The sequence below is a fragment of the Trichomycterus rosablanca genome, chromosome 27 (genome assembly GCF_030014385.1).
Source record: "Trichomycterus rosablanca isolate fTriRos1 chromosome 27, fTriRos1.hap1, whole genome shotgun sequence".
NCBI lineage: Eukaryota > Metazoa > Chordata > Actinopteri > Siluriformes > Trichomycteridae > Trichomycterus > Trichomycterus rosablanca.
Window position 1 is genome coordinate 4346092 of NC_086014.1, and position 144179 is coordinate 4490270.

The window sequence follows — 144179 nt, forward strand, 5'->3', positions numbered from 1 at the left end:
GGCTTTCTGAGTCCCTTAATGTATTCATATTTTTAGAGGTTAATTAAGCTTTTTTCCCTGACAGAACACTAAACATATCTAAAAATAAAGCTTAACAAACAGAAGGGGTTTTTCACAGTAAAACAACAGCAATACAAATTATTGTTTTATTGCTACAATCTGCATGACAGGAGAAAGTGCTTTTTTGTTGTTGACTTTCTTAACAAGAACACAATATCACAAACCACATCATGCCTCCCACGCAAACCTGCAGATACCATGTTTTTTATCCTGCTCCCTTAAAGGTCATCAAAACTGATAAGACACTCAGGTATTCAGAGTTGTAAACAATATAATAATATAAATCTTAATCATTTAGGCCTTGCTAATGACAAATAAGAATTGATGTCATGGCACCTGCAAACTAGGAATGTTGTTTTAAGTTATTTTAGGAAAACATACAACAATTGTTGTTACCTTTATTTAATCTTTAAATATGCATTGTGCATAGCACATTGTAAACTATAAAGCATGTGCAAAGTTTTGGTGCAGTGTTTTTTTTTAACCATGCCAACATCTCAAAGTATGCAAACTTGTGTAGGCGGTGTGTTTGTGTATATTTGTGTGTGTGCGCGTGTGCATGTCTTCATAAGTGTGTGGGCAGCTTTCCAACGAGATATAATGTGATGAACCATGATATGATGACATGTAACATTTTTTTACACCATAGATCATAACATTGCAAATGAACAAGTTACACGCAGTGCATGCTTGAACAACAATGCAATTTTACACCACAACAATGCAAAAACACACACAAATGCTTAGTCAGCCATTAAATAAGCCAAATTCCAACTTGTATTCCAATATTTTGAACAAACAGCATCAACTAATTATAAGAAGCAGCTACAATGATCCCCCCAATAGGCGGACAAGCTAAACTGTCTGTCTGTCTATACTACTTTAGCTAGCTTTTAGCTACCCACGCAAAGTTATTAGGGGCTCAATGAAGCTTTAAAGTTATGTTGTGAGCATGTCTAGGAGGAAATTAAGACCACAGGAAATGTGATATTGATGTTTTCGCAGGCATATGTGAACTTTTGCGTTTTTACGCCCACATGCATCAAACAAAAACATTCTCCGCGTAAAGGCTGTGAATTCCCTGTCGCTGCCTCTGATAAGAAAGCGCCAGCTCTGCACCTTTCAGTCTGGTTTAAATAGTATAGAAAGTGCTGATACACCCTACTTTACACCTTGCATTGTGTTTTTTTTTTTATTATTTCTGATAGTTTTTTTTATTCTGCTAATGAAAATTTATCAGTTCTTCCACAGCTGCTATAAAAAATTAGCTGATCTACAGAATGTAGTTTCCATTTTACTACAATAATAATATATTATGATAATATATAATGATATATTATGATTTGTCTCTCTCTATCCATATATATATATATATATATATATATATATATATATATACTATATATGTATATATATATATATATATATATATATACATACACACATATATATATTACTCATTTTAACAATTTCTACAAATACACAGTTACTTACTGAATGATGTAATTATGTAATCCTGTCCATCATGCAGTAAGTAACTGTGTAAACCTCAGCAGTGTAGACACTGTCAAAGGGTTTATTAGAAATTAAGATGTCTTTATTAAAATGGATGTATTTTAATTATTTTACTATCGATTCAATGTATTACAATATATGGATTTTATTTACTGAACTCTTTCTTTGAGTGAGTCTGCATATGCAGGTGAAAAGCTGCATTCCATATTTTTATTATTTAAACATTTTTTACAATTAACTTTCAATTTACTACAAATTAAAGGAGTTAACATCAAGAAACTGATAGAAAAACTGCATTTTGTATCATTAATGCATCTGATTATTGCCACCATTCTGATAAGTTAGAAAACTCAATTTATAAAATGAATGCTTCCTTTTTAAACTGCTTGATGCATGCATGCTTGATACGTTATAGCTAATGCCCTAATATGTTTCCATTCCAAGTGAGGTTTATTATGAAAAGACTGTAATTATTGATCAAAGGAACAATGTGAGGTTATTTTGTGATTAATTAAAGGTATATGAGAAGCTAATTGCACATTATATGCACAGACCTTTCTAAAGTCGATGACTAACTATTGGTTAAAATTGATAATACAGCATAATACAGCTTTCAGTGCTGGCCTTAATCGTCACTCCTTTGAGTTCATGTAGGCAGTAGATTTCCTTTCTGAACATAGAATGTAACATAGACATGCTGACAACTTCAGAACAAGGCAAGAACATTCAACTTTATTAACATAATTTTATATACAAGCAATTCAGGGTGCTTTAGTCAAAATAATTCTAATTCCATAAGAAATGCTTTGTCCGAAAGTTTATTTTAACTAAGATGAATGTAGTAGCTAAATGCAGCCAGAGTTGTATTTAGGTCCTAAACCATTGATTGATTAATTTATGAATAATGTAACTTCAAAATCTATGGTAGCTAGTGTAAGGATCTGTGTACTAACTGGAGAGATGTTTTCAAAATTTTTGACCTGCTTAATATATAGGCAGCAGCATTTTGAATGAGCTGCAGTAAGTAGACAATAAATAAAATGTAAATAAAAACAGAGAACGTGATTTGTAAACTGAATAAATAGTGCAAAGAACTGAGATTAAAGTTTTAGTTTATAAACTTATACATTTTTAAAAAATATTAATGAATTCCTAATTTGTTGCCTCAACACATTCCAAAAAAGTTAGAATTGTGTAAATTAAAAACCAGAATTGTGAAAAGAAATCTAAAATAAATGCTGCATTCCTGATTGGGTATAAACAAGCATTCATGAAAGACAAGTTGTTTACAAGCAATGATTTACTGATTTACCAGGTTGTGAAAAAAATGTGTAAGCAAATAGTCCAACAGTTTAAGGATGTCACACACAGTTGCATGGAAATGTAGGAATTCACCGTCCATAACATTATTAAAAGATTCATAGAATCCTGAAATAATCTCTGTATGAAAAGGGCAAGACCAAATACACTGCATTAAAAAAAACAATATACTATTTTAATAAAAAGTAACAACATGGGCTTGGAAATACTTTAGAAAACCATTGTCAGTTAACACAGTTCATTGCTGCAACTACAAGTGCAAGTTAAGACTTTGCTTTGCAAAGCAGAAGCCATATATCAACAAGACATGGGACTGTTAATTTTGAAAGAAATGAGAAAAAAATCCACTTTTACAACCACAACAATTGATGTTGTCACTTCCCAAATGATCGCAAAATATTGGTATATTGGTATATTGGTAAGGAAGCGTGATGTAACACAGTGGTAAACATGCTCCTGTTCCATCTGTAAACATGCAGAATGTGTATTTATAAACAAAGAACAGTCAAGTTAATTAGTTGAAACAATTTTTTTTTTATCTGTTTACTGTTGTTTTATTAAACATGGGTGGGTCCGTAGCATACCTGGAAATACACAGCAATATGCAATCACTCTTCAGTCTCGGGACTGGTCGAGGCACCGCCATGAGCGGTGGGGGAAACAGCAGAGCAGTTAGTAAAGAAGTAAGCAATCGGCGACGACACGTGTTATAGGGGGCATGTGAAAGGCTGTGGCTAGGGGGTTGGAATCTATTTAATTAGGAGAAAATGTTATTTTTCTGATGTTAATACAGACTTATGAAAAGAATGCAGACTATAACTATTATCCTTACTGTTACTGTTATTAATGGCTCTTTTTACATGGTTAAAGCACATAAATCACATAACCTTTTACCTAACTGTGTCAGGGCCACTACAGAATAGGTTTTGTTTATCTGTTTATTAACTAAGCATATTTCCTACAAAACATTCATTGTTTGAAAGCCATCTGTTATTTTTTAAACCCCCTTTCCACAATTAATCTGCGCTCGCACCACCTCTTATCATATGTAAGTATATTATTTATTTTACATTATTGATTTTAGTGTTTGTTCTCTTCTTTAGCAACGAGTTTGACTGAAACGCCTAGGGTTGCCAACCGTCCCGTAAAATACGGAATCGTTCCGTATTTGGAAACTAAACATCACGTTCCGTATTGAACTGATACAGGACGCGCTTTGTTCCGTATTTTTATCGATGGGAGAGAAACGCTGCAGATTAGACTGAGACAGGCCGATGTGTATGAAACAGAGGGAAACTGCTGCTACCGTGGGAATTAGAAAGCGTTTGGTTATTAATTTAAGGAGTATTTAAGTTGTGTGCGCAGGCATATCAGCATAACAACCTGTTTATTACTCTGCTGTATGAGTAGCACAGTAGGCAGAGCGCATCGCGCATATTTTTCCGCCCTAGGTTCGAATCCGGCTTAGGGCGAAACTAAAGTAACACTAGCAGGGCCGGTGCTATAGGGGCACTGGATTTTCTCACTGCCCCCCTAAGCAACGCAGTCCAGAACCGGGGCTGTCAGTGTGAAGTTGGATTATGTAAAAATGTTGTTTGCACTATTGAGAAAAAATGCTACATGATGTTCTTTATGCATGTTGTTTTGCCTAAAATATGGTTCTGATTTATTATTATAAAGTATGAAAATAATATACGTTAAACAGCCTAAATAAAACATTTTGATAATGTTCCTGTGACTGTGTAAGACCCCTTATATATTTTATAGGTGCAACCCTAACCGCCTACCCCCCTCGGGTAAACACCCGCCATACCACCATCCCACCCTATGCCCTCCGCCAACCTGCCAGCCCAGGGTGTTCCTTATTTCCAGTTCTGAAAGTTGGCAACCCTAGAAACACTTGAACTTGATGGTTAGCAGTTGCGTCCACGTGGTGGCTGTCAATGTACAGGGAACTACAATACCCATGAACCCTTTCTCCTTGGTTGTATGCAGACTCTGCTGACGTCACCGCTGGACCTGCCTGTCACGCGCTGCTAGTAAAAGTTGGGATAGAGAGAGACAGAGAGCGAGAGACAGAAGCACAGTGAGAGAGAGAGAGACAGAGACAGACAGAGAGAGAGAGAGAGAGAGAGAGAGAGAGAGCTGTGTGTTGATAAACAGCGGCGAGTGCTGAAGGATATTAAAAACAATTGCACATTGCGCTCGTTGGAAAGTTATAGCAGGAATAGCTGAACTCGACATGCACAGAGCCGAGTGAGTTCATTACAGACGGGATAGAGAGAGAGAGAGAGAGAGAGAGAGAGAGAGCTTAGCGAAACACCCTAAAACCCAGACTTTTTTAGGACCAGGACAAAAGTTGAGTCGAGTTTGTAACAGTAAATGTTGTGACAGTGAACGGGAACTGGAGTGGATAGACGGGACAGAGGCCGAGCTGAGCTGTCAAACCCGATGAGTAGTGCAGACTGCAGCGGGAATGAGGAGCTGGACTTCAGGCTGATCTTCGGTGAGGACGGACACCAGCAGCCGCTACCGCCACCAGGCCCCCCAGGTCAGTTTTCCCCTTTTCTACCCTACTTTCTCACTCACTATGCCCTTCAAGTGTACTTTTCACTGGGTCTTATCCACAAACATGCTCGCTGGAGGTTTGAGTGCAGTGTTTGTGTTTGTGTTGGTTTGTTTATAAACGCAGTAAATAAAGCCGGTTGTTCGCTGACATGCTAACCTTACATGAGACTAATCCCTCGCCTACTAATGTCCTGTACTTCTAATGAAGATTTAAAATCATATGTTTTAATATGTAAACACTATTTATTAAACTACTTTTCCACTTGGGTACGAGTCGTGCTACTTGTTTGGAAGAAATAAGTTGTATTGCAAAATATTTAGCGTATTTTAATACATTTTAAAGTGGAAGAGTTCGGTTTGTTTTGTTTTTCAAAATTAGAAAGGCAATGTTATGTAACAGCAGAACTTTGTATATACATCATTTAATTCACTTAAGAATATTCACTTATAATTATACATGAGAGGTGAGTTTTCCTTCAGCATGATGCACATTGACATTACTGGTCCAGTTATCCAGCAAAGTTTTATTTTACTATGTTCCATTTAGGCAAAACTTATGGCTACAACATGACCAGGTTGTAACACACTAAATGCTTTGCTAATAAAGTATGTAGTATTTTAAAATGGTTTAAATCTGTGTCAACATTACATTTCCATACACCATTTAATGTGCTTGTTTGCTATTTTGGACCTAGACAAGTGACCTATTTAGAAGTTCACTACACCTCCTGATACCTGATTTTAACAGCATGTTATTTTACCAGCAAGGTCTCATAAAGTTGACTACTGACATGCTAAATAGGGCAGTTTTAGCTCATTAATTAAGGCACTAGACTGACTGTTGATCAGACGGTCAAGGGTTCAGGTCACAACACTGCCAAGGTGTCATTAATGAGCCCTTAAATAGTTGAACAGTGCTTTAGATAAAAACAATTGCTTAATGAATAAATATAAATAGTATGTTACGAAAGTGTGTTTCAGTTACACCAAGCTTATGGATGCATACAGGTAATATGCTCTTCTATACATTTAAGTGTGTTAGTATGCAATTATGAATATTGCCAAATGACATAAAATAATAGGTCATAGTATCATTACAATGCATGCAGCATTTTAACAATACATAGATTTGCAAAAAAAAACACCTTTTTTGTGGGCTACCATTTTTAATGTATGCAAAAACCCCGGTAATATCCTTTACCATTCTACTGCTGTTTTATTAGTATTTAATCATTTATTGATGTACGGCAAAGCACATTAATTTTATTGCTCGAGTTTAGTATAATTGTATTATAAAAGTTACATGGTGGGTAACATTAGATTGATAATCTGGTCATTGATAGTTTTTGCACGTCACCATACGGTAGTTCTCAGTTCTCAGTATAATTGTTTGCAGAGTTGTATTACTACAAAGATGCTGGTTATTGAACACAATTATCCACATTTGTTCATGTAAGAGTTGTAAATTAATCAGACATCATCACTGTCAGTAAAAAACACATTTTAAACACTACCATACTCATTGCATATTCCACATTGATAAGATGGCTGGCACATATTTCAACAAAATCATGCTGAATGTCATTTTGCAGTTTACTCAGTGACATTTGTAATGTTAGAGGTCAACACTGGCATTTATTTACACAATAATAGTCATTTATAAGAATAGTAATTTATGCATTTATTAATTTCAACAATAAATAAATAAATTAATTAAGTCAGTAAAATTGTAAAGTGAAAATAATCACACAGTTTTACCATCATTCATGCAAAATGTTTCATTTAGATATAAATACTATGTCATTTAGTGTTTTTGTAATTACAGAACTGTACATGATGTTCCAGTTTTTTTTCCAGAGCTGTTAAGTGAGTCAGGTCAGGTCTCTGTGCAGGTCACTGGAGTTTCTTTAGACCAAGCTTTTCTTCGTGTCTTTAAAGAGCTTGCTTTGTGTACAGTGGTAGAGTCATGCTGGAACAGCAAAGAGCCTTCCCTGAACTACTATATAATTTCTTTTATATAAAATTACACCTGTTGGCAACTGTTGTGGCTGAAACACATGAATTCAGTAATTAAAAAGGCTGTCCCAATACTCTTGTCCATGTTGTGTAAATCAGATTTGTTCTGTGTGCTAAAAAGTTCAGTCTTTAAGGAAGTTCAGTAGGGCGTTTTCCTCCTGTGATGTTTTAAATGTATGTCTTGAAGAGCTTTATCAATCAGTGAAGCAGGCAGTAAAATAAACAGAGATTTAAATGTATGAATAAATAAGAGTGTAGTACACCTTGCTCATAGGTTTGTATTAAGGGCATTATTGCTGATTCCGAACAGAGACAATGAAACTTGTCTGAGTTTGGATTTCTGCATCTGAATGTGTTGTGGTTGTATGTGTGTGGTGGAACTGTCCTGCTCAGACTGTAAAAACTGAAAACTGAATTTTAACTAGATCTATGTATGGTGTTTCTTCTGAAAAACGATACCCAAATCAACATCTGTCCGTCCTCTGGAGTGTGTCGAGAAGGAAGCAGATTTGTACAAAGTCAGCCCGCTATGGTTTGCTGTGTGGGTGGACAAGTCTGAGTATGTTTTGTATTTTTATTGTACAAGCAGACACTGACTGCAAAAGCCCCTTTGTGGAAGGAAAACAGCATTTAAAAAGCAACCAACATGCTGTTTTATACTGCAACATGATACAGTATCATGCTCTGCCCTGTACACGTGCTGTAGTCGTCCTCTGTTGTAAACATATTTCCAGCAGTTCAGAACGTTTGAAGGCAGGCAGATAATTAAACTAGAAAGCTGAACTGCTGTTTTCCATCCTCCTCCACAGTAGTCACATTACTAGTTTTTTACTAGCCTTTTGGCTGTCTAGACGCCTGACGGGCCGATAGCTTTTTAACCCTGGATCTCAGTGGTAGTGGGCTAGTGTATTTTACCACAGTGCCAGCCGAGCACCTTGCATTCAGCTTCATGCATCTGTACAATACTTCTAATGTTCTTTAACATTTTAGAAGAGCACACTTAGACCCTCCAGGACAGGGAATCTCTAGATCTCATACCTTTATTCAGGATGCATTAATTTAAACACCTGTCTCTTTGCTAAGAAACCTAAACTTTTATGATTGCGAATAATTAATGGGTTTTAAAAAACATGAACATGCAACTGCATGTGTTTTTAGCAGAATGTGTTGGTCTACTTTTATGCCTTGGAAAAACTTTTCTTGCCAATGGATTTAAAATAAGGTTGGCACTGATGCTTTTAGTGGAGAAAATAACTGTTTTAATGGGTCCACTCTGAGATTTTAAGAGAGAAAATGGCCTTTTGTTTTTTTTTGTTAGTAAAACTGTGAAAAATGTGTTCGAATTTAAGTCATGGAAACTTTTCTTTCTAAATATTTTTCCTGAATTAACCAAAGAAATAACAAAGAAAGAATAAGGCATTGAAATAGGAAATTCAGAGCCGTTTTAGTTAAAAAGGTTTGGACTGAATGATGGAAACTAAAGCATCACTGAGCAGTTTTCTTCATCTCACACATTAAAGCTAGAATTGATTTTATTTTATATTGTTTTTCATTCATTCATTTTATTTAGTTCTGCTTGTCATGTATGGAGAAAGAAGAGCTGTTTTTTTTTTAATTTTCATTTTAAGGACAGTATAACCACAGTAAAGGGGAAGATGTGAGCATCATGATATAGGGCAGCTTTTCTGCAGACTATGCTGGACCATAGCAGAAAACATTTATGGATTAATGTATCAGGACATTGTTTAAGGAATATAATCCCATTAGCCAATATACTAACTCTGAACTTTTAGGAAGACAGCAAGAGTGAATGTGCTTGCATGACCTAGTTGAACTCCTGATTTAAACCGGATTTTGAAATTGTGATGCCATTAGAGGGACCCTTATCAATTAGTTTTACAGTAGACGTAATTGTAAATGTAATTGCCAACTATGGCTTTTCAACAAGCTACTAATATTATTTATGTACTGTAAATACATACTTTTTATAATTATGAGAACAAAGTCAAAGGACATTTTGTGTAAATGAAGTGGATTTTCACCGTAATAAATACTAAAACAAGTGGCTGAATACTTCGTTCCCCTTATTGTATGTATTTGCTCTGTAAGATACGAGGGTTGATATTAAAATGCTTAGTCATGAAACAAGGGTGTTCAGACTCGTATCAGGGACTGGCGAGACGCTGTGTCAGTCTTTTAGCAATTAAAGGTGAGCAGCTGCTCCATTCTGTGCCAATGAAAAGTCACAGATTTGCAGCGGAAATGTCTGTCTTCCTGATATAACTATTGATGTCTGTGTTACCACCGCTTTAACCTGGGCAGGGTGGCATTGCGTGAAAGGCAGGAGACTCCCCGGACAGGCTGCAAGTCCATCACGGAGCAGACACACACACACGTTCACACTCTTACACTTAAGGCAATTTTCACTCCAACTCCAATTGGCCTGACTGCATGACAATGCTTTCCACTGCACCACTCTGCCGCCCAAATAAATACATATTTTACATTTAAAAGCTACAGTCCTGCATCTTTTTGGAATACAGAACCATGGCTTTGAGTGTTCACATCCTCTTTTATGTGTGGAGATGGTGTTAGTTAGGGCGCTGTGGACTTTCAGATATGATGTGTCTGTGTTTGTGTGTGTGTACGTATATTTGGCTGTGTGCCCAGGCTTGCCATGTGGTCCTCAGATGGTAGTGGAATTTAGAGGTGGGACAGACGGAGCACTGTTTCTCCCTCACTAATACAGGAACAGGAAGGGCACTCTTTTGCTCTATTTATTCTTTTATATTCATTTATATTCTTTAACCTTATTTATTCTTTTATATCAATTTGTCTTTTGTCTCGTGATTACTTTGGTTTAACAGTTCAGTATCTTATCACTTAGCCGCTAACTACTTTTCCTTAGATTTACTACTCTTCCGTTACCCCTACTATGGGTTTAGCAAGTCAGACAACTTCAGGTAGCTAAGCTTTGTGCTTAGCCGAGTGTGATGCATGCATAATGTCGATCAATGATTAGCATAACGATTGCCATTGGCCTCTTGACATTATGGGGATTCTCTTTTTCTCACGCAAGTTATCAAAGCTCATAAGTCACTCATTAGCCCAGCTCAAAATGTGGGCACTCAGTCATAGTTTAACAACGGGCAAGATGGAGAGAGACACTTGCAGAAGCGCTCTGAGGAGTAAGCAGGGGAGACGCTGAGCGTTTAGCCTGATTGGCGAGCTCACGTCTGGCCTGCCGTCTCAGTCGTGGGAAAGACTGAAATTTAATAGCTCTCGGGGCCGGTTATTTTCAGCTGTGGCGAGAGCGACAGAGGGCATACACTTGATTCCTTCTTCTTTTCTGGAGCAGGACTTCCCTGCGTCTGCCGCTGCCAAGCACAGAGCTGAGCGACAATGCTGTGTGCCACGTCCCCAGGTGAGTTTAAACAGACAAGCCTGTGTGTGTGTGTGTGTGTGTGTGTGCACGGTGGTTTGTATGTCATTTCACGGTTACTCAAAGGGGGGCAGGTCATCTCAGCGAAGCTGCTTTATTTAGATCTTCCTCTAGTAAAACTTTACTGGGCAGATTTAGGGCATCCAGTAGACAATGACCACTTGGTGTAGTTTGCTTCTCATCTGTTCACATCTCAGTCTCATCGTTAAGGCAGCGAGAAATGAGGATAACAATCTGCTCAAGGCTTAAAAATACATGCTAATACATGCTGACTCACTAAGGACCCCAGTTTACCTTGGTCAACATTTAACCAAGCTGTGTGAACCAACACCTTGTGATAGTGTAGCGAGTGTGTACAGGCTGCTCCGTACAAGAGATTCAGTGAAGCCTGTAGTTGGTTTTCCCATACAAACATTAATGCTAAAACAAATGGACATGGCTTTTAAATGTACATATATGTGGCTATACATTTGTATTTGTTTGTCTTATATGCTGTTAGAATATTGCACATAGTCATCGTTGTTTTGTCCATGTGTTTTGTCACTTTTGTTACTAGATGTTAAGTAAAGCAGCTAAAGTTTAAAGTAGTAATATTGTGTATTTCTGTATGATTCAGTTCACTTTCTACAATCAGCAGCATCAAGAAACAAGCTGTTAGGGTAGTCAGAAATCTGCCTGTTGGCCAATTGAGTTATGTTGCTAGGCAATATTGAAATGTTGATGTAAAACAGTTGGGCAAGCACTCAAAAAAAATCTGGCACTTACGAAAATAAACTTAATAAACCAATTTTATACCAAGTTCAATTAGATCGTAGTCAACACAAACACTATTACTATGGTCTTCTCTTTTGTTCTGCTGTGTACTGTGCTTGTGTTCCTTTACCTTACCGACTCCTGGGACAGTGTAGGTTAGGGAAGAGCTTTTGTGCTGGTGGCTTAAACATGTCAAGTGTGAGCGGGAGTAGTTTGTTACCCAGGGGTGAGGCACGAGCAGCTATGTGTGGCATTTGTCTAGTTTAAAATTAGTGTAACTGAAGCTGTTCTGCATCAGCTTGCCTTCAGCCATACTGCACAAGTAACGGCATTGAACTCTCGCATTTAATACTCAGAGAGTTCTACAACGTGTGGTCTAGGCAAAGAAAATTACTTTTGCTTAGTCATATGGTTCCAGTTTATGTCAACATCTGTGTTAATTGTGTTAGCTATAGAACAGGAGGTTCTAAACACACATACATTAATTTAAATGAAATACAGATGTAGCAAAATATTGTATAGATAGATAGATAGATAGATAGATAGATAGATAGATAGATAGATAGATAGATAGATAGATAGATAGATAGATAGATACTTTATTAATCCCGAAGGAAATTAAGGACAAGCACTTTAACTGTCAGTCCTTTTGAATCACCTTTGCAATTATGATGAAATCATTCCTATCTTCTGTTTTTGGTAATAAAATGGTAGAAAGGGTGTTTATTTCATTGTTTAGCTCAGTGTCATATTTTTAAAACCTGAACCTTATTTACACAACAGATCACCTTTAAATAACAAATTCTGTTTTAATTTGGAGTCCAGTGTTAATGAAATCTTTTCTACAACCACACTTCATTTTTGTCAAATAAACATGTGCCATTTTTCTTCATATTTAATGCTCAATCCCTGTTAATTTGCTGTATTTGACATGTTGGACAAAATAAAACATACATTTTTCTAATATGTTAAATTCAGCAAATATTTTTAGCAATAAAATGTGCAGAAGTTTGTTGGCTGTAGAAGATGATATTTTTACAGTTAAACAAACGTATACAGTAAATAGTTTTAAAGCTCAAAAGTTAGAGATTCTTAAAAATTATGTGAACGGTCCTGAGTGTGAACAGTCCTGTTTTCAGCATTATAAATGCCTTGTGTTGTTTACATATAGTATGACATAGAACTATTAGCAATGGTCATTTTAAAAGTTTTGGTATTTCTTTTAATTGCTGTGTAGTGTACTGCTTGTTAAGACCTATTGGCCTTTTCACATTGCTAGAACGACTTTTGTTTAAGTGATGCTTGATTCAGCAGAATTGGCAGTAGTCACGTCTTTGCATGTCTAGTCTAATTAAACCTAATTGTCAAATTAATTTGATTAATTGGTTCATTAAATAAACAAGTGGGCAATTTTTTTTATTTTCACAGGGCCACAGTGTTCGCCCTGACATTCATTCTACTTTGAGTATTTAAAATAATTAAGTGTGACAGATATGCAAAAGTAAAGTAAATCCGCACTGAATGTTTGGTTTTCTCTCTAAACTAAGTCAGCGCGGATTAAGTGTTGCCCACCCAGTTAATGCTGATGGGAATTTCTTATTGTGAATCTAAAGGTGACCAGTAAAGTGTTTGCATGCCCCTGGCTTTTTACCCTAAAGTTTAAAAAACAAAATCCCCCACCAAAATTCCCCACCTGCTCAGCTAACTGATTCATTGATTAGCTCACTAGGCAGTGAATCATACAGAATTAGTTAAAACTCATCTGCAGCTTTATGACAGTTTAATTACCGGCTGTGTGAGTTACACGTTTATGCATAAACGGCAACATAGATGGTATAAGGTTGTATGTACTGCCTAATATAATCCTGGCAACCCGTGCATCCTAAATATTTGGTAACAAATCACGTGATGAAGCCAAATATTTGTTCATACGTTCATGCTTTCTGTTGGGTCAATTCTTCATTTGGTTTCCTTTCTCACTATTCCCACGGCAACCTTACAAAATTTGCCTTTGTGAAAAGTTGTGTAATTGAGTGTGTGACACGCCGATGGTAGAGGGATGTTAGAGAGTGTTTGCATGAGTGTGTGTGGATGACCTTATTTGACTTAGTCATGCTGAAGTGCATATTTTAAGAGTACATATACTTATGAAAGGGACTTTCCCTTTATTTATGTTATAGATATGCAGATTGCTATTAGGCAGACGTAACACCATTTTTCTTTCAAAATTGTCGTTCATGGTTTGTGAAATATTATAATGACTATAAGGACATTAATGTTGGGGGAGAAAAGTGCTTCAACCAGTCAAATAAAGCCACCCTAGGCCAGTGATCAGAAAGTGTCCACTTAACGCACGTTGCCCGTAAAAAATAAATAAAAATAAACATCTCTAGTCTCTAACTACAACTACAACCAGTGCTAACAGTGTTACTAATAAAGTGACCTGTAAATGTTTATTTAGCTTGTGTTTGAACAACATTGCTGCACCTGATACACTCATACAGAACACACCCTCATGTCATAATCATGGTGTCAGTGCAGTGCTGAGAGGTCCACAGAATGGTGCACCACCCAAACATCATTGCTTACTTGGGGTCCTACGGAGGTCTCTTTTGATTGATAAGTGGGGTGCAGTGGGACAATAAACAGAGGGATCTTTTTTCATTTTATTTTTGAGTTTGTGTTCATACAGAGTAAATAAAGCTTTGACAAAAATGTCAGTGCTATTTAGGTGGAGTGAAGACTGTTGTAACATCATATAATTATGGACCGAGTATAAATAGAAATATTAATGTATAGATATAAAAATACTTATCGTTGGGTTCAAACTTTCTCATTCCACTAGCTTTTAATTTCTGCTTTATGTTTACTTATATACTCTAAGAGCACCAGCTGCAGTGTAAATCAGAAGCTCATTCTAAAATGAAAAGTAAACAAAAAAGGACAGTCAACATGCAATAAATTGTTTGGCTGGCATTTACAAAATGCATTAAGGGCCTTACTTGTTTGACAGATGTTATGCAGGGTTTGATGTAACCTGACAATAAACTGGTCAACATGAATGTATGGTTCTTAAACAATGGAAAATAGATAGTTGTTGACATTTTGCCCTACTCCTCTTTTTGTCACACTTAACGAATCAGATTCTCATACAAATTGTAATGTAAGAGATTAGGAAACACTAAAGACATTTTTTAATTAGTTTATTAAAATATATACATATATAAACAGTAATTACTTTTTTAACTGGTTGTGCCATCTTTTGAAGCAACAGTGGACCACTTTTTTTTGCATAATTGCTTTAATTATCCCACACTGAGGGGCTTTTTGGCGAGTGGTGTTCTCGCAGCTTTCGGGTCGTCCCTCAACTTTTTTTGAGTGACTGCTAGGTGCTGCACAGCTTCACCATTTGTGATTGTAAAGCATAATAGTTTATATTACATAAATGCATAAGACATTTATATTTAAAGCTTCAAATGCGGCTGTACACGAGAATTTGTGCATGAGCACTGCGAGTGGGTAAGCGTGTTTCAAATCTGCTTTTCTTTGTACAGACCATAGCACCCCTCTCAATTGAATCAAGCACCAAATGTTGGAAATACATTTAAAAGACATTTTAACTCCACAGCACTAATCAAACAACAGCTTCTTTATAAGTTTACTGGATAAAGTAATGAATAGATTCCTGGGAGCACTCACAGTACAGTATACTTGTATTTATTATTTGTAAAGCAAACCTGAAGTGTAGTTTTTAGAGTGGCCGACAGGTTTGGCCTGGCAGGACACAAGGCTCTGACCTGCTCTGCCCACCGAGCTTTGTTGATCCTGTAATGTTATCACAGTGTGGGACGCCTTAATCAGCGAGCTTTATTTAGAAAGCAAACATACGTTCCTGTCGGCTTCAGCTGTCGCCGGGCAGCGCAGTGGACGTCCACTGCTTGTTAGTGATGTAACCAAGCACAGCCTTGAAGCATGGGGAAACCAACTGCATTTTAGATCTTGAAATTGTGTTAAAAGTGGAGCTAAAGGCATTTTAGAAACTAAGACATTTCTAGCACCGAGGTTTGTTTTTAGGCTGTTGATATTAGTATAATAATGTGCTTTATATTGGACACCAGTTTGAGGAGTATTTACTTATTATTATAGCATAATTAAAATAATGAAATAATAAATTACTGTCATAATTTTGTAATGTATAAAGAATGTAGCGTATATAAAGTAGCGTGACATTTGTAAAAACATTGGACACCTCTGTCTGTAGCTAAGTCCCCAGTTTAATTCTGTATAACATCTGGTGAGCAAGAGTATCTCCCCCGCTCCTACCCTGACCGATGAGGGCCTGCAGGTGGGTGCTGTTTGGAGTCCTACGATAGTCTTCTGTGTGTTTAGAGGTAAAGGCACTCCGCTGGAATTAAAGCTTTTTGAGAGCCTTTAGTCAAGCTAGTGCATGATCAGTTCTTTAGTTTTTTGTCAATTTTTAAAATGTTGATTCCATAGCTTGTAAAACAAAGTGCAGAGAAAATCCTCGTGTTAATGAGCCAGTGCTGCTTCACAGCGGGAACCCGGGATTAGGTTACACCTGTCCCCACAGAACAAAACCACTCATACGCGTGCACGGGGGCAGAAGCCAGGATGTTGTGTAAGTACTGTAGTTCAGGAACTGACCTGACTTGAGAGGAAGTTAGGTCTGCACATCAAATCATGAACCCACTTTTTTACTATATTTTTTTAACACACAAACACCAAATGCTTAGTCACTGTTAAGGGTGTAGTTAAAGCTGTAGTATGTCGTAGACAGCCCAATAGCCGAGCAGGTTTTTTTCATTGGTCACTATCTGTAATGGGTTTGGCATGTTCTTCTGTTTCTGTGGGTTTTCTTGACTGTGTGTTTAAGTTGCCCCAGGTTGTGAGTCAGCGATTACATTTGTATGTTTGTAATACCCTAAGATGGATTGACAGCCTGTTTTTCATCCCTTCACACACAGTGTTTTCTGGTAGGCTTCAGTCCTACCATGACCCAGATCAGTATGAAACAGAAACTAAGAATGGATAAATTGACTTTTTTTTGTTAAAAATAAGAAAGAAAGTGGATTGGCGACCACCTTATGATCTAGTGGGGCTCTCGCAGATATTCATCACTAACTGGTTAATGTAAAATGCTCTGTTCTCTAGACATTAGTAACATGATCCTTATAGCTCCTGTGTGAAACCTAAAGAAGTTACCATTGAACGTGACGGATGAGGTAAACCTTTAGCTGAGCAACTTTAACAGCTTGTTGGAGGAACAGAAGGGGCACTGGCTGACGACTGGGTCCTTCTTGCTGTGAGGCAACAGCGCTACCCACTGCACCACTGTGCTGCCCCAACATGCTGCTCCATTACTTGTCACAAAATGTATAATTTGGTGCAAAACAAATCTTAAAAATAAAACAAAAATGCAAAAAGTCATGACTGCATGATGTGGTAAAATATTTTACAAGATATTTTAATGCAACCCAGTTTCAATCACCTTGAGTGGATCTAATAACTGTATGTAGGGCAGAAATGTGTATGTGAATGTTGGTATGTTCATACATACCCTCATTGCGCTTTTTCGTTGTTTGAGTGTATGCCTGTGCTGCCTGCTTTATCTGCTTACAAGCATGCTGGTGACATCACATTCACACACACACTCACACTTACATACACACAGGACAGAAAAACAACCGGAACAGCGTCCCGTGTTAACCCTAACAAGCACAGCAACCAGTGACTGGACTCGACGTCATAATATTGAGCAGCCTAGGTGTAGAGCAAAGAGATGAGCTGTTGTTATTTCCTGTCATTATTAGCTATGGGACAGCAAAGCCGCTTAGGACTCCTTATTTAACCAGATTGACTCAATGTCTGCTGTAAGCCGATACACTTTGACACAAGATCAGTTCAAAAAAGTTTGAAGTTTTGAATGAAGCTTGCTGTTTGGCCTCTGTTTATATTATTATTTTTTGTCTTTTTTACTGAGTTGGGCTCCTGTTTGTTTAGTGTTGCATATGCTTTTTAGTGTTCCTGTAGTCGATGTTTCTTCAGTGTAGACCCTTTTTCTTCTTATTATATAATATTATATTATTATAGTTATGTTCATATAAAGGGGCCCTTGTTTGGCCTTTTTAGTGTTACGTTTCTGGTGTAAAAACTGTGGCAAGTCTGGTATGCAAACCAAATCAGCAATGTGTAGTATAATGTTCAAAATCATTTGACGTCTGTATAAATTTAGTATTAGAATGAACACATATACAGATTTTTCTTTTGCTGAAGTGTGTATAAATTTTTGGCCCCGTCTGTGTATATCAACACAGAAACAGCTGAGAGAAAAAGAACAAAACAGTTTTTGTTTAATATGACCTCTCAAAGTCAAGTGTGGCCTCTGTTTTTGTCACTTTTCACTTTACTTAGCCCCTGCTAGCCAAGTGTAGCTTTTGTTTCCTAAGAGTAGACTCTGCTTTCTTAGTATGTGCCCTTCTTTTTTTAGTGTGGGCCTTTTGTTTAGTTTGGCTTCTGATTACATTTTGGCTCTCTGTATTCTCTACAATGTCCAAATGATCTCTGTATGATGAGTTTGGCTGCTGGATCCATCTCAAGTGTGACCCCTGCTTTTCCAGTGTGATTTCTTTTTTCATTACTGTGGTTCCTGTATTTTTAATTTTAATATAGCCCTTGTGTGTCTGATGCAGCCACTGCCTTTCCAGTGTTAGTTTAGTGCCCCCTATTTTTTAGTTTAGCCCTTGACAAATGTAGCCCCTCTTTTCTCAGTGTGGCCCCTGATTGCTTAAGATGAGCAATCTTCTTTGCTTAATGTGGCCTCAGTTTGTTTACACATTTTTATTTTGTCAGTGTTGCCACCAATTTTCCAGTCTACAGTGGGAGGGGTACATATCCTGGCCTTAGCAGGGTGCTTTCCCACTTGGCTTCAAGATGAAGCTGTAAGCAGATATCAGGTAGCTGTCCCTGACCTTGTTGGGTTTGAGGTGTGGGGTAGAACTTTAAAGACCCCAAACATTTTGTCTAAACTCAAATTCACTGACAGAAATAAAATCAGTGGTCTTCAAATCTTAAATCTAAATCTTAAGGAAGAATGATTACTTTCAAAAAATAAATCCTGGATCTAGTTGAATAGCAGGACAATCACCCAAAACACATATCAAACCTAGCTTTCAAATGACTACAGCCTTTTAACCTTGCAGATTAGGATACAACAGTTTAAAGAGTGGATTGTTTTCTTTGGAGTGGACATTTAAAGTTTCATTGTGCAGTCAGTTAATCTGTCCTCATTTGCTTGTGTTAACAGGCAGGCAGTCAGTGGTGGTACAGTCAATTACTGCTAAATGAAAAAATGAAATGCAAATGTGCACAGAAGAAGAGCAGCATTGTGCACGCTGGGTGAGCCTGGAGCTGGGATGAAAGATATGTTTGTTTTTGGGAACCAGGACGTGGTGCTTGCCATATTCACTGAACTCTTAAGCGAAAGGAAAAGCTGCTGGACCTTGTTCAAGTGGGGCCGAGAAAAAATATCAGAATGAATGAATAAAAAGGATGGAAGGTTTTGCACTTGTTGTGTCAAAAGCTTCGAATTATTTTGTTATGTACTATTGGTTCATGCATTAAACATACAGTACATTAATGTATTCTTCATGTGTCCATCCTGGGTCAAAGTGCAGAGCCAATAATGACATTCAGACTTGGTGTCCGTTCTGTCTACAAAGCTCTGTTGTCACGGATACAGATGTCTTGTGACATCAAGTTCATGTAGCGCTGCTATAAATAAATCCATTACAAGAGAGCATGAGTGAGCGCGAGGCGCTGTTCCATATTTATCCTACTTAAGTATGAGTGCTGGTCTACAATTAAGACTTCTATTTCTCTACATTTCTGTTTCTCTACATGTATATGTCTAAATGTACAAAGAACTGTTACAAATTTCAAGCTGAGAATACATGCAGATATATTTTTAGTTTCAACATAATGACTTTCTATTCACATCTGTGCACATTTGAAAACATTTCTGAATTAATAATCTTGGAATTATGAATTATAAGTATCAGTGGATCTGGTCTCTAATCTAATTGGCACAGATTTCCCTTCCTGACGCAACCCTTGTATTTATACACGGGCTTGTGACCAGCACGGAGCAATATTTTGGCTTATCTTCCACTCCTAATGAAGAGTGAACTTTGATTCACCCTCTTGTCTACCCATTTACTGTACACTTATTGATGACATTTCTTATAGCAAGGGAAATGTGTGTGTGTGTGTTTGTGGTGTGTGTGTGTGTGTATGTGTGTGTGTGTGCATGCACTCTTCAATGTATGTTATTAATAGGGACGGTTTCAATACAGTGGGAGTGGTGACAGACTGAATTGTGTGCGTGTGTCTGAATATATTTCATAACTGTGTGTGTGTGTGTGTGTATTACTGAAGGAAAAGTGGGTGTTATTCCTGGTTTTAGGTGTCCTCACAGCTAAAGGGGAACATATTAAAATAAAAAACTGAATTTTATGTACACTTTTTTATTTTTTATTTGGGATGCTGATTATGGGGGATGCATGTCCCTTATTGTAGGCCTTTTATTTCTCTACATTAATTCATGTGTGCAGCCCACAAGGCCACTGTTACAACTGTCTTGCAAAGGTTTAATTGAAGTGTTATCTGCTCTAGGAAGTAACCTGGCCATGGACGTGCGTATGTGTGTGTGTGTGTGTCATGAGAACAAAGTCTACATTTCTTTATGACTTCTATTGATAATTTAATGTCTGGTCTCAGCCCTGGTAATAATATCCTTTTAATCTAATTGCCCAGTTCTATTTCCCAGTGGGGATTTATTTATCTAGTTAATATGGTGAGATCAGCATTTGTACACTGCAATACATTTCTTGATGACCTGAGCTGAACATTGTGGTCTGTGTGGATTCCCTGGTGGCTGGTTTGTAGACAGCCAAACTCTTCTCCGAGCATGGACGCCATTAAAAGCACTCCAGTAAAGGAGAGAGAGACGAGGGAATACCTGCCTGCATGTTTGCTTTCATCTGTCTTATCAGTCTTCTGGGACTCCAGCCTTGAAAGATAGAGCTAGATGGCATGTTAGCCATGCTCACATCTCAAGGCAAAAGAACTTTCTTTGCTATCTTGACCAGCGGTAAACAAGAAAATTGAAGAGTATTATTTCAAGATTTTTGGTCAGCCATGTCATAATTTTGTAGTATAGCAGAGCCAGCAGATCTGGATCAGCATTTTTAGTAATGCTAATCAATTCATCTTATAACTGTAAAAGGTAAAAGGTTTGTAAACCTTCATGTTCACATAAGAAATACTATAAGCCATTGTTTGCTTTCCTTTTCAGCTATGATTACGTATTTTCAGAAGAAATGTTTGGCATAGTATTTTACTTAAAAACAAGCTACTTTGTGCTAGCAGGATCTGGACACCTGGTAGATAATTTAGCATGTATAAATCTTTTACCTCTCTGTAGCTGTGCATTTATAAGACTGGTCATGAATAAGTGGGTTGTTGATATAAAACAATGATTCACGGGAGGATATGGGTATCAAAGGTAATAAAAAAATAAAAAAATAACTTTTTAAATAGGCTAGGTATAAACAGATACACACGATTTATAGTTAGATAAGTTGTACAAACATTATTTCTAATCAGTCATAAACTGTAACTCACACACACCCTGCTCTTAGTCTATCTTTTAGTTTACACTGGGAATAAAAAGCTGTTTAGCTCATTGTCTAGTACTGATTCTCTTTGGCAAGCTCAGTTATTGGTTTAACTCAGATAAAGTTTTCTTAAGAGCCCGAAAAAAAAAACATTTGTGGTTTTTTAATAATCACTTGTCTTTTCCTCATTAACACCATCGATCTTTTTACCTTCTAAATCACTGTCCTCTCTTTTCAGATCTGGAGCCAGATGACTCAGCATCATTCTACATCCTAAACGTGGGTCAGCCTCCAGTCCTGGCGAACCAGACCTTTACTGTCCAAAGGCATGGAGTCCATCCTCATTCACACCTCTCCACTTCCCCTTCACTTCAGACCCTCCACAAGCCTTATGCCTCCAGTTTTGAGCACCAGGACACAAACTACTCTCCCACTGGAGGTGGAGGTGGGCCGCCCAAAGCTTTCGAATGCCCTAGCATCCAGATCACTTCCATCTCCCCCAGCTGTCAGCAGGAAATGGATGGGAATGAGGCTGAAATGAGGCCTAAGGGTGCGGATGGGGACTACCATGAACGACCGCTGTCTCGGGACCACCTTTATCTGCCGCTCGATCACTCGTACCGTGAAACATCACTTAGCCCAAGCCCCTGCAGCAGCATTTCTTCGCGCAGTTGGTTCTCTGACGCTTCGTCCTGCGAGTCCATTCCGCACGTGTATGACGACGTAGATTCAGAGCTAAACGAAGCGGCTGCACGCTTTACACTCGGTTCACCTCTTGCTTCACCTCAGGGTGCTCCGTTAGAGGAACAATGGTCACAGCAACACCAACACCACCCTGCCTACGGTCCTTCCCTTTCTCACCCACACTCACTCTCTCTCTCGCCACGCCAGTCACCATGCCACTCGCCTCGCACCAGCGTCACAGATGAAAACTGGCTTAGCCCTCGGCCAAATTCTCGTCCCTCCTCACGACCCACATCACCTTGTGGCAAGAGACGCCACTCCAGCGCTGACATCTGTTGCTCAGGCTCACCCCATCACTCCCCAGCACCAACACCGGGCCCTTCGCCCAGAGGGAGCGTCACAGAGGACACCTGGATCGGCAGTCCCTCCATGGGCATGGTGCCACCCTTTCAGTGTTGCCCACCGGACCCAGACATCCCCTCAAAAACCAGGAGGACTTCTCAGGACTGCACGGCTGCAACACAGTCTAGTAAAGGCGACATCGGCCTGGATGAATCTGGAAATGTCTCGCCGCTTTTGGATTCCCCCAGTGAAGATAACGTGCATGGACTGAAAAAGGATGGAGCTGGAGAGCAGTTTCTTTCTGTGCCCTCTCACTTCACTTGGAACAAACCCAAACCAGGACACACACCTATATTCAGGTAAAATATTTGTGTGTGTTATGAGGGATGTGTGTGTTTGTGTGTGTTACTAGAGATGAGCAGAGGCAAGCTCAGTGTTAGGCTGTATGTTGGCCTCCATAACTATAAATCAACCAAAAGCTCTTAGAGGTCTTGACCTCACCACACACATCTAGCACCTTCCTCACACAACACATACACATAAAATTCCAGCTCTTCTTTTGACGCCCGCTGTCAGCTCCTCCCGCCAAACAGACCATGAAAGCTTCACTCAGGCACCATGTTGTTTCTGTTCAACCGAACCATGTCACAGCAGTGCTCATATACAACATGACAATGATACACGATCTTCTTGCCATCTGATACTGCAGCCTCAGCAACCAGACCTGCTTCCACCATGTGTGTGTGTGTGTGTGTGTGTGTGTGAGAGAGAAAGCTCTGGAAGCCATGTTTTAGAGCACACAGCAGATGGTCTGTGTGGAAGTGTTGGCAGGGAGGTGAGGTTCTCTTTGCCATGGTTATGTCTGAATGTACATGACATAGCTAAACTCATCAACAACATAAAAAATTCACAGATTCATCCACTGTTAACACACGTTCAGTCCTGTGGGGTTCGTGTAGTGTGTATGATATGCCAAGAGGGTTAAACACGACTAAAAGGTGACACAGTTTGTAGGACTCATGAACCATCACACAGGTTCGACCCGAGGATTCCCCCGACATCCGAACCAGCTGCAGTTACAGAGACACGTACTCCCTTTCCTGTGCCTTCCCATGTAAAACCTAGCAGAAGAGTACACACATACAGTATATTTCATAGCAAGCTTGCCAGTCAAGTGCATCTTCAGTGTGCCAGGCCAGCTCCATACTTTGGGTTCTAGAGGAAACGTCATTACAGACCCAAATGAAACAGACAGATGAGCAGTAAGAAAACGGGGAATATAATAAGAATTAAGAAGCACATTAATTTTTAACCGAGCTGAGGGGTTGCACTATAATTTTCTGTAAGTCTTTATAGACCTTGCTTTGTGCACAGGGTGCACAGTCATGCGGGAACAGGAAAGGGCCTTGGTTAGAAGCATATTGCACCTATTTGCAATTGTTGTGGCTAAAACACATGAATTCAAAAATGGGGTGTCCCAATACTTCTGTCCCTATAGTGTATGTGCAACTCTTTGTCATTCAAGTGCATAAAATTATTTAAAAAAAAATGTTGGCTTACAGTTTTAGGAAAGACCCCTTTGTGTTCCCTGTGTACAAAGCGAGGTCTATAAGACATGGTATGATTAAGTTTGGTGTGAAGAATCCCATCAAATATGTTTGGACCTAAATTGGAATGTTGATTTGAAGCCAGGCATTTTTTAATCCAATATCAGCTCCTGACTTAAAAATGCTTTGTGGGTTTTATAGGCACCAAGTGATGCACTATTTTATATTAGCGGAAATCAGGTTTTTATTTTAAATGCAGGTTAATTGCACTTCCTTCCAATCAAGTGTTGCTCTTCACAGTGGTGTGTTAACAGGTAACGCCGCTGCTTGGCTTTTAGCAGCAAAAAATAAAACAAATTATTTCAAATTAGCACATTTAACTTGTTCTGTATTGTAACAAACAACAGAATGGTTATTTTACAAATGGACTATATCAACGAGCACCAGAGCTAAAAGGAGGTGATATTCACTCTCTCTCTATTCACCTATATATGAATCAGTACAGCCATCTGAATGTTATAGGGCTTTTTGTACTGTATTTATTCTTTCTGATCACAGTTTAGTGACTCCCTGGATGCATGAATACACATGTTCAAGCTTAAACCACTTAGCATGGGCATGGCCATGTATTTTTTATCAAAGTGAACACACAAAATGGTCTTTCATTTCTGTTTTTATTATTGTTGTTATCATTGGTTTACAGTGGCATGATGATGCAGCATTTAGTGTGAATTCCATCCAGCAAAACCCTTGTTTTTTTATGTGTGTATCTTTTTATACCAATTTTGTTGTCAAGAGTTATAACAGAGCTATTAGCATTTCTGTTCCTCAAGCTGCTAAGGACTGGTTTTAACAGCTCTGTTTAGCATCCATACACTGAACTGCTCTTGTGTCCTGCAGTACAGGGGCCATCATGTCCTCAGAAGGACATCAGCACAAAGCCTTATTGACCAAAATGTCAGAAACATATGCTTTTTTTCCCTTTGCCTTTTCCTCTTTCTTTCCAATCTAAATGTCAGCTTGTGTTTTTCCACCATCCCATTTTCCAGGACTTCATTGTGTATTTTGAGCCAGACCTCATCAAAGACGCATGAAATCACCTTATAAAATGATTTGAGCTATACTCTATATATTTGGAAAATAAGAAAGGCACAGACAGAAAACTTGTTAAACCTAAAAGAAGTAACTGAGGTCAGGCTACTGTTTTAAGTGTGTGTGTGTGTGTGTGCATGTGTATTTGACTGAAAGGACTCATTTAGGTAAGGTTTAGCCAAGAGCAAAACTGTGGTGAACACTTGCTGACCAATGAATCAGCAACGTCAGGGGTGCTGACTTTTATATCCTGCCAAACATACATTGAGGCAAATGTAATAATTTTCCTCTTTTCTTCTCACACACCCTACATGTATTCATGAAGCTAGGTAATATTGAGAGTAAGACTTTGCATTAAATATATAAACCGTATACCCCTTCATTTAACAACAGTTAGGATCAAAATCTGAACAGCCTAGCCATTGGGAGGTGCACTTGTCAGTGTGTTCTTAGTGCCAGTCCCAAGCCAGTTAAAAATGAGCGTTGTGTCAGGAAGGGCATCCAAGTGAATGCCAGGCTCACTGTTGAAATTTCTATTATTTTTTTTTTTTTTTTTAAGTGTCCTTTTCTAACAAAATTGGAAGCATATGATTATAATAGCACATACTATTTTTGAATCCTTAGTTGAAAAAAGTTCATTTTAAGGAGTGCTGTACATGTGCTTTAGTTAGGGTTTTATGATGCAGCTGGTGTCTCAGCTTGTGTGAGTCTGCGTGGAGCTGCTCCAGTATAAATGAGCTGTGTTCACACCAGTTCTAGCCTCTGTGATTCATGGTCTTTTGCTCCACGTTACTCATGCATTACTGTCATTTAGTAGCTAGTTTGTCCGAAGTGCCACATGTCTGGTTTGTGTACATCACTTTAGTACTAATTTGCCCCTGAAACAAGCTTGGGTTTAATGTCTCAGTCATGGGCAAATCCCCTGAGGTCTCATCAGTAAAAAAAAGTTTGAGCAAAACTGGCTAAGCCGAGGCTAATGCAGAAAAAATTTAATTTAATTAAATGTAATTTGTCAAACATAAGTAAAGGAAACTTTTATGTCATGTAGCATTTCTGTGAGCTGCGTAGAAAAAATGCACCTTTGAATGCTACTGTACTACACTAAAGCATAAAAGAAGAATGCGCTATTGATTGGAAGGTTGCTGGTTTAAGTCCCACCACCTACAAGATACCATAGTTGGGTGTCGGCTCCTAATTGCTTGCATTGTGTCCTGTCAAAAATGTAAGTCTGGATACAAGGGTCTGATAAATGCCATAAAAACATAAAATGTCTAATTTCAGCCTGATTTATTAATGGCATGATGTTTGTGTTTGTACAGGACGTCCTCCCTGCCCCCTCTGGACTGGCCTTTGCCGCATCAGTACGGTCAGTTTGAGCTCAAGATTGAAGTGCATCCTAAAGCTCACCATCGAGCTCACTACGAAACAGAGGGCAGTCGAGGAGCCGTCAAAGCAGCCTCTGGTGGGCACCCCGTCGTCAAGGTGAGTCGCTACGGCAACTAGCAGCCTGCAGAAGGTTATGTAAGGTGATGCACCTGAGTGTCTTGTTACCTGTTCAGTAAGGGGTAGCTTTCTTTTATAATGGCCAGCTTCCATGTTGTCGAGGAGCCGTCCTCGACAACAGTATTGTAGGAAGAGCTTTCTAATATGCCTGGACATCTTGTACTTCTGTTTTTATATTATTTCTTAGTGATGCATAAAGCAGAGCCTAAAAAGTGTCATTGTCTTGTGTCATGTGTTACAGATAGTAGAATGTGCAGCTTGCTGAGTGCTTTGATTTAATCAGCACAACCAACAGAAATATAAGTAAAGGCATTTATATGCAAAGCAGGAAAGATATTTGTTTACATTTGTTTAGGTGGATCAGGTGCCATTTACAGGGTTTATCTGGAACCTAGGTTTAAAGATGGCAGGAAGAGACTTAATATTGCATAGCTAAAGGACATTGAACCCAGCTTGATGTTCTTTGGTTTGATTTACAGAAGAGAAAAAACACCATTCTAAAGAGGAAAACACGGATAAATGTTATGATTGTATTTACAAAGTGAGCTCAGTATTAGCTTGGACATTATTTTATTATTTCATCTTTTCTCTTGCCATCATTTTTCCTTTTCCTCTCTATTTGCTTCTTGTACAACACCCACACTGACAGGAGACCACCCACTTTGTACGACACATGTGCAGGTGTCAGCTGCTTATTCTGTTGCAGAGAGCCGTGCCATGTATGGAGAGTCATGCTATGCCCCATGTGAACCCCCACCACTTGGGCACACTTCTTAATCAGACAGCAGATCTTGCCTTTGTAGCAGCATTGAGTCTGTTCCCCATCATCGTGCCTGCTAGACCTTTGAGGTTATTGAGTATTCTGCATTGGTGGCCTGGCATATTAGATAATTGCGCCACCCAACCGCCCTTGTTTTAAGATTTTTTTCAAACCAAATTCCAAACCATTTATTCTACAACTAAACTCATTATTTCACACAACTGTTTTAATTCAGACACACTGCTAGTTTTTGGTATCTGGTCAGCCAAAGATCTGGCCTCTGTGTGTATCCTCCTTTGTGAAAAGCGTAATTAATTGTCTTACCTTGAGCTACTGTTATTACCACTGCTATGTATTTGACTTACCCTGAATGGATTTTGGGTTTGAAATCAGGGTGGCCCACACTAAACCTTGGGTGGATCCAAGTGTTTAAGTTTGGATTATAAACATTCCACGACCACAGGACTGTGTGAGAGGATTGTTTTTTGAGACTAGTCCAATATCTTTTGCGGTTGTCAGGGCATAATACTACCCGATTGTCTGATTTTGTTCACATTTTCTTTGCAAAAGTTACAAATGCTTAAATGCTTTCTTACTTGGTGACCTTCCCATGCCTGCACTGTGAGAAACACTGCAGTAAGCCCATGAGAGTAGCGATAGTTACTACATCTTAAGCTACATTAAGTACACTAATACTGGGGATTGTGAGGATAGTGTAAACTACTCTTACTGTCATTTTAAATGACTGCACTTATTCAGCGTCACAGTCCAGAGCCGTAGCAAGAAGTGGTTTGACCAGTGTGTCTTGTTTAACCTGCAGATATCATTTACTCTAGTAAGATGCAGCTTAAGGCAGAGTAGTTTACTGGTGCAGGCTAAAGGCTTACCTGCGGATCTGACAATCATGCTGATGTAACAATAAGATCATTAGCCTCCTGCTATCTTGCTGTGTCATGTGATAGTGCAGATCAGGTGTGTACACTTTCTTACTGAGGTGTATGCATATGTGTGATGTATTGATCTGGAGCATTAACTGGCTTCAGTATCACGTCATTAACTGGCTGCCCGCATTTAATTCAAAACAATGAAGCCCTGGACCTACAGTAAAGCATTTATTAAACCATTTTCTGTACCTGTTCTGTTCTGAACACACCTTGCTTGTCCTGATCCACCCTTGAGGATTCAAGGAAGGCTTATCTGTATGGCCAAGGTCCCGCCATGGATTGGTGTTCTGTCTAAGATGTGTTACTGTTACATTGTACATTTTTTAACATTACTGAAATGGACCCTTGCTCTCTGCGAAGTCCTCTTTCCCTTCAACTGATGGGGAGACAGTAATACAATTTATGCTTTTTTAAAAGAATTTGGTACATTTTAATTCCTGCCATGTGTGTGTGGTGGGTGGTCATAATGTTTTGTCCCATCACTATATATATATATATGTACACACACCCATGTAGTAATCATTTTAAAGGTTAATAATTTAAGAGTTTAGGGGGACTTAACTTTCAAGCAAAGGGTTTTTAAACATAGCCAAAGCCCACAATTCAGTCTTCTTCTACTGAAGCTTCTAGTGTAAAGTTGTTCTACAAAATGCTATTATTATAGCAAACAATACAGGTGTACAGATGTGTGTGTGTGTGTGTGTGTGTGTGTGTGTGTGTGTGTGTATGTATGATTGTTTGTTTGGTACGTCAGAGTGGGTGTGTGTGTGTGTGTGTGTGTGTGTGTTTACTAAACACCCATCCACACGTTCTCTTTGTGCTCTGTTGGCTTCTCCTGGAGCATAGACTGGATGCAGATCTAATTCAGTGCTATCATAAAAACAGCAACATGTCGATCAGATCCAGGGTAAACGTGGCCTCGAGACAGGAAGTGCAGGATCGCTACTGATCAGTCAATGCTCGTGATCTGAACCCATGCTGGACTAGAAGCAAATTGGCACAGATACTGAGCTCAAGTTGTGAATCCTGGCCACTCACAGATGAACATGGAGGTGTGATGTCATTGCATGAAATCACCATCTTTATCTAGGTGTATTTGTGGGTATTTCTTGCTTACACAAACACAAACATTGTCAGCAATAACAATAGAATCAGTCTCAAGCTAAAATCAGTCTTAATTTTAATGGAGGAAAGGTTAGTGTGAAACTGCCATGACAACAAACACGTTCGTTTACCAGCCTCAGTATCACTGTTTATAGCATATCACTCCAATTAATTTGTATTGTTATCATGACAAACACACTACGCACAGGACACCAGCAGCAGTCCAGTATGCATCATTTGTCCAGTATAATGAAATGTAATTTTAAAATGTTTTTAAATGGAAAAAGTTGCCTGTTGTGAAGTGGTGAATGCACATTTTGCATTTAAGTAATGGCTGATTTGATATTAGAAAGGACTCTGACCTAAAAAGTGTGTGTGTGTGTACGCGCTTGTGCATGTTGAATACATATATCTTTTTCAGCTTTAGTCTGCATGCATTCCTCTGTAGCCTTGTTCCTACACGCTCTCAGCTGTGATTGTAAACTTCCAATGCTTCTATTTAAGTTGATGAAGTGAGGGATCTGCCCCAGTTGGCACAAGTATGTGTGTGTAAGCAAGTTTGTGTGTGTGTGTGTGTTTGATACTTACCTGAGTACATTAAATTGTCGTGTGTATGCACCTCCCATTTTTGTTCCTTTGTATGTATTTGGCTTCTTTAATTAATAATATCCCACCCATGTTTTGACGTGCCTATGTTTTAATGGATGTGAAGGATAACCTGCTGCACCTAATCTCATTTACAATAAGTTACGGGCGTCATAGGGTTCTCTATAACTGAGTACACTGAGTTAATGAATGTATATCTGTAGTGTGCATATGTGTGGAAATGTGCAGGTGTGCATGAGCATTTTGCTGGTGTGTGTGCGCATGCATTTGTGCAGACAAATATAGGTAGGTAGATAAGCATAACTGTAGTTTGAACCTCTGGGATTTTGTAAAAGCCACAGCAAGTGCTGTAGATCAGCAGAGGATGCTGCAAAATTTGCCCTAAAGGAAAGCATTAATGGCCATTCTCATTAGTATACACACACACACACACACACACACCACACACACACACACACACACACACACACACTTTCCCTATTAAAGTACTCTAGTTAATAAGTAGGAAGAAAAGTGGCTACTATTAAAGAAAACATTACTTTATCTACCTCATCTGTAAGCACATGGCCGGCTACCCTGAATTTTAACTAATTTCCCTGTACTGAGAAACTGAAAACAGAAAAAACCTGTAAACACAGAACTCAATACAGAAGCCTAATATCTCTCTCTCTCACACACACACACACACTCACTCACACACATTACATGTCTGGTCTGTCACTGATCATTTTTAAATTTTACATCTTTTTTTTTGGATGTTAATAGGGCAAGAGCTCAAAGTCAAAAAGGTCCAAATGTATGGGCATGTGCCAGGTCAACTCAGTTTTTTTTTTTTTATTCACTCTGTTTTGACTTAGCCTTCAATTTGATACCCACGTGAGCTGAAAGCCTCAGGTTTCTCACCCATAGGCACCCAGCCCTAGTAATTAGTTTTAATATAGAGATACCACAAAAAAGGGCAACAGAGGGGTTAGTCTGTCAGATGATTTTTAGCCATTTTAGGGACTACATTACTAATGGCTGCATTTAGTCATATTATTGTTATAGATACCTTCTGCAAAAGAAAAATAATGGTGCATGTTGAGTAAATGAGGTGAGTAGGCATTAAAGCATAAAAACCTGTTGATATAAAATCTTTGACATTTCTAAATTTCGACAACACTAGTGTGTGTCTGTGTGTATCCTGGTCAGTTATCAGTCAACCGCCGACCAGTGATGGTCGATTATCGGTTTAAAAGAATTAGGAAATTTTGCATCTTAATCACGTACTTTGAAAGAATGATGAACTGCTGCACCATTTCTTTAAAGATAGCAACAAGGCAGAACCGGCTTTGTTTTAATCCCCAGGTTTTTTACTATTTACTTAAGTTATGTAGGATTTTCTTCTCTAGTCTACAAGTTGCTTTGTGATTCGCTGAACTTATTTTATAGAGTGTGTTATCTTCAGAGTCTTTCTGAAAACATAAACCCAATTCTGGGAAATAAAAAAAGACAAAACTCTTGTAAAAATCAAATTTTTTGGTGTAAAGTGATGTGTGTGTGTGTGTGTGTGTGTGTAGATGGAAGCCTCATGTAAAGCTGCCATAACAGTGAGGGCAGAAGTGTGTCGTACAGTAGCCAGACAAAGCAGAGCGAAACAAAATGACACTGTTTACTTTCAGTGTTTGGACTGGTCTGATTCACAGGACACATCTAGGAGGAATGATCTCCATATCGGTCTACAGCACCCCTCCCTTCTGCTCTCTCTCTGTCTCTCTCGCTCTTGCACTCTCTTACTTTTACTCAGTTGGAGGCTAATGTTACAGGGGGCAAACCATAATCATCACACCTGTTGCTAGGAGACGTTTTAAGTCCCAAGCCTATCAGCTTAGGTACCTGTGTGTGTGTGTGTGTGTGTGTGTGTGTGTGTGTGTGTGTGTGTGTGGTGTGTGTATAAACAATTACAAACAGTCACATAAAAGCAGTCAGTGTTGGCATAGCTGCCCTCTACAACCCCTTTTTGAATTTGACCTGGCCAAAAGTATGTGGACACTTAAACATAAGCTTGTTGTCCAGTTTCAACCCCTTAGGCACTGTTCAGTTTAATGCAAAATACTTATTATACTTTTTGCTGGAAAAATAAGGCCGGAGCTTTGGTTATGCATGGCGTGGCATGCACATTCACAGGGCAGCCCGGTGTTGGATAACAGCAATATGAAATCCAAGATGGATGGACAGCGTTCTCAAAGGTATTGAGTTACTGCTGCAGAAGGAATTACACAATTGGCATCTATGTTAAATAGACAACATGTACATGTGCTACAGGGCAGTGACTCAAACTATTAATGGATTTTTATATAAGGAAGGGTTTCTGCATTTCTGGTGTGTTTATTGAATAGAATTGGACCGGCAGTATAAATAGTTAAATCAGGACTGGGTTTTTTAATTCACATTTCATAGAAGCAGGGCAGAGACAAACCTGCATTAGGACCTGGGAAGGTTGGTACTGTCCTAATCAAACCTTTATTGACCATAATACTTGCTCTGCAACAGCTAAAGTTGTGACAGGACTTAAGCTGGTGCTATGCTCCATATAATAAAATAACTAAACCCAACAGCAGCAATTTTATTTTCACCACTGAGAAACACTGGGCGCGAGGCAGGAATACCCTGAACAGATGCCAATCCATCGCAGGGCTGCCCTCAGTCATGCCTATGTAGACACCCAGTCATCCTTTATCACTGCTGGTATAATGTAATAGACTGCTGCACCACCTGAACGGCTGCAGTTTTCTAATGCAGATTGTAAATAAGTATGCATTTTAAATCCTCCAGAAGCATCTTTCAACAGGACCTGGAATAAGAGCCAAACACCATCTGAATAATAAAAAAGCTCAAAAATGTTTGTACTTAATGTGTCGGTTAAAGAAATTGAACATTCCACCACCACTGTAATTACGCCCTCCATCTGCCTGCATCCGTTGGCTCTGCATCATCACTTTCTAATTGCAAACCACATTGCATACAACAATTTACAGGAAAAATCACTGCCTGTAATTTTTCACTTCTCGCAAATCTGCACTTGTATAGAGTAGGGACAAGGGTTACAAAAATTATTGCTGACCCTTTACATCCCAGCCACACTATGTTTTGTGACTGTGTTGGAAGCAGTATGAATTGGAGGAAAGGTTGTGCGTATTATGTACTCATCCAGGGAAAAGAGGAAGTGCTTTTCCATGCTGTCCAACAGCCTACGGGTGTCTTTACTACAGACCTCATGCAGGCAGAGCTTGAGTTAACAGGAGGCATGCTGCTGTAGTGAAGGCCTTATACAGCAGGAACACACACCACTGGAAATGCCACTCTCAGCACGCCTGTGTGTGGATGTGTGTGTGTTGACCTTGTTTAAACAAACGGCTGCCCAACCTCCCAGGACTGTGTGCACTCGTTCTGTCTGTCTGTCTCACACATACACACATTATGTAAACACAGTAGTGCTGAACAGACCCTTTTCAGTGTCCAGTTAGACTGAATCAGCAAAAGGTCATGTTATGAGTAGTGATGTGTCATTCACAAAGAAATTGGTTCTTTTCTATGAACACTGGGGGACGTCCTGGACCAAAAAGCCATTTTTTATAAAAAATCAACCAGTTCATATATAGCACACAAATAAAACTATATGAAAATAAAACTATAATACCTTCTGTTTTTGACAGTCTTACCTTTTATCTCCCAATTTAATCATTTCTAATTCTCTATTACAATTCCTGTGTTGCTTGCACCACCCCCACACTTACCAGGAGAGTAGCAGACTATCACCTGCCCCCTCCAACATACATGCAGTTGCAGGTTGATTCTTTCCACCAGCCAGCAGTGGATTTTCACAGAGAGCCTTATCGCATACAGAGAGTCACGCTATGCCCCATGTAAATCCCCCACCACTTGAGACTCCGAAAAATGCAATATTTGATGTGTTTGTCCAAAAATAAGTCTTGGGACAAGATGTCAGACAAAAGTCATACAAGCAACTCGACTTACAAAAACTGAGTTGAGCTAATTGATTTTATTCCCAAAAAAGAGCTGAAATACCCATCACTAGTTATGGGACCAGGGACCAAGTGTGATTGTGTGTGTGTGTGGTGCATGCACGTGCCCATGCCTGTTTGACCTTGAGTATGTAACCACCCCTCTCCCTCGGGCACATGAATCGACGCACACATTTACACACACATGCACACACACGCATTGGCTGGCCCTCGCCCTAGCAACCACACAGCAACACAAGGAAACAATTCAGGCAGAGAAAAAGAGTCAGGTGGTGCATATGAACTTGCGAGACTCTCGAGTGTCATGAATGAATTCAAGAGATCACTAAAGTGGCATGAAGAGGTTCATTAATATTATCTGTAAGAACTAGTCTTAATATACAGGACACACACAGTACGCACATATCACTCATATGTCCCGACATAGGCCCTGTCACCTTGTTATTGTCCCCTGTTCTATCTGAAACTCTCATTCTTCTTGTATTAGTGGAGCAGTGCAACAAATGCAGTGCACATGAGGCACCTTTATTTAGCTTTCAGTATGTAACGCTAGCCAGAGTTGCTATTTCTGCTCCAGCTCACTTTATCCAACAGTGGGACATGTGCTTGCTCTAATGTCGGCAGTTTTAATATAACCTGCGATGGAATGAGGAGCAGCACAAGTGATTCTAATTTAATTCAGAGGTAACATTGGTACATACGTGGTACATACACCAACACTGGTACATACACCTTACTTTGATACTACAGTATCTAATATAGTGGACATAAGTTGCAGTGAATGAACATTTGTTTTCTTTTTCTGTGTTCAGCTACCTTACAGACCAGGAGTCTTATTCCTAAAATGCTGTTATCCAAGAGTGTTGTTTTGTCTTTTTTACTTTAATCTTTCAAGAATTTTATGTTTGCCCGTGTTTTATATATTGTGGAGTGATGAACACTGACCTCATTAGGTTTTTTTCTCACAAAATACATTTTTTTAAAGATTTTTTAAAAGAAATGTGCTGGGCTTAAAAAAAATCTGTCATGCCATTCTCACACATCAGAAGCCTTGATATTTATTAAAAGCCTACATTTGTATATATATTTTATACATTTTCATACATTTTATATATGTTAGGTGAATTAGTGGTTTGCCGTTTCAGTGATAATCAATAATAAGTGTAGAACGAAGGTTAGCAAAAAAACCAGCACTTTAAGTAGCCCCCACAAATAGGTTGTGATTTCTGAATGAATTCATAGTGAACTGCTCTGGAAAACACTGCACAGTTTAACAGGCTGGTTTCTTTTATTTATTTAGGCTTTTTCTGTGGTGAGAATAAACCTCGGCTGGAGCTAAATTGAGCCCATGCGTCAGAGTTTTTTTTAACAACTGCAGAAAATCTGACTTTGTTTTGGTCTGACACTCCCAGTTTGAACCTGGCAGCAAGCTTTGCTAGGGTGCTTTATTCTCTCTCTCTCACTGCGTTTGGAACTCTCTCACCACACACTGTAGGAAAAATAATTGGCTGGAGTCGAATGCTGTGAATGAGGATCCCAAAAGTGAAATAAAAAGCACACTTTCACGTTCTGTCGATGGTGGAGGTCAGAGTAATGTGTACTTTGCGTCTGATCAGAGAACACACGCATCTCTGAGAACACACATCCTTTCTGCTTCAGCATTACCTAGCTGCCCATGGTGCGGACTCACTCTCTGAGCAAACATTTCCAACAAGAACGTGTGTGTTTGCATCCTCCAGAGTCTTTTTTTTCCTTGAGTTACATTAGTTTTCATCTAAACTTTTAGACCTCTGTCTAAACCTTGGTGTGTGTAGGGTACTCTTAGGTTGTTTAAAAAAAAAAAAAAAAAAAGTATGAATGAACGAGGCATCAGTAGTCAAGGGTGAATAGCTTTCATAGTGCTTTGGGAATCTTTGAAAAGTAAGTGTGGACCAAGCAGAACTTCTAGCTTCAATTTTTGAAAGTGTGTTTCAATTTAAAATGACTTCCAGTCTTCCTTATTAGTGCAAATCACAATCACATTCTTATTTTTTATTACTTCTCTTTCCTCTCAGCTCATCGGCTACAATGAGAAGCCTGTGAACCTGCAGATGTTCATCGGGACAGCAGACGACCGCTATTTAAGACCACATGCGTTTTACCAGGTTCACCGCATCACAGGCAAAACGGTGGCTACAGCCAGCCAGGAAATAATAATCACCAGCACCAAGGTTCTTGAAATTCCACTGCTTCCTGAAAACAACATGTCTGCCAGGTAGAAGAACTACAACCACATGACTGCACCCCTCACACACATGTACGTTGTGTTCAATGTTGAATCAAAGAGTGCTGTAATGTCTTCCATTGTGGCTAAGCTTTAATTGGAACCAAAAGCAAGTCTGGCTCCAAGGAAACTGACCATGATTGTATTTTCCGGAGTTTCAAAGTTGAGCTATAATTTCGTTAAAAAAATTTAAATGATCAGCTGAGAAAATACACTTTCTTGCTCTCATTTAATGAATTGCTGCACTGTAACAGTTGCCTTAAATCAACAATTGCTGCATGTAAAAAGGGGGACTTCAAACTAGGTATGGGAATTTAGGGGCCAGCAACACAACAGCATATGTAATTTTATGTACACTGTATGAACAAAAGTGTCAGGACATCCCTTCTAAATTTTTAATTCAGGTGTAATTAATCAAGCTTTCTCAAAGGAGCGGCTGTTGGTATACCTGAAAAGATCACAGAGGGCACTCTATTTCCAACAAGCTTATGGTCAGGTGTCCAAATACTTTTGGCCTTATAGTATACATCAATGCTGAGAGTTCAAACCAAAAATGGCTTTAGCCAAAAATGTTAAACCAACAGCATCCTGTAATTAAATATTGTTTGATTAATGAAGTTAGCATGTCATCATCCATCCCAACCCCTGAACCCTTTGCGGTAGTTAGCTAGCGTATTGGACTGCTTTTCAACCCAGATACCCCAGATTAAAAGTTTATTTCCTTCTTTGGTAAAAGTGTATGTGTATTTATTAGTAGAAAGTTAAAAGTTATACTGAATATGTTTTCCTACCTTTGTGCTTTGCAGTATTGATTGTGCTGGGATTCTAAAGTTAAGAAACTCAGATATCGAACTAAGGAAAGGAGAGACGGACATCGGGAGGAAAAATACTCGTGTGCGAGTGGTTTTTCGAGTTCACATCCCACAGCCTAATGGAAAAGTTCTCTCTTTACAAGCTGCCTCGATCCCTGTGGAGTGTTGTAAGTTACTTGAATATGTCCATCATAACCCACATGTACTTTTCTTCTTCTATACATTCATCCTTATGTGTGTGTGTGTGTGTAGCCCAACGCTCAGCACATGAGTTACCACAGGTTGAGAAGGTCAGTTTGAGCAGTTGCCTAGTGAGTGGAGGAGAGGAAATGGTCATCACAGGTTCCAACTTCTTTCCTGAATCAAAGGTGATATTCTTGGAGAAAGGTCCTGGTAAGATGAGTTCCTTCTCTATAATTAGCTCAATAAATATTTTTTTCATTTAAATGTTGCCAAAATAGGCAACATTAGTGAAATGTTGTGCTAATGCTGTCTAAAAAGAGGTTTTGAAAGCTTTAGACACCAAAGTGCATATAGGGGTCTTAAACTGCATATTAACTGTAGAATACTTGCCTGTGTATAAAATACATAAAAGTGAATAATTTCTTTTTTACTAAAAGAGTTTTAAATGTTGTACATAATTAAAAATAATTGACTTCTTACAGTAAAACACATTTCTGTGTATAATTTACTATATACAGTTTATCCTGTAGCAGACAGTTGAAGCAGCTCCCCCTTTTGGCTTGATTTTGACAGTTGTATCTAAACCCTTCTGTTTTTAAAGTTGATGTTTTTTAGCTCTGTAAATTGGCATGTTTAAAAGAAGCTTATTGTTTTCTGTTGCAGAATAACGCATGCTAGTATTTCTAAAGTACAGTGTTGTGGGGTGGAGTAAGGGATGGAGGGATATAGAACAGTATTGAATTCTGGGATGGACAAGCCCATGCCTGCCCTCAGAATGTGTGTTTGAAAGAACTGCTGTTGAATTAAAAGGGAGTTTTAGTGTACATCCTCTGACTTGTTGTTTTAACCACAGTAAAGAGCTTTAAATCCTGTACATCCCGTTTAAACACTGTTCTTTAAATAAAGTGCACTGGTACTGTGAAGCCCACATGATACATCTCTTCTCTAATTAGATGCCGGCAGAGCATCACTGTAACAATTGTAAGCACAGGCTGATTTTACACAAACCTTATGTTTTTTTGTTTTTTTTTAATGCAAGTAATAATGTACAAGGTCTTTATAATGTTTGCAAATGTAACTGAATTGTCTTTTTACAATAAAATGATTACATGCACAAAAATCATTTCACATTGTGGAATGGACAGTTGCAGACGTGACCTTTCACCCAATCTTAAACGCAGCCGTAAAACTAGACCAACACTGAAAAAATACCTGAAGATCAATAGTAAAATACATAAAACTACAAACTAAAGATAATCAGTTCTATTGCTTCTTAGGTGGGCATCCTGGGGCAATCATGCTAGTGGTACAACATCCAGTTTTTTTTTAAGTAGGTAAAAATACCCAAGAGCAAATATAGTAGACTTTCAAAAATTACTGATGGTCTAGAGGTTTCTTTCTATGTATTCATTCCAGTAATAAATCATGGTAGAGGACGCTTTATGATTTAGGGCTATTGTGCTGACTCAGATAGTTTCCATCTTTTATACAAACAACCAGATTTTAAAAAAATCCTCAAATCCATCATGTGGAAACTTTCCTATTCAGAATTTCTCATATTGTGTACAAATGAACAGTTTACAGAGCTTTAGACAGGTGTGGTGGAAAGTTGTCTTTTGTTTAGTGGTATGTGGAAAGTTTAAATACTTTAATGCCTAAACTCATCACAGACAAACATAAGAGTTGAGTCAGAAATAGTAGGTGTATGGAGTAGGATTATTTGGCCAGTGTTAAATAGTTCAGTTGTCTTTATTTTGATGGAATCCTGCAGGTGATTCCTCTAAAGGCAGACTTACCTGGTTGACTTTAATAAGGCGTGGGCGGATTCTTGAGCAATCCTCAGTGAGAATTGCCGGTATTCCCCGACACATACTTTCCCTATGAAAATAGACACTCCTCTGCTTCGAATCAGCCCATTTTCATACTGCTCAGCTATATGTTCAGTTATGCTTGTAAAATCACACCAAGATGAGCCAGAAAAAGAACACAGACTGGGCTCCCCAGCTTCATATTTATGACAGACATCTATTTGGTGTTTTTTGGATCATATCTGACCATCTGGACTAATTTGCTTTTAGTTTTATGTAACAATCAGCAGCTGTAGTCATAATTACCCACAAGGAATTAGGAGGCCGTGTTTCAGAGTTTTTCACCACAAACAAAATAACCTAAAATGATATACATGGGAATTTATATTTGCCATTATATGCTTTTATGCAGAAAGATTGCAAATAGAGAATAGTTGGAAGAAAGCTTGAGCGTCAGTTGTGTTTGTGTGGATGCCCAGGCAGTTTGTTGGCTCTGCTGAGATTCGACGTTTTTGCAGCGGTGTGCTAGCACGTTAGAACGCTGCCCCACCCAAGTGCCCACCTTACATTTTTTAAGGTAGAGACAAGTGAGAGAAAAAGAACAAGTGAAAATATACTGTAAAAACCAGGATGTCAATGGCAATAAAAATGCCCCGTGAGGCGGGGCACAAAAAGAACAGAATAATTAAATGTAGATTAAATGTAGTTAGACAGTGTTTTGTTTCATTTCCATTAATGACTAGATATTTTATTTGGTAACATTTAAAACATATTGTGTACCAGCATATTCAAAATCTGTCTGAAAGTTTATTCAGGAACACTTCTGTGAACGCCCATGTTTATGGAGGGAAGGGCAGAGATGGTGTATGTCGCTGGGCTTTGGTATTTTGGTTCATGCTTGTGCTTGCCTCCCTTTAGCGCCTGTGGGGCCAACATGTACAGCTATTATACAGCAACTATTTTCCCAGTGTTTGAAGCATTTATGACATGGCGTGCCGTATGTTGCAGTTGGCTGAAAATAATTGTTGAAACTTTTACAAAATTCTCATGGTGCAGAGAATTATTAGAATTGTTTGTTGTAGTGGGTAGAATTTTAGTTAAGACTGTTGGAATGCAGTAAGAATGCAGTAAATGTGTATTCATTTTTATGTAACTATCTGGATATACCAGTTAATTAATATGTGTTGCTCATGTGTTTGCTGGCAGTTTGTTTTCCTGCATTACTGGAAAACTTAGAACCCAAAACACAGAGTATATACTAAACCGTGTTTAGAATACAAATGGCACTAAAATGGTACTAATGGTTTGTTGTTGATTGGAACACAACCATAGATTATTGTGAGCTTCTGGCTTTTCTGTGTACTAGATATGAAAATAGAAAACATTTTTGTTAATAATAAAGGATGCATACAAAAATATAATATACAAGTTTATGCTGTAATCTTTTCATCTGTATTCATGTAATTTTTCTTTTTGTTATAACCACTGTGTAAACTGGCATCAGTAGCTGGAAGTCAGGATGTGGGACTGCACTCTGCTGTCTCATCTGTCCATCAGTGGCACTAACCAAATCCCGGGCATCTGTTAGCTGATGTTTACAGAGAGTGACAGCTGCAATCTCTTCCAGGCTTTTTTATTTGCCCAATGATTTAGCTTAAACAGCAGTTTATAAAAAGGCAGTGGCTGGCTTCTGGAAGCAGTTTGCCAGCCTGTAACCTTCTATGTTGGTAGCTGTGCTTTAAAATTGGAGATTCAGTTAATGGGAGGAAAACAGGCAGTAACTTTTGGAGACAAAGGGGTCATGAAGAAAGATGAAATGTTAAAATGATACAAACACCGATCTCTGTAATGTTTTTTTTTTTTTTTATAGATGGACGACCGCAGTGGGAAGTGGAGGCAAAGACTGTTCGTGAGAAGTGTCAAGGAGTAAGTAAAGTATTACAGTATATGTAGTGTGTCCTGTAACTCACAGATGATTGAAAAATGTGCATAATTCAGCTGGTAAGACAGTAAATAACCAGCATGTTGTGTGTTTTTAGTCAAGTATTGTAGTGGAAGTACCACCGTACCACAGCAAGACCATCACCTCTGCAGTGCAAGTACAGTTATACGTGTGCAACGGCAAACGGAAAAGAAGCCAATCACAACGATTTACGTACCTGTCAGGTATATGTTCTATTCATTCTACCCAGTCTGTCTTACGCAATCCGTATTCGTAATATTAAGACAAATGAAAAAGAATCAATAAGGTACGTTTTAGGCTAAAATTATGCAATATAATTGTTGCCCTGTACAAAGGGGGTGTTGAAACAGAACATTATCTTTTCAGCTATAATATTGTAATATTTAAAGAAGTTGGTATTCTGTTGGAGGACAACAACGCTACAATAATATACAGCCTCTGTGCCAACAAGTGTCATAAGGGGCATTGACCTTAACCTTATTAAAAAGTGTTTGAGTAAGCGGAAGAGTACCCATGAGTCTGAAGGATCTGGATAAATTCTGTATGATGCGGACGCTTAGATTTTTTAGCTCTGTATTCTCAAGTATGTGGTCACCTCCCTCGCACCTATTTCTATTTTTGTTTTTGCTTATACATTGACTGCAAGTCATAAGAAACTTTTAACAATTTAATGCTTTAGTTTTTACTTTTAAACAGTCTAATTATTGCTAACTTCGGATCAAAGAGACACAAGATTAAATACTAGCGATTCTTTTGTCTATGTGTGATTCTTCTGTTATTGGCAGCATAGAGGTTTATTATTTTCCCAAGGTGAGTCAAACCGAAAACAGCGTTGGCGTAATTTAATCACACGTGAGGTTTTTTTTTTTCTTTATCTCTCTGTCACAAACTAAGCTAACCTAACCATCCAACATAAGCAGGAGGTATAGATAAAGAAAGTGAGAGATAGAGGCCGGGCCCTCCGCCCACCCTCCCCGTTCCACAAACCGCCCACTCTAAAGCTGACTTCCTGTTTTCCACGCTAACCCACACAGCTTCAGCCAATCAGGTGACAGCATTGGGCAGTAAGCACTCAGAGCGGGCCTTGTCAGCTGCGGTTGTCTTCCAGTTGGCAGACAGCTTTGGGTGGGGGTAGAGGGGGTTGTCTATTTGGGTAAAGAGGCTTTAGGTGGTGATGCAAAAGGTGGGGTTAGGACACACATGCACATGCACTCACACACACACACACACACACACAAATGTATTGATGTGTGGTGAAGCTGTATTTATGTTCTACATTATTACCAATAATTTAGATTATGCTTCCATTTGGAGCGTTGCTGGGGGGTGGAGACCTTAGAGCCCCTCTCAAAACCTGACACTGTTTTTATGGCACATGAAACAAGCACCATATGCTCCCTCAGAGCAGGCAGTGGGTAAAAATATCTTCCTGCATGTGGACGAAAGAAACACCAGATTGGGAAATAGGTTACCGATCACTATGTGGCTTTTTGGAATGGATTTCTGGGTACCAGCTTGGACAGATTTAATAGCATTGGCACCTTTCCATTTTTTCTTTTTACCATAGATATAAAAGTATTTATGGAATACTATATAATATAAAATCCTATAATGGTTTTTGACAAATTTTTGTGGTTTTTTTTCTTCTCTCTTTTCAGTTCTGGTTAAGCAGGAGCACAGAGATGATTTGGACCCTGCTGTTCAGCCTTCAATGCCCATGCCGCTTGCACAAACTGCAAGTTTGGTCTGTTCTCCTACTTTACCATCTCCGGACCATTCGCACTCACAAGATGGTCTTTTGCCTGGCTCCCCATGTGGTCTGGCACCCTCCCTGCACCCACTACAGGCATCCTGTGCCCCTTTTGGCTCACCAGCATTTAGTTTGCCTCAACTACAGGCTCGTGGCCTTCACCCACCTGCTGAATGCCAGATGCCTTTTCACCCAGGTACTGTGCCCTCATCCAGGCCATCTTACACCCCTCTTCAGCCTAACTTACCCTTCAATGGCCAGCACAGTCTGCCTGGTGCTGTCCCCCAACCTTATGAGTGCATGCCTTTTCAGCCTGAACCTGCCAGGTGTCACCCTCTTGGAATGAACATAGTATATGGCCCACCTGTTACGGCACCCACCTCAGGAACAGTTCCCTCAAGCCCCATTCACACTCCACCTCACCTCCATGGTCTGGGTTACCACTGTGCCACTCCGGGCCAGGTACCCTCGCCCACACACTCGCTCGTGCAACCTAGCATGCAGCTCCAGCACCCGCTCGGCTACCACCCAGCTGGACAGCGCTCAGCATCATGTCCAACGCCCTCTAGCATCCCTGCTCGCATTGTGCCCTTGCCCAATTCAGGCCCTTCTTCTCCCCAGTTGCACTCACTGCCCTACCAGTCGCCCACTTCATCCTCTCCCTCCAATAGCCCACTGGGTGCCCAGCTCTCGCCCCAGGCGAGCAGTCCTGTCCTGGCTGGGCTGCCAGCTGCAAGTCCTCTGGTGCATCCCCTGGCACAGCAACAAGGCCCCTTTAGTGGCAATGGAGAAAGGCTTAACATCAAGCAAGAACCTGAGGACAGAGAGCTGACGTTCCGGTCTATCGGCCTGCAGGATATTACACTGGATGATGGTGAGTGTCTAATTTAAGCTCATCCAGTTTTCCCCGTCTTTACCTTTTCCAAATATTTTTTCTCTTTCATTAACACAAACTGCTACAAGCAAACATTCAAACGATCGCCTTTCTAAATCATTTTTCAAGTGGAAGAGATACAAAACTAGCAAACAGACGGTCACCCTGCATTTCCAGTCGCAAGGCGCTTAGTCCTCAACTGCTTGGATGCTAATCAGTCACATTTATATGTTGCTTTGGATTAAGAGCATCTTCTAAATGTCATAGTAGTACAATAATCTGATTAACCACTATTTAGCCGATGATGGGTGTGTACTACAGTTGCCAGGGCACACAGAGAAAAAACGTTTTATACAGCGGACATTAATGGGAACTGAACTAGGATTGACAGACTTGGTAATGAAATCTGTGTGTGTGTGTGTGTGTGTGTATGAAAGAGAGAGACTGGTAGCATATGTATACTGCGTGTACATGTGGGTCCCTACGGCTTAGGACCAGCTGGTCAGTTGGTTGCCAGTACAGAGAACAATGCTAATCACAAGCACTAACATACATATGTAATCTTCATTAGCTCCAATATAAGTCTAATTATAGATTAGCATTTAATCTGTGAGGGATGGCCAGGGAAGAGACAAAGTGTGTTAGTTATACAGATTGTTATGAACATGTGTGAGGGTGTGATGCTGTTTCTAAAGGTGGTCTGTGATCTTGGCCTGGCTTTAAGGAGGTCAAAGCTGCTCTGGAAATAGACAAGAGCTTCAATATGAGATATGAGTCCACCCTATTAGGATCTGTTTCTCCTCATCTCTCTTTATTTCTCATCTCTCTCTCTTTTTTTCTCTCTGTCACTCTCTCTCTCTCTCTTTCTGTGTCTCTCTCTCTCTCTCACCCCCGGCCTTTTGTATCATGAATCACTGTTTTAAGCTTCTAAACTGACACATATGTGACTTTCAGTATAATGACCTACAAAGCTCGTCTGGTTTCATTCATGTATGCTACTGGTTTTGTTATTGATCAGAGTTTTTCCCTTTTTTAATTGTATCAGGGATGCAAATTTTGTCAATTTCTTTTAAATGATAACCGACCATCATTAGTCTGAATGCTGAACCAGGTCAGCATTCAGAATAATAGAGCTCTTAGAGTTCTTAAAGTTACACCATATATGCCTTCTTATTTCTGTTGCTACCTAAACACACCGCCCTGACAGCACTCACTGCTTCTGTTTACACTGAGGATGTGTTCCTCGTTATCAGAATATCAGCTTTCTGCATCTGCATTACAGACTCAGATTGCATTATGCTGTAGTAAATGATAAAAATCAACAATTTATAATCCTCATGAGCCCCAACGAATCTCAGAAAAGACTGAGCACGCTGATCAATCTAGTGATAAGTGTCTGTGCAAGTGTTTCATTGAACAGCCATTCATGTAGTTAGACAGGTGCGTGTTCACTGCCCTAATCAACATTGCAAGTCTCTTAACAAATGATGTATGACTGATTTGTTTTGCTCATATCAGCTCATTTAAATTCATAAACCACAAACACTGACCTGCATGCTGTGTGCTTGTAGGTAATAGTATAATCCTAAAATGATGTCACAAAAACATCTGTATTCATGAGATGAGTTATTATTTCTGCCGTAAAGGATGCATGTAAGATTTAACATGTATTATTTATTAATAGTATGTACATTATTATAAAGCTTAAACTTTAAAATTAGTGTTGCAATTATATTATTTTAATATTCTTTCCCACAATTTCAACTTGATAATTAATAATGATCATTTTACTATTATAATATAGTTTAAATTATTCTTGTTTTATCCAGTAATGGTTTATTTAAATAAATCAACTTTTGTAAAATAAATAATAATAATTATTATTACCTATAATTATCATTATACATTACCTATTACCTATAATAATAATAATACCAATTATACATTTAAATTGAGGTTTAAATTTAAAGCAATTTAAAGTATTTAAAATAGTAAAGCAAACATGCAAGAAAAAAAACATTAAAGTAAAAAACATTAATGAAAAAACTTCTTGGCATAAATAAAATTAAATTTAGTGTGTTTGGAAGAAGAGGACTTCATATCATTACAGTTAACTGATACGGTGAGTTGCTTGAATGCGAATTATGCTCAGTATTACTATGTGATTACTGTGTGTATAAATTGGGGTGTCCCCTCTGCAGTCCACCAAAGAGGATCCCGGTGTTCTGAGAGTGGGTTAAAGCCAGCGGTGTGTGTGTGAATGAAGTTGTAGATGAATCATGCTTTCATACATGTGTGGAAATGAACTGCTGAAATGATTTCTAAAATCTTTCAGTAGTGTCGCAGTATAGCCACGACTTCCCGTATTCAACTGAGTCATTTAATTTTGCAAGCAAGCGCAGTGCATTCAGTGGAGTACGTTTTTATTTTGGTGCACTTATACTGATTTCTTTTTTATTAGAAACAGGCTGCTTTTTGGAAATATCTTCTCACATACTGTACACAATGTCTTTAAATTTTATAAATGTGTTCGTACCGTCTGCGTGGTGATCCATGAAACAATCTACTGCTTCAATATAATCACAAAATTACCCCGTCTACAACCTAACAATATGCCATGGCTTTAGATGCATCACCTGTCTACACACTGATTCAGCCAAATTATTTTAATCCATTGGACCTTAAACTTCAGCTAGAAAGTCACCTAAACTCTTGTTTAAAAAGATGACTTTTCAATAGTAAAATTATTTATTGTATAACAAAAGTAACTAATGTTGACAGTTTTTAGCACACTGACACAATGACAAAAGCCAAAGAAAATACTTTGGAATATCTCTGTATAGCTAATGAAGGTAAATTTGTACAAACTTCAGTGTGGATGTATAAAAACACACTTTTTGTCAAAGTGTCATTGTGTATTAAATAAACAATATTAAAAGGCCACTCTGCTCCCATGGTCTGTAGTGTAAGTGCACCCACTTATTTGGTTCTGAAATCCTGCCTGTGGTTTTAACGTCTCCCAAACACGTTGACAACCCCCACATCTATGAAAGTGCTGAGTTGCCTCAGCCTGCACATTATCCATTTTGCTCAGGTGCTGAAGTAGCTGTGTGTTTGTGTGTGTGTGTGTGTGTGTGTGTGTGTGTGTGTGTGTGTGTGCAGAAGATAGACATGAAGTTAGCAGAAGTATTGGCATGTTGCCCCACAGCAGGCCTGTACGTGTGAAAAGCTTTTAAACCAGAATAAGAAACGCACGCCTACACGAACAGGATGATCTAAGGCAGCCCGGCATTTTCATGATCTGGCTAACCTCGACAAACACTTAAAAGAACAAAAAGGGAACAAAACATTTCAACAATGAGGCAAATCTCTCCACACAAATGTGCATGCACCAAATATTAATACTTCCTATGCAAGCGATTATATAACATATATTAAACCGAGGCAAACGGGGACCTGATTATTAATATAATCAAAATATACTTTACTCCTCTATGTAACACAATTAACTAATTAACAGTGCTAAGTGATGAAACAGGCAAAACGTAAGTGCAAAATGACAAATCTATTCACAGACGCAAAACTTCTTCCAGTGAACTTTATGTATTGTTAAACAGACCTGTACGTGACGACATTTACAAAGCTTAACAATACCATCAACACATCCTCTTATGTATGATTGCACACCACTGCTAAATTAAGCAAGCACCTTTGACATTTAGGATTTTTTTAAGCATCAAAGCATCACAGTTTGTATTTGAAGTTTGAACTTTTTTGGATGTTCTTGTTGCAAAGTGAGTTTTGAGTGCACACATAAACAGCTATTACCAAAATGCATCCCTCGTACCTCTTTTTAAATATCTCTTAGAGTTCTAAACACCAGGGCTCATCAAATATTTTCATACATCTGTCCTTTCTCAAAGCTAATATGCTCATTTAAACTATAAGTGTTGCTTTTAGCTTCCAAACGTCTTCTGTTCTGCACTTTTTTTTTCTACACTTTCATAACAATCCTGGTTATTTCTGGCACTTTATCCTTGTGGGGCAGAACAAAAGACAGTTCTTGATTCAGAACTATTTTGCATTTGTCGTTGGAGCGGCGGATTGTGTTAAGTGGCAAAAAAGTACTGAAATACTTTCAAGCCAATGTGTCTATATTTATCACAGTAGCGTGACTGTTTCTCATGCAGTCCCATCACACACATTCAGCAGTGGTGTTTCTGCGCCTGCTAAACAGACTTCTGGAAATTTCTCCAGATTTCCTTAATCTTTTGACAATGTTATGTATGCAAGATGATGAAATACTTAAATTATTTGCAATCTTGCTTTGATAAATGTTTTTTTAACTCTTTGACAATTCTCTAACAAAGTTTGGCACATGTTAAGTCTTGACTCGTCAAGACTGTTAAGACATTTTCACTCATTTTGCCTTGTTCCAACTTTTTTAAATGTGTTGCAGGCATCATTACAATCAAGATAATCAAGACAAATCAAAATACAATCAGATTGATCAGTGAAAACATTAAAATTCAGTTATTTTTTCTTTTCGTTAGTTAAATGTTTTAGAGAATAAGCAAATAACCGATTCATGTTTTATTGAATTTTACTAAATGTCCCAGCTGTCCTTAAAAATGGGGTTTTGTACACCAGACTGATCAACAATTCTGATTAATGACGTAAGTGAAGACGTAATCAAAGATGTGGCATCAGCTACCTAAGCTACCCTTTGACGTGAAGATGAACACCCTGTCCCTGAACAGCTTGTGGCTGTGCCTCTGGAAACCACTGAATGGAACAGTTCTGCCCAACTTTCCATTTACCGCCAGTGCGTCACGTACAAACGTCTTGAGTTTGTTTAGGCTTTTCTTTTCTTCCTCTCTTTTGCTGTCTTTCCGTTGCCGTTAACAGTGTACTGTTAGTCTGTCAAACGTCACTGGCACATGAACCTGGGTTTACTGGCACAATACTGCCCTCTGCTCCAGAAGACTTTTACTTACACTGAACTTTTCTCACTGTTCTGCAGCCTTTAAGATGAGGAGTTAAATGTGAGGTACACATGATATTGTGTACTTAAACCATAAATAGCCTGGCATTACTTTAAATTTAGTTTTACCTTTATTAATGTTAGATTTAGTAATAATAGTAGTTGTATAGCATGTAATGGAAGTCTGTGTCTCCCAAAATTAGTTTTATTGCCAAAATATCTGTATGTAATTGGTGTAAAGCTAGTAAAGATGACTCAACCAGACAGCAGAGTTCACAATTGTACTGCAGCAATAAAAACTTGTCGACCTTCGTTCCTCAGACTCAGACAGTTGTTTGGATGCCAAACCGGTTCACACTGGGCACTGCCCAGAATATGTTTTTTATTTTGGTTTAGAAAAATTTGCACAGTGTGACAGACACATTACCACTGTGCACCACGACTCTTTGCAAACTAATATAGAGAAACACTTGCCAGTAACCTGAGTCATTTTTCACCGTTTCTTCACAGTTGTGTCTAAACTGCCACTTTCTGTGTGTGTGTGTGTGTGTGTGTGTGTGTGTGTGTGTGTGTGTGTGTGTGTGTGTGTTTTTTTTTTTCTATGCTATAGTGAACGAGATCATCGGCAGAGACATGTCTCAGGCTCCAGGGATTCACGCCACCTCCAGCACCCATGGTCAATCGTAGCATAGTGCCGCCTGCTCTCATTTAGCCAGCAGAACATCCACGAGTTCCAGTGAGCTCTGAACTCAGAAGGATGTAGACACAGCGCTTCCATCCATTTCACACCAATTCGGACCCAGCGAAGATATGAAGATGCCGAAATCCGGTCTACCAGGCATCACACATCATTTATAAGTGTTCATATTGAAGAGTTTGAAGAAGACAATGAGAGATCAGACACAAACAGTTTGGCTGCTGTGTTGCAAATATTTTTTTTCTTCGTGGCTTTTAAAAGTAGTTCTCAGGCTTTTCAGATAAACAGTCAAATAAAAAGTGTAAGCTATGCAGCCCAGGATCTCAATAATATGCATATGCAATACAAAGCCACACAAATCGTAGCTTATATGTGTGGATGCTCAGCTCTGGGTCAGGTTGGATGGAGTAATAAGATTTAAAATTAACTGATTCATTTTTTTTCTTGATGGTTTCAGCAGAGCCCCCTGGAGGAGAAGCTGCTGATCTTATGCAACATTCCACACTCTTCTAGTGTCCTTTTTTCAAGCTGTAGATAACCTTGAATGATTGAATGACCGTTTTTTTTCAGGTTGAACAAATGCCTTATAAGCATAGCAGCGTGAATTGACTGAAAAACAGCTTTGAGATGCTTATTGTTTCTTAAAACCCTTTTTATTTAACAAATCTGAATTTTGTGCTGACTACAAGTCAGTTTTTTTTGAATAATGTTAGATGTTCTAGAGCAGTGGTTCTTAATTACAGGGCTCTGGCTCACTCCAAGTGTTTGAAGAGCTTTCAGAGATGGCACATAATGTTCTATTTCAGGGTTAAAATTGGCATGTAATCGACATTGTGTTGTGGCGACTGATTGATGGAGTTGGTATAGTGAGTGTCACACAGCAACTTTGGTCCTGAGGACCAGAGAAAATTGGCCTTAGGTGTAAATGTGTGTTGTCCTGCTGTCCATAGTGTATTACTGCTGTGTGGTCACTGCTTCCAGGTAATGCAGTTAGACCACAAAAATGAATTATATCTTAGAAAGTGTGGACAGACTCTTACAGACACACTTCAAAATTCTGTGGAAAGCCTTTTCAGAAAATTGGCAGCTCTTATAGCCACATATGGTCTTAATGCCTGTGGTTTTAAAATGGAATTTATAACAGGTTCATGATCAGGTGTCCACATTCTTTAGGCCTTTTGTAAAACAGTAAATTAAGCAATACCAGTTCATCCTTCAGTTTGGTGTAATATATCACATGTTCTAATAAACATTCTAAAATAAACATATTTACCATTCAGTGTAGAGGTTCAAGCTTAAGGGTTGCCACCATCTGTTTAAATATACAAATATAAATTAGTGTTAATAATAATAATAAATATGAATTATTGATTACTAATCACTTACTGATTACTTCCTTACTTGGCTCTAATCACAACAGAAAGCTTCACCAAACACTGCATTTGTACCAAAAGCTGATTGATGATTTTTACAAAAATGTTATTATTGTTCTTACCAGTTATTAATCATAATAAGTTATTAATGTTGTATTTTTAACAATTTTACTCTGTGTTAGGGGGTAAAAGTGGTTAGTTTAAGAACCACTGCTCTATTACGCAGCATAGTTGTTTAGCTTCTCTTTTAGCAAATTGCAACTTCTGTGTGCCTTCACAATGACAATCATGCTTTAATCTATGACAAGCCATCCAGAGAGAATTTCAGCTTGATTTTAAAAGTGGCCATATTGATGTAAACGAAAAAACTTCATTTTGACAATCAAATAAATTCTGCAGGACATAAAGTTGCTTTTTTATCCCAAATTAACGAAGGTAAAATTGCACCAACTTTTTTTGTTTGTTTTAAAGTGTGATGCCCTTTTATTTTAATAGTTCTAAACTGAACATTATACTTTTTTCTCAAAAACAATGAAATCAGTGTTTTAAATATATGTAAACATTATTGGGCAAGGATATATGTGATACATTTGCACAGAAGCTGGTCTCGAGGAATTGATTCAAAATGAACACTGGGTGCTATCTTTCTGTGAGAAATGTTTTTTTTAGCATAGGTGTGTACCTAGGGTGTGATAGAACTAAATCTGTGAAAAATTTTATTGAATCCTTGCCTTAAAAATACATTGAACGTAATAACTACTTTGTGTATTTTTCTATTTTAAGGAAACTGGTACAGCCACTTGGATTTTTGTTTTGGGTCTTTGAGACTTGGAGGTATTAATGTCTATTGTGTGAAAAAAGACAAAAAGAGGAAAATCTATGCTATGCACTATATAACCTGCCTGTTGCCTTTTATAAAATATACTACTAAAAGGAAACCTTGATGCCTGTAGACATAGACGCTGTAGAGAAGCTTAGCTGTAGATTAGTATGCCAACCATCTTTCTCCAGTCAGAGCTGTGTGTGTGTGTGTACCCGTCTTTAAAAGTGTGTCTGCATGGTTGTTTTGTATTTGTATGTTAAGTTTGTATGTTTATTTGCAGTTGCGAGTACGCACACGGGTGAATACAGAAACAGCTGATTTTTGTTGTTCAGCTGTACAAACGTGTGTGTGTGTGTGTGTGTGTGTGTGTGTGTGTAGTCCAACCATAGTGACCCTTCAGTGTCACTTTGATTATTTAATTTAAACTATCAAACAAACAGTAGGGGCGCCTTAACTTGTGTTTGATAAACAGATGTGTTTGAATGTTTGGGTTTAATTCTTCGACAATAGGAGTGCAAAATGGAAAGCAGGACATTTTGAGACTGAAACCAGCGCTTTTTGAAGCACCTGCTCTTGTCTTTTTTTTTCTTTTCCCAAACCAAAGACCGAACAATGTGTTCCTATTTTACACACAGATGACAACACAGACTCTACAACTCTATTTTTGATACTTTGAAGAAGATGGATGTCATTCCGAAAGCTAGGGGAATATATAAATTCTATATATTCTATAACATTTTGTAAAATAAAAGGGAAATACAGGTTTTGCTGCTGTTTACAGAGCCTTGCATTGTCATTTCTTGTATATTTTGTATTTTAAAACTTTTTGTAATTTTTAAGACTGCAGTGCTTTTTGAAATTATCCAAAGGGAATACCTTGCATCGTAGGTTCATCTGATGTAGTGTATCGATAAATAAAAAACAAAATTACAATCATTCTGGTTTTTTTCTGGGTCTATTTCATCTTATGTGGCTAAATTTAGTTCTATCTGAATGGAACCGATCAGAGTTTTATTTTACATAGTAAGTGCGGTTTTGAAAGGCAGCATTTATAAACAAAATGCATTCCAAAACATACCCTAGTGTATTAAATAATATATTTTGTATTACTGCATTGATATTTGTGTAGTTCCACTTACCATGTCAGTTTTATAGGTTTTGGTTTTCAGGTTTTTCCTGAATTTATTTATTTTTATATTTTATGTCATTTTAAGTGTAGCTTATATATTATTTTGCTTTTAGTTTTAGTAATTTTAATTCTACAGTATTTGTCTAAAATTTCTTTTTTAAGTCCCTCTTTTTTCCACACTTATTCACTTATTCTTATTTATGCCATGATTATTAATACCATTAAATTATACCGTTCGTTATGTATCTTTTACCCCCTGTTTAGTAACTAGTAACAGCTTTTTGTTGAAAAAACAAAACAAAAAACTTGTATTTAATAAGGCCCAGTTGAGAACGTTATTGATTATTTCGGTACAGCCCAGAGGATTAATACAGACAAAGCTGTAATTACGCTGTTTGTCCGCTGGATGGCAGTAAAACGTCATATTTATTCTAAAGCAGTGGCGTCCAAACTTATTTCTAGGAAGGCCAGATTTGATTATGTGAAAGGGCCCGAGGGCCAACAGTCCCTGATGACATTATTTTAAACAATAAAATATGCATATAAATACGCTATTATTTAATAATTATATTTAAACACAGCAAACAGATGAACACACAGAACAAGCCATTTGAATTTCTAACTGAACTTTAAAAACTCTAATTGATTATTGATACCATAAAATTATAACATTCGCTTTGTATCATTCCCCCCTGTTTAGTACTAGTAACAGCTTTTTGTAAAAAAAAACTTGTATTAAATAAGGCCCAGCTGAGAACATTGTTGATTATTTTGGTACAGCTGAGAGGATTAATACAGACAAAGCTGTAATTATGCTGTTTAAATGTTATATTTATTCTGTACAGGTAAACAATTGTCCGTGACTAGTCAAAAAGAGAGAGAAGAGCATGCGCCAAAATTCTTAGACCACTAGTAAAATGGTAAAATAGTTGGGTTTTTTTGTATTTGTAATAGGTGAACAATGCCTGAACATTTATTTATAATTATAAATGAGTTTTTGATTAGATCAAGGTCACAAGTATTTTGAGCATTTTGCTTCGATGGAAAGAATAAGACTCAAGAATATCTGACCCTACAGATCGAAATTGACATGATGACTTGCACAAATGTGCTTACTTTTGCCTCTCACTGGTGACAAATACTAAGAAATTCTGAAATGTATGACATTTTTCAGGGTCCCTCACTCACATTATGCTGAATAAATGATTTGTAATAAAAATGTTTGTGTGTGTTAAATTCAAGAAAACATGCTCAGAGTGTGACAAATGAAATCTCTAGGTACAGACTGACTGCTCCTCAGCACTTTCATTCTGCTGTTCATGTGATTACATTTGGAGAAGTAAATTATTTGGACAGAGTTTAAGACACATTACAAGGATACTTGGTGTTTTTTGTCTGGGTGCCAGAAAGCAAACATGAGCAGCGTGAGCAACAGCAGCACGGTCTCAGAGGAGGAATGGTCTGCTGCAGGGGTTGCCACGGCGTGTGTAATCCTGGCTGTGTGTTTTTTGGTGGGGGCTCCAGGAAACATGCTGGTTGTTTGGACCATAGTGAGACATTTGAAGCAGCGTTCTCACATCGTTCTGCTCATCCTGCACCTGGCCGTTGCTGACCTGCTGGTTCTTATCACCTTGCCTCTGTGGATCTACTCGCTGGCTTGGTCCTGGGTGTTTGGCGAAGCTGCTTGCAAAGTCATGGTGTACATCATCTACTCCTGCATGTACTCCAGTGTCTTCCTGATAACCATTATGAGTGTCGAGCGCTTTCTGGCCATAAGGTACCCCTTCAAGATGCTGCACTGGAAAAACAACAATGCCATGAAGCTGGTACTGGTAGGGGTGTGGTGCCTGGCACTCCTGCTAGGAATCCCTGTCATTTTGACCCAGACAATCAATGAAAGAATGGACGGTATGTACGACTGCTTCTATTCAGACTTTGGTTCAGTGCCTCTGGAAGTTTTTTGTGCCTGTTTAGAGACCCTGGTTGGCTTCATCATTCCATTTCTCACACTGACTATATGCTACTTCCTGGTGGCATCTAGGCTTCGCCAGATGCACAGAACAAACCAGAAATCTGGATTTCTTATTAGTGGGGTGATGGTGGCTTTCGCTCTGTGCTGGGTGCCCCACCACATTTTTAACATCATTACAGTAGCACGGCTGCTCATGGATGATTCGGACAAGCTACCCATGTTGTCTGAAGCATCTGTGTTTATCAGTGGAGCTCTGACTTTCATCAGCAGCTCAGTGAACCCAATTCTGTATGCCTTCGCTGCTAGAAACATTCAAGGTGGTCTGAGGAAATCAGCGATGGTCAAACTCTTTCAGGAAGTTACTTTACACACCCAGCTGAGAGGGACAACGCCTCAAGTGTCTGACTGCTCAAATAAGGACCAACTCGAACAGATTTCTGAAAATGTTTGAATAGTGCTGTGTAACTTCTGTTTGGTAACACCACAACTGGACTATTCAGATTACAGACTGTCCACAAGTCAATCAGAAGTCCATAAACAAAATTGTGTTGTTTTGCATGTTTGAAATATGTTTTTAATAGTATGTTTTATTATACTGTGTAAATCAATTTAAAAATGGTGGCAGATTGGTGCCTCAGAGCTCCTAGGTTCAGTCCTCACTTTCAGTTTCTGTGTGTGTGGAGTTTTTTTTTCATGTGTTTGGATTTACCCTGGGTCCTCCGATTTTGTGTAATTTCTCAGACACATGCTGGTAGATACATTTGCTGCATAAAACTGCATCTAGACGAGGGTGAATGTTGATAAATTAGTGTGTGATGCCCTGAGTATGACTGTTGTCCTGTTTGTGGTGTTTTACTGCCCTGTGTCCAGTGTTCCTGGAAAAGGTTCTGGACCCACCATGACCACGACCTGCTCTAATGATTAAGGGAATTCAAAAATGTGTTCACCTTTCTCACATTTCTCTGGTTATTGAAATGAACAATGTCTTTTAAAATCATTTTATTTTTATGTTTTTTTCATTTGATTTCCTTCATTTACAGTGATTGTACATTTTCAGTCATGGTTTTCAGTTGCGCAATGCTTCATGTCAAGCCTGGAAGCACTTCAGTTTTCCTGAAACTGAAAAAAAGAAGTAGTAATAATCATGTGTTCAGCCCAGACCAGACACAAACACTACAGATGTTTTTAAGAAGTGCATTATGGGGAACTTTATAACAGATGTCCTGTAAAAACACAGTAACGAGTTTTTCAGTAGAAAGAGTTCTGGGATTGTGTGTGTTGTAAGGAACAGAAACTGAGCCAGCTTTACCCAACACACTGCTTCCTAAAGCTCTGCAGCCATCAAGGGAGCTAAATAACAACTGTTGGGTTGTTACCATACTACTGTTCTCAGTAAAGATTGGTCAAGTCAAAAGAAAAACGCAACTGGTTAATCATGTCTCATCAAAGAACCTGTGTATAAAGAGTCACTGATAATAGAAGATAAAAAGTAGAAAATAAAGGCAGGATTATCATGTGTTGACATTATTCTGAACTAGGGATTTGAGGTGGATCCAGCACCACTCTAATCCCACTGGGTAGAAAAGATGGGAATACACCTAGGACAGATGGATATTTAAAGGGTTTTTTCTATGACTAGCTTTTTATTTTATTAAAATGTTGTAGAAATATTTTTGTCTAGCTACTCATCAAGTGAAATCTTCCTAGCCAATAACAACATGAAAAAACTCGCACAAGAACATTATATATTATATACTGTATAATACAGAAGTTTTGAAGCACTTGTTTCCCTTCATTGTACAAGCAGCTTTTAACTTCACATAGTTGTTTTTTTGTTTTTCTTTTATTCACTTATTCCTTTTACCCTTCCTTGTTCTCTTTTTCTCTAGCTTGCTATTTTTCCTGAAAAAAAGGGGAAGTGGCATTTTGTGTAAGCAATGTGTCTTTATTTCACTTGCTTAGAAGTATAAGCCGTGCAGAGTGAAACATTCGCTGGAAACATGAACTATTCGGGCGGTGATTTCGATCAGCCATCGGCTCAGGAGTTGGAGGGTGAACTGGGTCTGGTGGGAGCCTGTGTGATCTTGGCCTTGTGTTTTGTGGTGGGAGCTCCAGGGAATATGCTGGTCGTGTGGACCATCTTGAGACACGTAAAGCCACGTTCGTACACTGTGATTCTCATCCTGCACCTGGCTGTTGCGGACCTGCTGGTTGTTGTCACCCTGCCTATATGGATCTACTCGTTGGCAAACTACTGGGTTTTTGGGGATGTTGCCTGCAAAGCCATAGTGTACATTATCTACGTCTGCATGTATGCCAGTATTTTCCTGATCACCATCATGAGTGTGGAGCGCTTTTTGGCAGTCAGGTACCCCTTTGCCTCGGCTGCGTGGAGGAAAAAACAGATGCTGAATAAGATCCTGGTGGTGGTATGGGTGGCTTCCTTTCTCTTCAGCGTTCCTGTGATTATCACTCAAGCTTTGGATGGAGAAACTGGAGAGGAGCAGTGCCTGTACCGGGTGTATAAATCCGACATGCAGGAGGCTGTAATTCTTCTTTTAGAGTCTCTGGTGGGCTTTCTGATCCCGTTTTCCATGTTGGTGATCTGTTACGGCTGTCTCTTCAGTCGCATTTTGCAGATGAACCTGAGGTCCAAAAGCAAATCCACGATGCTAATTGCAAGTGTGGTCATTCTTTTTGCTCTATGCTGGATCCCTCACCACATTGGCAACCTTCTGTCTTTGGTGGGCCTTGCCCTCGAACATGGCTCCCAAGCAGAAAAAAATCTTAATGAGGTTCTGGATAACATGCGATTAATTACAAGCTCTTTAGTCTTCATGAGCAGCACTGTCAACCCTGTGCTGTATGTGTTTGCAGCTCGAAGCTTTCGGAGCTCACTGAAGGACACAGGCATTCATAAACTGTTTCGTCATTTATCCAGCACAGCGGCAGGCGACGGCAGTAAAGATCTGTCATTTGTGTCCAGAAGACAAAACTCTCATACCAACACTTCCCAGTGCTGCACAGAGTCCAAAGCACAGATTGACCTGCTAGTGAACATATGCAACAATGCTATTACGGATGAGACTGTGTAAAGGAACTAAGACTGGCTACTAAACTGAGAACCATGTCGATGTTAATTGATGTTAATTGGTGTAGATACTTCTGCAACTGGCAGCTTATTTGTAAATGGGTCAAAGACCAAATATTTTTCTGTACCTAAAGGCTATCTAAAAGCTAATAAATAAATAAAATAAATAAATAATATATGTATATGTACACACACACAATGTTCAAGGAAGTGTAGATACACATGTCTTTATGAACCTTGTTTTGTAGTCACATTCTTTTATGACTGAGTTTTTATGGGTTTGGCTAAACCACCTGAACTCAATAATTAATTGAGTTAATAAATAAGGGTGTCCACATACTTTTGCTTAGACTTTTCACCTTTTGACTCTGCCAACTGCCAAATATATTGTAATGTTATAAAGATCCTAATATTAAAAAGATATATTTAGCTAAAAGTGTATCAATGTGTATCAATTATATCAGAATGGAAAATTGTAACTGTCATTTTAAAATCTCAAATAATAAAGGTTATTCTGCTTTAATTATTTTCCTTCTTATTACTCTTACCAATATGAGTTCGAATCTCAGCACTGCTATTGGGCGTCTGCACAGACATGATTGTCTGAGGAGGGATGGCCAGATTGTCCTGGACGGATTGGTGCCCTGTCCAGGATATTCCTGCGTTGTGCTCACTGTTTCCTTGTGAAACCGGACCAGCCTAATGAAATTAAATAATAAAAATAAAATATAATCTAACCTGTGTATGTGATTGCAGTTTTAATCTGCAGTGATTAAATAAAACTGGAATATGATATAATCCACTGTCCTAAACAAAAGGACTTTACTAATGTATTTAGTTGTATTTACATGTTTGTCACTCATGCTAGATGGTTGGAAAGTGCTAAATCAGCCGGTTTAAAGTTCCCAGTGTGTCTTCTTGTCTACACGTCAAAGCTTTTTTTAGTATTGCAACATGTGTAAACTGAGAGAAAAAGGGGAATTATGAACTGCTTTGTGGGACATTTTTTATTTCTGCTTCTAAGGAAACTGAGATTGTTGTATCAAAACAAATGTGATGTTATTTAATTTCTTATAATCCTTGCATGACCTTAAACTTAAAACTTTTTTATTTTTAAGGCTTTAGCAATTTTGTAGTTATGGTATGGTGAAAAATGTTAAAAACAGCAACAAGCCACAGTTTTTTTTTCTCATTACCACAAAGTGTAGTTGCAATTAAACAGAAAGTAACAATAAAATTAAAATGACTTTACATAACAGCAATATTTTACATCAATGTTAGAAAAGAGAAGAATAAAAACAAAGAACTGCGGTAAAGTTAAAAGATGTGGAATTATTTACAATTACAAAATTATTAGTATTAAAAGACAAGGTCCTGTGTTCTGGCAAAATGTTACCTGTAAGGACAAAAAACTATTTACAAACTAAATCCTGTTAAACACCCACTATTAAATTAAAGTAAGTTTACTATTTAGGATGAAGGCATTGTGACACAGCAGGTAATGTTCATGCTGCACATCCCCTGGGTCCTGAGGACTTTAATGAGTGTTAATACACACTTTCTGTTACTGTCTGTAAATGAGGTTTGGACTTTTTTTTTATAGTGAACAGGTAAGTAAGTGAATATGTTCTTCTGCAATGATATTTCAGTGTGTTTTCCGGACCCACTGTGACTGATCCAAAGAAAAATCACACAGACAGCATAGATTGCAGATTTGGTTTTTACTGTCTAATTTAGGAAAGGTTCAACTCATGTTGTGGTTTTCTAGTATTATTACAAGAGAGCGGCTAAGACAATTGTAGAATGAACACCAAATAACTCACCATTCAATAACAAGTTTACTAGATAGTGTGCAGACGCTATGTTTATACATCAGTACAGGGGTAGTGTAAAAGATACATTTGGGATGTAGCCCAGTAAAGGTGAGCCCAATAGGGAAATGATAACACTTCCTTTCTCATAACAGACCAATCATATTGGGTTACATAGGTGTTCGCCTTTAGCCCCGCCCTTACCTTTCTAAATCAGCCAATCGGTAGTTGTACTGAGCGTCTGTCTGAGGTAAGGGGGGTTGACTCAAGGGCAGGTAACTAAAAAAGGGTAGGGAAAAGAGCTGGAGGGCTTGTTATGGGGTTAGCGTGAGAGGATCGACAATTTTATCCACCCTTCCCTACCAGTTAAACCAGTAACTCTGGATAAAGCACAATCAAGCAGGTAGAGTCTCCAGCCGCCCCTGTTCTCAGCGTTCTTCTCTTAAATTCAGCCTAATTCTCTTTCCTTCACTCTGTCTGTAACTCTACTATTATTGAACTTCCAGTCATTTTGTTTGTTTGTCTTTATCACGCGCAGAAAGGTGAACTGAACTCTCGTGTTACTTTTGTTTGTTTTGTTTTTTTCTCTTTTTTGACCTTTGCTCTTAATTGTAGTTTTTACCCTTGTGGTCCCTGATGGCTTCGCACAGTGATACTCTGGTGGTGTTCTTTGGGGCAACAGCTGGTGCAAATGGGTTTAAACTGGGGTCGGATGAGAGGGAAATAATTCTGTTGGTGTGGCAAATTGTGGATCTACGTGATAAAAAGGTACGCACCTTTCCACCAAGGTTTCTCTTCTAACTCCCAACATGTTTGTATTTACAACTATAATCAACCTGACAGCTGACGTTCGTCAACCAGGTACGCTTTCGACTTCTGTGGGCTGTTGGGTGTGTATAAACATACGTGTATGCATATACACAGCCATGTTTATATCATAACATACTGTTTCATTCCATGCCGACCGAATGTGGTTCCAATTTGATAGCAGTGTAGAGGAAAGTGTGCTCTTGGTGGTAGCATGTCAGCACCATGAGGTCAGTAACCGCTCGGGCCAGGTAGTTCTGTCTGTCTACATATACAGTACATGCAAACCTTGTTCTTATATTGCCTCCATACCAGGACATTAATTAGAATGTAGCCAGACGTGTGTAAGCTCTATAGATGTTGGACTAAACTGCCACACTAGTTGTCTTATTGAACATGTATTTAAAAACCACACTTTTCTGTTTAACAGGTGGGGAAACTTCAACAGCGTTTAATCAGACCAGACACATTGGAGCTTACAGAAGAGTGTAAAGAGGAGACAGGATTGACTACAGATGAACTGTTTAAAGCTGAACCTCTGGACACAGTGCTTCAACAGGTGAGTCGAGTTCTACTAATTACAACCTGTCCTGCTTGTTCTGGTATCTATGCATGCGCTGTACCAATAGTATCAATAGTAAGCTCACACTTTCATGGTCAGCTACTGTGAGAGTGTGTGTGGTGACACATTACATTTAAATGCCATATACACACAGGGTCTCCCAGTCCAAAATGAATCTTATTGTGTTTTGACATATACTACTACATGCACACACCAGTTCTTTAGGCTGAAGTTTATTTGTTTTGCTGGTGTGTAAAGTTTTTGTGCTGTTACGGAGCAAAGACAAACTGTTGGCTGCTACCGAAAGGTGCAGGCCTGGTCATGTCTTAGACTGGTGTGCTCTGCTGACACCTGGAAGCTGACTTGTTTAGCTGTGAAAGCACCTACACAGCTGCTGTAAATGTCACTGGCTTGAGGGGTGAAAGAATGGGCAACGGATTGGGGGATGGACAGAGAAGTAAGGGATAAAGGAGGAGATGTAAAGAAGCCAGCAGCCTGTTATTGTCCCTAGCTGTATTTAGCTCAGGCTGGTTTAAACACCCTGAATGTTTCTGGTTCTTTGTGTATGTTGCCAAACTTGTTTCTCAACCTGTTAGCTGATTTTTTTTTTTCTTTCACTTATCTCCACCTTTGACTATTTCATTAAAATCAATGCATACTAGTATGGTAAAAAGTGATCTCAGGAGATCTGGGCAGGAACAGGGTGTTTGTTTGACTAAAAGATTTAGGTGGAAGTGTACTTAATGATATGACAAACTCTTCTTAAAGCATAATGTGTGTTTAAAAAGTAAAACATAAAAATAAATTGAAAAACCATCGTAGCATGCTCTTCTGATGGGTCATGCACCTGACGGCCGAGTTGCAGAGATTAGCCTAACACTCGTTGGGCAATGACAGTGTTTCCGCTGAGTCAGATTTAAGCACAAAACTGAAATTCTCTAGTAGTGGTGTTTGGCGTGTGTGAGATCTGCAGCTGTTAAAATGAATTTAAACTACCTTCTGTAAATACATCATTCTTATAAAATATCACAGAATTGTGACTAACAGTCATACACGCAGACACACATGACTTATTAAACTTGCTGAACTCATCACTAGCCTACGGCTTCATATTCTTGTACAAAAGAAAAGATTATTTAATTTAAAAACAGCTCTCTGCATCTTGCAACAGATTCTCTGTGCATCTAGTTGTCCGACTCTCAAAGTCTGATTTCAAATTAGGTTTTATCACCTGGGGGTCCAGTAAATATTAACCAGTAAAATCAATATCTGCCTGCATACCTCAGTAGGGGGAAATAACTTCTTTTGCCATTGGACTCCTATAGTATTTCTCATTGGATTTCTAACATGGTTGCTATTTCAAGTGACTAAAATTAGGACAGTATATAAAATAAACTAAATAAAATAACACTAAATTGAAATTTAAAAAAGACTGCAGTGCTGTTTGGGTAAAAATTTACCAAGACAAAAAAACCCAAGAGAAATTACATTGCCTTTAATCTTCTAAATTAAGAACAACTATATTTTACTGTCTGTTTGACCTTTTTTTATTCAGATTAGCAGGATGCATGTTAATTTTATTTTTGGTGTCTTTATCATGTCATGTATATTTCACTCATCTGAAAAACCCGGGACTATTAATAAATTTATGCTATTGATGTTTCTGTACAAGCTCTGTGCTTTGAGTTGGCAGTGCTAAAACGGGCAACTTGCGAGATTAGTTGTGTATTGGTAACCTGTTTGTATAAAACTAACTGAGTTTTGCATGTGTTCTGTACAGAGAGGGAGAATTTACTGCTATGTTTACACCTGCTTTTGCATGCTGCATTATGTCAGGTTGACGTGATGCTTTATTGTACACATGTTGGTGCAAGAGCAAAAGAATGAAATAGATTGGTAACAGCATGTCTGTTCCTGTGTGACTTAGCAGGGAATCACTCTTAGAGAAGCTGATGGTGCTACAAACTACTCACTTTTAAACCTACCTGCTTAATTCACTAGTGTGTCACTCTGGTCAAGCCAGTTACTGTCCACAAAGCAGTGTACACACAGAATTTATGGTGTAATTATGACGAGCTGTTGTGTGAAATACTAAAAAAAAAAAGACAAATGCATGCTAATGTTACTTTAATGTTTTAAACTTTTACATGATATAAAAATGTATTTAATTATGGTGCAAACAACTTATTATACTTTGTGTTTAATCTTCCAAATTCCTACATATAATTACATTTTAGTAATTACAAATTAGAAGTCATTTTAACTTATTTGCAGCAATGAGCATAATATTCAAAACAAATTTGCTGATTGGTCTGCCAAAATACATAACATTCACTTACTAACAGATGCTAAACGTCATCAGCCCTCTATAGATTAAACATGTTTGTCTTCTGGGTTTTTGTTTTGGCAAAAAAGTAACCGATGTGGAACTCCTGTGGCCTCCTGGGGCAAAAACACAATGCCCAAAAAGCTCTGCTGTACAGAAAGCCATTCTGATTCCCAGATAATGTAGAGTATATTAAAAGTAATCCTGCAAAACAACCAAACATTAATAAGTAAAACAAAAAGCAGTCCCTTGATTTTAATATCAGATTATTGTCATAATTAGTAGTTTCCTGTTAGTGTTGTTCCAATTGCAGCTGATCATAGTGTGCACACAACAACACACGTGCTATAATCCAGTGGTTCTCAACCATTGTAATCCATGAATATATGTGTTGCAATCAGAGGTCTGTAGTTAAGAAGTGTGAGCCCATGAGAAACACTGCTGTAATATGTAACGTTACAGTGCATTGTGTTTGTGGAAGTGGTCTGGAGCTTACAACTAATTAGTGCAGAAATGTATTTGATTAGATTTGATGGTTTAGGCAACGTTAAACTCTGATGCTTTTGGCTCTATTTTGCAGCTTAAACAGTGTTTTGTCTGTATCATGCAATTGTTTTGGCTCAGAGGTGAGGTCAGGGTGTGGCACACATTTCTTGAAACCTTTTGTGGGGCAGGAGTTAATCCGGGTGCTGATTTGTGCAAGGTGGGGCCACATAATTGCGACCATGGCTGTGAGCAAACACACAGACGCAGCGTCGGCTCAAGTTGCTGTTTTGTGTCATTATGATGGAAGTCATGTACTAAAGGTCTTTTACTTAAGGCCTGAATGACTTGACTTGAGTGCAAAACTTTAGAAGTTTAGTTACCTGCAGTGCTGTCTATCATTAATAAGAACAAAACACTTTGTGGAAAAATCTGCTGTTAAACAGTGACTGCATTTTGTTTGTCGTATCTGATTATTGTCGACTGTTCACTTAAAACCTTAACATATGAAACCAAATGTGAGCAGTTTGAATAATACATTAACATGATCTAAACGGAACCACAGACAAGTTTGTACATGAACCCGGTATATGTCAGTTGTTACTGGTCTTTTCTGAACTGTCGGAAAGAATTTGTATTTTCAGCAAGTGACTTTGACCAAAAATGAACCTGTAATTCGTTTTGTATATGATATTCTGCTAAGTAAAAAAATATACCTACAGTACATTTGCATACAGATCTACTTATATTTAATATAACCATCAAACGTTTAGTATTTCCTAACTAACAATGCTAGACTGTTCATAACAATATCTAATTAAAATCAAATGTTGTGTGCAAAAATTCTAATCTTTTAACAATTAAATCATGACTAATTAGACTGATAAAGTTAAAGGCCTGGGAGTGAAGTGAAACATTCTACATAGATTAGCGCTCTAATGGTTAAAAATAGACAAAATCTGATTTGATTTTAAGCCTGCTGCCTGAACACACCTCAAGGCATGAACATGTTGGGAAATGCAGCTCTTTGTAACATAACCAAGACAGCCCTGAAGGACCTTCAGCCAGTTAATTCTGTTGTTTTTAGCTCCCAACACACATTGTAAAATGTTTATTTTCTCTATAGTAAATGCTGTTTCATTCAGTCTTAGTTTTAGATTTACTAAAAAAAATTAGAGTTTATGGTTTTATCAGTCATTAGTCATTATGATGTTTTTAATTGGTTTTATTGGTTTGTTTGCATTAGATTGTGAGTCAGCCGCAGCAGCACACGAGTCTCAGCTCTCGTAACTGTTTTGCTGTAATGAAACACCAAACTAGGACTAGTTTAATTTGGTAAAAAAAAAAAAAAACTAGTTAGTTTGGTAAAAAGCTCATTGAGAGTAATATTTTTGACCAAACACTGGTGTAGAGGATGAGGAAGAATGTGTTATTCAGCTTGAGTCGTCACAACTTAAGTGGTTTGACCGGTTTTATTTTGTTTATTTTTGTTCTGGGTTTGTTTCTTGTTTCAAGAGATTACCCATCATTAACCTGTCTAACGTAATTGCTACAGTGAATAATTGTTAGTGCTCTTTAACACTGGCACTAGAAACATGTTTTTCATGTTGGTGTGTTCTAGCAATTAATTAATCCATTATATTATTTTATTGTCATTAACAAAAACATGCCATTTTTCATGTAATCAAGTATGAAATAATAAGTCCCAGAAACTGGTAAAATGCTTTCTTCTTTACATGTATGAACCTCACACGACTCACTCACTGCTGATCTGTGGTAAACTACTTGTGGTCAATAATGCTGGGTGTTAAAAGAGTGGAGCTGAAGTCAGCACCATGTAACCATTGTTGTGAGAATGCAAGAAATACAATTTAGTAAGAGCAGTGATGTTTAGGGCTGTTGCAATAATTCGATTTCTATGTAATATTGCTGATCTTAAAATCTACTGCTAATCTGTATAACCTTTATTTTGCTTCAGCTGGGATGTGACATACAAGACACCACCCAGAGATTTAATTGTTCAACGTTTGTTGTAACTATGATGAAAACTAAGAAGCTGTCACAAGCTGAGAGAGGAGATCATTTTATTGCACTAAAAGGGAAATGGGTATAAGATTTCCAAGACCTTGAACATTCCTAGTGGCACCATTATTAGTATTGTCCCTAGGAGCAGCAGCAAACCTGCTTGACTGTATTTAGTAAACACTGAAACCCTTTTTTCTTTCTCTCTCCCTTTTTCGCTGTTGTAGTTTCAACAGGCTGTGTCTGTAGAAATTAAGGCTCTGGGCAGGAGCTCCTACAGACTGTGTGTAGATGGACCCCTTCTGATCCGACAAGCACTTCACCCTGAGGCCTCCAAAAAGGTTTCCTGCCTGTATTTTTACCGTACTGCTTTTTTCTTTGTTTTAGAAAATAACTTTAATTATTAATAATCTAAACTTCTATGTGTTTATCTGGTAGAATCTGGCGTTGGCTGAGTGTTTCTATTCATTTGTGGATTTAAAAAGAGAGTTTCATAAATGCTGTCCCAACGCCGGTCCGGTAAAGGACCTTACCCTGCCTTCCATGCTCGACTGTATCCTTAACTTGTGTTTTGCTCATTGTCTTTGTTTATTTAAACTGTTCTTGTGTATGAGGCTTTTTATTAAGAGTGTTATATGTGAACAAACACATTCTTCCTTAACCCAAGCCCACAGATTTATGTCTCCCTGCTGTAAGCAGGCAGGAGTCTGGTGTGAAGGAGGTGAAGAGCATGGTGATGATTCTCCAGCACATCCTGGCTGAACCATACAGTCAGTAAAATGTCAATAAGTTTTAGGCGTAGTCTTGATCAGTAATAGTAGACTTGTTTAAATTAACCTGATGGAAATATAAGGGAATAGAACAGTTTCAGGAAATTGATGTTTGCATATAAAAATAGTAATAAAAAAATAATGGTAAAAGGATAAAATACAAAAAAAAATGCTAAATATAATTAAACTGAAAAGTAAATATACAGCCAATAGCAGCTTCATTTCAATAGTGCATGTGTGCTTATTTCCAATCTGTGGCAGCATGTTAGTGGTTAAGGTGCAGCCTGTGTCTTGTGTGCATTGTGTATGCAATCAGAATGGGATACTAAATAGTAAGTAATAAAAAATAAGCAATAATATAATGTAATGAAACCTAGTTGTAGTTGTTACGGAGCACCATATTGCTAAAGCTTGATGCATGTTAATCTATGGTAATTTGGTGTTAGAAATGTAAAAGTTAGTGTTATCTCCTCCCCATCTGTGCTTCCCCATCAACTATAACTGCAAATAGTTTTTTTATTTTTATACTTAACACTATAGCTTGTAACAGACAATTTTTTTACACAACTTTTATTACTTAAGTAAAAGGAAGTTTCTTTTTCTGGCTTGTGGTTAAACAGGTCAGTTAAAATTCACAGTCTTTCTCTAGTTCAGTTGCCTATTTACAGGTTCGACTGTGTAACCGACACCCAAAATGACACCATGTAGTGAAAACCTCAGTTCTCACTGAATACAGTAGTATTGAGCTGGATTAAAATTGGATGGACTACATTTTAATTCATTTTCATCTGCTCTTTTCAGATCACAAAATTTGTTCATTCGAGAACGTCCAGTTTAAGCTGGAATCTGGAGCTTGGTAAGTTTCTTTCAAGTCAAAATGTTTGGCCAGCATAGATGACCTCATAAAACTCTTACTCATAAGCTGATGGCTTGAGACGGCTCTTTTTGTGTGTGCAGAGGTGCATTTAGATACTGTAATGGCTCCTCTTTGTTTTCATCACATCACATTAAGCCTGTGGTAGCCAGCAAATAGGCGTTCTATAAAAAACACTATAAAAATGTGTTATGCATAATTAAAACTATGCATAATTAAATCCTGTATAAACTAAAATATGAGTATTTCATTTTTTATGCTCGATTTATTTATAGTAAAATTATTGTGTTTATGCGCATTTGTGTTGCCCAGTAGGACAAGACACCAACTGGTGGCAATGGTGTAAAGTGTCACTTAAGTGAGCCCGCATATCTCATTTTGGACTTCGTTACCATGTCCCCATTCTCTGCTGTCCTTAGTGGGGGAAGCTAGAGTTCATAGAAGGGAAACAAGAAATAGAACAAACCCATAGATGAAGCATCATAATGGTCTAGTTTGCAAACACTGCAAACCTGGGCACTGTTTTCTAATTGCTGCTGTGTTTGTCCTGCAGCAGTAAGACTGAAGCGGTGGACAATGAGACAGTAATCAGAGCCAGGGGGTTGCCATGGCAATCTTCTGATCAGGACATCGCTCGCTTCTTCAAAGGACTTAACATTGCAAAGTAAGAACAGTTCATATATATCTTTGGATTGAAAAGTGGGAACAAAAACCTCTCCCTTAAGCCAATACGTTAGTAACATTTTGGTAAATTTCCTAAATTTCTGACTGCTGTCAGTAAAAGAAAACCTCTAATGTAAAAACTGTCTGATAAGATCACAGACAGTAACTTTAATCTCATGCTTAACCAGCATTGTTTACATGTTAATTAGGAATTGTTTTAACAGCATCTGAGTAATTGTGTGTGTGTGTCTGTGTGTCTGTGTGTCTGTGTGTCTGTGTGTCTGTGTGTCTGTGTGTCTGTGTGTCTGTGTCAGAGGTGGCGTGGCGCTTTGCCTAAATTCTCAGGGTCGCAGAAATGGTGAGGCTCTGGTGCGCTTTGTAAATTCAGAACACAGAGACATGGCACTGGAACGGCACAAACACCACATGGGCAGCAGATACATAGAGGTGAGATGTTTCTCACCTCAGTCACTTCTTTCACTTTATCACATTGTAGATGGTAGTGAATTATATTTTGCCGTAAAGTTATTTGTTTTAGGTGCCCCTACACCCAGTTATATACGAAGAGTGGTTTTGGAATCAAATTAGTCACCGTTGTGGAGAAGTTAAATTATTTTTCCAAATTGTCCAAGTACCTCCAACTTGGTCATTTTGTGTTGCTTCATCATCAGATTGGTCAATATCTAATTCTAATCAATCAAGGTTTTTTAATGAGGGTACAAATTGTTCCATGGCATTTTAATATTTTCTTGTAAGAAGGTTATATTGCTCAATATATTGTAAAAATGTTTTTGTTTGGGATGGAAGATATAATTTAACATTTAAACATATTTACTTTCATCTCTTTTAGGTATATAAAGCAACAGGAAATGATTTCCTAAGGATTGCTGGAGGTGAGTTGCTATAATTGGGTAGATGATTGTGTGACGGAAGTTTTTCGATTACAGAGACCTGCACACAAAACCACTAAGATTAGTTGAGTGCCCCTTCTTCGAAGGCAGGCTTTGCTGTAGCTCCTGGGTTGAATGAAAGACTCTTTTGTAAGCCGTGTCCCTGTGCTGACTTACATTGAGCTGTTTTAGGAGGAAACTCTATTCTTGTGTGTTCTCCACCCCACCCGTGTCAGGGCCTGAGAGACAGCAGCTTCCTCTGGGACAGAGTAGAGCAGCAGCCACTGAAAAGGCCCACACTGGCCTCTCACGTGTAGAGTGTAAAGATCCAACACCAGGCTGAGATATGCGTGTGCCCATTGAGAGAGGGGTAAAAAAAAACCCTAAATGAACTAAAATGCACACAGAGGGACACTTTCCTTTTTTCTGCTGGTCTTTGAGCAAGCATATTTTAATTAGGGCTGCACAGTTGATAGTTTAAAGCTGCAGTATATAACTGTTAAATGGTCCAGGTCTGGTGATAATTCCAGGTCTTTTTTTAACTATAAGAAAATGAATTTGGTTACATAAACCTAGTTGATATTAGGATCAAGACTTTTTGCTCAGCTATTCAATATAAAAAAATGTGTTATGCAAGCCCAATGAAGCCTGGTAAATAAGCCAAATGAGTAAACTCTTTCTTATCTCCCTTTTCCCTTTTCCCTTTTCCCTTTCAGGTACATCTAATGAGGTGGCACAGTTCCTATCCCAGGAGAATCAGCTGATCATACGGATGCGGGGCCTGCCCTTTACTGCCACGCATCAGGATGTGCTCGGCTTCCTGGGCCCCGAGTGCCCTGTGACCGATGGGGCAGAGGGGCTGCTTTTTGTTAAATACCCAGACGGAAGGCCCACCGGTGATGCCTTTGTTTTGTTTGCATGTGAGGAATATGCCCAGAATGCCCTGAAAAAGCACAAGCAAATACTGGGGAAGAGATATATTGAACTGTTCCGCAGTACAGCAGCTGAGGTTCAGCAGGTAAGTTGTGTATACCAAATCACATAATATGATCATTTTTAATGATGCAGTCATTAAATTGTAATTTATGTATTGCCGCTTCAGCTAAACTTAACAATTTGCAAAGAAAATCAAACCTTTGGGCTTAACATCTCTGTTTGGTGTATGTCTCAGGTACTGAATCGCTACATGTCCACTCCACTGATCTCCACGCTTCCTCCTCCCATGTTTCCTGTGCCTCTGCTCACCACTCCTCCATTTATCACTACATCCAGCACTAGAGACTGTGTGCGGCTGCGTGGTTTACCCTACTCCGCTGCCATCGAGGACATCCTGGAGTTTATGGCAGAGTACACTGTAGATATAAAACCCCATGGTGTCCATATGGTGCTTAACCAGCAGGTGAGAAAAGACCAAAGGTTTGTCATCTAGTATCATCTTTAGTTTATTTTGAGCTGTTTATTCTGTAAACTTTTTACTTTTATTTTGCTTTTCCAAACTTTGAGTGTTGTAGCATCAGATTCAATTTTTCATACAATGAAGTTTTGTCAGTTAAATAAAGATTAAGCTTTACAAAATGCCATCTCTGCAAATGGGGTTTGTAAAATCATAGCATCTGGTGTGATTTTTCTCAGTTTTTGTATGGCTGCTGGATTGAAGAGTGATTATGATCTTTATTTAATTACTGTGATTTTACTTTGAGCAGCTAGAAGTGAAAGTAATATTTATATCACACTGAACAGCTGCCGAATGATGTAGAATTTATAATAGGTGGTTGGTGTGAGCATGGTGTATTCATTAATCAGGGGTTTGCATAATTTACAATATTGCTTGATTAACCCGAAGTACTATTGGTGAAGGCAAGGTACATAAGTCTTAAATAACAACATTCATGATATGTTTGGGTGATCCACCATGAAACACTGTGCCTAGGGCAGGAATACCGTGGACAGGGGACCAATCCATCGCAGGGCTTGGGTCATGTGAAAAGTATAGTTACTGTACAAAACAAATGACAGCTCAGTGATTTCTCTTTGTTTTGACTCTCAGGGGCTGCCTTCTGGTGATGCTTTCATTCAGATGAAGTCAGCAGACCGCGCCTTTATGGTAGCTCAGAAGTGCCATAAGAAGATGATGAAGAAACGTTATGTAGAGGTGTTCCAATGCTCTGCTGAAGAGATGAGTTTCGTGCTTATGGGAGGAACTCTGAACCGCAGTGGACTGTCCCCTCCACCATGCAAACTGCCCTGTATGTGCCGCCCTCATGTTTGTTTAGAATTTACTTTCAACATTTGATATTTATTTAAATAATTATTTCGCTTCAAAAATTCTGGTTTCTTTTTTGGGACTGTAGACAGTATTAGAATTGATCTGTAAAAAACAGGTTAATAATGATTGATGGGTGTGTGCTTTGTGCTTTTTTTTGGCAGTGGGCCTAAGAGGAATGAGAAAGCAAAAGCTTAAAGCACATTCAACACTATCAGCACAGACTATAAAGATAAGATTTCAGCTTGCCTTGTAGGGAGCAACATGAGCACCTGTAGCCCTGCTTGAGAAGTGCACAACTTAAAAAAAGACTGAGCTTTACTCAGAAGCAAAACACCTTATTTTGTATGGAGATTTGATCTGTCTGACCTTGGCTTCAAATTGGGCCCCAGTGTGCACAAGCTGCATTAAACTAGAAACTGATGGCTCATCCTGGACTAGTGGAGCTAAATGTACAGTACATGACCTTCACATACTCTTGGTATGTGTGTGTTAACCTGTTTGCATGTGAATATGAAGTGTGTTTAATATTTCTCTGACCTCCTGAAGGACAGACTGTACCAGGAACACTGCTCTTGTGCATACACTTTACTCTGAACTCATTACTCTCTGCCCTTGTTTAGCTTGTTTTCCCTCGTGGGTTTGGTTTTAGAGACTTAATTACTCACTACACACTGCATTTAAGTAATGAGCTCTGTATTAGTTTTACAACTGTGTTTGTTCTAAACGTTTTCTTTTGTCTCGCAGGCCTTTCACCGCCAACCTATGCCACATTTCCTGCTCCAGCGACTATGATTTCTACCGACGCAGCCCTGTATCAGCCTCCTCTGCTAGCCACTCCGAAAACTCCACAGCTCCCCCCACACAGTCCGGCTCCAGCCTTTGCTTACTATTCTACTCAGCCACAGGTTTACATGAATATGAACTACACTTCCTACTACCCCAGGTATCAGCCCACACCTCCTCTATAATACATTTATTGATTCATGTGTCTTTGAGTATTGATTAAAGTGCATATTTAAAAAAAACAAATCTGACAAGTGGATCTGCAAGCCCAGTTTAATCCATCTAGCACTTTCTAAGCTGAAGTGAAACACTCACCTGGTGGACCACTGGCCACTTTGTGGGAAGGTGGTTCAAACACAAATCAGGCTGAGCTGCAATGTAACATACTTTTTACAAATTGCAAGTTACAATTAAAAATTCACACACAATCCATTTGAGCAGATACTTACAGTAGTTCTATTTGTTATTTATACTTGTTTTGGAGGCTTTGGGCAGTTTTTTCGCTATAATTCTAGTTGGAGTGCTCTTGTCCTAAAGGCATTTGTAAGATAAAGGATTCTTTCTATGTGTTTTGGTGTCAGTGTGCAGCTTGACCTTGAATAAGACACATGACAAGCATTTGTGATTTGATTCACTTTTTCAAGTTACGGAAAACTGAACTCGTCAACTCTGCTTGTTTGCTTCAAACCCCTCTTTTACCCTAAATCCTTTGTTGCTGGGATTTTATCCAACTTCATAGTACAATAATGTACATAATAATGTATAGCATAAAAAGTGTTTATGAACCATGTAAAATTAGTGCTATTTCTGCATTTATTAGCCATACAATTTTGGACATAATAATGGACCGATTTGTCTTACACCTACAAACTATTGTTCTCTCTCTTGTTCTGTCTCTCTCAGTCCTCCCGTATCACCATCCACGGTGAGCTTCTTCGCAGCTCCTCCAGGATCAATAGCAGCTCAGCCTGCTTCTCCCATTCCCCCTCAGCCTGGTGCTCTGGTGCGCATGCAGGGACTGGCTTACAGTGCCAGTGTTAAAGACATTCTCGGCTTCTTCCAGGGTTACCAGGTGAGACACTGAACCCTAGCATCGGATCATTGCACAATAAGAACGTGTTATAATCGCGCTTCCTGTGGCAAGCAGGTTGAAGGATGTTTATTACCAGTAATGAGGCTGCTGATCGCTCAGTGTAAGCCCCAACATTAAAATCATAACTGATGGCTTTGTAAAGGTGATTTTAGGTGCCCTTTAATAGTACAATAGATGGCAGTTTTAAAAAGGCAGGTGAAAACAATGGCTTAATGTGTTACAGATAAAGCTCTCCACTTCGATAGCAGTCATGTTATGGAAATAGGCAAAAACTAGTTTAAGAGAAATTAATAAAAAAATCCACAACAAATCAATTGCAGGCTGTCCATCTACATTCTGATCATCAGTAACATTTACACTTTTTATCTTCACACTTCTGAAATCTAATTTCCCAGTCATTTTTATAGTGTTTATACTTAGCTGGCAGTTTATGTGTCTACCTTATACCTAAACATTTCGCCTGATGCACTTGCTTGTTGTACTTAAACTAAATGCACCGTGTTTGACTCGTACATTAATGGTACAAACATTCATTTTTGCTGACTTGCTTTGACAACTCTATCATTGTCAGTAGAGGTTTTTTTTTTTGGAAATATGTTTAATCACACGTTTAATTAAAAAATTATGTGTTTTATGGTATTATTAACATTAGTGCATTGTGTGCGTTTTTGCCCCCCTTCACCCTGTCGGCTGACATCTGAGTAGGAAGACTCCTCAACTCATGGTATGCACTTTAACACCCACCTGCCGGTGTAAAGGAAAGGGTGAACAGAGGGTTTAAGATGCAGAAAAATTAAGGGATGGTGCTTTATGTTGGACATGGGTGTTTGCCTTTCCCCCCCGTGGTAGATGTAGATGAAAATACATGTGCTGCATTAGTTCCATCCTTCAAAGGTAAGCTAAAAGACAAGGGTGTGTTTGGGCGGAAGTGCACACTATGGTATCTTTCTGTTCGGGTATCTGCAAAGTGAGAGCTTGCCACAAATCATAAAAGGAACAGCTGGCTGAACCACTGAATTTAAACACTGCACTTACTCTTAAGTGTTTTAGCTGCTGTGACCCAGTGCACACTGTGTGTGTCTGTCTTTCTGTCCTGGGAATAATGTTTGGGTGAAGGTTTTAGTAAGTTTTTTTTTTTTTCTTTTCTTTTCTTTTTTTAACCTTTTGCTTTCCCCCCAGCGTCCATCAGTGTGTGTGTGTGTGTGTGTGTGTGTGTGTGGCTGTGGCCAGCAGCAGGTTTTGGATGGGTGTTTGTGTTTAGCTGTGCATGTGTTTGAGATTGTCCTTTAATGACATTTACTTCTCCAAACAGCACTTCAAGAAGATCACTGATTACCAATTTTACTACTAAGTCAGATAGTAAAATATTAAACCATTTAAATACCAAACCATTTATAATGCCAAAGTGTATTTGTGTTAACAAAATGTGCGGTAAGGCTGTGCCACTGACTGTGGGCTGTTGTGCTGTAGTATGCTCCTGAGGATTACAGCACTGTGCTGGGAGTGAGCGATCAGGCCCGTGCTTTGGTCCAACCCAAAGAGTGGCTCTGCCTGTAGGTGGTGCTCCTCCAGGTAAGGTTTCCTGTAGATCCCTCATCGACCGTGCATGTACTAAACTATAGCGGGTCTTCTCTTAATTCCCTGCAGTCTGATATTACAGGTTCTCTGGCAGTATCTCTTTCTCTTCTTTCCTCATGGTGGAAAATGGCTTGTGTTATTAACTCTAATTCTTACTGCACCTTCTGATTTGTCTGACAGCTTTGATTCAAGGGTTACAAGCTTGTGTAGTTGTCCTTCAGCAGCCATTGATTGTTTTTTTTCAGCATGTTTTTTTTCTGGTCCCTAATGCATTTTTTGCAACCTTTACTAACCCAATCTGATTTGATTTCCTGTAGGGCAGCTCATTAATCATGCAGAGCTTTGAACATGGGACAAAATCAAATCATAACCTAAATAATATGTTCTCTTATATAGGGTCGCTTATGATTATTTCTTTTCGTCTTTATAAACAGAAATGCTGACATCAGTGCTTCTGGGGTCTTAAACAAAGATCTTAAAGTTAAAAGTAACTCCTAACTGACTTAATTAGGATAAACCTACAAACTACCCTACTGTTGTTTGGGTTAGCATTATAGACTGCTTCACCACCCATGAGCCTTGGGTGCAGGTTTTTGTACCATCCATACAGGAACTTGACCTGATTTCTCTTAACCAAGGGTTCTGAATAAGTTCAAGAAGAAACTCAAGTTAGGAGAACTTTTAGCATTAAGATTTTAATTTTATTTTCAAATAAGGCACCAGATTCTTTTCCTGTTAGGAAAGTGGTAACCATACATGGTCATACAAGTGTGTTTTTGTGCAGCTCCAGGCAGACTCTGTGCTCATCCTATATAACCTGAGTGGCCAGAGGAGCAAGGAGGCACTTGTCACCTTTCCCAGCGAGGAAGCAGCAAGGCGGGCTGTGGCTGAACGTTCCAACCTCCCCCTGTCAGGTCACCCCGTCCGCCTCATATGCTGCGAATGAGCAAAACGCTTACCACTTCAGCAAGCTGACGGAAGGAATGCACTTCATGTGAATACAGACAGTCACAGGCAGTCTTTTCTCCATTTCTAATGCGCTGCTGCTGGGGAGAGGGACCTAGCATGGCAATACATGAACTCTGTATATATGTATTTATACCTTATATTCAGCTATCGTCAAAGTGCCTTGTATGTGTAGGTAAATGATATAATATGCATAGGCCTTGTGTAAAATCTTCTTAGCTCTTCTTGTGGGTGAATTTTCACCGAGTATGAACTGTGTTTAACTCCTACTGCTCCAGAAAGCCATTCAAAGTGCAATATACGCCTGGACCTGACATAAGAAGGGAATTAAAACACTACTGAATATTTTAGGGCTGTGTTTGATGCCACTACTGAATGTACAGTGAGCTTGTACAAAGCCACTTGCTTTAAAATCTAATGACTATTAATAATTGCTGCATGTTCGATTTCTTTGCCGTTATAGACCATAGGATGCCTGAATGATTGGATGTTACTGTGTGATTTACATGAGTGCGTGCCTCCGCCTTACTGGAACCAAGTTGAATCATTTTCAGTACAGAACAGTTTTATTTAAGTTGAGAACCAATTTAAATTAGCCTCAGATCTGCATGCTTTTTTGATAGCCTTTATTAATGGTGGTCATGTATTTTGTTTTCTACTGAATTGAGTGCATCTGGAAAAGCATTAAGTGCCATTGGCTTTTGTTTTTTCAGTTTTTCTTTTTCTGCTTCATGACAAATTGCTACATTGCTACATGACAAAGTGCAATAAAAGCAGAACAAAGCTTAGCAGGCCTTTTTGGCAACTATTTTTTTAAACAAGTTTAAAGCTTGTATGATTCTAGAGATAACCCTTAAGTGATGTATATGTAAGCAATAAAATATTATTCTGAAAATATTTGGGACCTGGTTGTTTTTCTTTTTAAATGAACAGAAAAAAACACACCGAAAACCATTTCTCCTCAGCAAAACTCATTCATGCACCTGTTCAACTGCTACATCCTAATCTTGGTTGCAATGGTCCCATATTTTATTGCTGTCATGCACCCAGTATTTTTGGAATCTTACAAAGGGACATGTGCTGCAGAGAGTGGTTAGTTTTAGTTTACATTTATTTTATTGTGTTATAGTGGCATTGTAAAACCCACACATGGTTACTAGATGTCAGGCATATTTACCATAAATTAAATGTAGCCAAAGATATTTCACTGGCAGGTTTTAATGAAAGGAACAAATTGCCATCTGGTGGTCAAGCAGTATCATTACAACATCTGCTTTTTAGCAATTCCTCTCAAGGGTGATAATTCTAATTAAGTTAATTTTTTCAGTTCAAACAAATAATAAGTTTACAGCTTTCCTACCCAGCTGAGACGTGGCTGAGACCAGCAACAATTTACCTGGTGACAAAGAGTGTGACCTCTGGATTGGAGCCTAACCAAATTCAATGGTACCTTAATATGCTGTTTTGAACTTTGTTTTAATTTTCAGCTGACATGTAACAAATGTAACAGCTTCTGATTCCCCTGCCATTCTTTAGCAGGCCGCCTTGCCCCTTCTGACCAATGATGAGAGCAAGTGTGACTGGGGCAACAAAATCACTGACTGATGATAGGTGCTGGAGCCATTACTTCTTCTTGCATGGTAAATATTTTATTTAATTAAAAGAATCAGAAAGCTTTTTATGCTAAAGGTAAATATTAGCTAACAGTTACCTACAGTTGTTTTAATCATAAGCAGGTTTTAACATGAGCAGCATACACTTTTTCAGGTTACGACAGATTTCTGGAATTTTTAAAGCATACATTTACTGTGATTTTCCATAGTTTGAAGCTTTGTGCCTTCTGTCAGTTTTTTTAAATCCTTAAAAAAACCCTACAGTCCTAAACGAACACTCAAGTCATTGTAAGATTTTTCATACGTGTTTGGCTTTGGGCAGATTTTAACTTTGAGACGATGCTCACCAATGTCAGTCTTGTGATCCCTGTTTTGTTGAAGAATGACATTTCAAAAACAGCTACAGTGTTTTTTTTAGACATATTCAACTCCTCTTACCACATGCAGACTTTAAGATATGTTTCAAAATTGAAGAGTAGTAGTAAAAATATGTATAATGTGTTATTGATTAGTAAAATTATGCACATTTCTTAGCACTAAACAGGAGGTAAAATGTAAATGACTGCTTAAAAACACAATAAACAGTTAATTTTCTTTGTTTTAGTTATGAATATTATTGTATTTTTGTATTTTTGCGAAAGAAGACTTTAGAGCGTAGACATAATATATTTCAAAGCTTTATTGACATAATTGTTACAGATTGTTTAGTTAGCAGCAATGATCTGATCTGCCCAGGCACGGAGCTCAGTAACACGGGCATAGACTGCTGGCATAGATGTGCTGCACATACTGCTGCCCCAGGAGACAATACCGACCAGGGTCCAAGCGCCATCCTTTTCACACACCAGAGGACCACCGGAGTCACCCTAAAACACACAGAGGTTTGTTATCCATCAGAACTGTCTAAGATGAGTTTAAAGGCTACATTTAGCTAATTGTATTGTTGTTTTATTGTATATAAACTTTTACCATGCAGGAGGAGACACCAGAGGCTCCAGCACAAATCATTAAGCCAGTGATTTTGTTACCCCAATGACGCTTGCACTCATCATTGGTCAGCAGTGGCAAAGAGGCCTGCTGAAGAATGGCAGGGGTATCAGGAGCTGTAAGATATTAATAAAATAAGAAAAAGTCAAGTTATCAACAAAAAACATTGCATATTCTTTCAAGGTAAAGTACATTTTTATCTTTTTTTTTTTTTTTTTTTTTTTTTTTTTTTTTTTTTTTTTTTTTTTTTTTTTTTTTTTTAAGAGGTGCAGAGTTTAGAAATGTACCATTGTATTTGGTCAGGCCCCATCCAGTGGTCACACACTTCATGCCACCAGAGAAACTGTCACCAGTCTCAGCTACACACACGGGTGAAACTTGAGGACTGAGCTGAGCAGGGGTGGCGAGCTTGATCAGAAGGATGTCATTGTTGATGGTGAAGAGGTTGAAGTTGGGGTGCTTGAAAACCTGATCCAACATAGACATTTACACATGAGTTATTTAATTACACAATGATTTTATGGTCAGGACAACATAAGTCCCTAATAAAATTATTGGATTAAAATAATTTTGCGGGCACCTTGGCAATGCTCATGGTCTGGATGGCCTCAGCATTGGAAGAACGATCGTGCTCTCCCAGAATCACACGATGGGAAGTTCTGGAATAAATTGCACGTACAGTTATTACTTATAAGGTTTTACAATAAACCAGCTTTTACATTAGGACCAACGAATCTTTCAACTCGCCTCACATTGCAGTGGGCAGCAGACACAACCCACCACTCGTTGATCAGGGAGCCACCGCAGAAGTGAAAACCAGTTTGGTCCTGCGATGAGACAGAATTATAAAAGAAATGTGTTTTAGCAATAGTCTGGTTATAATGTATTGTCCAGCTGGCTTATTGGAAAAATAAGTGAAGGTGTATGTTTTACCTGAAGAGACACCTGCCAGGGCCAGGAATGAGGTACTGCCTCTTCTCCATTCACAATCCTAGCATAGCCAGTAATGACTGGTTTGATAGCAGGAACCCCACAGCCTAAAATGAAGAGTCAAATTTAGCTATAGTAATGCACAGTGCAATACACTATATACTCAACACTATAAAAGTGATCGAAGAGCAGAATTTACATCTTACCATAGGCTGCACTGACAAAAGCAAGGCACGAAAGGATCCAGAGGAAAGCCATGGTTACACCTTAATTTGCTTCACTCTGAAGGCCTTATATACCTTACACCAACCCATAAACTTGATAACGTATCTTAGAGCTGTGGGATAATGTCCAGCTTGCAAGGGATAGAACATGATTTCACTGGATTGCCTAATATGAGGCTCATGTTAAACAGAACTTTCCAGTGGCGCAGGAGTTTTAAGACAATATTTTCCCACAATATAATAGATGCCAACATCAAATTCATTAATTATTATGATCCATACAAAAGAGACACATCACATGATGAGCTTTAAAAGCACTAGGGAAAGATAAATCATGGATAGTTTTCCTTTAGCACTGAGGACTTTAAACAACTGCAGAATCAACCTACGGCATAGCATTGACTGGTTTCCATCAGGTCATTCAGAACACTGTAAAGGACAATTAGTCACTATTAGGCAGATTTTGCATTTGGGCCCAAAGCTTATGTTTACAGCAATAGAAAACAAAGTCTTAGATGTATTGGTCATTGTAGTTTTCCATAAGCTAAGCATGTAAACACTTGATCCATCCATCCATTTATTTATTGGGTGAAAGGAAATATCCCAGTCCCACCAATCAATCAAAGGGAACACTTGATACAATGACACAGTATTACACATTTAATTAAAAAAAAACATTTACACTGGCATTGCTTAAAGTGTGTGACATCTGAAAAAAAAAAATCCACTTTAAAAGGTTGTGGGATTTTGTTAAGCGTTTCTAAGGTCCTTTTAAACTTCAGCATGAATGTAGATTACTCCTAGATTTCAGCATCTAAAGCCTGATATTACTGAACCAACTCCTAAACTGATAACTTAAAGAAAATTAGTATTTGTGTTTAATTAAGATTTGTTAATGCATTATTTATAACATATAATGTTGTCTTGTTAATACATATTATGAGCAATTTTACCTTCTTCTTTATATTAGTTGGTAGAAAGATTGTTCTGTTTTCTCCTTTTTTGCAAGCTGCACATTTTCCCACAGGTTTGAGATTAGGTTATCGAGTACATGAGCATATGAACACTACTACACGTGTGGATAAGCTTTCATTATGATATGATTTATAATGATATTATGCTATAATTATTATTTATTTTTCTTTACCACTATTATTTCAGAATGATCCTGATCTCAAATGACTTTTAACTTTTGATTATTTAGTAACTGGTCACCTAAACTATGTTTGTGTTCTCATAAAAAAAAAGCTGTACTTCAATTAGTTGACTATCACTATATTTTTTTATTTTCTGTAATACAATAAATATACTTTTATAAATGAATTACAGCTCCTGATACTCCTGACATGTGTTAGCAGGCCTCTCTGTGTATGCAAGCCATTAGGACATTTTAATCACTAATGTAACGCTCTCTACGGGAGCCTGTAGTCACCCCCTGTATGATAAAGCTGTTTTGTTGGTATTTACTATAACTTACTATATCAAATGTATTTAAATATACGGTGCACATTTTCCCACATTCCTTTTGGATTATTTAACTGTTAGCGAAGCGTAATTGGTTTCACAGTCCATATTTTTATTGTGGGATGCTCAAGTCAGCTGGCTGTGAATTCATTGTGCCTGCGGTTAAAAAAGCCACAAAGAGCCGTTTTATGCTTTTTTATCAGACTCGCAGGCATGTGAAATAGTCGTAAATTTTAAAGATGTTTTTGAGTGGAACGAGGGTGGTTGAGGCAGAGCAGAGGTTCTTCTAGCCAGAACATTTTAATGTTGATACCTGCTACTCCAGTTTTAGGTCTGTTGATTTAACTGAGGGGTTGAATCAGCAGGGTGAAAATATTGCAGTGCAGGGTAAAAGCTTTTAGAAGAATTAAAAGACAGCAACATTTTATTTTTTGCATATTATTTACTGAAGATAACAGTTATATAACATTACATATCTGGTTTAGAGTTCATCATTCCCATCTGCAATAACATTGACCTTTATTCATTTGCTTTGGCCCCAAAACCTTTAATAATAAATAAATACACAAAATCTACACAAATAAACAACCCAATAGCATAGTACATTTGAACAGGTAAACAGTTTACTATCATTACTGCTTCCTGTTGGCACCATAAATAAATCTAGAGGATCTTTAAGTATGCTTGTCTGTTGTTGTAAATGTACAGTATATATTTGCATGTTTATCATCACGTTCTTGTGTTTTTTGACAAGCAAGCATTATTTTGTAATTTGTTTCCCTACACCTGCATATAATTTGCAAAAATACAGCCAAAAGTGGCATAGTCAGTAGTCGGTGCTAGGCACGCCCATGTTTGCAGGCATGATCCATGCTGCGGCAGTAGCAGAAGGCTTTGAAGAAGCGGCAGTAGCAGGTATCGCAGGAGTCACAGCAGGGCAGCTGGTGACCCAGACAGGACTGCTGGTGTGGGATGCATCGGCCTGGGGAACGTGTGCCTCTCCTCTGAAGCTGCACTACATCTGCCATATCCTGTGGGTACTAAAAGCACCACTGTTTTATCAGCTTAACACTGTTACCGACTTTCTTTAGAATTTATGTAAATAGAAACAACATTACGGTTTTCTATTGTGGTACAATCAAAATTAAAAGTGTGCATATAAAGCAAAGAAAATAAGTTTCATTCTTCCTAGGTATGCGGTGCAATTAGCTGATAAGCATTTCTGTCATGTCAGGTCATATGACCTTTATAACTGCAATCACAGACGTAAATTATGTGTCTGTCAAGAAACAAAGATGCCCAAAAACTTACTTCTTAGGGCTTAAGTGAGCAAATCCCACTTAGATAAAAATAACCAATAGTAACCTCTATCATCTAACATCTCATAACATTTAATAAGCCCTACCTCATCAAAAGAACCTGGATCAGCCATTAGTTGTTCCTCAACTGAATCGATTCTGGAATATAACGGGTCCATTCTGCGAACCGAGTCTTGTACAGCTACAAAAACACAGTCAGGAAGACATCAACTGACCATTTGAATCTAAAACATTATGTGATTAGATTTCATAATTCCGAATTAAAACAAAACACACTCAGCTAAAATGTTACTGAATTAAATTTTAGTTTAGATTTTTGTACGGTCTAGTTCATAAGTAACCACTAAAGCCCTCTGAGTTATGCAGTTACAGGTGAGTGTAATGTGTTAAATCTTAATACATAGTGCAGACTTTTTTCTAATGGAGTGACTTAAGCATAAAAATAAGAATACTGTATTTGCCACTTACTGATCAATGGAAGTAATGACTTGTCTGTTCTTTCCAGGTTGAGACGAGAGTCCTCCATGCGGTTAGTGTGGACCAGACCTGATGCCACCTGCACCACACTAAGACTCAACCAGCAGAAGATTGTGAGGTTCAACATAGCCACTTCGCTTTTCTTCACACTGTCCAACTGGCTTTATACTGAATAAAGAGAAAGTCATGAAGCAGAGTCAGTTTTTTATGCTCGTATATTAATACACAAGACTTCATTACACTAATAGTTGTCTGACATAACCTGCAATAACTTCTTCATCCAAAAGTTAATAAAGCTTATTATTATGTGTTTGTTTATAGATTGATATATTCTGTAAATATGAATGTATATGGTCATTTCTTACCTGAAGTCTTTCAAATCTCTGGCTGAGGATATGTACCAGATTCTTATATATAAACATCCTTTGTGGCACGACTAAGCCACATGATCCTGATCAGTGGGTGGGGGTGTGTTCTCAAATGCTTTTTTCTTTTAAATCAAACACACACAAACATGGACGTAAATAGGCATATGTCTGTGGACCAAGCTGATTATCTTAACCACCATGTGGAAGTTCAATTAGGGTGTCTTCTTAGTATCCATTGATGTTTTAAACAGACATTTAGAGAGAGAGGGAGAGAAAGTGTGTGTGTGTGTGTGTGTGTGTGTGTGTGTGTGTGTGTGTACGTACACACAAATTAGTCTACACAAAAGGACAAAGTGACCATTTTATTTTCACTTTTCCATTTAATCTTGATTACTGGTTGGTAAACAGTGCAGTACTTAGTGAAAGCACTAAGGTTAATACATCCTTAATATACTGGTGACTAACTAAGGTCTTTTTTTTTATTGAATGACGCAATATAGCCCCCTCATGGGTCCACATATCAACTGTATTAAGTTCTACTCCATCATGCTTGTTTTTCCCCCCATTGAATTTAAGTGAACTAAAATATGTGGAAATTAGTATTAATGAAGCAGTATTTTGGTAAGTAAATAAGCATCTGTGGACAAGCACTACCAGTAGAAGGTACTTTTCAACTTTTAGCAGTCTAATGTGCTTGGGTGCTGTGGCATAGTTATCAAAAGCACTTGTCCACCACGGCTGGGTTCACAGTTTGTTTCACAGTTTGAATTTCAGCTGTGCTATCAACCTGGCCCTGCGCCTAACATGCCCAGTTTCCTGTGCCTGAGGGAAGGAGCTAATGGGCATACTCTTTGCTGCTGCAAATGCAGCCTCTGCTAGCTGGTTAAGGCACCTGCATGAGATTCACTTACACAAATGGGGTAATAAAGTATTTCTGTATGTTTTGGTACATGCCAAAATTTTCAGACTGAGGTAAGAAACTAATCCAAGTATGCACTGCACCACTGTGCTGCTCAGTATACAACACAACTACATTTATTTCATGGTTACTACTGGACACTTCCACATCATTTTCCACATGTAAGAAATTATTTAAGGAGAGATTAATTATATGCATTAAAGTAAAAAAGCACCTGCCCTCTGTTGTACTGAATGAACTCAAATACTAATTTATCATTTACTGTACAGTTTACCAGATTTCAGTGGAAGAAAACATGAAAACAAGGCTTATATGTTTAACGTTTGCAAGCTTTTAGTGCAACCGCATTAGAGTGATTTTATTCAATTTCCTGTGAAAATGGTGAATGGGAAGTCAGTATAATTTCTTAATACAGAGTTGCAAGGAACACTTGAAGCTGGCTTTCTAAAACATACATAAACTATCAAGGAGCAACAAAAAAAAGCGAAAAATGTAAGTAATGTTAAGTGTAGCACTGGAAAAACAATAACACACAAACACAAACAGATACACCACAAAATATTTTGGAAGAATAAGCATGAACAAAATATAAACAACAAAAATGTATTGTTTTTATCAGCATAACAATTTGAGTAAAAAAGTTGAATTACAAAAGACATGAATTTTAGAACTGCTTAGTATTTGGTATGTTCCTCTTATGCATGCACTGCATAAGCTGGCATGGACTCCATAAGTCTGAGCAAAATCGGATGATCCATGTTCTTCCATCATGATTTCACAATATTTCAAAGAGCATCTGGTAATGTTTCTAAATGTCTGGCTTTCTCTTTTTTTAACTGTCCACATAAATTTTAAATGGGCTTTAAAAATAAATACTGTGGAGGTATGTTCATGACTGTCAGCACTTTTTGATCCTCTTTGGTATTCAAGTTGTTGTTGCAAAGCTTTGAGAATTGGTAAAGAAAAATATTATGTTCAATTCAAGAACATTTAAGTTACTGTCTTATACAATATTTTTAAATGATTCACATCCTCTCTCCCTCTTTCGGATCAGATGATAAGTCACATGAGTGTTGCTCCGTCTCAAACCACACAATTCTTTCTAGATAGTGTGTAAAATGAGTACGCGTTTAATGCTGTCGCTACCATTTTGTTAGCACTATGTAGTGAGACTAACTCGGATTGAAACGCGGCCTGTGTTCGCTCAGCTGTTCGGTTCCTCTCGTAGTAGAGCTGTGTAGTAGCTGACGCTCAGCTTTACAGCATTAATTGCTTTTAACTAGGTACATATTCCAACATGCCGTTCTCGGAATTGTACTTTAATGTGGATAATGGCTATTTGGAGGGTCTGGTGAGAGGTTTTAAAGCTGGGATTCTGACTCAGGGGGATTATCTGAACCTGGTGCAGTGTGAAACGCTGGAAGGTGAGCTTGGATACTGATTATTTATTTGCCTGGCTGGTATATAGCTAAAAGATACAGCTTATATACAGTCGTTTGTGTTCCTGTCAACATTTGTTCGATAAAAAAATTATTTGTATGATTTTATTTGAATAATTCTTATTTAACGACACGTCAGACCCATCTGTTAGCAAGTCAGCTATTTAGTAAGCACCTAGACCTTGTTAGATAAACAGGTATTTGACAAGCTAGCGTTTACATAAGGGTTAAATGCCAATATATGTTAATACAGTAACACAAATAAGATAATTCTGAGGTGACTGTTATACGTTATAACCAAAGTTATAGCCAAAACGGTTTTGCTTTTAGCCGCATAACATCATTAACATGCTAGCTAGAAAGCTAGCTAACCATGGCTAGGTCTGTCTGTCAAATGGTGTAAGGCCACAGTGTTTCGTATATGTGTGTGTGTTATTGCAATAAATGTATACACAATATGTAAACTATTACACATATTATACATATATACTGTATTCATATACATAATACATAACATTATAAATAACTACACACACACATATACTATATATATATATATAAGTTTATGCATGTATACAGTTTTTATATATGTGTGTTTTTTATGTATATATATATATGTGTATATGTATAGATTTGTATTTGTTTAGTAATCACATCTTGCATTATGTTGCAGTTTCTGCACTACTTGTCACTTTTACACACTTGTTTACTTTAATTACTTCTATTTTTTTTAATTATAATTTTTATTTTTCTAATTTTCTACATTTTTATATATTTTTTGTATAATATATATTTTGACTATTTGTACGTTTTTGTAATTAATGTGGGTGAGCAGTCACTAAAGCATTTCACTGCCAGTTGTACTGTGTATGACTGTAAGTGACAAATAAACCTTGATTTGATTTGATTTAATACTGCAATTTGTGTGTAATATATACGTGTTATGTATTGTTTAACTAAGCTGTAAATATTTAGTATTTATCACTGCTTCTTCCTATCTTCCTCTGCTAGTTTTTGAGTCACTGTGATTGTTGGGTCTTTTTAAGGAACTGGAAACATTTCTGTCACAATTTCGGAAAAACACAGTTTCAAATCTGCTGACCCATGATCTGCACAGTGCTATATAGTGAATGTGTATTATTGCATAACATTTCAATGTATAAACTGAATAAAAGTGGTGCTTTCTAAGACAGCATTAATTATTTGATTTAATAATTGCTGTCCTTTTCTGTTTTAGACTTGAAGCTGCACCTGCAGAGTACAGATTACGGAAGCTTTCTGGCCAATGAAGCCTCTCCCCTCACCGTATCAGTCATCGACGACAAACTGAAGGAGAAGATGGTGGTGGAGTTCCGCCATATGAGAAATCAGTCATATGAGCCTCTTGCCAGCTTCATGGATTTCATCACGTGAGTAGTACACATCTGTATTGTTGGATTTAAAAGGTTTCTTTAGCATTTTCAACCTTATTTCAGACAGACTGGAGGCGAGAACCATGCTGAGGTGGCCATGATAATACTGCTTTACATCACCCACTTTTACCAGCTGCAAAACTGTTCAAAATCCTCAGATGTGATGTTCAGTGGTATTTTTTATTTTTATTTAAAGTGCCTTGCTCAGGGGTCCAACAACCTGGATAAATTTGAGATATTTTGATGTGCCCCAACACTATTAGTAGCTCAGACACATTTCTGTATTCATGTTCTTGTTCTTTTTTCTTGCAAGCACCATTGATAGACTGACTTAATTTACAAATTTTCTTAAAACAAATGTACCTGGGGTTAGTTTAAATATATAGAGTAGTACTTGAAGTGAACTGGCTTTTTAACTTATACCCTTTTCGCACTACCGTCAGCAGTCTGTGTGTTTGATGTTCAGCCTGTTATTGCAAACCAGCAATAAGAATAGTTTAATGTAAAAACAGACCCACGTAAATATCTTTGCAAATTGTGCATTTGCTATTGCAGATACAGCTACATGATTGATAACGTCATTCTCCTGATCACCGGAACTTTACACCAGAGGGCTATCTCGGAGCTGGTGCCTAAATGCCACCCATTGGGAAGCTTTGAGCAGATGGAGGCTGTCAACATTGCTCAGACTCCTGCTGAACTGTACAACGCCATCCTGGTCGATACACCATTAGGTAAGAAATGACTGTAATTAGTTAGCCAAATAAAATGGCTTAACAATTGTTTAATAATTCAGAATGGCAACAGGGATGTTTTATCAGATACATTTAGAGCCTAATAGTTAGTCCAAGCTTCTTGTTTTATGTTTCACTAAAACTACGTCTATTATATACTATTAGTTTTTAACATGATTGTGAAAGCACAATGTGGTTACCAATTCATTTGTTGGGATGATGTGCAAGTAACTGTGACATTTTGTTGTAGCTGCTTTCTTCCAGGATTGCATCTCAGAGCAGGATCTTGATGAGATGAACATCGAGATCATCCGCAACACCCTCTACAAGGTGACCATTTTTATTCATTTTACAAGAAGAACCGATAAATGTGCATTTAGTACCATGGGTGACAAATTTTTATGTTTTTCTTAGGCTTATCTTGAGGCCTTTTATAAGTTCTGTACCAATCTAGGTGGAACCACAGCTGACACGATGTGCCCTATTTTAGAGGTACGTTTGTTTTGCTTGACGGCAGTAATATTTCAGCTTGTATCACTTAAACCAAAGCTGGTTGCTAGCGAGCATTTTTGACTCAAGTTTTCAGCTGGTTCTTTTTTTTAATGAAAATAGATCAAACAGTGTTTTATGTTTAGAAGTGTCCCAAATAGTGCCTTTCACTTGTATTACTTTGCTTATGTCAGTGGTGTGCATATGTACAGTATATGTTTGATTCCAGCACTCATTTTCCTTTAAACAAGCCAAATAATAATGGATTAATATTAAATATTAATGGATTATTAGGTTAATACTAAATTATTAAAGTAAAGCTGTATTGTCCTTATGCTGCTAGACTGACTTACAAATGTATGAATTATGATTCCATGCAGTTCGAGGCAGACAGAAGGGCCTTTATAATCACCATCAACTCATTTGGAACAGAGCTGTCAAAAGAGGACCGGGCTAAACTTTTTCCACACTGTGGAAAGCTTTACCCAGAGGGGTTAGCACAGCTCGCAAGAGCTGACGACTACGAGCAGGTCAAAGCCGTGGCCGACTACTACCCTGTAAGTACCCACAAATCTATCTGGTATTATTATGTGTATTAAGTTAATCTGTTATTACTTATCTTAGCTTATAAGTTGATGAAATTCATACCATCTCTCAGCTCAAGCTAGTTTGTGTAATACATCCATTAATAGGTATTTTAATATTTGACTTTAGTTAATCGTGCGTGCTGAATGTGCTGCTAAACTCCAGTCTGTTTTTTTTTTTTTTTTTTTCCCCTTAATTTTTGTTGTTGTTAATGCTCTAATGTGTTTACAAATGTGACATTTGGCCACCTTATGCCAACAAAACATGGTCTTTTATTAATTTTCCCCTCAGGAATATAAGCTTCTTTTTGAGGGTGCTGGCAGTAACCCAGGAGATAAAACACTAGAGGATCGCTTCTTTGAGCATGAGGTGAGCATGATCATGAGAGGCACCAGAACAGACAATGAGCTTTTGAGAATTTTAAGTTTGAATGAAAAACATCTAGTTGTCCTGACAAATGTCCATGTGCACTATTATTCAACCCCCAGCCTCAGTACCACATGGAACATCTTTTTGCCTTAACAATCTTTACACCATATCACATTATATCTAAATGCTTTGGTATTTCTGTCAGTTCATGATGCCAGTCACATGGTCGAGACTGCCGTTCCTTTAAAAGAAAAACATCTGCATCATCAGTGACCCACCTTGTCATCTTGTTACCTGATTTTAGATCATACAGACTTAGAGATCAGCAATATTATGTAGGGGTTCAATAATTGTGACATGACATTATAAACAAAATATTCTGCAAAGTACTCTAAAATACTACATCATTAATTTTTTCATTTTTTTTTTAATCAAATGATAAGGACTTAATTAAAGCAAAGTGTAGCTCTGCAGAAAGGTTTAGAGTTACATATCTCTAGTTTCTTATTAAATAATCTATTTCTGTGTGATGCATACAAATTGTTAAATTGAACATGCTTCATGTTACTAATGACAACTATGTATCTGGATTTTATTGTGCAGGTGAAGCTGAACAAACTGGCCTTTCTTAACCAGTTTCACTTCAGTGTGTTTTATGCTTACGTGAAGCTGAAGGAGCAAGAATGCCGCAATATCGTATGGATTGCAGAGTGCATTGCCCAGAGGCACCGCGCCAAGATTGACAACTACATACCTATTTTCTAAAAGTTCGACGCTCTTAATTACGCGAATATTGTCATTCCTGCCCTTATATTTATAAGTGTTGTATATTTTTGATTCATTTCTGTAATATTTAATGATTTGTGTCTGTCACTGAGACTCTCATTCTGGCTAAAAAAAGAATTACATCCCATTTATAAAAAAAACAAAAACAAAACGGTGATTGTTTCTACTTCATGTTTCTGTTAAAGTTTAGTGGGGACTGAAGTACTTCAGCACAGTCATACGGTACTTAATCATCACTAGCACTAAGCATGACACTCTTTCATTCCAGCAGCTGAATCTTATGAAACAGCAGCTTTTATATGTTTGCTTACCCATCAGATAAGACCTATGCCCTTTTTTCAGATGCAAGACCTTATTAAGAAATGTAATATGTGACTTTCCTAGTAAAACCACCATTTACCATTCACATTTAACCAGCTAGGTTAAAATGGCAACTTGCCCTTTCCTGGATTAAAATCGTGGACCTTAATGTATATATAATAAATAAGTAATTCAGTAATACATTCTTACTTATTTATATGATGCAGAATGAAGATATACAAAAAAATGGGATGCCTTTATTGGTTAAATACGTGTACACGTGTACAGTACAATGAAAATCATTATCCGCGTATTGCTGTATATCTCTGCCATGCAGCCCTTAAAGCCTCCCGGCTCCAGAGCTGCTGTACAGTGACTACCCCAGCGCTCTGACCAGTACCAATATTTGAATTAATTTTTCTTTCCTGCTTAGAGACATGACAGTTCTCACTCAGTTTTTTCTAAGGAGTCAAGGATGAAAGAAAAAAGAATGACGTTGACAGAAATGAGATTCAAACATAGTTTAAGTTTGCCTACAGTCTGAATGTGAATTGTAAAACATCAATATTGAGAAAAGGAAAAGTTTAAAACTTTAGATCTGGGATATAGACAAATGTCAGTCTTTTGTAAAATAAATGGTTCCTTCACAATCATTTTATAGTTTAATCTTAACCCAGCATGTGTGTTTTAATAAAGTATTTGTGAAAGGGGTAAATGCTAAACCTCTGTAAAAAATTGGTTTACATGGACAAGTGTTGCTGTTGTGTGTATAAACTCTGAATTGTGTGTGATTCCTGAAGTATTTGTGAACTGTGCTTATCATTTTTTGTAAATTAATATAGTTTAAAATAGTGTGAGATTAATTGACAACGTAGATCAAATTTTATTAATGAGAGCCAAACAAAAGGTTGGGGTATATATGAATTTATTTAGATGTAAAATAGACCTTCTATTAAGGAATCTTGCTGTAAAATATATAGTACTGTAACCATCTTGCTTGTGTGTTAAATATGCTAAATAAATTATATGGAATCTGTCTGAATTTGTCTTTTTCATTGTAGACAATCAAGCATTTACTGCAAGCTTAATATCTAAGCATTTTTGTTTTGACATATGCATTTATGTAATCAGCTTTATCAGTTTCACAAATTGTATGGAGGCTAGAAAAAGAGATTGGTCAGTACGTATGTTTTGTGACCTGTGCTGTGTAAACATTTTAGTGCAGACTTTTGCATTTTAATATTGCTTTATTTCTTGAGAAATCCTCATCATTCTCAACATGTCCAGTGCACTGCGCCGAAGATAGGATATAATTAGGTCTTAAAGTGCATCATTGGAAAAAATAATTATCTATATGTGCCTTAAGTCATCAACATTATTTTTTTATGATTTAATTCTATGGGATTGCAATTTTTTTGCACACTTAAACTTGCATAAACTCTTTAAAAAGGAAAGACTAATTTAGAGAATGTGTGAAATGTTCACAGTTAACTAAACATGAAATTTGACCAGTTTTTACCAGGAGTGTCCAACCTTCCAATCTATATTCAACAAATGTGTGCATATTTGTTTGCAGCAAACAATAATGACTATTTAACATTATAGTAATAATGATAACATTATTGGATAGTTACAATATTAAACAAAACAAAGTAAAAACACCATTTAAAGTAAATCTAATAAAGTAAAATATATAAAATAGTAATAATAAAAATTATAGCAAAATCATCAAGTAAAATAATCTTTTACAATATATAAAACAGTAAATATATTCATAAAATAGTAGTAGTTGTAATTACAATGATTATATTATAGCAGCAATATAATACAGTACATGAATAAACCGCCGTAAATAAACAGTAAAAGTACTAGAAATATAATATTAATATTATTAATAATAACAACAATAATAATAGTTCGTTTTAATGATAGCCTACAAACTTCTCTTGTGTTCCACCAGGGGGCGCTAACACCCCAATTACTTATTATGTATATTGCGTTATGGGCTGCATCTATTTATACAGGTGTGCATCTGCGTCTGAGCAGAAGCGTCTGGTAATTAATGTGTCCAGGTGCAATATTATTTTAGAGACTTCTGTATTCTCTTTTATACTGATATTCTGACAGTCACCATCAAACACGCAAACGATACCACGCTGCAGGAACCGCACACTTAAGAGCAAAACTGTGATTGCGCAACAAGCTTCTTTAACACGAGCCAAAAAGGAGCTGGACAGGGTGACCTGATCTCAAAGCAAAGCCTTGTTCTGATGGCGAGTTAGTAAAAGAGTCCATGGTGGCATCGCTGTTCGGAACCACACACCGCTGTAAACAAAGCTTTAACTTCATTTAAGACTGACAGACCAACATGAAGTACCAGCTGGGTGTTGACAATGTCATTGACCCCACATATAACCCAACTGGTCAAAACCAAACATTCCCAACCATCACACTGAAGCTGTGATAAGGTAAGTCTGTGCTTACTAATTCACTCATTACTAATCAGCCATCTATTTATCATGTCAGTATTAGTTGGATAAATGTTACATCATTTGTAGTCTGTGACCCCTGACCAGATATGGAAATATTCATCCCTGTCCTAGAGGCTGATTCCCATGTCTCAGAATCTGTGCTCAGTTTTACAATAAGTTTACCAGTTTATAGGGGGATGTTATTCACAGTACATATTTTACTGAATTGAAAGACAGAACAGAATCTTACCTGATACACTGGCACAATAGTGAGAACATAAGTTCGTTCACCTCTGACACTTGTAATTCCTAGAAACACCTCTGCATGTACCACTTATCTAAGACTTATGTAATGATAACTGAGCACCTGGGACATTGCTGCCAAAATACACATGAAGTGCAGCAAAAGTTTTGTATACTTAGACGTTTTGTATTTTGATGTTATATAATGTGCCTAATGGCAGCTCTTTGAAAAAGCACAAGATTTAAAGTGTCCTGCACTGTTTTGGTAATACATTAAACAGGTTCTCATGGGAAAAGACCAGCAATGAGACCAAATCCTAAGAGAAAAAAAATCTTGTTGTTTAAACATTTACTGAGAACCTGATGCAAGTTTTAAACTCAAAAGCCACATTTAGAAAACTTTAATTAGAAGTGAGCTATTAAACCAGGATTAAATTAGCCGTGGTCAGTTTAACAGGGTAAAGGTTTGTCTATAATTTAATGGGGGTTTTTTTTCCAAAGAGCACATCTATACTTTCACTGTAGTATGATTAGGACTAAAAGTAACTGAAATTATAATATTTTACACATTGTTGCTTTATGCTTCATGGTGAGAACAAGTTTGTGAACCAAAGCAATGTTACATAAAGTACAAAACTATTTTCTTATATTTCACGTTTATTTTCACAATTGCTTTGTTTGGTGTTTGTTGCTTTCTGCATTATTTGTAGTTTTAATGCACACTTGCTGTAATATAAAAGCATTTCTAACTGACTTACACATTTCATACTGAAACAGTATTAGGTCCTGCATTTATTGTAAGGATTAGTTCATTGGAAGTTCATTGGAAGTGAATGTAAAAAAGCATAAGTAACATCTCTGTGGGGGTGAAGAAACCCTAAATGTTGTTTATATGGTTTTATGTTGTAAGCAGAATATCTTTATGCCATCATATACATATAGCTCTCAGGGATGTCTTGGACTTATAAATACAATCCAGATACAACAGGTGGAACCAAATATGTAGCAAATAAGCAAATTCTCAAACACTTTGTGTGGTTCTTTTACCCTCTTAATGCTGCTATATTCCTCTTTCTTTATATCTTTATTTTGCTTCACAAATGCATCTTTTACATTTTATTTTATAAGCCCCACGCTGAGTTGCGTAAGGAACAGGAATCAAACACTCCAGCAGACGAACAATAACAACTGGAGAAAAAATGTTTGCTGAATCTTTAGTCTGTTTGTTGATGAGAGAAGAGGCTATGTCTAATCATGTTTCCACCAAGCAGAGATTTGGCTTCATCACCCTCAGTCCTGCTGTTAAGCATGTAAACAAAGCACTCTGCACATTCTGTTTCTCTTTACAGGGGCAGTGAAGCATCAATACTGAATTTTAGTAAGAACAGAAATGTAGCGTGGACCAGAATGTTGTTCCTGTAAGATAATCAGCTTGCTCTGTCTAGTATCATGGTGATTTTAAGAAAATACTACTTGTCTAACCACAGCTGCTTCTAATATCACTTTATTCGTTTGAAAAATCCAAATTTGTTTGTGAAATTCTGATGGCAAGCACAAGCTTGCATCTGGTGGAGCGACTGCTGCACAGCACCTGCAACCTGTAGACATGGGTTCGATTCTTTCCGCCAGTCAGTTTAGCATGTTTACTGTCTGGGTACTTCATGCAGAAGGTGGATTTGCTGATCCAAGTTAGGTAGATTTAAGAAAATGTGTGATTGTTTTTTTCCCTGTGATGGGTTTACACCCTGTCCGTGTTGTGTTTCTCTCTTGCGTTCATTGTTTATGGGTTTCCAGTATGTTTATAACTGGTTTGGATCAAATGCACATGTTATAAAAGGCAAAGAGAACATGTCATGTGAAAAAGTAATTGCCCCCTTTACTTTAATCACTGGTTGTGCAACCTTTACCAGCAACAACTGCAACCACACACTAGTATTCAGCCACACTGGCATTTGCCCATTTAGAGTCTTACTCGTTCAGGTTGTTGTCATGTTGCACATTTACTTGTAGAGGGTATAATTCATGATTTTATTCAGTATGACAGATTGCTCTGGCCCTAAAGCAGCAAACAAACTTCAGACTGTAACACTACGAACACCACGTTTGACTAAGGCCTGCAGTTGAGATTTTTTTGTGATTTTCCGACCTGAATGCATTTGCAAATTTAGGCACGAGAAGGCATGACGCACCATTAACGTTCCAATTTATCCCAAAATGTTTAGTGGGGTTAGGGTCATGGTTCTGTGCAGTCCAGTGGAGTTCCTCCAGGGACACAGTCATTTTTGGTCTGTTTTTTTTCTTGGATCAGAGTTATGAAACCCCTAAATTTCAAGGACAAAAAGAACCTAACCAGCCTTTACTCTACTTGGAAACACTCATTTCGTGGTTCTGGATCCAAATTATTTTCCGTCAACTCAGCACCTCTGTGTTGAGATGTCATGACTGTAGAGTACTCTGTTCTTGTATGGAAAAAGCAAAAGGCCCAGAGCAGGGTTCCCAGCATCTGTTGGATTGTGATAGTAAGCAGTTCTGAAGGCCTAGATAAAAAGTTTGGCAATGAGTCCAAAGTTTGAGAATCTCTGTTGTTCAAGCTGCAAAGAAAGATTTGTGAAACTTTTGTGAAACTTTTGATAATACTTGGGGTTGGATCTTTATCGCAGGCATTCTGTCTAAATCAATAACACAAATGATTGTACTCAACAGCTTTAGTAAGTGTTATCTTCCTCAGTTCAGGCTGTACAAGAAACATGAACCCTTGTATCAAATTAATGGTGAACCCAGCAGCATAGCATGTCCCCCCATACGTCATACATGTCAAAGCGCGGAATTGAAAACAACTAGATTAAGACAGGGGGTCGGGGGGTTAGTGAAGCTCTAGCTTGGTCGAAACCCACCATTTGCAAATAAAATAAACATCACTGGTTTGGCCCAACGTTTTGTAATTGTATAATTGTGGTTCTTTATTATTGTGATTAGGATGATCAGACCAAATTTCATGTGAAATTTAAAGAAATTCTGTTTACTGCTTTTTTTTTACTGTATATGCAAGTATTTTGTGATCCTGTAGCTTTTCCCTGGATGTGAGCTCTCAGTATTGGAACTGAATCTGGTCAATGAAGTGTTATGGACTGTACAGCAGAGCTTGCAGTTCATTTCCAGATTTGTGACCACTGCTATGAGGTGATGCTGACCACACTGAACTGATTTATAGTTTTTTACAATATTGATCTGAGAAGATTTTGGAAAGAATTCATTCTTTGTACACAAATCTGTTTCAGTGCTGATACAAGCAAAAAAGCTGTTTTGGCTAATTAAAGCAGCTAATTACCTAAAGTAAAGATTTAAATCTAATAATAAAACAATAAACACAACAGATGTGATATTTACCCTTGAAGAATTGTTATTTTAGCTGATGTATTTTATGAATGAACATTTTAAAGACACTCAGGAGGAGGAACACTGTGTGACAAAAAGTGAAAAATGTATAATGTTCTTGAGCCAAAAATGTTCTGAAGGCTTTGACCAATAATTTGTAGGTGTTTGTTTTTACATTTGATTGGTCATTATATCTTTATCATATTATTATATTTCTTTATATGTTGAAAATTTGGATAAACTTGTTAAGAATTTAACTTTAAGGTATTAAGGAAAACCAAGCCAGTTTAGCTCAGATAGGCTTTGTTTCAAACTGCATCATATTGTACTAAATGAAATATTTAATAATTGTACTACTAATGATAGTAACAGACTATATGTGGCACATCGAATTCCATTTAGCAGGAAAGTACAGGGCACAGTAAAACTTACTGTGTTACACAGTAAGACTTAGATTCTGCTGTCTTCGACTGTATGTTGGCGTATAAAAATGCTACAGAATTGTTCAAATATATATATATATATATATATATATATATATTAAATATTGTCTTTTATTTATTCATCTTACAAGTTATCCTGATTTGTCTAGCAGTAGGTCTGGCAGCAGCTAGAAACACTCTGCGGTTTACATTGAGGTGCAGGTTGAGGGTTGCTAATTCACTTACTGCCAGAGAAACAATGTTTGAACTCTGGTCTGCAGGACTCTGGAGCTTTGTTGTACCAGCTGTGGAAAGAATTATTGAAGTGAAGGTAGTTGGGTAGAAACTGGCAGCAAGTATTTTTGTCTATAGCTGTGATCACATTCCAGAGTGAATTTATATCATTAATTCAATTATTCATTTATTTATTTATTCATTCAGCTGTAAAAATGCTTTATTCTGATCATGTCTGAAGCCCTTACTGGAAACACTGGACTGTACAGGAATATACCATAGTAAAAACACATACAGGACTTAAACCTGTATTCTTGCAGTTGTGCAGCACCTATGCTACCTGCTCTGTCACAGAAGAATCCTGTTTAGCTGATGATCTAAACAGGTATGTTGGATTCCGTGGTTGGAAGGTACAGTTAATCCCACCTTTGTTCTGCTGCCTTCATTTGTTCAGGCTCATGCTGAGCTGGACTGGAGTCGCAGATCTTGTCCAAACTCTATATAAGCATTGTGTGCAAGGCAGGGACTCATCCTGAACAGACCACCAGTCTATCCAACATGACACACAATAAATCACCCACACCTAGACAAAAAAGTTCAATGCAGCCAGTGAGCAGATGCAACCCAGGACATCAAGAACCATGTTGCTGTCTCACCCACTCTACCAGCTGTGCCAGTTTCCTAACAGTAGTTCTTTTCATTTATTAATTTATTTTTGATGAGCACTGGTTTACAGCGAGTGTGGAGCTTATCTCAGCCCATACATACCTTAAATATATTAAATATATAATAAATTAATATCATTCATATTAATTCATTGATTCATTAATATCATCTGTTTAGACTCCTGGTCTAAAATTACAAATCCAGGTCATATTTCCAATAAGATTTCCTTTAAATATTTTTACTGGCCACTTCATCAGGTCCGGGCACCTTGAAGACCACTGGAGTTCATCTACAACAAACCTGTCAGACTATGTCATTATGGACCTTGCTTTGTTCATAAGGGCACAGTCAAACAGGAACAGGCTGGTAAAGTTGGAGGCATATAGTTAATTTTATACACCTGGTAACAATAGGTGTAGATAAAACACCTGAACTTAATATGTAAAAGTGGTGTGTATCAAAGAGTTAATTGTCAGTGCTTTTTATAGCTGATACATGTTAACTTGCAATAAGTCTTAACAGAACCAGACTGCTCGGCTGCGTTTGTAATTTGGATCTTTTTTGCTTTAGAGCCAAGCTCCTTTTCCATGTGTGGTTTTATTTTTCTGCAGATCTCCAGACTAAAGTTTGCTGGTTACTAGATTGTTTCATTGATGCTTTGTAAATTGGTGCCATCTTAACCTCTTGCCTTTAACTTGAAGTTAAATTAAACAGAATCAATGACCTTGAGCCAGCACAGACTGTCATTTGGGAGAACTAACAGCATGGTCTTATGTAACACCACTCGAGAAAGGATGTGGGTAACATCTTGGCTATGTCAATCATACAAGAGCAGGAAATAGTGATGAATGTTTGGGTAAGAGGTGATCAGATGTCTTAAATGCCCTAGTTTGTAAGCAGTTCTGCCAGTTCTATATTGGCCTTACGCTCTGAGTCGCTGCACTGGTACAGCTGTGGCCTGCTGTTGACTGAAGGACTGGAACTGATCAGAAAGGGATTTAATGATGATGCAAGTATTTAGGAAGACTGCTTAAACAGGCATGTGCTTGTTGTCCAGTCATGCATGACAGTTTTTCTTTAGCCAAATCTTCCCACGAGACAGAATTTATGCTTGAAAGAGGGAACATGATTCTAAGTAATGTTAAATTAAATCAGACATCATTCAAAAATCTTCTGTCGAATTCTACATGGAGACTTGTTGCAACAGGTTTATGAGATAGATACTAGACCTCTGTGCCACCTAAGCGTCCTTTACACTATTGCAGTCAATATTTGGAACTGTGCATGGTAATTTTAGGCTTTTTGTAATGGAATCTGGGCAAAATTTTAAATTGGTTTTATTACTTAGTACTTTCTTAACTTCCTATTTTACTGCCATTGTTTATCTATAGAGATTTATGTACCTATTAGCAGTGTGTGTCTAAAATAATCAAACCCACTAAATGGGAAAAAAAACTACATGGAATGATAAATGTATGTATTTTTTATTCTGAAAACTGGACATAAATGACCACAGATGGGATCTGAGATCTGCTAAAAGCCTACAGCACTCAGTCTTACGCAAGCACTGCTCACCCTTTCACTGTTTACATGTTGGCATCATTTGGGAGTAAAGTACTCGTCAATTACCCTACCCAGAACACTTTTACCAGACCACCTTCATCGCGATGTGATTTGTGATGTTCCTGTCCCTTTGTGTACAACAGTCTTGGCTTTTAAAAAACTTAAAGCTGTCCAAAAACATCATGCTCAATTAATAAAGTAAACATGCCTGACAACAAAACACTGGCACTGAATCCCCACTTCTGTAGCCAAAGTTCCTATCCTAGAGGGAAAGTGTGGTTACCTTGTTCCTCTTGTTTATGTTCTATTCCTCGATTCCAGGTAATCTGAGGTTGTTTCCACGAATTATGGACACTCTGCCAAGCACAAAAAGAATGAGGCAGGACGCTATTATTTGAATGGATAAAAGAACACATCTAAATCCAGTTTGTTCCTGCTGCAGCTCAATACAAGAGAAATGTCACCATGTACATTCTTCTTTCTCCTTTTATCTGGTTGGGCTGAATCATACCCTGGGTTTTTGTAAACACAATGAAACATGGACAAATATATACAACACTTTGCTAAGTGGGCCAGTGTGAGTGACGACAAGATTTTGGGTTCAGGAAATGGTGCAGGTTATGTATTGCACATCTTAGGGGTGCAAACCATCACTCGGGCCCTTTGATAGAAAATGTAGTATGATGCAGGAGATATTCAAGTAATCTCTCTCCACCACCACCACCATTCATTTAAATGACCACAAAGTGCATGTTTCATTTTGAGCTTCTTTTATTAGTTTTGTATAAAATTTCACAGTTTACAGGATTTGTAATGAATCAGGAATAATTATTCTGATCTGTAATAATAATACTCATATGAAAAAACATCAATTTAAACAAGCAAGAAGAAACAAAAGTACAAAAACATTACAACAGCATTGTTTTGCAAGGGTAAAATATGATAATGACTATTGCTTGGAGCTACCTAACTAAGCCAGGAAATAGAAATGCTTTATTTGAGACTTTAGAAATAGATGAAAGATATTTACAATGAAAACAACAACTGAAGAGGATGAATCAAGTGGAAATTATAAGAGGAAAGTAAAATAATGTAAATAAATTCATCCTGGATTTGTTCTAGTTTTTACGCCACTTTAGAATGGATTTCAGACTTACTGGCATCAGTGGTATAAAATTGTGATTAGGAATGTGGCTCAGTGATGCACACATTTTATTACAGTAACTTTGGGAGGACCCCTGAGAGAATTTGCAGACAAAGTTACACTTCTAAAGTCTGGTTAATGCTTTTAACTAAACAGACATCTGATTAAATGCCACATGTTTCGCCAGTGGTGTTACTATTTTGACTTGCCTTTTAGTATGTATTATGAGGTTTAAAACAGCTTCTGTGTCATGACAATATCAATGACAAACTGTTGTGGCAGGTGACACCACAATATTTGAAAGTATTTTTGTAAATTAGTTTGTATGATGTTCAATACTGTGAAAACAGTGACTTAAATAAACTGTTACTGTTTGTTGTCAGCCATTAATAAATGTACATGTCCATGTATTGTAACTGCTGATGACCCTGTTCTGAAGCTTATTACAGCCCCTTTCTAAGCAATTTTGATGTAGCAAAACCAGACTTTATTTATGATCCTGTGAGTACCAACCTCCAATGCTTGTAAATGCTTTAAGTGGTGTTTTTAAAGGCTCAGAGATTACCACATAACTTCTCTCAAAAGCTGGTTGGAAGGCAAATTGTAAATGTTTGACCAATTTTGTGATCCCTTTGAAACAATACAAAACAACTTGTATAGATTGTACATTTTATAAAACAACACAGAACAAAAACTCATTTGCATCAGGTCACTATAACTTGATTACATCAGTGGTCCTATAGCATTTCTATAAACTGTACACTAAGCTTCAACAAAACTAGTTCATCTTGATGATGTGGTTGTTGTTGCTGGAGTCATTATTATTGTCATTAATGAGACTCAGGTTATTTTGTTTCCTGAGCGCCCGCGGCAAGACCTTCTTCTTTAAAAACAGTTTCTGCAGGAATTTGTCGCTAATCCTTGTGGGGAAGTAGCTGTGAATAAAGTACATGAGGCCCACACCAGGGCCGGCGTAGTAGTGCGGCCGAGGTTGCGGTGACAACAGCGCCTCCACGATGGTGTTGACAACAGGGCTTAGGTCGTCATTAGCTGCTTGGGCGTACCTCTGGAAGAGTTCCTTGGTCTCCAGCACATATTCCTCACCGTACTCTTCTAAGAGGTTTGGATTTAGGTTCTGCAGCAGGTGCTGGTACTGTTTCTCCCAGTACTCTGTGTTACTGCTCTGTCCTAAGTACAGCAAAGAAAACTAAATGTATTTTTAAAATGGTAGACTTGCGTTTTAGATCAACTTGAAGTGAAGTCTCCTTACCTGTCTTGAAAGCAGAAGGCAGGATGGTGGACACCTTGACCCCCCATGGTTCCAACTCGTGACGGAGTGTGTTGTTTAAAAGGTTCAGTGCTGCCTTTGAGGCTCCATAGGATGCCAGACATGGAAAGGGCTGCTCACCTACACACACAACACACACACAGTGAGTGAGTAGGTCAGGTACAAGGTCAACATTTTTACATATTGAAGCTATTCTAAGCTGTCTATGTTGATCCTTTGATCTGCTGTTTAATTAATTTGTGTCATTTTATTAGTGCGGCCCTCAGCCACTAAATGCTTTTGTTTTAAAAAAAATATATACAAATGATTTTTTATGGAGTGGCATAATTGCAATTGTTATGCAGACCATGCACCTTACAGCAGCCTGAGATCAGAGGGATGGCACAGTTTGCCGGGGTTAATTGCACAGTGCAGTCTACAAACATGTGGTTTTGCTCAGGATACAGAGAAAGAAATAGTGTTTGTGTTTTAACAGGTACCTTTTTTTATCATCACCAGGATCTAACAGAATCATTTCAAAACCTTCACCTCGCCCACCTGCGAGGAGGTTTACTGGAACATGGCAGGATGGGGTTCAGATGGTAGCATCTGTTTTTCTTAAGTGCCAAATTGAAAGCGTATCCTGCAACTCTTGCTTACAGAGATCCTTCAGATGGAGGCGTCTTTGTTTAACAGGGCTGGATGCCAGTACTTTTGCAGACAGCTCTGTGCCAGGCCGTTGCTCCACTTGGCATAGTGGCAGTAAACGAGTGGTGACGGAAAGCGCAAGTGTGGAAAAAAAGGAATGAAATGTTGTTTAGACTTGGGCTATCAGATAAATGCAAAAGCAAGATAGAATCTTTTCTCGGGGGAGGAGATTTATGTGCCATTAAAAACCAAAGACCTATCAGGCTTAAGAATCAGGAGTCTGATGCCAACAATTTATTTCTTACTATGTTTACAATTTTTAGTGCATTCCTGGACTTAAATAAATAGAGATAGAATCTCAAGCTTTTTTAGGCTGTTTGTTTATGTGGGATTACATGGCAGTTTTGCCTAGCCTAAATTTGTACTGTCCATGCCATACATCCTGTTTGTAAATGTTCAAGTTAAAACATACCAGAGGGGCTGGATATGGTTAGTATTCTTCCTTTGTTCTGTCTCAGCAATGGCAGGAAGGCCTGGGTGATTGCAAGGGTCCCAAAGAAATTCACCTCCATGCAGCCTCGGTAGTTCGACATGAGGGAGAGCTCAGCATCACCGAAGTTCACACACACTCCTGCGTTGTTTATCAGAGCCCACAGACCTAAAAGAGATTAAGGGACACATCAATAATCAGTTTATTCATTTTTCATTCCCCAAATAGGATCCTATTGGACCTGGAAACTGTCCTGGAAAACCAACATTTGTTCAGGGTAAGGGATGCTAAAGCTTATATGGCTGCTTGGTTATCTGTTTTGGTGTTTAAATGTCTCGTTATTTATGCACACAGCAGTCTGTTCTTGAGTTATTAGAAGTTCTTGAGTTATTATTTGGTGGAATGTGTATTAATATTAGGTCTAACTGAAGGCCAATCTGAGATAAGTGAATGTAGGGAATGCATTTGTCCAGGAATCATTTATTTGTTTGGAAGTGCTACAAATCCTGACAACATGAACATAGTGTCCTGAACAGCTTGTTTGTCTAAATGTGTGTTAGTGTGTGCAGTTCTGGTACAATAATGAAATAATAATAATAACAATAATAAATGATATTACTTCTGTTCATGGCACTGAATTTACTCACAGTAAAAATCATCTTTATTAAGAAAATGTAATAAAATTTGAAAAATTCAGACAGATAAACTTGCTTTTTAGGTCTGGATTATTGTCCTAGTGCTTTACCCACTCACACCTCGGCTTCAGATTTCAGACAGATGATCCTGTTCTGATACAGAATGTTCTGATACAGAGACGGATTCACTTTTCCTCCAGTAACAGCAAGTTGTCCAGATCTTAAGCACCCTCACTTTGTCACTCTGTTCTCTGGCATCGGCTGGTATCCTTTTTTGTACTTTAAATTTAATAAGCTGTTTCATACCCTATCTGTATGTTGTCTGAGATGCACTTTAGGCTACACTTTTTTTAAACATGCAGAATAAAATAGCAAAACAAGATATTTTCTTAAAGGAACACATGATAAAAAGGCCAAATACTGGTCTAAACTTTTAATGGCTTACAGAGTTCTGATAAATCTGTCATGTACATACGCGTAGTAATGGACAAAATAAAAAAGTAGTCTATTTTTAACTCTGATGTTGCTGTTCCAGAACGAAAATGTTACGCTTTTTACATTTCTATGGCATCATTATGTTCCTTTCCGCAGAACTTTGCATTCATCCTAAACGTTTAGGAGCTACAGGTCCAGTTCTCTGTCACCACTTTATTTTTAGACCGTGGATTGGCTCTGGCACAAAAAGTGAATGTTTTGTCTTGTTCGATCTTGTGCTAGAAGTGAAGAAATTTTTCACAGTCATTGGTCTGTTAGACATCTTGTACTTAGCATGTTTGGTAAAATAAAGAGAACCCTTGATACGCTGCCAAGCACTACACATGGCGCAGTAGGAAAGGTATGAATTAGTGAGTGTCACTAACCCTGCATTTACAATGCTGCCTTCCATGCACACATAAACAGAATTGACTTTAATGACTTTCAGAATGTAAACAATAGTGGAGGAACCCAGCCAAATAGTCTGAAGTTGTGCTTGCCTTATAAAAATGGCACTGCCACTCTATAATGAGTGATTTATTTATAACAATCTTAACTTATTTATATATAACATTTCTTCCAAGAATCTAAGCGGGAGAAGAAAATGAAAACAAAGGAATCTATTCAAAAGGAAACGTGAGTGCTGGCCGTGTGTTGCATCTGAAGCTTGCATGTGGTGTGGTGAAACCGTGGGAGCACGTGAGATTACCCTTACCCTTCATGCCCAGCTTGGCCTTGATGTCGATCAGTGCTTGTTGAACCTGTTGAGGCTGAGTAATGTCCACCTGCAGTGTGGTCAGACGTGAAGAGCAGTTGCTCCGGAGATGCTTTGCTCCCTCGCTGTTTGCATTCAGCACTGTCGCAAAAACCTGGAATCCCAAAGCGTCCAAATGCTTAGCTGTGGCGTGGCCGAACCCAGTGTCACACCCTTTGTGGGGAAAAAAGAAAGCCTGAGTTAGGACTAAAATGAGCATGTTTTATTGAAATTATCATCTTAATATTGAAAAATTTAAGGATTATTGTTATCCTCTGAACTGCAGGCATCCAACATAATAGTAATATAGTTTATGTTTAGTATTAAGTGTATTTTTTGCTTTTTAATTTCAGTTTTGCCCTGGTGACTGCAGGCAGCATAACAAGTGTGTGGCATGCACTAAAAGTGTGACAGATCACATGTTAGAGACAGAGGCAATCACAGTCACGCTTCAAAATCAAACACTATTTTTATAGTCATTAAGTGTAGTTAAAGAGAAATAAAAAAGACTACACGTGTGATCCACCTGTTCTCTCTTCTTTATTCAGTAGACCCACATAAATTACTGTTCCATATTTACATGAATCATGTTGTATATGTCTCGCTTCAAGATACTGTAAAACACATGGAAAGAGTGCAATTGCTAGTGATTTAGTGATTGAAATTTATGATATTATGATAAACTTTCTTTTACATCCAGATGGTTCCATAAATGGATTATTTTTATTTAGTCCAAGATGAAGATAAAATACCGTGTGTATACTGTTTATTTAGAAACTACTATACTCTATACTTCTGATAGAGTATCTTTAATCATATCTGACTAGTGAAGCATCTTAAAGATAACACTGTCTGGTCCTCGATTACATTAGTAAACTGATTTAAGTGCTCTCATATCTATACTCTATGAAACATTTTTAGTCATTGTGACTATTTAGAATAATGTTTATTTATTACTACTTATTGTTTATTAGATTAATTTAACTGACCATTGCACAATTCTTGATTGTTGTTGGATTATAATGGATTATAATGGAAATATAATGGTAGTTTTTAAATATTCTTACCTGAGATCCTTTCCAAAATGTTTTCCAAATGTATTCTAAACATTACTTTTATATATTTAATGAAATATGTCAAAATACATTTCTAATCTAGTATTCAACCATAAACCTGTAGAGCTCATGTCTGTTTGTGCAGGTAGACTATAAATAAAATAAAATAACCATTGTTAGAAGATTGAAAAGAGCTTTTTTAAAATCTCAGGGTAATTTAAGGACATGGTACAATCTGGCTGGCCTTTCACCCTCTCATTCCACTCCCAGTGTGAGTGTAACTCTCGAGCTCATGGAGTGAATGCACACACCGTTTCTGTAGATGTGTTCCAAGGGTGTGTTTGTGTTGGAGGTAGAGGGGGAATACCACTTTGATGATTAACAACCTTGGCTCTGCTCCTTGCTAAATCCAACATGCTGTGCTGCGTTAACTGCATTACCAGCAACAGATAATGACTCAGCTTATTTTGAGTTTTTAAAGTACAAAGCTATATTTTTAATGAATCACTACAAGCAATACACGTGGACACCTACTTTAATTACTGTTTGACTATTTTAAGCACACTGATTAATGTCAGGTGCATTAAACCAACAGCGATACAGTCACTATAACACAAACAGTGTCTGGAAGAGCTTAATCATTTTCGGTGGCACTGTCAAGGAATAACCTTCTCATTTACAAGTGAAGCTTTTGTTTTGGTTGAACTGCTACTTATGACAGAGTACTTTTTTTTATTTGTGTGTCGCAGTAGCTTAGCCGACTAATTCTTTTTCCAAACAACAGTGTAACTTGTCAAAAATGTACAAAAAGAGCTTTTAAGTACTATTAATGCTTATACTTACAGTGTTGGATTGTAACATAATAATCAGTGAGAAGTACTGTATTTGTATGGATTTAATAGTTCAAGGCTGGGCTGTTTTATAAAAGCAACAAAGTCTCACAAAACAGAGCAGCCAAATGCTAACGTTTATGTCATTAAAAAATGATTTGACCCTTGATTTATCTCCCACTTCTGAGCTGCCTTTTAAAGCATGATTAGCAACTAATAAATGAACCTACATTAAACAACTTGGATTTATTAATCTAGTGGTACAGTGATGATGTTTAAAATTGTGAGATGATGTTCTAATTCCAGTAGTGATCGACTACAGCTGGTGACTTCTGTGCCCATATGACTAGTCAAGTTTTAAGGAGCTGATTTTGAAGTATATGCTTTTTAAAATATTTTTACAGTAAAACAGTCACAGTAAAACAGTTGCACATGTGACTAAAATCTCATGACACACATTCCTAACAAGTGTTTGAAAACGTCTGACTCTAACGTTGGAGACTATTCGGTACTCAACTGTACTCAGCTGGCACTCGCCACTTTAAATTTACCTTACTTTTACAGCATTCAGCAGACTCAAACAGTTCTTAATCTCATAATCAAGGCTAACTCATTTAGGCTAACATTTTTAGTCTCTTATTTACAGATTAACCAATTTAAAGTGTTCTTCTTTTATCTATTTGCATGGTTGGCCAGCTGATTTGTACATTTCTAGTTATCTCCAGCTGTGGCTATGCTTCAGGCGGTAGTGAGATAATTAAATGAGTGTGGTATGTGTATTTTGGGAGAACAGTTGACTTCATCACTCTACATGGAGATGAACTGAGATCTGGAGCATATCCAGGGACATTGAGTAAAATCAAAACCTGCTAGAACTGCCAGCAGATATGCACGTGTACACACACACACACACACACACACACACACACACATCCCATCTCTTTTACTTTCTTAATTTCTTCCTCACAGACAGTGGCATAGGCTGATTGCCAGGTTGATCAGCATTTATTAAAAATTGTTCGGTTGCTGCTGTGTTTTCTTAGTGCAAAGTAGAACATCATAGCCATGCTTAAAGGCAAGTTCCAACATGGGAAACAGCATGAAAAAATTCTCTTATATGCAAATGACCTACACCGATCTCATACAACAACAAACACGGTCTGATCAAGTTATTCAGTATAATCAGGTTTCCTGTTATGATCTTTTGTTTTTATGTTTCCATGGTGAAGTTGGTGAAATTAACTTTTGGCAGGGAACAAAATGTATGTACACAATAATTGATAAAAAATGTATTTCTTCCGGGCTGAAGATTAATTTGGTTTAAATTGTTTGTTCATGGCTGTGCAACTGAAAGTGACGGAGGACGGATATTAAAATGCAAAAGGTGGATTGGATGTGTTATAGAAGCAGAAGACCACTTTGCTCTCTTCGGTCGGATTTGATACGAAGTATGAGTGTCAGGGCTCTGTACACTATGTTACTTTCCCGTACCTCATTTATTCATGAAAAATGACCCCCAAAGGACCTCCAGTGACCAGATGTTTTACCAGAAGTGGTAGGGATATGCTGAGAATTGTCCACTATCCAAAGTTTTCCAAAGCTTCACATTGCTGTGTGCCAGAAGGATACCCCTGCTTTTAAATTAGCACCTAAAATCGTTCGAGAATTTGAAAGGTTTATTGCTAATCACATGAGCAGTGATGAAGTAGAAGCAGGGGCTCTTAATTCTGTCTGCCTGTCCCATAATAGCTTTTTATAAATCTGTATTTTCTATCACGCACAGTTGGAATGCTAATTATTGTCATGCTAATCATTTCTGCATAATGGGCTGCACAAAGAAGATGTATGTGAATATATGATTAAAAGTCAAAATATATGAACTTTTTACATCTATATTTTTAATATCCAATTTAACCAGTCTGAATAAGGGCCCTTTAATTTAATCACCTCTACTTATGTAATTATTTATAGATCAGAGTAGCATACGTCCATTATCCAGAGACAAAAGAAACCATAATTCAATTGAGTAAGGATCAAAAACCAACAGAGGTTAAATAAAGCAAAGATTTGGTCTTGGTTGCCATGCCAGTAGACAATGTTTAATGGATTTATCCTCCTATTAATAATAATAATCTCCTACAGAACATCATGCTTCCAAAATTGGTTGTAAAATTACGACTCTGAACAGGTCTGTGTTACAGTAATTAACTTTTATTGTCCTTAAAACAAGAACACTTTTTGTTGAGTAAAACTGATTTCTCTGTGTTTTGGCTTTATGAAGTAGGTCACCTACATCTGAGACCCGTTTCTGTCTCAGCCTGTAAGTCCAGCCTACTCGTAGTAGAATTTCCATACAGAGACAAAGTTCAGAACTCATTCAGTACAGTGTGTTACGGTGAGTCAGGAAGGAGATAAGCAGCATGGGGGAGCCAAGAAAAACAAACATACTTCTAAACTGGTACAGACAGTCACCTACATTTACCTCTGCTTCTATTTCCTTCTAGGACTATTGATTACCAAGAGTGCAGAGCTCAGAACTCATAACCACATGGAATGTACACAGCCTTCTAGTGTAAAGTCCAAATCCTAAAATACAAACCCAGTGATTACAGATCCATTCATTTTTTCTAACTGTATTACCCTGATACACGGGTAACTGTTAGGTTTGCAGTTTGTCCTGCATCGCCCAGAAGCACTGGGTACATTGCTGGATTACACCCTGAACACGGTGCAAATCCATCGCAGGGCATCACAGCTGATGTATAATCACTAAGTTCATGTGAATGGTACTTCAATGTGTGTACCGGATGGGTAATAGGAAATGTAAAAAACGTTGTTATTCTTTTGGATTATAATAGTGAATAAGCTGCAGTGTAGCTGCGTAAACATTGGCTAAAGAAGATTAAAAGTTAATAGCTTAGCATAAACTCCTCTCACACAAATACTCAGTAAGAAAAAGAGCTGTTCCACGCCAAAATCTTTACGAGAAATACAAGTCTAATTACTTAATGGAGGAACTCGATACATTATAAATCACACTGGTCCAGACACCAGTGGAGATAAGAAAACTGTGCAGGAAAAAACTAATTTACAGTTTTAATTTATGAGCTTAATTCTTTGTGATCATGCAAGTTCACCACTTTAAAAAAGCTTTCCATGGATGCAAAAAAGGTTGTAAATTCCCCAGACGTCAGGAAGCACTAAAATTCACTGTTAATTAAATAATTAATTCACTGTTATCCATGTAATTAAATATAAAGTCCATAGTAAGTTACACTAGCATTGTTCATTTAGCCAGATAAAGTATTACTCCATTTCTGGAAAAGTTAGGACATTTTGAAAAGAAGAATCTGTGATGTGTGAATTCTCTTAATTCTTTATTTAACTGACAAAAGTAGAAAAAAATATTTCCAATGTTTTCACTAATCATTGTATTTTGTAAATATAAATAAATCTTAAAACTGATGCCTGCAACACACTCAGAAAAAGTTGGGACAGAGGCATGTTTAGCTCTGTGTTTCATCACCCTTCCTATTAATGAGACTTTTTAATAACTTAGGAACCGATACGAGATTTCAGCTGCTTAACTCTTAGTGGTCGTTATCATGATGCACCATACATTTTCAACAGGAGACTGAATCTGAGTTCCCCTCTGGTCACTGCCTGTGAGGAGTTTTACATGTTCTCTCTATCTCCTCATGAATTTTTAGGGACTTCGCTCCCCACAGCTTCCAGAAACAAGTGTAGTGTGCACTGGTATCTCAACCTGGTCATTTACTCATATCAGGAACTGTAAATAGTGTCATGCAATGGATTGAAAGGCACAGGTTCTGAACCCACAAAAACACCTGAGCAAGATGAAGCATGTAGTAAAATTGTTGGCTTAATTATTTCTATTGTATTGCTTACAGCAGGAAATGTCTCTGCCAAAACCCTCATCCCAACTGTGAAGTGTGGTGGAAGATGCATACTGATTAAGACCTGATGTGCTGACTCAGGACTGGACAGCTTAAAGTCATTAAGAAAACAGCAAGTTTTTATGGAAGAAGGTAAGTGAAACTGTATCGCCTGAAGCTAAGCAGATGTTAATGATGCAACAACACAAGCAATAATCATATACACCTCGAAATATATGAAACATCCAATTGATTATTTTTAGTTTATGCAATGTGTTCATCTATAAGGATCTAACCACATAAGTAATTTAGCTCAAATTGCTCATCTATAAATTCAATTCATTTTCTCTTTTCTTTCAACATACCAGCTGCTTCATGTGCAAAGCATCAGAATCATTAAATATAGCTCTTAATACTACTTCCTTTCAATCTCCTTATTTTCTTACCTGTGATTAAGACTGCTTTGCTTTCAACAGGCAAAACCGGTGGTGGGGAAGCCCACAGAGAGTAAAGCCAACAGGTGGCACAGATGACAGCGAGTGCCAGGACGGCAGGCATACACAGAGTGCACAGCCTCTCCACCAGCAGCGTGGCACCCAGCCACGCCACGAGCGACGGCATGGCACGGATATGGGAAGCCAGGAACTTCTTCAGGGTGCCACCGACTAACACGGACATCACTCCCATGTAAATCCAGAAGGAGATGGCATAGATGTCCATTGTGCTCTGTACAGTGTCTACTTTTCTGTCTTCAGGTTCAAGCTTCTGCTACTCCTAACACTGGCAGGTACTGTGTTCTGTCTCTCTAGCTGTCTGACTGAGATATTGTAGAGAACTGAGTAACCATGTGCTTGCCTTGTAATTCTCTACACCTACACTGTCTGTAGTATGTGAACTGATTTGCCTGTGCACAGTGTGTGTGCATATATAGATCTCAAACGGGGTGGGGAGGGACTACTCTGAGACGGATCTAATCAGAGCACAATGGCCAAAGTTTTATTGCGCTTTAAGCCCCCTCCACCCCCCACAGCCCATCTCTCACACTCACTCACTCTCTCTTCCTCACACACTTTTTTTTTCATCTCAGTTTCCAGCAATGCATGTCCTCTCCTAGCCTTTTTGTCCTGATACCCCCCCCCCCCCCCCCGCCTCCATTCCCCGCTCTTCAGCCGAACTGTGCCGAGTCTGCCGTGTGTAAGAAGCTGAGAGGGAGAGCTGCTTTTTTCCCCCCAAATAGAATTCACAGAACAAGGGTCCTATTTCTCCTCAGGGTCTTTTTGTTTCTTAATAAATGCTGCTATTGTTCTGCTGAAGTGGGTGAAGAGCAGGTGTCATTCAGATTGTGTTTTTTTTTTGCATGTTTCCTTACACTGTCTCTCTCAGCTATAAAAAATCTTCAGCATTTTATGTTCATCTACTTTTAATGTATCAGCGAATCATTACATGATTGATGTGCATAAATCTAATTTGTTTATTTATTCATTCTCAACCACCTAATCCTGCTTAACCTGCGCTGGCTCTGGTGCCACCTAGAAACTGCGCTTAGACAAGAACACATTCTTCCAGGGCACAACACATTCACCGCCGCATCTCTTCCTTTTAATTATATTATTAACCTCATGCTAAGAACATTTTAGTGGAATGCTATTTATGTGTATTTAAAAGTACTCAATGCATTTTTATATCTGTGCAGATATAAAAAGAAAGTATTAAAAAAACAGAGGCGCGAAATGCAGAAACTTGCAGTTTCTTATGTTCTTTTGTGTAAACAAAAATTCTAGTGTCACATTTTCAGTGGCATAGTGGTGCAGTGGGTAGTGCTGTCGCTTCACAGCAAGAATGGCCTGTGTTTGATTCCTGGCCGGGCAGACAGGGTCCTTTTTGTGTGGAGTTTGCATGTTCTCCCTGAGTCAGTGTGGGTTTCCTTCTGCAAGCCCGAAGACCTGCAGTCAAGCCAATTGGAGCTACTACAAATCACATAGCACGAACTAAATAGTGGAGCTACAATGCAATGAGTGGAGTGATAATGCAATAAATTGATGTACTATTTATACTATATTTGATCAGGTGTATTTGCGTTTGGTTTGTCCGACAGATGTAGTAAATATGAAGAGGTCAGTTGAAAGAGCATTAACACTGTTCACCATGTAAACAGATTCTAAACAGAAGGGATTGTTAGTGTGCATGTGAATGTATGTACAAGCTTTTCTAGGTTATCTGTCTTATTTTATTCTCTCTCTCACTCATGCATGATTGCTTAAATGCTGTATAGTAAAAGCTCTTCCATCTCTTTACTGTCTCTTCTGGCACATGCTGTTCTTTGACCTTAATCGACCTTCTGAGTGTACAGCTGCCTTTCACACACACTCACACACAAATATGTGACAGCCTTCACCCAGACACAGCATACAATTATCATGGGCAATTACTTTGTGGATTCCCAGTGTTAATCTCTAAAAAAGGAATTGATGTTTTACAGATTCTTGGAAAAGTATTTTGCTCAAACCTTTTTCTGTATTTGAATAAACGTGACTAGGGATTCAAAATTTGTAGGACTAAGAAGGAAAAGAAAAACGTAAATACTAATTGTAAATGTCAAAATCTGACAGGTATCTATTCATACCTGTCTGTACTTAAGCCATGAGCCACAGCCGCAATGTGTGTGACGTCACACCTTTCAACTCTCACACATCAGCGTTGACACATTTAAAACTCATTGTAGAAAATGGATATTTATATTTGTTTAAAGGCTTTGGCTTTTGTCCTGCTTATTTCTCAATTGCTTGGAATGTATTAGCAGGGGTTGGGTGAGTGACATATTTGACAAAATGACCTCTGTTTTGTAGATCAAAAGAAAATCCTTTAGCATATTTTTGCATTCTAACATGAATATAAAAACTTTAAAAAAACTGGCTAGATTTTTAAGGCACTGCAGTTGCAGTCAGAAAATAAAAACAGTTCACTGGGGACATTTAGGGTTTGAAAAATTGACTGATTATCAAAATCCGGTAATCTGGCCATGGAAAAAAGGTGGGTGTGGGAGATTCAGATGTGGTTTCTCCCTATCGTTGATGCAATAGTTGCTTCTGTTGAGGAACACAAAGACAATAGTGTGACTCTCTGTAAAAGCATTACGACTCTCTGTGAGAATTCACCGCTGGCTGGTGTAAAGACACACCCAGCAACTTAAGGTGTTAAAGTTGTCGGGTTCCTGTCATTTTGAAGGTGGTGCAAGTTACAAAGTAATTTATGGAAAATATATAATTATTTATAATATAATTTTAATTCCATCCTGGAAAATAACACCCATTACAGTAAAAGGTAAATTGTTAATTGGCTATGCTAGTTAAATAAAGTCTACATACTTTTGGAATGTATTAAACAAAACATAGGAAAGGGGAAAAGCAAGTAAACAGTAAACCCCACAGCTCAGCACGGCAGCTTGATAAAAACATGTCACAGAGAGCCCAGATAACCCGGTGTGAAATTCTGACTGTGCAGCTGAGTTTCTTTTGGCTTTAGGTAATCCACAGAGAGAGAGAGCAACAGGTCATGGTGCATCAACAACTGAAAAAAAATTCTTTGCCCAAACCACTGCTGCTCTTCTCCATTATTAACATGATGTCTCCATAACCACAAGTGGCTTTTATCCTATTTAAAAACATTTCTATATCTAACTATATTCTTCTATATTATTTTATTAAACATCCGGGGATTTTTAGAAATGCGTGTGTAGCTTCATGCATTATCACAATTCTACCGTTCTCTTAGAGTTCATGATCAGAGTTTATTGGGCTAAAGGGCATCACATTGGCACAGCGGGTAGTGTAAAAGCTTCAGTTTTCTGAAGCTATTGATTGCACACAGGTGTGAGTGTGTAAATGGATGAGTAGATGGAACTTAAATTGCTGCAACCCTCGCTAGGATTAAATTATTCATAGTAATTCATTTAATCATATAAGTAGATTTTTTCTAGGAACAGCAAAAGCTGGGAATGTTTACAACCCACTTCTCATCCCGTTAATGGGATCATCTAACTTTTAGAGAACTCCAAAGGTTGTGAGAATGATTATCAGTGTGTTTAATGAAGACGGTAATTCTTGTTAGTTTCATATTCAGCTTCATATTTATGTTCTACACGTCTTTAAAGAGTAAATCGCCTGGGGCCTCATATACAAGTATATTCACATTGTTACACCTTGCATAACTGCACAATGGCTTATCTCCTGTCAGACCACCAAAGCAGAACATAGTGGTCACATTTTTCATCACTATATCTTCCATAATAATATTCTACAGCTGTTAACCTTGTCTGCTGCAATATTCATACCTGCTAAATGCCCGTATAAATATAATAGCAGGATTGTAGCCAGCACGCAGTACTCTCCTGCCATTAGTCTTTCATCTTTTATCTTAACTGGATTAGATTTCAGTTTTATTATCAGCCTCCAGAGACTCGGGGCTTTGGCCAGATCTTTCCAGTGAACTTTAAACTTGTCCAGTCTCCAGCACCCGAGGAAATGTCGGGCACATTTACAAGAGCCCTACTGTTCAGTGTAGGTTCAGTATATGCAACGCCATTATACGTCTTTTAATTTATAGATTTTTTTTATTTCAATTTTTACTTTAGAAGTGTACTTGAAGGTGTTACTATAAAGTAGCAGGTAATGGTGTAGGTGGATCGGTTAAATACTCAAAATCAAACCATACTGCATTAAAAAGCTACTTATATATCACTGTAGGTATCTAGAGCCTCACTTTGGGCAAACTCCTCTAACTTTCATGGGTATCTTTGTGCAATCGTAAATAGTAAATAGCACATTACCTACAGTATTCATGGTTCTGGGTTCGGATGTGTACCAAATTGTACTGTATGGTACCTTGCAATGGAAAAGGTGCTTAATGAATCAGAGTGCTGATATTTTAAGTGTGAGTAAACAGTCAACTACCAACAACTTATATCGGTTTTAAAAAAATGGCTCATCATAAGTTTTTTAACTAAAATGCTTCATGTACATTTCATTGCATGAAAATTGCATTATTTAAGCTGAACCGACTTTTCAGCAAGTGTTCCTCTATAGAGGTGTTTAATCACAGATCAAAGGCTTTTTCTGCATCAGTTCTGCCCTCTGTTGGGGGCTTTAAGCAATTGGGTAATTTGAGTGTTCATATAGTGAATGAATGAATTGACTTGACGGCCTGCAGTCATAATTATAATTATAAATACAATTCTTCTGCAAACGACACAGATTTGTGAAGAGTTGTAGATAAAAAAGAATGGTAGCTTTAACTTTAAATCATATCCAAAGCTTTTTACTTATAATTATTGTATCTGTAAATTTGAGAGAAACTGCTGTCTCTTCTTGCTGTGTGCAGTAAACACAGTTTTTTGGAATATGTACTCTGTTTTACTGAGGTTTGGTTACTGAGCTCAGAAACACCACAAGGGTTCAGAATTCAAGCTTGTTTAATCAAGATTGTTTTTTTTTTTTTTTTTTTTCAGTGTCAGTGTTTCAGTGTTTTTACATATGTGACATATGTGACATTTACAGCCATGGTTTTTTCTTTAAACACAAAGATATTTTTGGTTTTTGTGTCTCTGGCCTCTCTGAACTCTGTAGCCTTGCATTGCTTTTCCATTTTACAGATCAAACTGCTCATTTTTATAGCAGACACACACTGTCAATGCATGATTATAAAACAGCCGTGTTTGTAGCTGTGATTAAGTCAATAATGTATTAACAAAATAAAATCTGGTCAAGTTGTCCTTTTTCACTAAAGGACAGGATTGGGGGGGGGCAAGATTCCAACGCTTCTTTTAAACACAAATTGATTGTGTTTGGTGTTTCAAAGAGTTCAGCTCAGTTCAACTGCTGAAACACGCATTCTTCTTATCAAATAAATTAAAGAAATTGAATTGAGCTGACTTCTGAGAAAGCACAAAGTGAAGCAAAGACAGATAATTGCACCACAGCCTTGAAAAAGGCCAATGTGATTTCTAATGAAAGTGACTGAAAGACATGAAGGACTTACAAAAGCTCGTGGTGACGTAAGAACCGAGTCCTGTGTTGTAAAACAGAACCAAGGATGTGTCAGAAAATGTGTCAGATCAGAAACATCGCATTATCAGTCAAACATTCGTGTAATAGTAAGATAAAATGTGGCACTCTGAGGCTGTATTCACAAAAACCTCTGATTTAACATTTGGTTTATAAATTTGCTCCAGTAGTGCCAGAGCACGCTTTTGACATTTGCATGCACAAAAAATGGAATAAAGCTCAAAACTATTCACATAAGGGACTGTGCTTTAAGATTGAGTTTGTGCTCTAAAGCAGTGAACAGAATAGCATTTTAATGTCATGTGTTTATCAATACACAACAAGAAAGACTGGATATTCAATACAGTTGGAACTTTCCCAAGGTGTAGGCATGGGCATTACACTGAGAGCACAGTGTGTACTGTAAGAAAGTAAAAAAAATGTAGCAGTAAAAGACCTGTCTGCTGTCTCTGTGTCCACTATAAGAAAAACACAAAACAAAAATGGTGGTAATGGAAGGACTCCAAAAAGAAAACCACTGCTCACTAAATAATTGCTGAATGTCTTTTGTTTGCAGAAGACCACCTGGATGTTTTCAACAGTGTATCGAGAGAAAAGGAAGCACTACTCACCCTAACTTCGAAAGCATGGTGAAGGAACATCATGGATTCGGGATCCTTATCTGCCACCTGAGAAAACAAAAGAGTAAGTGCATGAACTGAAGCTTAATGGAATTTACATTGCAACAGCAAACACAAATCAACAGCTAATGGTTTATAAATAAGAACATTTGTGTTTGGATTTGCCATATCAGTGACCGGAATACAACTGACATGTGGCACGATCTGAAAGTGGCTGTTGTCGCTCTTAGAAAGTCTCAGTGCTGGCAATCTCAGTTCAACCAGATATTAAATACAAAGGTTCACATGGTTTTCCGGCCTGGATGGTGTCCAAAAAGCATGTGCAAAGCACTTTGTGGTATTAGTTCTTGCAGAATGTGTTTGTCCGTTATATTGTGTTGATAAATTTTTGAACATTTTATGAGAAATTAATTCAGAAATTAGAAAGGTTTTAAGTGTTTTCTTGTAACCACAGATGACAAGATTCCATAGATCTTTCAGCTTTCTGTTTCATAATCCCTACATAGCTCACGCTGAGAGAGAGGATTACATGAGTGAGGGAATATAGAGTTCAGCCAGTACGTTGTGTTCTTAGAATCTGTGTCAGATATATACTGAGGGATAAAAACTGAAGACCTTCCAAACACTGCGTACTCTGACTGCTCCGGCTAACGGACGCACACACAGTATCTCCTTTAAACACGCTCACACGTACTTTGGTCTCGTGTTTCCCATGCTTGCATTTGTGCCTGAAAATTCACACTAAGCTGCAGTTGTAACAATATCTCTCAGGGAACAGATTGGATGTTCTGACGTGCAGTTCGCAACATCAGACTAACATGGTGCAATCCGCTCTAATATGACGGCATGTGCTTGTATTGGGGAAAGTGTGCCAGGGTGTGGGAAGTAATCTACACCTCCTCCGATTTGATTCCACTAATTGAAATCATGGCTTAGCTTGTGCACGTATGCACATACAGCTACAGTAAATCTCCCAGACATTTTAAAGAAACCATTGTGCCTGGGTCAGCACAAGATGTTTTTTTCCTACACATGACTTGGATACCTCTAAATCTTTTTTATGCACCTGCTAACTCAGGTCAACTCTGGACTAATCTGTTCTGGTTTTAGTATTTATGCTTTGCTTGAAGAATTTTAATTTTTAAAATGTGTATCCTCAGGACAGCACTACTCACAAGACCCTTTGCTTTTTTAGGCTCAGTAAACCATAATGACCTGTCAGGCTTGAAACCTTGAGAATGCTGCCAAACGCTTATAGTTAACTAAGAGTAAAATATTTAGCATGAATAATTAACATTGTCCAGGATTTTCAGGCATTTTACGCTCTGCCCCACTGATCTCAGGTGACTTGCTAATATTTTGCCTCTTGTTTTTGCCAAGGATTAGAACAAGAATACAGAACATCATGATGTACTTAAGGCTGACCACACAGGGGATTTGTTCCATTTTATTTTCTCCCGGTTTGCCAGTGGGGGTTTTCTGACCTGATGTACCTGTTCGTTTTACAATTATTTAAGTAAGAAAAAGCACCGTGTTTAAATTTAAGGTGGTTCACCAATTACGAAGGTGGTCGTAGACATCTTTTCTTTCAATGGACTCTCAAGCCGCACACATTCTCATGACTGATGGGGTGGGACGTTTGATGCTTCCCCACATGCCTAGCAGAGTACAAAGCAAGCGCAAAGTTGTAAGAATACAAATGTTGAAAGAGTAAAGATGTGCTTAGAAGAGTGGAAGGAATAACTTTTCGCACAGCGTGTGGTGTGTGCTGGTTTTCTTGGCTTGCTTTGCTGAACACTGGTCATGTTCCAGTTAAAGTGTTCTGTAACAAGAGTTTGCTAGCACTGACTCCCTGAGGCTGATCGGGATTTCGGCCATCTGTACAGCATTTGTGCACAGCGAGACTGAGAACACACAAACACATGCGTACTCACATAAACACACACACACACACACACACACACACACACACACACACACACACACACATGTACACCCCTGGACCTCAGTGATGACACAGTGATTTAGTGTGAGAATGAGCGTCAGAAACACGATCTGCTGACAGACTCCAGTTTACATTGAGGAGCACAAAATGAACAGAACGTGTTTAGGTACGTTGTTGAAGCAGCAGGGGGTCTCATTTGAAAATGAATGTTTTTATGTGCATAGCCAACATGGCATAAAGAACAAACTGTTCTGCTTAATGGTCCCACTGAGACCCTTTTTTTCCAAATGCAAAACTACACAAGAGTATCAAGAACCGATTGTCTTTGTTAAACCATAATAACATGGAATATAAAACACACTTACATCAGTATGTTTTGTGGGAGTCTGTCCCACATGAGTCCCACTCGTCTTCTGATTAAATTCCTCAAACTAGTTTGATTCGTTTTAAAACCAACAAAAAATGGTTCATGCCAACTTTGAACCGGCTGACAATGGACCTGAATCAGGCCGGAAGCATTCTCATTCCAGAGTGACCCAGAGCTCGGACTGTATTGTATTTATTCATGTCTGACCACGTTAGCATAATTAAATGATGCTTTTTAAAACAGCCCAATAAATCATGAATTAAGCTTTGAAGGGGCCAGTCAGGCTTGGCAGTTCTTGTTTAGTTATTTTTGTTTTTTATTTTAAATAGGTCAGTATGTGCATGGGAGGGTTTTAGGGTCTGCGGATTGTAGTTAATACTGACTGAATTATCCTGGATAACATTCGGTATGCAGCACTTTGTCCTGGAAAAAATGATGGTAATAATGCCTAATGCCTTTCAACAAGATTAACACACTGTGTTTTGGTCACTTCTTCTTTCCTTGGAGGATTTTTATCCCATTTGACTTTTTTGTAGGTCAGTAGGATGAAGGTAAAATGCTAGCCCTGCTTACTGAGCTTTTTTATGAAAAGTTAAGTGAAAGTGAAATGAAAATTTGACTCTACAGTTTAGCTACATTCCACCAAACTGGTGACTTTAGTCTGTTTTGGCATATGTTTTTTTTTACCAGAAAATTTTTATGTCGACTTTGTTTGATCTAAGATGGTTTTGTTGTTGTTCTACAGCAGGTGTAACATATGTGAGCCTTTTTCTCCTTTGATAGCATAACTAAAAACAGATTATTGCTTTCCTGGAAACCCTCCTTTGTATCTGTGCTAGATTTTTTGGTTTTGGCTGCAGTAGGGTACAAACAGTGCCAGGTCAACTGTAAATGAACAACCCATTCTCATGCTCAGTTTTTGGTGCAAACGTGTAGTGCTTGGGTGATCTTGGCTCACAAGCTAAGCTAAGTCTGATTATTAAGTTACAGTTACTTTTGCAAAGTAGAACTTGCTTCTGTTTAATCAGAACTTGTTGTAATAGCCAACTGTAGTGGTGTAAAGCACACCTACAGTAGACACTGGAGTACTGCCGTGATAAATCATAGTTCAAAATCATCTGGAAGACGGACAGACAAAAAGACCAAGCAAACAAATGGCTTTAGGAAGCCATTAGCCATTAGGAAAAAGTAATAGAATTTAATGTCAGTTCACATTTTCTCTACAGTAGGGGTCTTTAAAAGTTTAGACAGCCCTAAACAGTTCTAACAATTGATTTGTATGAATGTATTATAATCAACAAATATAGGTTAATTACTTAAGATGGGTGCACCCTATGGTACATGTCCACATACACATTGCTAAAAGATTTGGGAGGGGGTCTTAAGAACCAATTTCTAGTAATTTAGAGCTTTTTCTCCCAGAGGAAAGTTGAGAAACAATTTAGAGGATTTCGAGGAAGTTCACCTACAGCCTGTGGGATCTGTAGTTATAGATGACTGATATCTAACGGGATGTTGAAACACATGCAGATAAAAATTGTCCAACTGTGTTTATCCGACATCTGGAAACGGTTTACTTAATAAAATAAAGATCCACGCTGAAAATCTGTGCTTTAAATGAGGAGTTGTGCACTATTTGATTTTATGAACTTGTGTATTTGACAGTCCATGCTTGAGTTGGCTTGTACATCCGTTAAGCTCATTTAATGGTTGTGATTTGGCTTGTCAGTCTTTTTGGATGCTGAAACAAAAATAAATATAAAGGAATATTTTTAATGGCTGATCAGCAAGAAAATAGGTCAAATTCAGAGGTAGGATAGATAGAAGGTTTGATGACTTTCGTGTGTCGGATATCATGTGGAGTGGCCTGCACAGAGCCCTGACCTTATCCTTACTGAAATAAATTGGGACATTGATTGTGAACCAGGCCACCTGACCTCCCATAGACAGATTTTAGTATTTTGTAGAAATTTTCCATGAATGTTTCTATTACTCATTCATAAAAGGTTCACCATGGATGTAATGAAATAGCAATGTACAATACTTTTAGAAGTCTATTTTCAATAACATTTAGTAAAGTGACTACATGAGTAGAAATGATTACACTGATCATGATCATATGTGAGAATAACAGAATGTTCTTGCATTTTGGTGCACCATAACTACGCAGACATTACAACACATGGTCTAATGTGCATCAAAGATTTCTGGGCTGTATTTTATTATACAGGGGTCTCCAGTGCCGAAAGTAGAGCATGACGTTCCCACAGTATCAAAACGCATTTAAAATCCGACTTTTGATCCGCTTAACATAAATGAGCATGGAAAGATTTGCGAGGGTAGGTTCCAAGGTTCTCTGTGTTCATCGAATTGTGCTCACACATTTAGTGTCTAATAGCAGCAACAGAAGCTGGATTAAGCCGTGTAAATCTCTGAAGTACACATGTGCATGCACACAAACACAGCATGTGTAAAACATACCCCCCACCCCATAAAACATAAGCTACAGTAACAAGATTATACAGGGCCATAAAAATTATTCACCCCTTTAACCCATTTCAGATGCTTAGATTGTATATTTTAGCCTTTTGTCCTCCATATATACAGTGTATCACAAAAGTGAGTACACCCCTCACATTTCTGCAGATATTTAAGTATATCTTTTCATGGGACAACACTGACAAAATGACACTTTGACACAATGAAAAGTAGTCTGTGTGCAGCTTATATAACAGTGTAAATTTATTCTTCCCTCAAAATAACTCAATATACAGCCATTAATGTCTAAACCACCGGCAACAAAAGTGAGTACACCCCTAAATGTCCAAATTGAGCACTGCTTGTCATTTTCCCTCCAAAATGTCATGTGACTCGTTAGTGTTACTAGGTCTCAGGTGTGCATAGGGAGCAGGTGTGTTCAATTTAGTAGTACAGCTCTCACACTCTCTCATACTGGTCACTGAAAGTTCCAACATGGCACCTCATGGCAAAGAACTCTCTGAGGATCTTAAAAGACGAATTGTTGCACTACATGAAGATGGCCAAGGCTACAAGAAGATTGCCAACACCCTGAAACTGAGCTGCAGCACAGTGGCCAAGATCATCCAGCGTTTTAAAAGAGCAGGGTCCACTCAGAACAGACCTCGCGTCGGTCGTCCAAAGAAGCTGAGTGCACGTGCTCAGCGTCACATCCAACTGCTGTCTTTGAAAGATAGGCGCAGGAGTGCTGTCAGCATTGCTGCAGAGATTGAAAAGGTGGGGGGTCAGCCTGTCAGTGCTCAGACCATACGCCGCACACTACATCAAATTGGTCTGCATGGCTGTCACCCCAGAAGGAAGCCTCTTCTGAAGTCTCTACACAAGAAAGCCCGCAAACAGTTTGCTGAAGACATGTCAACAAAGGACATGGATTACTGGAACCATGTCCTATGGTCTGATGAGACCAAGATTAATTTGTTTGGTTCAGATGGTCTCAAGCATGTGTGGCGGCAATCAGGTGAGGAGTACAAAGATAAGTGTGTCATGCCTACAGTCAAGCATGGTGGTGGGAATGCCATGGTCTGGGGCTGCATGAGTGCAGCAGGTGTTGGGGAGTTACATTTCATTGAGGGACACATGAACTCCAATATGTACTGTGAAATACTGAAGCAGAGCATGATCCCCTCCCTCCGGAAACTGGGTCGCAGGGCAGTGTTCCAGCATGATAATGACCCCAAACACACCTCTAAGACGACCACTGCTTTATTGAAGAGGCTGAAGGTAAAGGTGATAGACTGGCCAAGCATGTCTCCAGACCTAAACCCAATAGAACATCTTTGGGGCATCCTCAAGCGGAAGGTGGAGGAGCGCAAAGTCTCGAATATCCGCCAGCTCCGTGATGTCATCATGGAGGAGTGGAAAAGCATTCCAGTGGCAACCTGTGAAGCTCTGGTAAACTCCATGCTCAGGAGAGTTAAGGCAGTTCTGGGAAATAATGGTGGCCACACAAAATATTGACACTTCAGGAACTTTCACTTAGGGGTGTACTCACTTTTGTTGCCGGTGGTTTAGACATTAATGGCTGTATATTGAGTTATTTTGAGGGAAGAATAAATTTACACTGTTATATAAGCTGCACACAGACTACTTTTCATTGTGTTAAAGTGTCATTTTGTCAGTGTTGTCCCATGAAAAGATAAACTTAAATATCTGCAGAAATGTGAGGGGTGTACTCACTTTTGTGATACACTGTATACTGTATATATATATATATTGTATATATAGCATAATTTTGTATAAGGTGTCAATATTCATTTAAGGCCCATTTAAAATGAGACAGAGTTATTCTTGCTTTAAACTTAAGATTTATTATGATGCTAAACATACATTATACTTTGACTTAGATCACATTAAGGATGACAAACCAAACCCATTAAACTGAGTTTTTTTTTTTTTAGCAAAGATAAAAGCAGTTATTCCCCATTTTAGCTGTAATGACTGATTTAGGACCTGTTGGGCCTGAGCCAGTCTGTGCTACAGATTAATGAAAGAAGCTTCTTTCAGCTATTTTTCTCGCCATAACACAGCTGAAGTTTGGCTCTTTGAAGTCAGAAGAAATTTTATTTATGACAATTTAAAAGTTTAAGATAAAGCTTTCCAGTGAAGGATTTTACAGTACAGCCTTTTAAAGTTCTGCCAAGTCGTACAACCCAATCAGAACACTCCGGGTGGAGATATGGAACCATACAACATTTGGACTGGGTCACCAGTAAATTATGTAATGGTAATGAACAAGACAATTTGTGGTTTACCCAAGTACACTGCTGTGGCATAACCCAAAAAGGATTCAGTTCCTACACATCACGCATGCAAATCTTTTTTATTACAACTGTATTTAATACCTACTAATAATAATACAGAAAACGTACAGCCTTCCTTAATGTGTTAAAATGTGGCCACCCTCGTTTTTATTACACCAACTAAGAATTTGTTATATTACTGGTCTGAACAGACTTACGGGAAAGCCAATCTTTGAAGATCTATGAACAACTAGCCCCCATTTACAAGCCCCTAAAGCCTTTTTATTAAGCCTTTTCCTCCTGTAATTTAACTTTACAAGAAAGCACAAACAAGATGGCTATCCTATATGAGACATAATGAAGCTTTTCTGGATAAAAGTCCTCATTACAGAATCCAGATCCCCCTTTTCAGTGTAATTTTAGTTTTTATTAGAGTACATGTGAAATTCTGCTAGTTGATAGTCTTTAACAAAAAACTGTTTTTGTTCCAGGTTTTATGACTCTATGATTCTTATTGTTAACACGTCTGTTGGCAAGTCTAACCCACAATAAATTAAAGCACAGTTTATTGGAGCTGGTGTCAGCTTAGCGACATTGATAAAATGGTGTGACTGTATGAAGACACAGCTTTCTTTAGTTCATGCCAGTATCCAGCAGAACACTGAGGTGGTGCAGAATTACATCTCAGTGACAAGCTGGTGTGAGCTGCAAACCTGCTCATTCTGTCCAATAATAAACCTGCTAAGATCACTGGGTATGTCTTGTACATTGGTACTGACATTCTGGAATTCCAGATAAGCAGACCTAGTGGTAAGTGCTGCTAACAGTTCTTTTTCTATTCTGGAACTGAACAGGATGTGTACTTAGACCCTCTCTGTACATCCTGGACTCACTGCTGCAGAGCAAAATACAGCTTTAATGCCATCTTTATTTTTGCTGACTGTGTGACCTGGGTGCCCTGGTGGCACAGCAGTCTATTACGTTATCCCACCATTACTGAGATTTAAACACTGGTTTGTGCTGTTGGCGGGCAGGGTGTTTCCACAGACATTATTGGCTATGTCTGGGAAGAAGGGGAATAGCCAAAGCCCTGTGATGGGTTGGCACGCTGCCCAGGCTATTTCTGCCTTGTGCCCGGTGTTTAGTGTTGGAACTTGACCCAGACCAAAGCGGTTCTTCAGTCTAACTTGAAATTTGGGGCTATACATTTAAACAGGTGTCAAAGTGATTGAGCCTGAGGTCATCACTTCAGAGAATGTGTTTCAACTGATCAAGGGTCCAGTGATGATGTGATTTACACCACTCCAGCTAATGCTTTGCTTTGTGTTCACTCATCTTATGTTAGGGAAGGAACCGTGTTGTTAGGAAAGGAACTGTGCTAACATGTTTACATATTTGTGGCTTGTACATATTAGCTCTGATCGGACATTGTGGACATGCTATAACCACAAATTACCAAAATGTCTTTTCACTAAAAAAATGTTTTCTAGGAATTAGCATCCTCAACATATACCTCCCTGGTCCAAGTGTAAGATAGAGATCTTTAAATAAAGGATCAGTATTCATACATGCAGTTAATGTACAACCTCAAATTCTGGAGAAGTTAGAGGACACTTTGCAAAATACAATAAAAAGTAGAAGCTGTGATTTGTTCATTCTTTATTATTAAACCTTTATTTTATCTTGTTAAACCTGGTATTTGCAGAATGTGGCCGTCCTGCACTGGTAAAAACATGAATATGCACAAAACAGCCATTGTTCACACATCTGGATAAACTGTGTTAGCTCACCTGCTGCTGCTTCGTGTCTGCAGATGGGAGAATAACTAAATATTTAGAGAAAGGCAGGAAGGGGGATGACAGAATATTAAAACATTTGTCATGATGGCTTGTGACTGACATGTTGTAAGTACTTAAGGCCATCATGAACTTCCAAAACAGCTAATTGCATGATGGATATTATGGATCGATATTTTTTTTACAGTGCAGGATTCCTCCAACAGATATTTGGGGTGTTTTGATGGTGGTTATAATAAACACTGTCTTACACGTAGGTTTAAAATACTCTTACTAATGTTTGACTCTGTTAGATTGGTAAGATGGTAAGATGTCTCGGTGGTCAGACCTGTTTTGATAGCATATTAGGTGGCCCAGTTGAATTAGTTTACTTAGTTTATGTAGTGAAAGTTACTTAGTTTGCCAATTATGAAGCTGAATCTTAAGAAAAGACTAGACTGGTGCTTGTGTTTTGATGATATATACTACAGATGCAAAAAATGGGAGCAAATGGGTCACAATTACAAACTAGTGTTTCTCACGCTATATCCTCATCTCTGTGCTCCAGAAGCAACCCCCCCAGAGAGCACATCTGATATCAGCCAATCAACAACAAACAATTTTTTTTTTTTTTTTATAAAAGCTTCCTAAACTGGTGAAGTCTCCTCAGAGATCCTGACATTGTTTGATAATAATCGCTGTCTCCTTATTTTACTTCTTTTCCTTCCACTGAAACTGACTGTAAATGAGCCAGATCAGCCACCTAAAAAAAACAGAAAAACTGTTTACTACAGAAAGCAGCAACTGCAGCATGTTAGTGGGTAAAGGGCTTCTAAAAAAGTGTTCTTCTCTTGTGCAGGTTTGCGTGCAGTTTGACACGGTCACTTTAAATTCTTTGGCTCTGGTCAGTATTTGTGCTGTTCTAAATTGGCCCGAGGTGTGAGTGATTTCTTTCATCCTGCAGAGCAACACATTCACACAATGTGTCCATATTGATGCCCAGGGTTTTAAAACTAAATATCCTTTAACTCCACATAGTTTTGAACATATAGTGCAAATTATGACCTATTCAGATGAATTATCTGTGGGTTTGTGCATCATAGCTGAGACGTTTTGCTTTAGCCATGTGTTGCAGTGATATAATTCAGAACTAAATATAAATCACTATTGTAATCATATCATGCTATATGTTATTGGGTGACCCGGACGATGATGGAGTGAGATATGCATTATGTAACAGGATGAAAGGACCTGGCAGAAAGTAAAGAATGCGTAAACAAAGGTCACAATCTGATGCTAACAATGTTTTGGCTTGGAAAAAGTACGTTGCTTGTCAACACCATTCAAGACCTGTGAAATAGTCGGGGTCTATTTCAGGCACTGTTTACATCACTTACAAATATACTCTTAACGTTTGCACTTTGATAATTCAGAAACTAATCTCTGAGGCTATATAAAGTTTAACTGAGAAAGTAGATAAAAGTAGATAGTGTCCTCTTTAAGGTAAGCAAGAATTTCACTATGCATAATACAGTATTAACCTGCATATGTTGTTGCAATGATGATCCATTACAGAAGCATGACAGTTATACTGTATAATGCAGTGATGCTAAGAGATGCTGATTGAATGTTGTGGAAATTCATTGGTAGTTTCCGACCTTGTTCTTTGCAGACAGAGATTTCTCCAGATTTTTTATGATATTATGCACTGTAGAGTAATCCCTAATCCTTGCAATGACTTGTTAATTTTATTCATTCATTAACTGTCAAAAAAGTGTCAAACCTTAATTTGTGCTTGTCAAATATTTTGATGTTCATAATCAAGCATTATTGTATGATGTGCATTGTCTGATTTCTATTTTAGTATTAAATTACCCTCTCAGCTTTTTCTAACATAGCTGCCTTTTTTCTTATGAAAAATATCTTCACACTATAATAATGTTTATATAATTGTTTAAAATACCCTGATATAGATCTGAGATCTGGAATTAATGTCTTGTTAATTAATTAATTTTGCTTTTGCATAGTTATCTGTTTATTGACTTAAAATGAGGTACAAGAGGGAGTGAGAGGAATAAAGGTTATTAAGTCCTATTGAACAACTAACGGCCTAGTAAAATGATTCTCTAATGCATATGTGCTAGTTTAACTTGATATGCAGGGACTTGACCCCATTTTTCATTTCTACTAAGCAATAAAACCATAAGCTCTTATCCATTTGCAAAGTTTTATGTACCCATGCAGAACATTTCCCCCTTTTATCCCACCTCTAAATATAGCACATCAGTGTGGACCACCCAGTTTGAGTGAATTGACCGGACAAAAGACTATGGTGTGTACGTGAGAGAGTGCATCAGTGGTTCAGTCCTTCCTGGAAAAAATTCAATGGTATTTAACTCATAAAATGCTGCTGGCATTTATCAGAGCTAACACAAATAATGGGGGAGCACAGTGACACGGTGGGTGGTGTGGGATCCTCACGGTACTAGGATCCTGGGGCCCTGCGTTAATACTGGCTTCAAGTTTGACATTTATATTTTGTATTATAAATTGTTGCTGGCATGACTTCTGTCATAAATTAAACACTTACATGCACCAAAAACTCTTTTAGCTGCTTTACCAACTATTACTACTGTCGTGTAATATTTGTTTATAGATTGAATGTTCCTCAAAACGTATTTCTGTCCTTTGCTGTAATATTCAGTCCTCTGTACCAGGTCTGCCTTGGCCCACTGCTGTAAAAGAAATCCTGTGAGATCTACTTCCTCTCTGACAGAGAATGGAGATGGAAATAGTTCATTGTTTTGTTGGACACCCTATAGGATATTGGCAGGTTCCATCAAGGAAGCTAAATCACTGCACTGCATGTAACTTCTGTGCAGCTTCCAGCTATTACACAATGTATTCACTAAATATCAGGCTTAATATGCAAACGTGCTCCCCAAAGCGTCCAGCCCTGTCCTGATTTGCTCAGGTCACTGGAACTATCAATGAAGTATTTGTAGCAGCTAAATTATTAATACAAATCATCAGTTAATATTTGTTGAACTTTGGTCAGCACATTTGCATCTTTGTCCAGTAGGAACACCTTTGGAGCTGTGACCTATAAAGAGCTGGAACTAAATGATGCAACAAAGTAGATCTGAAATAGAGAAGTATTAAAGTTACCAGTGTACTTGCTAAAATTGTATATAAAACTTAACAATAAATTTCTCCATAAAAATGTAGTAACATGGTTCTCATGCAGTCTGGAGACTACTAGATCTTAAAATGTCTTTTAACTACATTTGTGTCTTCTAATATTCATAGATGCCGAGTTGGCGGCGGAAAATAAAGCAGTCAATATAAAAACAGCAATATTTGCTGTACAAAGGTGAAGCATTCCCTGGAAAATGAATTTGCTGAGAAACAGATGGGCATCCAGGTCAGGGTTCTTTGTCAATTTCTTCATTTACACTCCAGGATTTTCTCTTGCATTTTCGGCTGCTCTCTTGTTCCTCTCTAACTTGCTCTCTCTCCCTTGTCTGACCCTTGTTCTATTTTTTACAAGTGTTCTCCTGATTTACCACCATACCCAAATAAGAAATCATATGGATTCATGCAAAGGAAAGACTTGGATAAATGTGGTAAGCATGCCTGTCTCATCCTGCAGCTTAACCAGCATCAACATGATTGATAACTTGGATCATTTCTGCAAAGCTTCCAGAGACCAGTAAAATAATGGACTGACTTTACATTAACTCTAAATCCAGCAGGGAGAAGATACTAACTTACTAATATATCTTATTCAGTTCAGTTTTGATTAAACTGGCTTCATCTGGCTTAGGGTCACAGTGGGTCCAGTTCCACTGTTTGATGCGAGGCAGAAATATCCAGGACAAGGTGCCAAACCCCCCTAAATAATGTCTGTGTAGATCTCAGTGATGGTGGGCTAGTGTAGTAGACTGCTGTACCATCTGTATACTTTATCAAAATATTCTCCTACATAACCCCCTCATTTACTAGATATTGTTCCATTATTATTCATGTACTTACGGTACTTCAACAAGCATTATGTGTTCCTTATGTGGATTATATAAGATCAACCTCTGGCTGAGAAAATACTCAAACACCCAGCATCCTGAGGCCATCCTGATCCTAACTTAGATCCAGTTTATTTATTTCACCCAAGTAAAAACACATTCTCAAACTCTAAATGCAAAACCCAGATTATGAGTTAGCTTTCCTATCTTGGGTAATTTGGCTAAACATTTCCTCAGTTGTTCTTCAATTTCCTCAGACGAGGAACAAACTAAACCAAAACAAACAACTGCGATCTTTGATTGTGATGAGTTAGATGAAAAACACATCGCTGCAAGATTCCATGCGACTGTCACCAACCCACCACCTCGAGAGCTAACACCCCCCGACGTTTAGTTTTAGGGCTAATCAGATACACCTGTTCCATTTAAATGTTACTTAGATTGTTTTATAAGGTACTATTAAAGTTTCTTTATTTGTTGGTGGTGTCGGTTAGAGCAGTGGTGTCCAAACTTTTTTCTAGGAGGGTCAGATTTGATCATGTGAAAGGGCCCGAGGGCCAACAGTCCCTGATGACATTATTTTAAACAATAAAATATACATATAAATACACTGTTATTTAATAATTGTATTTTCACACAGCGAACAACAACCAAATGTAAGCATTCAGATGAACAAATCAGAACACACAGAACAAGCCATTTGAATTTCTAACTGAACTCTAAAAACTCTGAAAAATAAACTCTGTAAAATAAAAGACTCACCAAAATAAAGCTTAAGGTGGTTTGATGTACTAAAAGAACGACACAGGAACTCTGAGTTTCTCTAAATTATTACTGTGCATAAGTTCAATCCACCACTCAAACGCTTAGGTCGTTGTTTTAGTACAACACGTCACGTCAAATTTTGTCCCCGTTAATCGTTGTTCGTACAGCCTGTGTCGCTTTTATGACGTCCTACATGAGTACGTGCCATTCACGGTATTGCTGCCACCATGTGGTAAAAAGGGGAATTACATCTTGAATTGATTTACTTTATTTTGTTCCTGTTTGACTGGCGGGCCACAAGTAATGCAATTTAATGCAGTTTAATTTGTCATGTATTTGACCCATTGTAATATACAGGCATTGATCACATTCAGTCAGATGATTCAATGATTCAATCCTCAACGAAAATAGCATTCAGGACTAAATTTACACAACTTGCGCAATTTAATTTATATGTATATATGTGTATATATATAGATATGTATGTGTATATAAGTATATGCGTGTATACAGTTATATATTTAAAAAAATTCTAATTTTCTAGATTTTTACATTTTAAAAACATTTCTATATTTTTTGTATAATATATATTTTGACTATTTTGTGGATTTTGTAACTAATGTGGCTGAGCAGTCACTAAAACATTTCACTGCCAGTTGTACAGTGTATGACTATTTATGTGACAAATAAACCTTGATTTGATTGATCTGACTGAATGTGATTAATGCCTGTATATTACCATATATATATATATATATATAAATTAAACCTTCATATCTCCACTTAGGAACATAGTAGAACATTAAAAAGTGTGTTTTTGTTTGTGACTAAGTGTCCCAAATCTATGGTGCAAATATGATATATATTTGGAACATGCTAGAACAATAATAACTGCATTTTGGTGTATGTCTAAACTAATATATGATGCGAATATGAAAAAGCTCAAGGAAAGTCAAAAAGTTCGCCGAAAAATACACAAAATAAAATAAAAGACTCAAAAATAAAGCTTAACGTGGCTTTATGTACTACAAGAACGACGCAGGAACTCTGAGTTTCTCTAAATTATTACTGCGCATAAGTTCTCTCCACTATTTAAATGCGTTGTTTTAGTACAACCCGTCACGTCAAATTTTGTCCCCGTTAATCGTTGTTCGTACAGCCTGTGTCGTCATACATGAGTACTTCTTATTCACTGGTTTGCCGCTGTGCATGTGAATGACTGACACAGTATTACTGCCACCATGTGGTAAAAATGGGAAATTACACCTTGAATTAATATATTTTATTTTTTTCTGTTTGACTGAGCTGGCGGGCCACAAGTAATGCAATTTAATGCAGTTTAATTTGTCATGTATTTGACCCATTGTAATATACAGGAATTGATCACATTCAGTCAGATGATTCAATGATGAATGTGATCAATGCCTGTATATTACAATGGGTCAAATACATGATAAATGAAACCTTCATATCTCCACTTAGGAACATAATAGAACAATAAAAACTGTATTTTTGTTTATGTCTAAGTGTTTATGAATTTATATAAAATATAAATGTTTATATTTGGAACATGCTAGAACAATAATAACTGCGTTTTGGTGTATGTCTAAACGTCCCAAATATATGATGCGAATATGAAAGAGCTCAAGGAAAGTCAAATAAAATAAAAAACGGGGCGCATAAGCTCACCGTGGCTTTATGTACTAAAACAACGACGCAAGAACTCTGAGTTTCTCTAAATTATTACTGTGCATAAGTTCTCTCCACCACTCAAACGCTTAGGTCGTTGTTTTAGTACAACACGTCACGTTAAATTTGGTCCCCGTTAATCGTTGTTCGTACAGCCTGTGTCGCTTGTATTACGTCATACAGGAGTACGTCTTATTCGCCGGTGAATATGTGAATGACTGACACGGTATTTTTGCCACCATGTGGTAAAAAGGGGGAATTACATCTTGATTTAATTTACTTTATTATTTTTCTGATTGACTGTGCTGGCGGGCCACAAGTAATGCAATTTAAGACAAGACGCGGCCCATATAAAATTCAACCTCGCGCCGGACTTTGGACATGTCTGGGTTAGAGGGTTTTCACCAAGGAAATGGTGACCACAGCGCCACCATAATTACTGAAGCTACTGAAGGTTACTGTTGTTACTACTGTGCTACCCACCTGTACCTGCAAAATATAGTATTACACAGTAGTTCTATACAAATATTATTTACAATAAAGCAGTTTGTCATAAGATAAAAAGCTTTATTGGTAAATTTTGTACCATTTTAATTTTGTTATTATCATTGTAATGCTTTGGCAACATTGTTTTCTACAGTCATGCCAATAAAGCTACTTTGAATCTTGATAGGTGTACCTTACAGAAACAGGGCATCGGAAACAGCCCAACAATATGTTAATATATATGTTAATATTCTATACTGTGTGTTCTGACGCACCCTGAGCCGCGCGCGCACACGCAGGCCACCCCGGTGCACGAGCGCAGCATTTTCCCACGCTCTGATTGGTCCACGTTAATTAGTTGATTGAAGAGCTCAGCAGCGCCGAGGTGCCTCAGCTTCCACAAACAAAAGTCATTTTTAGTTTGTTTACATTCCGACAGTTCGGTTTTGTTTACTGTTTATGTGTGCTTCAAACTAAATAAAGGATTATTTATCACAAGAACAACACGTTTGGTGTCGTATTGAAGATAAACTGAGGTTAGTTAAAGTGTGTGTGTGTGTGTGTTGGTCGTCGACGGGTCCAAACATTAGTCAGCCATTTTTAAAATCCTGAATTTCTAGCCTATAATTAGTAAATAAACTGTGTTTATTAGTAAATAATGCTGTTTTTAATGTGGTCGATAATTTTCACTTCGTTTTGTGTGTGTGTGTGTGCGCACGCGCGTGCCACAGTACAAGTCTCCACTTTGCACATATGCACATGTATACACTTGAACACTTATACACTGCATATGTATACATATAACATATATATGCACATGTATACATATAACATATATATGCACATGTATACACTTAACAAATATATATATATGCATAGGTATACACAACAAATATATACAGGGGTTGGACAAAATAACTGAAACACCTGGTTTTAGACCACAATAATTTATTAGTATGGTGTAGGGCCTCCTTTTGCGGCCAATACAGCGTCAATTCGTCTTGGAAATGACATATACAAGTCCTGCACAGTGGTCAGAGGGATTTTAAGCCATTCTTCTTGCAGGATAGTGGCCAGGTCACTACGTGATGCTGGTGGAGGAAAACGTTTCCTGACTCGCTTCTCCAAAACACCCCAAAGTGGCTCAATAATATTTAGATCTGGTGACTGTGCAGGCCATGGGAGATGTTCAACTTCACTTTCATGTTCATCAAACCAATCTTTCACCAGTCTTGCTGTGTGTATTGGTGCATTGTCATCCTGATACACGGCACCGCCATTGGATGCACATGGTCCTCCAGAATGGTTCGGTAGTCCTTGGCAGTGACGCGCCCATCTAGCACAAGTATTGGGCCAAGGGAATGCCATGATATGGCAGCCCAAACCATCACTGATCCACCCCCATGCTTCACTCTGGGCATGCAACAGTCTGGGTGGTACGCTTCTTTGGGGCTTCTTCACACCGTAACTCTCCCGGATGTGGGGAAAACAGTAAAGGTGGACTCATCAGAGAACAATACATGTTTCACATTGTCCACAGCCCAAGATTTGCGCTCCTTGCACCATTGAAACCGACGTTTGGCATTGGCACGAGTGACCAAAGGTTTGGCTATAGCAGCCCGGCCGTGTATATTGACCCTGTGGAGCTCCCGACGGACAGTTCTGGTGGAAACAGGAGAGTTGAGGTGCACATTTAATTCTGCCGTGATTTGGGCAGCCGTGGTTTTATGTTTTTTGGATACAATCCGGGTCAGCACCCGAACATCCCTTTCAGACAGCTTCCTCTTGCGTCCACAGTTAATCCTGTTGGATGTGGTTTGTCCTTCTTGGTGGTATGCTGACATTACCCTGGATACCGGGGCTCTTGATACATCACAAAGACTTGCTGTCTTGGTCACAGATGCGCCAGCAAGACGTGCACCGACAATTTGTCCTCTTTTGAACTCTGGTATGTCACCCATAATGTTGTGTGCATTGCAATATTTTGAGCAAAACTGCTCTTACCCTGCTAATTGAACCTTCACACTCTGCTCTTACTGGTGCAATGTGCAATTAATGAAGATTGGCCACCAGACTGGTCCAATTTAGCCATGAAACCTACCACACTAAAATGACAGGTGTTTCAGTTATTTTGTCCAACCCCTGTATATGCATATGTATACACAACAAATATATATATGCATATGTATACACTTAACAAATATATATATGCATATGTATACACTTAACAAATATATATATGCATATGTATACACTTAACAAATATATATATGCATACAGTGTATCACGAAAGTGAGTACACCCCTCACATTTCTGCAAATATTTCATTATATCTTTTCATGGGACAACACTATAGACATGAAACTTGGATATAACTAAGAGTAGTCAGTGTACAACTTGTATAGCAGTGTAGATTTACTGTCTTCTGAAAATAACTCAACACACAGCCATTAATGTCTAAATAGCTGGCAACATAAGTGAGTACACCCCACAGTGAACATGTCCAAATTGTGCCTAAAGTGTCAATATTTTGTGTGACCACCATTATTATCACTGCCTTAACCCTCCTGGGCATGGAATTCACCAGAGCTGCACAGGTTGCTACTGGAATCCTCTTCCACTCCTCCGTGATGACATCACGGAGCTGGTGGATGTTAGACACCTTAAACTCCTCCACCTTCCACTTGAGGATGCGCCACAGGTGCTCAATTGGGTTTAGTCCATCACCTTTACCTTCAGCTTCCTCAGCAAGGCAGTTGTCATCTTGGAGGTTGTGTTTGGGGTCGTTATCCTGTTGGAAAACTGCCATGAGGCCCAGTTTTCGAAGGGAGGGGATCATGCTCTGTTTCAGAATGTCACAGTACATGTTGGAATTCATGTTTCCCTCAATGAACTGCAGCTCCCCAGTGCCAGCAACACTCATGCAGCCCAAGACCATGATGCTACCACCACCATGCTTGACTGTAGGCAAGATACAGTTGTCTTGGTACTTCTCACCAGGGCGCCGCCACACATGCTGGACACCATCTGAGCCAAACAAGTTTATCTTGGTCTCGTCAGACCACAGGGCATTCCAGTAATCCATGTTCTTGGACTGCTTGTCTTCAGCAAACTGTTTGCTGGCTTTCTTGTGCGTCAGCTTCCTTCTGGGATGACGACCATGCAGACCGAGTTGATGCAGTGTGCGGCGTATGGTCTGAGCACTGACAGGCTGACCTCCCACGTCTTCAACCTCTGCAGCAATGCTGGCAGCACTCATGTGTCTATTTTTTAAAGCCAACCTCTGGATATGACGCCGAACACGTGGACTCAACTTCTTTGGTCGACCCTGGCGAAGCCTGTTCCGAGTGGAACCTGTCCTGGAAAACCGCTGTATGACCTTGGCCACCATGCTGTAGCTCAGTTTCAGGGTGTTAGCAATCTTCTTATAGCCCAGGCCATCTTTGTGGAGAGCAACAATTCTATTTCTCACATCCTCAGAGAGTTCTTTGCCATGAGGTGCCATGTTGAATATCCAGTGGCCAGTATGAGAGAATTGTACCCAAAACACCAAATTTAACAGCCCTGCTCCCCATTTACACCTGGGACCTTGACACATGACACCAGGGAGGGACAACGACACATTTGGGCACAATTTGGACATGTTCACTGTGGGGTGTACTCACTTATGTTGCCAGCTATTTAGACATTAATGGCTGTGTGTTGAGTTATTTTCAGAAGACAGTAAATCTACACTGCTATACAAGCTGTACACTGACTACTCTAAGTTATATCCAAGTTTCATGTCTATAGTGTTGTCCCATGAAAAGATATAATGAAATATTTGCAGAAATGTGAGGGGTGTACTCACTTTCGTGATACACTGTATGTATACACTTAACATATAGCGACAGTGCCACTCTATTATTTTATAAGCTGTACCTATAATACATATTAACCTAATGGTATACAATTACTGACTGACTGACTGTTGTGCTGTACACTTTCATCAGGATAGGAAGACTACATGTTATTTAATAGTGGACCAACTGAGTGCTGGAATGACACAAACATGGTAATAACAGTTGTTGTTGTTGTGATTGTAGCAGGTACAGCTGTGTTGTTGGGATTTACCAAATAAATACCAAAAGTTGTTTATTTTAATATCAAAGCGTGATGGTTATTAGGTGGTGCTGGCTGTTTCCAGTCTGCTTTTACATTGAATCAGCTAGGTAGGTAATAGGGGTTGGACACTGTATGTTTGCGTACATGTAAGTATGTGTGCATGTAATGTTAAGAAATAAGGCCTGGGTCATAGTCAGCATTCCAGTTTGTCTAAGAGGTGGTGAATGGGTGTAAAGTCAGGAGTTACCAGCCTTAATTTTTCCAGAACAAGCTATTGTTATTTTTATGTAGTGCGCTCCATAAAAATATTTGCAGGTACAATTAAGTGTTCAATTTAATTGTGTTTTAATTGTGCGACAACTCAGGGTGTTATTTCACGACTTGAGTCCAGGTTGTGCTTCATATCATGGCGACTGTGGCTTGACACCATGTGTGTTGATCTTAGACTTGCATGCTGCTGCTTGGCTTGGCTGTGGAAACCCAATTTATAAAAGCATTGTGGTTCCCAAGGCGACTTTAAAGTAATACAGGTTCTTTTTACATGCTAGGGGATAGAACAGCATATGGAGGTACTGGGCTGTGATAGTGTGTGTCTGAGCTGCTGTCGCTGATGGGTGTTTTTTTTTTTCTTTAGGATAGCTAAAAGCTGGTGGGTTAGCTTGTTTTTACTGCTGGATGGTTTTACGTCAAACAAAAATGTAACCAGTGCTGTGTCAAAAAATCTAAAAGTGGCATCTCATGACAGGGATCTAGTACAACGTTTGTCTATGGAGATTGCATTTCTCTTCCTCTCTCTCAATTTGTCCTCTGTTTAATCAGGTCAGTCACAAGTGATGGTGGGGCAATGAATTATTGAGCGAAAGAATTAAATAGTGGTAATTGGTGTGCTCGGGCTGTACGCTGCCACACCAGAGCTGACTACCGTCCTATGTGGACAATGATTGGGTGGGAATACATGGGTGGGAATTCCGGAGGGGATTTCTCACGGCTGTTGCATTTCTGACCTCTGCTGGCTGATTGATGAATTAGAAGGGGGATAATGAAGATCAGTGCAATACGGATCTCTGTATAAACCTTGGGGTGAAAAGAAGCACTCGGTTACCTCACATGTCGGAGGGGGCGTGTGTTATTCCTGGTCCTCCCTGGTCAGTAGAGGAAGCAAAAGGCGTTTGGGTAATTTGATATGACTAGATTAGGAGGAAAATTGGGCAAAATGTGGTAACCGTGTGGCAACAGAAGGAGAAACCGATTAAATATTGTATAAAATAAAGCAATAACATACCAATATATGTTAAATATCACAATTTACTAATAAATAATTGCTTTTAGCTTGAACAGAACATCTGTCTCTGTAAAATCCGACTCACAAATCTGCTTCTGCTGCTGCTGCGTGATCCGACTCAGCCCGTCTCACCAGGGCACCTGCCGATCCTTTTAATTAATCCACACCCTTGTTTGCATAAATCTGCATTAACAACCCAATAAGGAAAGATCTCATCTGCATGAGCTTCTTTTAGCTGAGCTCGATCCAGCTGCAGCCAAATAAAAGCTCGCTTCGGCTCAAGGCTTCCTGAGGGAAATACCCATGCCCGTCAATTTATTACTGTGAGAGAGAGGAGCCGAAACCAGCGCAAGGGGCTTTTTATTACACTTCATTTCAATGAGAGTCGTGTTTCTCTTTTTTTTTAAGGGTCTACAATTTAAATATTTATGGTATAAGTGTGGTGCAGCAGAAAGTAAACATCAGCAGAAACATCTAGTCAATAGAGTTCGTAGCGTAGTCAATCAAAAAAGGAAGCGTTTATTAAAACAAGTGATCAGCTTGTGTATGTCAGCCTAACCTCTCGCTGTATGAGCAGCATCAGATATAAATGACAGACGAGAAGGTAGTTGAGATTGGTAGTTGAGAAGGAGGAGCGAATTTAAACACGGAACTTCAGACATGGAAAAAAGTAAGAGGGCTTAACAAGAGGAAAGATTTCTTTTAGTGGGGATGGGGTTGTTGGTTGGGGGGGGGGGGGGGGGGGGTTGTTCCTGAGGACTAAGCACCAGCAATAAAAAAAAAAATCTTGAAAACCTAGTCAGAACCATAAGTATGTCCAAAGCCATGTGATGGATTGGTGCCCTGTCCAATGTATTCTTGTCTTGTGCACACTGGGTAGCACTGTCGCCTCACAGCAAGAGGGTCCTGGGTTCGATCCCCAGGTTGAGCGGTCCGGGTCCTTTCTGTGTGGAGTTCGCATGTTCTCCCCGTGTCTGTGTGGGTTTTTCTCCGGGGTCTCTGGTTTCCTCCTACAGTCCAAAGTCATACAAGTGAGGTGAACTGGAGGTACAAAATTGTCCATGACTGTGTTTGACATCAAACTTGTGAGCTGATGAATCTTGTGTGACGTGTAACTACGGTTTCTTCAGAACGATTCACTTTTTGCAGCACTGTGGTTCAATTTTGGCTCTTCTTTTATTACCTAATGTTACAAGTGCTCCTCTGATGGACTTGGATTAAATTTTAATAGGATTTAAGTCAGTTGGTGTCTTTATGAACCACCTTTGTGCACAGTAGCACAGTCATGCTGGAACAGAAACTGTTGCCACATACTGTAGTTGACACACTTTTTTGTATAGTTTTGCTTGTAACTGTTGGTGACGGGTCTCAATGATATGGGGTGTGCACATACTGTTGGTCAAATAGCATGACTGTTTTTTGGTTAGAACCCACTCTCCTTCGTTCACTTGGTAATTAAATGGCTCTGTATGGCTTCCCCCCCCCCGGGCAGGTTAATCTGGTATTAAATGTCTGCAGTGCTTCAGGGTGTCTGTGCTTTACACCCACCATCAACTTCTTATTATACATTATTATGTTTCATATTCAACGTTCTCACCTGGATGTGAGAAATAAAACACTCCATTATCTAACATCATTCAGGGATTAATCTACTCAGCTCCAGACTCCAGTGTGAAAGAGATCAGATGAATGGCTCCTGTAGCTTTAGTGCACTTTATGATGATTGGGAAACTGTTTGGGGTTGAGCCCCTTATTCCTGTACATGTATAATTATTATGATCATTATGATTATTATTAAATTAATAAGGTTGGGGTTCATCTCACAAGCAGCATGGTTGTGCAGCAGGCTCTGGGGTTTAAATCTGTGTGCAATGTTTATGTTATATGTTACATATTCTTCCTGTGTATATGTGGGTTCGTTTTCACCTCCACAAAACACATAAAAGATGAATTGGCTGTTGTACATTGCCTCTAGGTAGAATTGAGTCAGTGCAGTCAGAGGGTGATTGTGACACCCTGTAATGGATTGGATCTCTGTCCAGTGGAACAGACTTTCCTGACCCTTCAGTTGTGAACCCAAATGGGGTTTGGTTTGATGAATATGCGCCTTGTTATAGTAAAGTGCTAAAAAATGCACAACCCCTGAAATGAAGTGTCTGGTCTGGAAAGGCTGAGAACCCGTGGGTTATTAGAAATTAATGAATTATAATTTAGCATAATTTAGCTGTTGGATACCCAGATACAGTATTTGCCATCTTTCTGATTGTATTATTTCTGCAGATTTGTTTCAGATGTTCTAATTCTTTCTTTAATACATGACCAAGACATCAAGAGAAAACCCAACATTTTCTTCATGCTTAGATGGGTGAAAATGTACATCAGAACCACCTTGGGGGTAACTGAAAATAAACTTCAAATATGACATGAATATGACCTATTATCAATTAATAAGAGGTCAGCGTTGCAGATTATAGCATGATGCTCTAGTGTTACGTTATCACAGCATAATTAAAAGGGAGAACCAGGCGGTCATCAGTTCATCTCTCCTCCTTATAAACAAACCTGAGTACTTGTATGTTGTATCTCAGGCACAACACCAATGCAATGTTCTCTATAATTATTAATCCCCAGGCTTTGTACTGTATGTATGTCTGCAGCAGAGATGGACAATCCTGGTCCTGGAGGGTCAAAACCCCACACAGATGAGCGAACATATAACATTAAAAGCAGGCCAGGAGGTTGGATGGACCACGACGGCCACACTTGAGTCCCACACCTCTAGCTGACAGACTAATCAAAAGCCTCAGTTAATAATAATAAGATGTTTTTATTCTGAACCTGAAGATTAAAAACCCAAACAGGGGGAGGGAAATTGTTCCAAAGTTGTTGGGCCATGTAGAATGTTCTTTTCCCTGCTGTGTTTTCTCTTTTAATTGTAGCAATGAAAAGTATCCCTGCAGCTTGTGAAAGAAGTAAACACATTAGGTTGTAGGGCTCAGTAGGTTCAGTCAAATGCTGTGGAGCCAGGCCAAGTAGCACTTTAGATAAAGCTATGTTTGTAAAAGTTTTGTAATAAATGCAAGATTTAACTGGCATCCAGTGCAGAGAAGGTTTGATCACATTAGTAATATTTTTAGCACTCGAGCTGCTGCACTTTGATCCAACTGGAGCTTGTTTATGGATCTACGAAGGTGCTTAGTGAGACGGACATTGCAGGACGTCGCAAGAATCCAAACTTAGTCATAAAATTGTGTATCAGTTTTTCAGCACCATTAACACAATGTATATTAAACCTTTCACAAACATTTATTAGATCTTGAAGGTAGATTGGAGCTGGTCCATTTTTGGCTTTGTAGGCAAGCATCAGTGTTTTAAACTGAATGCGGGCAGCTACAGGAAGCCTGTAAGGAGAACGCAGCAGTGGGGTGATGTGGCAGAGTTTAGGTTGGAGGGAGTTGCAGTAGTCCAACTGTGAGATTACAAGTGACTGGACAACAGAGTATAAATATTACATAATATCACTCAGTGTGTTGTGAGGGAAAATAGCCTGACACAAAACTGATGTCTCGTGAGGTTCTGCCGCGTCTTGTGGTCCGCGCCATCTGTGCTGTCAGCCTGTCATTTCTGTTGAGAAACGTCCCTTTTCTCAAGCTGCTTCATAAACAAGTCAGAATTCTCTACCTTAAAAAACACTTCTGAATTACCTGTCATCTTCAGCGAGAGCGCGAGCAAGAATGTGACAGCTACACTACAATGTATTTAATTTTACATCTATAAAATGATAAGGCATCATAAACTTGACATTTAAATTTGTCTTGGGTTAAACACTCAGGTCGGTGTGGGAATAAACAGTGATGACACATTAAAAGCATTACAAGTAAAATAGTATTTTATAAACTTATGAGTAAGATCACGAAAAGAAACTAGACTGGATGTTGACTAGGACATGCAAGCACCTTTACCTTAGTTTTAACCATCTATCTTAAGTTTTTGACTTTTCGCTTGTGGGTGCAGTGGGTAGTGTGTCACCTCATGTTCTTTTTGTGTCCATGTTGGTTTCTTCTGGGTGCTTCTGTTTTCTCCCACAAATCCAAACACATGTAAGCCAATCAGAGCTACTTAAGTAACCTTGAGTGTGATTGAGAGTGTGTGTGTGTGTGTGTGTGTGTGTGTGTGTGTGTGTGTGTGTGTGTCCAGGCCACTCAATTATTCTCCAGGCCACCCAAGAAGGATGGGGGTCCCTGCTGAGTCTGGTTCCTCTCAGGGTTTCTTCCTGTAATTTTAAGGGAGTTTTTCCTTGCCACTGTCGCCCTCGGCTTGCTCAACAGGGGTTTTGGTCTGTTGGTCCTGGATTCTGTAAAGTTGCTTTGAGACAATGTCTATTGTAAAAAGCGCTATATAAATAAAGTTGACTTGACTTGACTTGTCCAGTGATGGACTGGTGACCTGTCTGTGTTTTCTCCCTATCGCCTAATGAATCAGACTCAGACCCTGACCAGGATAAAGCAGTGGTAAAACAGACAATAAATAATGAAACTGTGTAGATTTAGCTTTTTGATCGAATTATATTTTCTGTTAAATTTTCCCACTATATAGTTTAACTTCATTTTGATTACAAGAATTATATACAAAGAGGCATCACATGATGCTCCCTCCAACATACTTCACTTTAGTAGAGGACTTTTTCATGGGCTGTATGGGTGCTGATGTCTGCAGCACGTCTCATTGCCTTTTGTTTACGATGTACTTGTTGTACCTGCTGGTTTTAGGTTGTTCTAAATGGCCACTGGCTTCTGTTCTATATTCCTTCGTACATACTTGTTTGGTTCAGGAACGTACTGTCTGCGGACAATTTGTTTGAGTGTTTGTTAAGTGTTTGCTGTTGCTCTGACTGCATCGTTTTTTTAAATGTTGTTGAATTATTTTGCTCCAGAGGACTTTAGGAAGCTTGTTGATTTTTCCCCATTACTGCAATTCAAACATATCAAAGCTATAAAAAACATTACAGTACGTAGATTAGATTGTTGCAGAGATGAAAAGGCTTTTTAACTCTCCTGCGTATGGCCGTTAAAGCCTTATCAGTTTAAATCCTGCAAATCTCATCACCTGAAACCGTATAGTCCGTGCTTATGTAGACGTCTGTTGCTTATCTGGTAGACAGTGTAAATCTTATAACACCTCTAAGCTCTGGAATAGTGTCTCAGAGGACACTTACAGTGCTATAACGTCAATATATTTATATATAATAGAACCAAAATGTTTAACCTGTCTTTTTCATAGCTAATGTCAACAAAAGAACAATGTTTTTTTCTACGATTTGTAGTAAATTGTTTCAATAATATTTCTAAATCTTTTTCATTTGAAATGAAACAATATCAAAATTTTTATTGTATTTCTTTCTTCTCAGGATGGTTATTATTATTTATTCTATTTTATTCATGCATTTTCTCCCATTTTCTTCCTAATTTAGCTTAGTAAATTTGTCTTCCGCTGCTGGGGGATCCCTGATTGCAGTCGAGGAGGGTATAATTGCTGCTCGCGCCTCCTCCGACCGACACACAGCCCTCAGCGACACCCTTTATCACCTATGCACTCTGCCCAGGCGCCTCTCTATCTGCTAATCGGGGTCCTCACACAGCGTTTAAAGACACTGTCAGAGACGTGTCTGCTGCAGGCACTGCCAATTATGCCCACTAGATGGTGCCCAGAGTTTCGAACCAAGGGGCTCAGAACCTCGGCGCTGGTGTGCTAGTGGAATATCCTGCTGCGCCAACTGGGTGCCAGGATGGTTATTATTTTTGATAACTGACATAAAAATAATATGTGTAGTAAAATTAAATACAATAATAAAATAGCTGTTAAATGTGCCCAGTAAGATAAGATAAGATAAGATAAGACTTTATTGATCCCCTTAGGGAAATTTACTTGTTACAGCAGTATGAAGACAGGAAAAAAAAAGAAAGAAATACAACTAAGTAAAAAATATTGCACACAGTAAAAAAATATTGCACACATATTGCACACGTATAAAAAATCAACACGTATAAATATTGCACACGTATAAAGCCCTTACTGGAATAAAGGAAATAAATTTGCATTATTTCATGTAGAGT

The 144179-nt window shown here is 38.2% G+C and overlaps 8 protein-coding genes across 8 annotated transcripts; 5 read left to right on the forward strand and 3 right to left on the reverse strand.

The window, feature by feature from the left end:
• The first annotated feature begins 4973 nt into the window (after positions 1-4973).
• nfatc3a (nuclear factor of activated T cells 3a) lies at positions 4974-52442 on the forward strand. Its single transcript, XM_062989516.1, has 10 exons — positions 4974-5446; positions 21608-22754; positions 26354-26516; positions 36031-36230; positions 37046-37218; positions 37304-37444; positions 40913-40968; positions 41082-41208; positions 42664-43629; positions 49224-52442. The coding sequence occupies exons 1-10, from the start codon at positions 5347-5349 to the stop codon at positions 49298-49300; spliced, it is 3150 nt and encodes a 1049-aa protein (XP_062845586.1). The 5' UTR covers positions 4974-5346; the 3' UTR covers positions 49301-52442.
• A 1608-nt stretch (positions 52443-54050) lies between these two features.
• Positions 54051-55058, forward strand: si:dkey-148a17.5 (uncharacterized protein LOC100535037 homolog). The gene has a single exon (XM_062989293.1). The coding sequence runs from the start codon at positions 54051-54053 to the stop codon at positions 55056-55058; it is 1008 nt and encodes a 335-aa protein (XP_062845363.1).
• Positions 55059-56564: 1506 nt separating this feature from the next.
• Positions 56565-58124, forward strand: si:dkey-148a17.6 (uncharacterized protein LOC108190685 homolog). The gene has a single exon (XM_062989826.1). The coding sequence runs from the start codon at positions 56608-56610 to the stop codon at positions 57700-57702; it is 1095 nt and encodes a 364-aa protein (XP_062845896.1). The 5' UTR covers positions 56565-56607; the 3' UTR covers positions 57703-58124.
• A 1697-nt stretch (positions 58125-59821) lies between these two features.
• Positions 59822-76487, forward strand: esrp2 (epithelial splicing regulatory protein 2). The gene is made up of 17 exons (XM_062989839.1): positions 59822-59912; positions 60125-60277; positions 60747-60875; positions 65937-66050; positions 66148-66262; positions 66384-66479; positions 67281-67335; positions 67907-68017; positions 68331-68463; positions 68867-68909; positions 69623-69924; positions 70078-70305; positions 70954-71152; positions 71917-72115; positions 72859-73027; positions 74519-74620; positions 75411-76487. Exons 2-16 carry the CDS (start codon positions 60146-60148, stop codon positions 74603-74605), a joined length of 2112 nt encoding a protein of 703 aa, XP_062845909.1. The 5' UTR covers positions 59822-59912; positions 60125-60145; the 3' UTR covers positions 74606-74620; positions 75411-76487.
• Positions 76488-77869: 1382 nt separating this feature from the next.
• Positions 77870-79380, reverse strand: LOC134303949 (chymotrypsin A-like). The gene is made up of 7 exons (XM_062989439.1): positions 79329-79380; positions 79126-79229; positions 78940-79019; positions 78773-78851; positions 78480-78660; positions 78175-78308; positions 77870-78071 (listed from the first exon to the last, which is right to left on the reverse strand). The coding sequence occupies exons 1-7, from the start codon at positions 79378-79380 to the stop codon at positions 77910-77912; spliced, it is 792 nt and encodes a 263-aa protein (XP_062845509.1). The 3' UTR covers positions 77870-77909.
• A 2214-nt stretch (positions 79381-81594) lies between these two features.
• agrp (agouti related neuropeptide) lies at positions 81595-82806 on the reverse strand. The gene is made up of 3 exons (XM_062989809.1): positions 82598-82806; positions 82216-82310; positions 81595-81850 (listed from the first exon to the last, which is right to left on the reverse strand). The coding sequence occupies exons 1-3, from the start codon at positions 82731-82733 to the stop codon at positions 81650-81652; spliced, it is 432 nt and encodes a 143-aa protein (XP_062845879.1). The 5' UTR covers positions 82734-82806; the 3' UTR covers positions 81595-81649.
• A 2285-nt stretch (positions 82807-85091) lies between these two features.
• On the forward strand, positions 85092-91049 carry atp6v0d1 (ATPase H+ transporting V0 subunit d1). The gene is made up of 8 exons (XM_062989483.1): positions 85092-85317; positions 86570-86741; positions 87300-87478; positions 87729-87808; positions 87893-87970; positions 88348-88524; positions 88844-88921; positions 89525-91049. The coding sequence occupies exons 1-8, from the start codon at positions 85191-85193 to the stop codon at positions 89684-89686; spliced, it is 1053 nt and encodes a 350-aa protein (XP_062845553.1). The 5' UTR covers positions 85092-85190; the 3' UTR covers positions 89687-91049.
• Positions 91050-99734: 8685 nt separating this feature from the next.
• hsd11b2 (hydroxysteroid (11-beta) dehydrogenase 2) lies at positions 99735-111072 on the reverse strand. The gene is made up of 5 exons (XM_062989398.1): positions 110621-111072; positions 104355-104567; positions 102513-102698; positions 101396-101533; positions 99735-101313 (listed from the first exon to the last, which is right to left on the reverse strand). The coding sequence occupies exons 1-5, from the start codon at positions 110892-110894 to the stop codon at positions 100904-100906; spliced, it is 1221 nt and encodes a 406-aa protein (XP_062845468.1). The 5' UTR covers positions 110895-111072; the 3' UTR covers positions 99735-100903.
• Positions 111073-144179: the final 33107 nt, after the last annotated feature.

Bases quoted from the DNA above. Each gene is read 5' to 3' on its own strand.
- nfatc3a (XM_062989516.1), top strand. From the start codon at position 5,347: ATGAGTAGTGCAGACTGCAGCGGGAATGAGGAGCTGGACTTCAGGCTG. The intron at 5,447-21,607 runs GTCAGTTTTCCC...CTCTCTTTTCAG, and splicing joins ACCGCCACCAGGCCCCCCAG to ATCTGGAGCCAGATGACTCA. The intron at 43,630-49,223 runs GTGAGTGTCTAA...TCTATGCTATAG, and splicing joins GGATATTACACTGGATGATG to TGAACGAGATCATCGGCAGA.
- si:dkey-148a17.5 (XM_062989293.1), top strand. From the start codon at position 54,051: ATGAGCAGCGTGAGCAACAGCAGCACGGTCTCAGAGGAGGAATGGTCT.
- si:dkey-148a17.6 (XM_062989826.1), top strand. From the start codon at position 56,608: ATGAACTATTCGGGCGGTGATTTCGATCAGCCATCGGCTCAGGAGTTG.
- esrp2 (XM_062989839.1), top strand. From the start codon at position 60,146: ATGGCTTCGCACAGTGATACTCTGGTGGTGTTCTTTGGGGCAACAGCT. The intron at 66,480-67,280 runs GTCAGTAAAATG...TGCTCTTTTCAG, and splicing joins CATCCTGGCTGAACCATACA to ATCACAAAATTTGTTCATTC. The intron at 70,306-70,953 runs GTGAGAAAAGAC...TTTGACTCTCAG, and splicing joins ATATGGTGCTTAACCAGCAG to GGGCTGCCTTCTGGTGATGC.
- LOC134303949 (XM_062989439.1), bottom strand. From the start codon at position 79,380: ATGGCTTTCCTCTGGATCCTTTCGTGCCTTGCTTTTGTCAGTGCAGCC. The intron at 79,230-79,328 runs GTAAGATGTAAA...TCTTCATTTTAG, and splicing joins TTTTGTCAGTGCAGCCTATG to GCTGTGGGGTTCCTGCTATC. The intron at 78,309-78,479 runs GTACATTTCTAA...AATATCTTACAG, and splicing joins GGGCCTGACCAAATACAATG to CTCCTGATACCCCTGCCATT.
- agrp (XM_062989809.1), bottom strand. From the start codon at position 82,733: ATGTTGAACCTCACAATCTTCTGCTGGTTGAGTCTTAGTGTGGTGCAG. The intron at 82,311-82,597 runs GTAAGTGGCAAA...GTGTTTTTGTAG, and splicing joins GTCATTACTTCCATTGATCA to CTGTACAAGACTCGGTTCGC. The intron at 81,851-82,215 runs GTAGGGCTTATT...TGGTGCTTTTAG, and splicing joins ATCCAGGTTCTTTTGATGAG to TACCCACAGGATATGGCAGA.
- atp6v0d1 (XM_062989483.1), top strand. From the start codon at position 85,191: ATGCCGTTCTCGGAATTGTACTTTAATGTGGATAATGGCTATTTGGAG. The intron at 85,318-86,569 runs GTGAGCTTGGAT...TTTCTGTTTTAG, and splicing joins GCAGTGTGAAACGCTGGAAG to ACTTGAAGCTGCACCTGCAG. The intron at 86,742-87,299 runs GTGAGTAGTACA...TTGCTATTGCAG, and splicing joins AGCTTCATGGATTTCATCAC to ATACAGCTACATGATTGATA.
- hsd11b2 (XM_062989398.1), bottom strand. From the start codon at position 110,894: ATGGACATCTATGCCATCTCCTTCTGGATTTACATGGGAGTGATGTCC. The intron at 104,568-110,620 runs GTAAGAAAATAA...TTCCCCACAAAG, and splicing joins CAAAGCAGTCTTAATCACAG to GGTGTGACACTGGGTTCGGC. The intron at 101,314-101,395 runs GTAAGGAGACTT...TGCTGTACTTAG, and splicing joins GCCTTCTGCTTTCAAGACAG to GACAGAGCAGTAACACAGAG.